This window comes from Ovis canadensis, chromosome 8, assembly GCF_042477335.2.
Source record: "Ovis canadensis isolate MfBH-ARS-UI-01 breed Bighorn chromosome 8, ARS-UI_OviCan_v2, whole genome shotgun sequence".
NCBI classification, from domain to species: domain Eukaryota; kingdom Metazoa; phylum Chordata; class Mammalia; order Artiodactyla; family Bovidae; genus Ovis; species Ovis canadensis.
The window spans coordinates 77,630,067-77,758,443 of NC_091252.1; the positions used below are offsets into that span (position 1 = coordinate 77,630,067).

Sequence of the window (128,377 nt, forward strand, 5' to 3'; positions counted from 1 at the left end):
ACTTTACTGGTCCCACAGCTTTGCTCTTGTTTTGCAGTTCCTGCAGCGTTGTGTGGGATTGGAGGGGCTCCGAGTCCTTTCTCTCGCGGGACCTCCCTCTATAGATCCATCCTTACCCGCCTCCAAGCAAGTTTGTGAACCTCTGAAGATTTGGGGGCTGAGCTGGTGAGTCCCTGATCCTCGCACACTGAATTTAGGAAAGAAAAGGAGTGACAAAGGAGGAAGCAAATGAATGGTATTCCTTACTACTTTTCTTCCTTGACCCACTTTTCTCACTCCAAAGATAGAAACTCTTTCCTATAGTCAGCATATTGTTTCTTTAACTTACATTTCATTGAAATAAGATGACACCACCCTTAGGGCAGAAAGTGAAGAGGAACTAAAGAGCCTCGATGAAAGTGAAAGAGGAGAGTGAAAAAGTTGGCTTAAAGCTCAACATTCAGAAAACTAAGATCATGGCATCTGGTCCCATTGCTTCATGGGAAATAGATGGGGAAACAGTGTCAGACTCTATTTTTGGGGGCTCCAAAATCACTGCAGATGGTGACTACAGCCATAAAATTAAGACGCTTACTCCTTGGAAGGAAAGTTATGGCCAACCTAGATAGCATATCCAAAAGCAGAGACATTGCCAACAAAGGTCCATCTAGTCAAGGCTATGGTTTTTCCAGTGGTCATGTATGGATGTGAGAGTTGGACTGTGAAGAAAGTTGAGCACTGAAGAATTGATGCTTTTGAACTGTGGTGTTGGAGAAGACTCTTGAGAGTCCCTTGGACTGCAAGGAGATCCAACCAGTCCATTCTAAAGGAGATCAGTCCTGGGTGTTCTTTGGAAGGACTGATGCTAAAGCTGAAACTCCAATACTTTGGCCACCTCATGCGAAGAGCTGACTCATTGGAAAAGACCTTGATGCTGGGAGGGATTAGGGGCAGGAGGAGAAGGGGACGACAGAGGATGAGATGGCTGGATGGCATCACTGACTCGATGGACGTGAGTTTGAGTGAGGTGATGGACAGGGAGGCCTGGCGTGCTGTGATTCATGGGTTCGCTAAGAGTCAGACATGACTGAGTGACTGAACTGAACTGAACTGAAGGTACACAATTCTTAAATGTACAGATCTGGTATACACCATTCAGAACCTACAATCTAACCACTATCTCCCAGTGTAACCACTGCTGTTCTGCCTTTTATCATCTGAAACAAGTTTACCTATTTTTGAGCATCATATAAGTGGAATTATAAAATGTCTAACCATGTGTTAAACACTTCTTTGGGCTTCCCTGGTAGCTCAGCTGGTAAAGAACCTGCCTGCAATGCAGAAGATCCCAGTTTGATTCCTAGGTCAGGAAGATCCCCTGGAGAAGTGATAAGCTACCCCCTCCGGTATTCTTGGGCTTCCCTAGTGGCTCAGGTAGTAAAGAATCTGCTTGTAATGCAGAAGGCCTGGGTTCTATCCCTGGGGAGGGAACATCCCCTAGAGGGCATGGCAACCCATTCCAGTATTCTTGCCTGGAGAATTCCATGGACAGAGGACACTGGCAGGCTCCCCTGGGATCACAGAGAGTCCACGGGGTCCCAGGGTCAGACACAACTGAGTGACCTTCACCTACTTACTCTGAGCCAGCTTATTTTACTCAACATTATATCTGTGAAGTCCACCCATGCTTTTGCGTATAGCAGTTTTCATTGCTGTATAGTATTCTAGTATAAATATACCATTGTTTGGCTATCCCTTCTAATGTTGCTTGACGTTTGGGTTCTTTCTAGCTTTAGGTAACTTGAATAATGTTTCTGAAAATATTCTTGTGCCTGTTTTCTGGTGCACATTTGAATTCCAGATGTGGATTTGCTAGGTCACGGTGATTAAGAATGTTCTACTTGAGCAGAAATTAACAATTTTTCAAAGAGAATTCCAAGGTTTTCTTCTTTTGCATGTCTATGAGCAATTTCACCCCTATGTATATACTCAATATATATCTGATACTGATACAGTGTTTTAAATAGAATGTCACTAAGAACAAAATAACTTTTCAAATTCACACCATTTAAGTCTAATGTAAACCTCTCAGAAGTGGCACAGTTCTGAAGTTAACTAAGTAACACTGTTCACATTAGGAAATAAACATTTGGCTAGTTCTTGGTTAAGGGATAAAATTGTATGATAACAAGAAAATTGGTCAAGGACTGCCTATAATGATCTAATGTGATGAAATGTGCCAAACCATGTGTAAAATTTAAGTAATTTTTTCAGATATTACTGACCAAGAATAGCATTTAATTATCATAGTTTAATTAGACAAGGTAAACATTTGCATTATAATCAATTTTATGTTTTTCTAATTCAGTTACAAGTCCTAATTATACTCTTCTTGGATTTCATTACTTAAAACAGTCTGTTATTGAAGTTAGCTAAATAGAATGTTTATATAATACATTTGAATATGTGTTAATGAACTTTATGTATCATAGATAGCAAAGCAATTGATATTACATGTAAGTTGAAAATGTCTCTAGGAATTTTATCTTGTTATTTAAGTTTTTACTTAGCATCCAATCTCATTATGCAAAATAAGTTAACTGAAACCAATCGTCTAAACTCTGAAATCTCTCAGTCTTTCAAATTGCAACTATCCATCTTAGCCTATTTTATATGAAAATATGTTGTAGTTTAAATTGCTCTATGCATAATTTTATTCTCTTCTGGTTGTATTTGGACAATATTAATGATTTAGACAAGAAAAATGTCTAGTCTAAAACTGGATTTAAAAAATAGCCAATTGCCTAGAATTGTAGAAATAAGGCATCTGAATTATTGAACTTTTCCATTCAAGTGAATCCTTATGCATTTACTCAAAGGCTCGGGTTGTGGAAGTAAAGAGTATAATAAATGTGTAAATAATGATGACCATCCTGATATTTTATTAAAATATGTTACAAATTTATTACATTATGTATGAACTACTTTACTACATCACAAGTTACATATAGGTACATGAGTGTTGCCTCATTTGTATAGAATCAATATCATCAGAGATAAATAATACTGAAAGGACAAACATTTTTATTGAAATCATTGGGTTCTTCAGCATTATATCTAATTTGATGTGTATAAATTTTGAATCTTAATTTCACATATGAAACAATAAAAATTCACACAGACAAAATAACTTGCTTAATTTCATAAATACACTAGTAAAACTATATTGAAGTTTTTTTCAAAACTATTTTGAAGTTTATTATATTTGACTTCAAAGTCTATTGTATTGCATTTTTCCCAGAGAATAAAATTGCCTGGAAAAATGTGATTTCTATATAACTGAAGGGTGTATTTTTAATACTGACATTTTCAGTGCTTTTAAAATGTATATATTACACATTTCATTGCCTTAAATTTAACAAATACTGTTCAGAACTATATGTAAACATTTCTTGCTGTTTCAAACTCATGCAAATAAGTTAGAAATCATAACCAAAAGTAAGACAAATCAGTCAACTGAAACTACACCAATGATAGCAGAGACAACATATAAGTAGATAAGAATATTTAAAATGTTAGTAAAACCTTATTTAGTGAGTTTGAGGAGGAATAGGGAAACTAAAATGTAAGGGGAGACATGGAGTATAAAAATACATATATGGAATTTATGTAAAAGAAAAAGCAACATTTGTGATGGAAAGCTTTATAGGATTAACAGCTGATCAAATAATATAGTACAGAGAGAAAAAGACTGAAAACAATGAATAAAGTATCAGAGCACTCTGGGAAAATTTCAGTGACCTAATATATCTGTAATTAGGTTATCAAAGGACAGGAAACAAAGGAAAAGGTTTCTAAATAGTTGAAGAAATAACAGCCCCAAATTTTTCAAATTTGAAGAAAGTAGATCCCAGGTAGAAGAAACGTGAAGAAAATTCTACCAAGATTGAAGACTAGAAGTTTTCCCACTAAGGTCAGAAACAAGGAAAGGATGTCCTCCTTCATCACTTTTATTCAACATTGTACTACAAGTTCTAGGGCTGCAATAGAGACACGTGTACCCCAATGCTCATCACAGCACTGTTTATAATAGCCAGGACATGGAAGCAACCTAGATGTCCATCAGCAGATGAATGGATAAGAAAGCTGTGGTACATATATGCAATGGAATATTACTCAGCCATTAAAAAGAATACATTTGAATCAGTTCTAATGAGGTGGATGAAACTGAAGCCTATTATACAGAGTGAACTAAGCCAGAAAGAAAAACACCAGTATAGTATATTAATGGATATATATGGAATTTAGAAAGATGGTAACAATAACCCTGTATGTGAGAGAGCAAAAGAGACACAGATGTATAGAACAGTCTTTTGGACTCTGTGAGAGAGGGAAAAGGTGAGATGATTTGGGAGAATGGCATTGAAACATGTATAATATCATATATGAAATGAACCACCAGTCCAGGTTCAATGCAGGATACAGGATGCTGGGGGCTGGTGCACTGGGATGACCCAGAGGGATGGTATGGGGAGGGAGGTGGGAGAGGGGTTCTGGATGGGGAACACGTGTACACTCGTGGATTCATGTTGATGTATGGCAAAATCAATACAATATTGTAAAGTAATTAGCCTCCAATTAAAATAAATAAAACAGTCCATGTTAGAGAATGGCATGATTTTCTATGTAGAAAATCCAAAACTTCAACAACAAAAAACAGCTCCTGGAACTATTAATAATAAGTGATTACAGCAAGGTTGCAGGATACAAGGTTAATATACGTCAATTTATTTTTTATATACCAGCAATAAACAAGTGGAATTTTAAATAAAAATTAAAATTCCATTTACACTAGCACCCCCCAAAATAAAATGCTTAGGTATAAATCTGACAAAATCTGTACCAGATCTAAGATTATTAAAGCAAATGAATCCATGAGGAATGCAAAAGGGCTCAAATACTGGAGACCACATCACCTGTAACCATGGTGGCCTATGGGAGACCCACAGGCACACACAAATAAAAGTATATTTGGGGGTAATCACTACCATATGAGTTTGTCTTGTCTACGTTTCTGTGTAAATGTGTTTCCTACTTTCACTCAGGCAGTTAGCATACAATGATACGACATATATGGGAGATGAAACAAGACCAGACTACCTTGTCAAAGACACTATTACTGGAAATGAGACTAGGCATGGAGAAATCAGCACAAACAGAACTCACCTTCAATGCAAAGAGATGTTCAAAGGATGAAAGCTTCTTGCAAAAATATTCAGCCCCATGATATCTTATTTTAGGGAGAAGGCAAATGATAGCAAGCTTCTCAGTCTGGTAAAGCTTTAACTAAATCTCTTCCAAAGGGAAAAACTGTTAAATGTGAGTGAACAAAACAGTGGGAAGGAGCTTGTGCTCCAAATCAAACAGGGATTATATATATATTATTACAAATAGAAGCTGAAGTACCCCAGGATGAGAGGACTATGTCTGGAATGACATCACAGACATTCGCCCTGTGAAACCCCTGTAACTGGTGAAAATTATAAATAAACATAATTAATCACCTAATGTCTCCAGAAATTTTTCAAGACACATACAGCAACTAAAGAAATATCATTCAATATTATCTACTAAATCAGTGAAAACATCCAAACTGACATTTGAGACTCAATCCTCTTTTTCTATCCCCACACTAAGCTCAGAATGACATTGCTCCTCTCCAAGTGGGTACAGCCAAGAACACAGGGCTCCCTCTTGCCCCAGAAGAGGAACAGATTATTAAGAGCCATGAAGAACCGTGGTAACATGACAATCACACAAAAAAAGACAATTCTTCAGAAACTAGATTTAAAGTCACAGACTATTATGGTCTAACTGATAAAGAATTCAAGACAGCCACCATGAACAAACTCAATAAGCTATAAGAAAGCTCAGATGTTCAGTAAACTCAGGAATAAAGTTAATGAATACGAGGAATACTTTATTAAAGAGATTAAAATTCTAAAAGTAAACCAAACAGAAATTCCAGAGTTGAAGAACTCAATAAATGATATGAAAACATTAGAATGCACTGGAAAGAGAGACCATATGTTAGAGAATATTCGTGAGTTCGAAGAAAGAAATCTAGAAATTATAAAGTAGAAGAGATAGAATTAGATGTTAAAAGATGAAGAAATTCTGTGACAACTATCTGACTTCATTAGGAAGGGCAATGTTAAAACAATGGGTATCCTAGAAGGAGAAAAGAGGAGAGAGCAGAGAGCTTATGTAAAGAAATAATAGCAGAGAACTTCCTAAACCTGGGGAAGAAAATGGAGATACAAGTCCATGAAACTAAGAGAACATCTAATTGCCTAAAATCAGAAATGTGTTCCTCAAGCCACATTATATAAAAGCTCTCAAAAGTTAATGACAAAGAAATAATTTTAAAAGCTGTCAGGGAAAAAAGAACATGAGAAACCTCCATTAGGCTATCAGCAGAATTTTTTTCAGCAGAATCTCTACAGGTCAGGAGAGACTTTGGAATGACACACTCAAAGTATTGGAAGAGAAAAAAAAAAAAAACCTCTCAGCCAAGAATACACAGCAAAGTTATACTTCAGATATGAAGGAGAAATGAAGGTGTTCCTAGAGGAACAAAGGCTGAGAGAGTTCATCAATGCTATTAATAGATCTCCTTTGCAGGAAATAATGAAGGAAGCTCTTCTATCTGAAATGGAAAGGGAAAAAAGTACACAAAACTTTGAGTAAGATGAGAGAGACATACGGTAATACTCTATATCAGAATAGGTTGTTTAAAACTTAATTGTAGTACAAAGGTTAAAGGGGAAAAAAGTAGTAAAAGTAACTATAATTACTTCAGTTTGGTAACAACCTCACAATATAAAAAAGGATAATTTAAGACCACAAAAATGGGGAAGAGGAAAATGATGGAACCCACATAGGAAGATGAAGATAAGGTATTATCGGCAGAAAAAGGACTATGTTATCTACAAGACACTTTACACAAAATTCACAATAACCACAAAACACAAATCTAGAGCAAAGACACAAAACATAAAAACAGGAAACAGAAAACCACCAAATTAAAATAGCAGGCCAAAAATGGAAGGAAAAAGAGACAAAAGAAATACAATCATATAAAAAGATAAAATGGCAGGACTTAACCAAATTTAAAATCACCCTTATATAATGTTATAAACCAATGTTACCTCAATTTTTTAAAAGTTGTTCTTCAAGGAGATAAAACTGAAAAATCTTTAGTTAGATTGACCAAGAAAAAGGAAAAAAAATTACCAAAGTCAGGTATGAAAAAGGATCATCACTTTGGTACTTTGCAGAACACGATGAAGAAAGTGGTGAGATGATACACACAATGGAATTTATAAACCATATATTTAAAAAGGGACTTGTACCTTAAAAATATAAAGAGCCCTTATAATTCAATCATAAAAGGGTAAACAGCTCAATTTAGAAAGGCACAAAGGATCTAAAGAAACATTTCTCTAAAGAAGATATATAACTGACCAATCAGCACATGAAAGGATGCTCAACATCATTAATCATCAGCGAAATGCACATCAAAACCATGATGAAAAACTCACTAGGATCACTATGATTAAAAAATAAAGACATCAGGAAACGCTGGTGGTCCAGTGGCTAGGACTCTGTGCTCCCACTGCTGAGGGTCCAGGTTCAACCACTGGTCTGTGAATTAATATCCCACAAGCTGAGTGATGCAGCAAAGAACAAAATAAAATTTAAAAACTAAAGACAAAATCAAGTGTTGACAAAGATGTGGGGAAATTCAAAGCCTTAGAGAAATGAAAAATGGTGCATTCACTGTGGAAAACAGTCTGACTATTCTTCAAAAGATTACACAAATTACCATATTACCCAGCAATTCTACTCCTAAGGATATATACAAGAGAATACCAGATCACCTGACCTGCCTGTTGAGAAATCTGTATGCAGGTCAGGAAGCAACAGTTAGAACTGGACATGGAAAAACAGACTGGTTCCAAATTGGAAAAGGAGTACGTCAAGGCTGCATATTGTCACCCTGCTAATTTAACTTATATGCAGAGTACATCATGAGAAACACTGGACTGGGAGAAACACTGGACTGGATAAACACAAGCTGGAATCAAGATTGCCAGGAGAAATATCAATAACCTCAGATATGCAGATGACACCACTCTTATGGCAGAAAGTGAAGAGGAACTAAAAAGCCTCTTGATAAAAGTGAAAGAGGGGAGTGAGAAAGTTGGCTTAAAGCTCAACATTCAGAAAACGAAGATCATGGCATCCGGTCCCATCACTTCATGGGAAATAGACGGGGAAACAGTGGAAACAGTGTCAGACTTTATTTTTTTGGGTTCCAAAATCACTGCAGATGGTGACTGTAGCCATGAAATTAAAAGACGCTTACTCCTTGGAAGAAAAGTTATGACCAACCTAGACAGCATATTCAAAACCAGAGACATTACTTTGCCGACTAAAATCCATCTAGTCAAGGCTATGGTTTTTCCAGTGGTCATGTATGGATGTGAGAGTTGGACTGTGAAGAAGGCTGAGTGGCAAAGAATTGATGCTTTTGAACTGTGGTGTTGGAGAAGACTCTTGAGAGTCCCTTGGACTACAAGGAGATCCAACCAGTCCATTCTGAAGGAGATCAGCCCTGGGATTTCTTTGGAAGGAATGATGCTCAAGCTGAAACTCCAGTACTTTGGCCACCTCGCGTGAAGAGTTGGCTCATTGGAAAACACTTTGATGCTGGGAGGGATTGTGGGCATGAGGAGAAGGGGACGACAGAGGATGAGATGGCTGGATGGCATCACTGATTCGATGGACGTGAGTCTGAGTGAACTCCGGGAGTTGGTGATGGACAGGGAGGCCTGGTGTGCTGCGATTCATGGGGTCTCAAAGAGTCTGACACGAATGAGCGACTGAACTGAACTGGTGGCTCAGATGGTAAATAATCAGCCTACAATGCAGGAGACCAGGTTCAGTCCCTTGAATGGGAATATCCCCTGGAGAAGGAAATGGCAACCCACTCCAGTATTCTTGTCTAGAGAATTCTATGGACAGAGGATCCTGGCAAGCTTAATCCTTGGGATTGTAAAGAGTCAGACACGACTGAGCAACTAACACACTATACACAAATTAATATAGTTTTATTCATAATAACAAAAAAGTAGCAACAACTCAAATGTCTATCAAGCAATGAATAAATAAAATGCAATCTATCCATACAATAATATTCCTATATTGCATTAAGGAATCAAGTACTGACACCTGCCCCAATGCCAATGAAGACTGAAAACACTATGCTAGTTAAAGAAGCTAATCATAAAAGACCAGATAATGTATGATTCCATTTATATAACACAGATTGTATGAAATTTATATGAAATGTTCAGAAAGGGCTAATCTATAGAGGTGGAAAGCTGCCTCGGACTGGAGAGCTGTGGGGAAATGGGAATAGGAAAAAATGCTAATGGATATTGGTTTTGCTTCCCTGGTGGCTCAGAGGTTAAAGCGTTTGCCTGCAATGCGGGAGACCTGGGTTTGATCCCTGGGTGGGGAAGATCCCCTGGAGAAGGAAATGGTGACCCACTCCAGTATTCTTGCCTGGAGAATCCCATGGACGGAGGAGCTTGGTGGGCTACAGTCCACGGGGTTGCAAAGAGTCGGACACGACTGACAACTTCACTTTCACTTTCATGTTTGTGCACACTCAGCCATTCAGTCGTGCCCAACTCTGCGACCCCATGGACTTGTACCCTGAACTTACGATGTATGTTCTTTGATTTACATCAATATATGCAACAAAATCTGCTATTTGGGAAGAGGTTATTTCTGTCGGAAAGGAGCAATAAATACAACTGTTACAATTTCTGATTTGTTGATTAAAAACAAAACAAAAAGTCATTTTCTTAACGAGCAAAAGTTTGTTTGGTTTTAAAATAATGTGATTTCTGTGAGTTTTCCAGTTAATAATGTTACTTGTAAAAAAATTAACTAGACTGCCACTTAGTCAAAGTGGTCCCTATAGTCTAAGCTATGGTTTTTCCGATAGTCATGTATGGATGTGAAAGTTGGACTATAAAGGAAGCTGAGAGTCCCTTGGACTGCAAGATCAAACCAGTCAATCCTAAAGGAAATCAACCCTGAATATTCATTGGAAGGACAGATGCTGAAGCTGAAGCTTCAATACTCTGGCCACCTGATGCGAAGAGCTGACTCACTGGAAAAGACTCTGATGCTGGGAAAGATTGAAGGCAGGAGAAGGGGATGACAGAGGATGAGTTAGTTGGATGGCATCACCAACTCGATGGACATGGGTTTGAGTTGGTGGACAGAGAAGCCTGACATGCTACAGTCCATGGGGTCACAAAGAGTCGGACACTACTGAGAGACTGAACTTAACTGAGACTGCCATTTATCTAGCAGTGTCTTCACCTTATTCAGAAGAAACTTCAGTGAAATAGTTTTATCCACCTTCTGGTTTCAAATGGGATTCACAAAAATTTCATTTTATGCAAATTAGGACATAAAATTGGAATGGGATTGGATATGAAGGGAAAAAATGAAGACTGAAAAACCTAGGGTACCAGAAAATCTCAGGAACCTTTTAATCTGTGTAGAAATATGACTTCAAAGAATATGCATTAGTATGTTCCTAGTAAACTCTACTGAAAGATAAAGCTCTTTGTCTCTTGGTGTCTGAAATAATTTGCTCAGAAATCACCAAGGCACTACCTAACATACAAGGAATTTGTGCAAAATTATTATTTTGACAGAGCAAATAAATATTTCAATTCCTGGTAGTTAAATAGTATTTCTTATTCTACAAAGATAATTGAATTACTATAGTATATTAGGTTTTCATTCTAAATGTTTGGTAGAACCACAAAAGAAAACAAAATAATCCCAAATTGGAACGCTTGACCTGAATATGAAACTGATAAATAATCTGCCAGATATCTATCAAAAATAAGTAGGATTATAATTTCTTAGGAGTTAGTAGCTCCCAAGCATTTCACTTGAATTCATATTTTGTGCTTAAAGGAATAACCACAGTGTGATTTGATGTTTTCCTGCTTACGGCATATAAATGGGAAGTAGTTTATACAGGCAAACTATCTGGCTTAGTTTTCAGTAGAAGAAGGTGCTTTCTTTTTTTCAAATGTTATGAAGTAAACAAAAAAATATTATCTTCAAACTCAACATCAAGTAGGGATTGAATAAATCTCTAAAATCATTTGATGTGGCATCAGTTCAGTTCAATTCAGTTCAGTCGCTCAGTTGTGTCCGACTCTTTGCGACCCCATGAATCGCAGCACACCCGGCCTCCCTGTCCATCACCAACTCCCGGAGTTCACTCTGACTCATGTCCATTGAGTCAGTGATGCCATCCCGCCATCTCATCCTCAGTCGTCCCCTTCTCCTCCTGCCTCCAATCCCTCCCAGCATCAGTCTTTTCCAATGAGTCAACTCTTCTCATGAGGTGGCCAAAGTACTGGAGTTTCAGCTTGAGCATCATTCCCTCCAAAGAAATCCCAGGGCTGACCTCCTTCAGAATGGACTGGTTGGATCTCCTTGCAGTCCAAGGCACTCTCAAGAGTCTTCTCCAACACCACAGTTCAAAAGCATCAATTCTTTGGCACTCAGCCTTCTTCACAGTCCAACTCTCACATCCATACATGACCACTGGAAAAACCATAGCCTTGACTAGACAGACCTTTGTTGGCAAAGTAATGTCTCTGCTTTTCAATATGCTATCTAGGTTGGTCATAATTTTTCTTCCAAGGAGTAAGCGTCTTTTAATTTCATCGCTGCAGTCACCATCTGCAGTGATTTTGGAGCCCAAAAAAATAAAGTCTGACACTGTTTCCACTGTTTCCCCATCTATTTCCCATAAAGTGATGGGACCGGATGCCATGATCTTCGTTTTCTGAATGTTGAGCTTTAAGCCAACTTTTTCACTCTCCTCTTTCACTTTTATCAAGAGGCTTTTTAGTTCCTCTTCACTTTCTGCCATAAGGGTGGTGTCTTCTGCATATCTGAGGTTATTGATATTTCTCCAGGCAATCTTGACTCCAGCTTGTGCTTCTTCCAGCCCAGAGTTTCAGCACTCCTCAAATAAGACTCAAGACTACTAGCATGTCTTTATCCCCTAAATACTCATCACTAACCTACAATATCCCTTGTGGGGCAGCTGGTAAGGAATCTGCCCGCGATGCGTGAGACCTGGGCTGGATCCCTGGGTTGGGAAGATCCCCTGGAGAAGGGAATGGCTACCCACTCCAGTATTCTAGCCTGGAGAGTTCCACGGACTCTGTAGCCCATGGTGTCGCAAAGAGTCGGACACAACTGAGCGACTTTGGGATCTTCCATGTAGCTCAGATGGTAAAGAATCTGCCTGCAATGCAGGAGACCCGGGTTCAATCGCTGGGTGGGGAAGATCCCCGGGAGAAGGAAACGGCAACCCACTCCAGCATTCTTGCCTGGAGAATCCCAGGGACAGAGGAGCCAGGCGGGCCACAGTCCATGGGGTCTCAAATAGTCAGACACGACTGAGCAACTAACACAACAGAAAAAAAAAAAAACCACTATAACCTACAATGTATCTTAACTGGCAATTCAGTCAGTTCGGTTCATCCCAGTCACTCAGTTATGTCTGACTCTTTGCGACCCCATTGACTGCAGCACACCAGGCTTCCCTTTCCATTACCAATTCATATCCGTCCAGCCGGTGATACCATCCAACCATCTCATGTCATCCCCTTCTCCTACTGCCTTCAATCTTTCCTAGCATCAGAGTCTTTTCCAGTGAGTCAGTTCTTCGCATCAGGTGGCCAAAGTATGGGAGTTTCAGCTTCGGGATCAGTCCTTCCAGTGAATATTCAGGACTGATTTCCTTTAGGATGGACTGGTTTGAGTTGACAATTCAATATTTTATGTCTCATTAGCGCCACCTACTGAGTTCTGGTCACATTTCAGAAATCTCAGTTACAAGCAAATGTAAACGAAACCAAAGTAACAAAAGGATGATAATAGAAGGATCACATCTCCAGCATTTTCTTTTTATTAACGCTATTAGAATAGAGGTGAGGTAACCAGAGCAGTGGATGTCAAGTTAAAAAAATAATTAGCTTTAAATTTCATTTATATAACTGTGATACTTGATTAAGATATTTCACAAAAGCAAATAAGCCATGCCTATCATTAGACTTATAGCAAAAATTATATAAAATAATGCATGTGAAAAATCCTCCCAAAGCACAAAACAGTAAAAAAAATTTTTAATTCTATACAAGTTAACCCATAATGGAATGCCATTTTCAGTTTAACTTTTTTCAAAAAATTTCAAAATGCCACAATTAAGTATATGATCTAAGCTAGTCTACTACGTTAACTTGATTAATCAAAGCATTTAGGAAAGCTCAAATATTTCATTTTACTGGAAAGATATTTCTATACTTGACATTTAAATCTTTTTATTGGTATTTTCTCGTTCCTAAAAATAAAGGGCCTAAAGTCACATTTTATTTTTCAGTTCTGAAAATGTTTTGAATCATATACACTGAACAAGGCGTATAGAGACGCAAATGAAAAAAAATGAGGGTAATTCAAACTTCTGACTTTGCTGAAATTACTGAAATGAAGAACTTAATGTGGTTAAGTATCAAGTTTATAGTATTCACTGTTAGTAAGCTTTATAAAAACAGAATGATTCTGTTTAGAAAAAGTTCTCCTCACAAACTTTAACTCTTTCACTACCTTCCTGTAGAGCTTGTCTGAAGTAATAAAATAACAATAAATAATTTAAAAATAAAAATTAAGTTAAACAACTTCATAGATCTGATTAAGTACATTTATCACACTTATTTTTTTCTGCCATGTACAGAATGCAGGTACAACACCAGGATTGAGGAATCAAACAGTGCTCCTATTACAGGTTTTCTCATCCACAGTCACCAATCATATAATAAGCAGCTAACTAAATTTGGAAGCATCTAAATATCTGTAAACATTTCAATATTTGCCACTTTTTCCTGGACTTTCAGTTTTGTCTGAATGCTTCCTTTTCACATAGAGTCTTTGATGTTTTGAAAATATAAACATAGCCAAAATATTGAAGTCACTCATACTGTCCAAATGCAAACATGAATGTTTAGCAGAAATCTTTCTGTGGCCCAATTCCTTCCTATATTCACATTTTCCTGGCTGTAAATCTCTGGTGATGCCCCTGAGGTTTCTCAGCATGAAGAGCCCAATTATAAAATAGGAAAAGCTCCACCCAAAGCCAATGCATGCAGTTACAAAGTGCTCTGGAGAGGTTAAAAGAGTGATATGAATTCGGTCCACTGAATATAACCTGCAGCGATATTGCCAGAGAAGACAAGAATTTGAATGAGAGTAGGTTGGAAAATAAATTACCTTGTCGCCTTGAAGGCCATCTCCTTGGGTCAAGGCTAAGGGTCTTTTCTTTGGTGTTATGTGGAGATATCATCTCTATCATTATTTTTTTTCCCACACAACTAGTCTGTGGTCAGTAATCTGCTATTTTTTTGCACAAATTGTCTTTCAGAGAAGGGAAAGTGTTTTCATTCATTGAATGGGAATGATTAATCATGCTAACAACTGTCTTTCTCAAAACCCATCATAACTTTAAATCAAGGTGAGGGTATTAATAAGACTTTGTATTTATTTTCTCTTTCTAGGTTTGTACATCAGTATGTGTCTAGCTAATGTCAACAGCAGAAGAAAATAACATCATGCTTCAAAAAATGCAGTCTTGTTAATATTTAGTTAAGAGCTACTGACCTGATAAGGACCATCAGTAAACATTTCAGTCAAAACAAAACAAAATGCACTTACATCTACAAATACTTTTAATTTCCATAGCAGGAACTTTAAGTCAAGGCTAAATAGACTAATCCTGAGACTAAGGATGGTGGCATAAAATATAATTATCATAAAGGTCAATACTTACTGATTAGGGTTTCTATGCCAAATATCCAGCTAGACGATTTACATTTATTATCTCATGTCATATTCTTACCGATGCTATGAACATACTATTATGACTGTTTCACAAGGAAGAAAACTAAATCTAGAGCGGTAAACTAATATATGTATATATATTAGTATAATATATATATCTATCTCCCAGGTCATTCAGCTAGACGGTGACAGAAAAGAGAACTGAAAACTAGTGCATCTCCATTCACTAGGAAAAATGTGTCCTGGCAAGGAGCTACATAGGCTAGGATTAAGAGGCACTCTTTTCTAACTCACTTAGAATCAGAGTTGGATCACCAGGCTGTGTGCCTGTGGGGCTGTCTACCCAAATTCAGCGTGTTCTTCCCATTCATACAAAGATGTCAAGTAGATTACTGTGTGTTGCCAAATGTTCTAAAAATTCAGGGAGAGAAGTCTGCTGTTAGCTCAGTTGACCAGAAATGGGATCATAACACATATATTAAAATTTAGCCAGAAGAAAGTACAGAATTTGAACTAGGAATATGAAAAGGAGAAGGGCAAACTAAGACATTCTTGGAAAATGCAAAGGATTCAGATGTAGGAAAAAATAAGGCATGGGCGAGGTACAGGAGCCAGTCTGAGTAACAAAAACATAGATTTTTTTTCAGAAGGATGGGAGATCAGACTGGAAAAAAACCAACTTGTGGAATTCTCAAAATGTTAAAATAAGATGTGGGATCTGTGGTCATAAAAATCTGGGGAACAGTAGAGGATTTAGGAGAGACACAGCAAAGACATACAAAAATGATTTTTCTAGCATGGGGTATGGAGCAGTGGCTGTGTGGTGCTGGAGCAACTGTGAGGATATACCCCACATCCAAAGGCAAAGAAGAAGCCCCAGCAAGACAATAGGAAGGGAGAAATCACATTTAGAATCAAACCCCATACCCACCAGAGACGCTCAGAGGGCTCAAACAAACCTTGTGTGCACCAGGACCTAGAGACCCCACAGAGACTGAGACAGAACTGTGTTTGGTGTCTCCTGAGGAGGTGCGGGCAGCAGTGAGCTGCTGTGAGGACAGGGGCTCTGGGTGCAGCAGGCCTGGGTGCCAGGGTCCAGCCCCGGTGGATCCAGGGTGATTCGAAGGTGGAGACGGAGTCAGCGTCCTGGAAAAAACTTATTTAATTACAGATATAGAGGGAGATTAGAAACAGATAGTGTAGTAGGAGAATTAGTGGAGAAAAGAGGCTGAACAACTGGTTTACAAGAATACCAATCACCACCTCCATAGGCCACAGGCGTCTTTCCATTCTCCCAAAGGAGAGGAGGCACTGAGGCCTCCCCGGTCCGATCTCAGAAGCCCAGGCAGAATTAGCAGGCTTGGTGAGTACCCACATTTCAGATGGGAATTCCGCCAGGAAAGCGGAGAGCGAGAAAGAAACGACACGGGGGAATCAGTCTTTCCAGAAACTGATCCGATTTCTTTATTTTTCAGGTTTGTTTATATACTTTTTTGTTATACATAGGGATGAATACAGAGTCACGTGGGGGTCAGCAGACCTGACCCTTGTCACAATCAGGTGCTTCATATAAAATTATACAAAGGTCTTATGAGTTTCATCATCTTTTGGCCATGAGGTCTGCTGACATTTTATGGCCCTTTCTGATACCAGTCAGTTAACCAGAAAACTTATTTTTCCAGGGGTGATTTTTTCTTAAATCAGGCGCCACCCTCCAAATAAAGTTGCATTCCTATAGGGTGAGGGTGTAGTGAGTTACAATCAAGAAAGGAATTTACTTAACCTAAGGTTTAACATGATTAATCTTAAAGGTTAATACTTATTTCTCCTATATGCTAGTTATATTCATTATAAGGACAGGAATATGGCAATTTAGCAAGTATTGGCTCAAAAAATGTAAACCCTTCATCAATGTTCCCCTTAAGATCTATTTTGTTTTGAGATAAAGATAAAGTTACATTTTTGCATAGCAAGGACACAGTGATTTATAGTGATTTATAACAAAGTACAGTGATCTATAACAAAAGAGAAGATTCATTAACTCAAAAAGTCTAGTGTTGCTAACATCAAAAACTACTATATTTCCTTTTCTATATTCCAAATACACTGATTAATATATTCCCAGGTGCCTAAGGATATGGAAGCCTGATGGCAATCATTGACTCATCAATGAAAAAAGCCCTATGCTAATACTCCAAACTCTCTGTGCTGTTTATGGCTGAGAGGCTGTCACACAAGCTAGTCTGTCAGCAGAGAGGTTTGACCTGAGACATCCTTGTCACACCCAGGGCAGGGAATCAGCAGTAATTACTAGCAGGATAAATGAAAAAACCCTTCACCAATATAATTCCTAATCATCTTACTAATACTATACTAATGATCTTCTAACTTCTCAAAAGAGTCTGTTTTTAGAAAGTTTTAAAACATCCCATGCCTCTCACAGTTGGGAGGCTGTAAACAATCACATGTGGCCAGATGAGCCTGATCAGGCAGGCCAGAGAACCTCCAGAGTTCGTAAGTTAAAACACTCTTATCATGCCCAGGAATTTTTATTAACTGGAGCTGCAAGTTAACTCCTCCTCTGAGAGAAATGGTTATGGGGGAGAGCTCCCCATAAAGTACTCTGGTTTTGGGGGTAGATGCTCGGGAACAGGGGGTTTCCTGAGGCTTGATCACGCCTTTGCGTATGCCAAGCTTCCTTCCTCATGACCTTTGCCATGGGAGGAGTTCCTCATGCTGGCTCCCAACACCCGGGTATGGCACAAGCCTTCTTGGAGGAGGCTGCCGTTAACCCCCCATAGAGCCACCAGAGCTTACACAAGACGGGGAAACAGACTCTGGGAGGGCTCAAACAGAAACGTGAGCACACCAGGACACAGGGGAAAGGAGCAATGACCCCACGAGAGACTGACCCAGACTTGCCCGTGAGTGTCCAGGAGTCTCTGGCAGAGGCGTGGGTCAGGGGTGGCATGCTGCAGAATTGGGGGCCCTGAGTGTAGCAGTGCATGCATGTGACCTTTTGAAGGAGGTCGCCATTATCTTCATTGCCTCCACCATAGTTTGGCTTCAGGTCAAACACAGCCCCACCCTTCAACAGATAATTGGATTAAAGATTTACTGAGCATGGCCCCACTCATCAGAACAAGACCCAGTTTCCCCCTCAGTCAGTCTCCCCCATCAGGAAGCTTCCATAAGCCTCTTATCCTTCTCCATCAGAGGGCAGACAGACTGAAAACCACAATCACAAAAAACTAACCAATCTGATCACATGGACCACAGCCTTGTCTAACTCAATGAGACTTTGAGCCATGCCATGTAGGGACACCCAAGACAGGTCATGATGAAGAGTTCTAACAAACAGTGGTCCACTGGAGAAGGGAATGGCAAACCACTTCAGTATTCTTGCCTTGAGAACCTATGAATAGTATGAAAAGGCAAAAAGATAGGACACTGAAAGATGAACTCCCCAGGTCAGTAGGTGCCCAATATGCTACTTTCTGGAGAACTAACTCCAGAAAGAATGAAGAGATGGAGCCAAAGCAAAAACAGCACCCAGTTGTGTATGTGATAGATGATGGATGTTAAGTCCGATGCTGTAAAGAGTAATACTGCACAAGAACCTAGAATGCTGGGTCCATGAATCAAGGCAAATTGGAAGTGGTCAAACAGGAGATGGCAAGAATGAACATTGGCATTTTAGGAATCAGTGAACTAAAATGGACTGGAATAGGTGAATTTAACTCAGATGACCATTATATCTACTACTGTGGGCAAGAATCCCTTAGAAGAAATGGAGTAGCCATCATAGTCAACAAGAGTCCAAAATGCAGTACTTGGATGCAGTCTCAAAAACAGCACAATGATCTCTGTTCGTTTCCAAGGCAAACCATTCAATATCACAGTAATCCAAGTCTATGCCCTGACCAATAATGCTGAAGAAGCTGAAGTTAAATGGTTCTATGAAGACCTACAAGACTTTTTAGGACTAACACCCAAAAGAGACATCCTTTTCATTATAGTGGACTGGAATGCAAAAGTAGGAAGTTAAGAAATACCTGGAGTAACAGGCAAATTTGGCCTTGGAGTACAGAATGAAGCAGGGCAAAGGCTAACAGAGTTTTGCCAAGAGAACACACTGGTCATAGCAAACATTCTCTTCCAACAACACAAGAGAAGACTCCACACATGGACATCACCAGATGGTCAACACCGAAATCAGATTGATTATATTCTTTGCAGCCAAAGATGGAGCAGCTCTATACAGTCAGCAAAAACAGGACCAGGAGATGACTGTGGCTCAGATCATAAATTCCTTATCACCAAATTCAGACTTAGATTGAAGAAAGTGGGGAAAACCGTGAGACCATTCAGGTATGACCTAAATCAAATCCCTTATGACTATAAAGTGGAAGTGACAAATAGATTCAAGGGATTAGATCTGATAGAGTGCCTAAAGAACTATGGATGGAGGTTCATGACATTCTACAGGAGGCAGTGATCAAGACCATCTCCAAGAAAAAGTAATCCATAAAGGCAAAATGATTGTCTGAGGAGTCCTTACAAATAGCTATGAAAGGAAGAGAAGCAAAAGGCAAAGGAGGAAAGGAAAGATATACCCATTTGAATGCAGAGTTCCAAAGAATAGCAAGGGGCGATAAGAAAGACTTCCTCAGTGATCAATGTAAAGAGAGGAAAACAATAGAATGGGAAAGACTAGAGATCTCTTTAAGAAAATTAAAGATACCAAGGGAACATTTCATGCAAAGATGGGCTCAATAAAGGACAGAAATGGTATGGACCTAACAGAAGCAGAAGATATTAAGAAGAGGTGGCAAGAATACACAGAACTATACAAAAAAGATCTTCATGACCCAGATAACCACGGTGGTGTGATCACTCACCTAGACTAGACATCCTAGAATGCCAAGTCAAGTGGGCCTTACGAAGCATTACTACAAACAAAGCTAGTGAAGGTGACTGAATTCCAGTTGAATTATTTCAAATCCTAAATTCTAGATGATGCTGTGAAAGTGCTGAACTCAATATGCCAGCAAATTTGGAAAATTCAGCAGTGGAGAAGGAAATGGCAACCCACTCCAGTGTTTTTGCCTGGAGAATCCCAGGGACGGGGAGCCTGGTGGGCTACCATCTATGGGGTCGCACAGAGTCAGATACGACTGAAGTGACTTAGCAGCAGCAGTAGCAGTGGCCACAGCACTGGAAAAGGTCAGTTTTCATTGCAACCCCAAAGAAAGGCAATGCCAAATTATGCTCAAACTACCATACTATTGCACTCATCTCACATGCTAGTAAAGTAATGCTCAATATTCTCCAAGCCAGGCTTCAACAGTATATGAACCATGAACTTCCGGATGTTCAAGTTGGATTTAGAAAAGGCAGGGGAATCAGAAAACAAATGGCCAACATCTGTTGGATCATTGAAAAGGCAAGAGAGTTCCAGGAAAACATCTACTTCTACTTTATTGACTATGCCAAGCCTTTGACTGTGTGGATCACAACAAACTATGGAAAATTCTGAGAGAGATGGGAGTACCAGACCACCTTACCTGCCTCCTGAGAAATCTGTATGCAGGTCAGGAAGCAACAGCTAGAACTGGATGTGGAAAGACAGACTGGGTCCAAATCGGGAAAGGAGTACCTTAAGGCTGTATATTGTCACCCTGCTTATTTAAGTTATATGCAGAGTACATCATGAGAAATGCTGGGCTAGATGAAGCACAAGCTGGAATTAATATTGCCTACAGAAATATCAATAACCTGAGATATGCAGATGACACCACCCTTATGGCAGAAAGTGAAGAACTAAAGAGCCTCTTAATGAAAGTGAAAGAAGAGAGTGAAAAAGTTGGCTTAAAACTCAACATTCAAAAAACTAAGATCATGGCATCTTGTTTCATCACTTCATGGTGAATAGATAGGAAAACAGTAGAAACAGTGACAGAGTTTATTTTGGGGGGCTCCCAAATCACTGCAGATGATGACTGCAGCCATGAAATTCAAAGATGCTTGCTCCTTGGGAAAAAAGTTATGACCAACCTAGATAGCATATCCAAAAGCAGAGATATTACTTTGCCAACAAAGGTCCATCTAGTCAAAGCTATGGTTTTTCCAGTGGTCATGTATGGATGTGAGAGTTGAACTATAAAGAAAGCTGAGTGCCAAAGAATTGATGCTTTTGAACCTGTGGTGTTGGAGACAACTCTTGAGAGTCCCTTCAATGGTAAGGAAGTCCAACCAGTCCATCCTAATGGAAATCAGTCCTGAATATTCATTGGAAGGACTGATGCTGAAGCTGAAACTCCAATACTTTGGCCACCTGATGTGAAGAACCGACTCATAAGAAAAAACCGTGATGCTGGGAAACATTGAAGGCGGGAGGAGAAAGGGACGACAGAGGATAAGATGGCTGGATGGCATCACCGACTCAATGGAGTTGGTGATGGACAGGGAGGCCTGGCATGCTACAGTCCATGGGGTCACAAAGAATCAGACATGACTGAGCGACTGAACTGAACTAAATATGGCAACAAGAAGACAATTGAGAAACTATTAACATCAGAACTGAACTACAGTAGAAGCAGAGAGGAGGGATAATCTGTCACTAGAAATGGCAACACTGATTCTTCCTCACTATGAATGGTAGTTTTAAAAAATTCCTAGGTGTAATATTTGTCCATGTGGGCAAGTTAAAACACCAAGATCTTTTGGAATTGGACATAGGGATAATGGTCAAGAAAGACTGTACAGTTATTAAGATATCAAATAGTGATTTCATAGAAATACTAAATCAAAGAAAGAACTCCAACATTCATTGCTCTGCATATTCTTTAACTCACAAAAACTTACACCAACCCAAACACATACTCCCACACCTACACAAAAAGATATCTTCAGCCTGTAATTACCACAGGAAGTTGTGCATAGAATAGTTGGCTCGAAGGGAGTGTGTAGCATTATTAAAGTTCTGCTTGAACACAGATAAAGGTCTCCCAGGGGATCTATTTTTAGAATCTTTTATGAAGGACTTGTGCTCAAACCGTACTTCCACTGTCTTGAAATCTGAGCAGCTTGCTCTTGTTTTGAGTTGTGACATACCCAGAATAGGGGAACAGTCTCTATATCATATGTGATATCACTCGATTCCAATTGCTCCACCAACTTTGAGGTTTTGTTTTTTCACAGATCTCATTGTGTCATTTGACAATAGATAAGCAATTTGCAGCCAGGTAGTACTTAGGCATTCTTCTATTTTCTTATCCATCAAATGTCTATTCATAACTGTTACATAATTTTAACAGATCTTTTGACATAAAGTCATCTTTTAGATTATCATTATTGTAAATTTTATCCAGTTAGCCAAAGAACCCCATAATTATCTTTGCTATTAATATAATTGCTTCTAACAAATTGACTTCTGATATCATCATTAGAAATCTGCCATCTCACCCAAAGTAAGTCCTATATACATTTTAGAGATAAAAAGTGTTATTAGGAACTTGCAGCGCACAGACTCACCTTAAATTGTTTTATCTCAATAACATAAATGCTGGGACTGGTTTCCATTTGCTGCCATGTACAAGCATGCTTGTGATGATAAGGACAGTGAAGGTCACTACACATTCAAAAACCTTTCACTACATCTTGAAAAGTATGTACCCTGAACATATATAGGTGGAAGAATCATTCCTTCTAAAACTATCTGTGTGATGGTTTTAGTTCATCTGACTCATAAAACTTGAGTAATTATAGTCAGTAGCACATTTATATAATCATCTCACATATGGTTTCATATTTTACCAGCTCTGGTACATTTGCATCCTGAGATATATATTAACATTTTAAAGATAAATTAACATTTCCTAATACTTAATAAGTAGGAATTCATAGAAAAATGGATATTAAAATTTGTTTCTAAAGGGGAGCAAAAGTGGTTTATGTATCAGGTGTTCACAACAGGGAAAGACATTAATCAGCTTTCAAAAGCTAAATTTGTCTCAAGCTCATTATTATTCAAAGCAATGAATTTTCCCTGGTAACATGTCACAAAGGGAATAAAGAAAGGAAGTTCTAATGATAGCCCAGCAATTTAACACAGGATTTTAATTCAGTAATCTGGAGTTTATGCACATAAGACTGATTACATGCATAAAAGTTTGATTCTACAAGCACTTCATAAATTAAAGGAAAGCCATGTATTTCAATAATACAAAATATGTTTCAACATATACTGGAATTAAGAAGCATTTGGAATATACTGCTTCACCAAACATAAAACAATTGTTAATTTTCTTCACACTAAAGCATGCAACAAAAGCATTTACAATTTCTCATTATGTCCAACATTAAAAAATTACAAAGAACTGATCACTTGTAGAACCTATATTGATGAACATTAGGGTACAATAGGGATAAGCATTAACAAAGGAATATTAAGATTGGGCTCCTGAGTTTGACTTTGTAGCAAATAATTTCACAAAAATCATTGATTGTCAGATGCTTGCATGCATGCTCAGTCACTTCAGTCATCTCCAACTCTTTGCTACAGTATGGATTGTAGCCCACCAGACTCCTCTGTTCATGGGATTCTCCAGGCAAGAACACTGGAATGGGCTGCATGCCCTCCTCCAGGGGAATCTTCCCGACCCAGGGATCGAACTCGCCTCCACCTTCATCTTCTGCATTGCAGGCAGATTCTTTACCCACTAAGCCACCTGGAAAGCCTGTCAGCTGCTTAATTCCCTGCAGATACTTGGTACTCAGTTGACTTCTTAATTTTAAATATAAAGTTAGAACCACTGTGCTGCAAAGATTGCAAAATTGACATTATACTTATTCAAAGGTCATATGATCTTAACTCTTTGGAACATTGTCAGCCAAGAAACAGTGTGAAGGGGTTTTATGTTCAGAAAGAGTCGGATACGACTGAGCGACTGAACTGAACTGAGGCGTCCTTTTCTGCTTTCTGCTTAACAACAACTAGAAAATTGGATTAAAAAAAGTTAGCCATCATTGTAAAAGAAGAGACAGACAATGGAAAACAAGCAGCTCAAGACTGTAATCCCAGAGAGAGAAGTGATCCATTGGAAGCTCGATTGTTAGAACTCATTACCCTACAGGCAGTTTTCAGGCCACCGGTCAGAAAGTGAAAACCTTAACAGAGCAGTGAATTGAGGAACCAGAGTCAGTGTTTGAGGAGGCAAAGATGACTAGAATTTGGAGGACAGAGTATTATCAAGGCAGGAGCTAAATAGAGAGAACTCCAGAGATCTGCAGGGGGGCTCCCCTTAAGGCTTTGACCAAGTTGTTCAGTCGCTCAGTTGTGTCCAACTCTTTGTGACCCCATGGAATGCAGCACACCAGGCTTCCCTGTCCTTTATCATCTCCTGGAGTTTGTTCAAACTCATGTCCATTAAGCCAATGATGCCATCCAGCCATCTCATCCTCTGTAATCCCCTTCTCCTCCTGTCTTCAATCTTTCCCAACAACAGGTTCTTTTCCAATGAATTGGCTCTTCACATCAGGTGGCCAAAGTATTGGAGCTTCAAGTTTAGCATCTGTCCTTCCAATGAATATTCATGGTTGATTTCCTTTAGGATTGACTGATTTGATGTCTTTGCTGCCCAAGGGACTCTCAGGAGTCTTCTCCAGCACCACAATTCGAAGGCATCAATTCTTCGGCACTCAGCCTCTTTTATTGTCCAGCTCTCACATCAGTACATGACTACTGGAAAAACCATAGCTTTGTCTATACAGACCTTTACCTGCTCATACATAAGAATAAACTTCCCGTTGCCAGAGAAAAGAAATACAAACCAGGCTGAAAGTACCTTGTGTCTCCATAGCCAGACCCAAATTAAACTTCCTGAGCAGGGTTGGCTCCACAAAGATTGGCAATTTTTTTCTTAAAGGCCTGGATAGTAAATATTTTAGGCTTACGGGCCATATGATGTTTGTTGCAAACATTCAATTCTCACAAAAGCAACCACAGACAGTACATAAGTGAATAAGCATGACTATGCTGCAATAAAACCTTATTTCACAAAAGGAGTGGCTGATCCATGGACAATAAATAGTTCACTGACCACTGTCCTAGAGATAAAAAATATTGGAAATAAAAAGTGCTCTTAACAGGCTTAACTTCAGATGAGATTCTGTACAAGATCATTGTTAGCATAGTGACTATTCATGATGAAACACAATGAGAAAAAGGATTTATAGAGTGAATCAGGTATGTTTGGCAACCTTTCAAGCATAAAGCATAATAATATCAAACATATCACACATAAATTAATATGTATTTATTCTTAGTCCCAGAACAAGAGGTGAAGGAGAAGGCAAAAATACTTGAAGAAATAATGGCTTAATTTTTTCCAAATGTGTTGAAAACAAATCCATAGATTCAAAGCATTCAACAAATTTCAAGGAAATGAGGAAACCAAGGTTTAGACTTGTTAGGTGAAACTCAGCGTTAACATGGAATGTTTAAACAGCCAGTAATGGAAGAAAAAGATAGGAACTCAGATCTTCTGGATTTACAGGCTGTGTTCTCCTACAGAGCTTGGTTATATGAATGGAGTAGCTGAAGAAGAAATAAGGGATGTGTATTATATAACTAGAAACCATGCAGTTTAGGAATATTTAAAATATAAACTTGTTGATAAACAAGGAGAGCAATACCTTTGATCTAACCATTAGGTCAAACAATTACTGGCATCACACAAATTATTGACAGTAAATCTCAGAGTTAGTACAATAACTCCGAGCGGTCATAAAACTTAAAATCAAAAAGTCATACATAGAAATTATTTCCAAATCATAGAATTCACTCTTTTCATTTTGTCAAAATGGGAACATACCCCAGAAAGTTAAATAACTTGCCTAAAATCACACCATTGGTTATAGACCCTTTCTTTTAAGCTATCCCCAACATCATTCCAGAAAATATAAATTATTCATACAGAAAGACAAACCCAATTTTGGCAGGTCAGAGATTTCAGTGAGATGTGAATTGGTTAAGGACTGTGATTTATGAATTGAGGCATCTATCCAGATTGCCTTCTCTCAGCTGTCCTGTGAAGCACACTGTTGCAAGCACCTAAATTGACCTCTATTTCATCCCATTCAACAGTCATTCCATAGCTCCTGCGGAGGAGGGTAAATTACTGTAACAGTTCAAAACTTATATAGAGATCATTTCTCTTTGTTTGCCAGATATAAAATAAGCCAAGATAGATTGTGACTCTACTCTGAAGGATTTAACAACATAAGTCATGCCTCATTTTAAGCAAGTTCTCTGCAGTGTCCAGTATACGGCTTCCTAGGTGGCGCTAGTGGTAAAGAACCTGCCTGCCAAAGCAGCTTAGACGTAAGAAAAGTGGGTTCAGTCCCAGGGCGGGGAAGATCCCCTGGAGGAGGGCATGGCAATACACTCCAGTATTTTTTCCAGGCGGGCTGCAATACACAGGGTCACACAGAGTCGGACACGATGTACACATGCTGCAGTATACATGTCTACATACATATGTACAAATGTATACATATACATACAACACAAGCACACGTGCTCTTATCTAAGCTTCATGAAGGCAGGGGTCACATCGTTCTCACACATTCCCAGTACCTTACCTTACACAGAAGTTGATACTGTAGGTGTCCAACATTTACTGAATGAATGAAAAAAGGATAAATAAGCACAAACACATAGAAAAGCATACCTCTAGAGCAATACATATAATTTGATTTTTAAGTACTAATTTAGATTATTAAATAATAATAATAAATAACACCCAGGGATTAATTTCCATGCATAAGTTGCCATGAATAGTGCTTTTCAGCACTTTCATTTTAGCCAGTCTTGTCTTGAGATCTGCACAAAATTAGAGGTTTATCCCCTTTCTGAGTTAGACCACAAAGGTCTTAAATGTTTTTAGTATCAGAAATTTTTAGGACACCAAGAATATCTGTCAAAAGATTGTCCATGACTTCTAGGGCTTAGATTAGTACTGGAGCATAGCAGTGATCGATTAATGCCAGAAATTTCTGTGTGTGTGTATGTGTGTGTAATAGCGACAGTAGTAGTGGTAGCAGCAGTGCTAAATCTGGGCTTGCCTTCCATCCGAAGTTGAAAGCTTTAAGCAAGATTGAGCAAGCAAGTTGATATAGTTGTCTCAAATTTTAGGCCATTTACTCAGGAAATCCATTGAGGTGCCCTAATCATTTTTAAAGTCTTTGAGGCTGGGAGAGCAGAGAGAGATCTTAATAATTAAATTTACTCAAAGCCCACTGGGGTTCAATCCCACTAATCCTTGGTGAGCAAAAGTCCATGTCTCGGCATCTGAGTAACAGACTCTGATGGAAAAGACATTCCTCCCACGTAGATTAAATGGACATGAACAGGAAGAGAGATGCTGAAAATAGACACGTATATATTTGGGCTTCCCAGGTGGGTCAGGTGGTAAAGAATCTGCCTGCAATGCAGGAGACTCAGGTTTGATCCCCAAGTCGGGAACATCCCCTGGAAAAGGGAATGGCAACCCACTCCAGTATTCTTGCCTGGGAAATCCCATGGACAGAGGAGCCTGGTGGGCCACAATTCACGGAGTCACAAAAGAGTCAGACATGACTTAGCAACTAAACAGTAACAAACAATAGCTATCATAACCTGCTTTACAATTGCTTAAATTTCCCAGAAGTCAGGTTTTTTTTCAGACTTTCAACTTTTTATTTTGTATTGAGGTATCAGTTCAGTTCAGTCACTCAGTCGTGTCCAACTCTTTGCAACCCCATGAATCACAGCACGCCAGGCCTCCATGTTCATCACCAACTCCCAGAGTTTACCCAAACTCATGTCCATTGAGTCGGTGATGCCATCCAGCCATCTCATCTTCTGTCGTCCCCTTTTCCTCCTGTCCCCAATCCCTCCCAGCATCAGGATATTTTCCAATGAGTCAACTCTTCACATTAGGTGGCCAAAGTATTGGAGTTTCAGCTTCAGCATCAGTCCTTCCAGTGAACACCAAGGACTGGTCTCCTTTAGGATGGATTGGTGGGATCTCCTTGCAGTCCAAGGGACGTTCAAGAGTCTTCTCCAACATCACAGTTCAAAAGCATCAATTCTTCAGCTCTCAGCTTTTTCACAGTCCAACTCTCACATCCATACATGACCACTAGAAAATGTATTGAGGTATAACTGATTATTAAAAGACGCTTACTCCTTGGAAGGAAAGTTATGACCAACCTAAACAGCATATTAAAAAGCACACACATTACTTTGTCGACAAAGGTCTGTCTAGTCAAGGCTATGGTTTTTCCAGGAGTCATGTATGGTTGTGAGAGTTGGACTCTCAAGAAAGCTGAGCACAGAAGAACTGATGCTTTTGATCTGTGGAATTGGAAGGACTGATGTTGAAACTGAAACTCCAATACTTTGGCTACCAGATGCAAAGAACTGGCTCATTTGAAAAGACCCTGATGCTGGGAAAGATTGAAAGCAGGAGGAGAAGGGGATGACACAGGATGAGATGGTTGGATGACATCACAGACTCAATGGGCATGAGTTTGGGTAAACTCCAGTAGTTGGTGATGGACAGGGAGGCCTGGCGTGGTGCAGTTCATGGGATCTCAAAGAGTTGGACACGACTGAGCGACTAAACTGAACTGAACTGATAGCTGATTAACAATGTTGTGGCAGTTTCAGGTGAACAGTGAAGGAACTCAGCCATATATATATATACATTCTCCCCCAAACCCCTCTCCCAACCAGGCTGCCACATAACATTGAATAGAGTTCCATGTACTATACAGTAGGTCCTTGTTGGTTATCCATCATTTTGAATATAGCAGTATGTATATGACCTTCCCTAACTCCCTAACTATCCCTCCCAGAAATCAGTTTTATTCTGTACAAGTAAACAAGAAAACATGGAACTAAACAAGAAAGGATGAATACAAGTTTCCCATGTACTTATCTTTTCAGACTTACCTAACAGGAAGACCCCACCCCCCAAAAAAAAGATCACTCAATATTTCAGAGAAAGCTCTAGACTGGAATCCACTGATTTACACACAGGCAATTCTTAGGTAACTGAGAGGCAGTGTGTGTCAGAGCCCTTACTGGGCTGGCCTCCTGCTTTGCTGGCATGCCTGGGTGAGTGTTGGCTGTGCTGACAGTGTAGGTCAGGGGATTATTAGGTCGACTACATACCCCAGGCTCTTTGTTTTTGTTTTGTTTTGTTTTGGGAGGGAGAGAGGAAAGTTGACTGGGGCCCCAGAGATCTATGAAAAAAAAAGAAAAGGAGGAGGGGAGAGAAATGTGCAGTGATAAGTGCTTTCTGTTGTAAAAGTCACGACAGGAAATAAGAGTTTGATTCTGGCAGAAGCAAACTGGCAATGTGAGTCAAGGATTAACCCTCAGAGATGCCAGGATAACATCTCCTGAGACATGTCTCTAAATTACATCAAAAACTTCTATGAAGGATGTGTGAGTATTAAACAGCAACGATTGTATGAGTCCTCTCTGTGTATTTTAACCTGATTCGCATGAGTGCTGATAAATAGGGTTCTCTACGTACATGGACAGTCATACAGATATCAACCATTTACTTCAAAATATTCTGAATCTAAATAACTGTAGCTAGAATAATTCAGGAAGTACTTCTAGCTGTTGGTGCTTTAAAGCAGCTTGCTCTCTCAATTTGATAGTTGAAGAAGCAGGAAAGAAGACGTAATGACAACCAAATAAACACTATTTGGTTGTTAAGAAAGTGCATATACTAATGAGTCTAATGTTGGATTTGTTACCCAATTATTTTAATAGGTACTAGATATACTAAGATTATCTTGATTGTATTGCAAAAGGGATATTGATTGAATTCAAAGCTTTCTGCAAATTTCCAAAATTATTTATTTCATTAGCAACAAGGTCCCAGTTGACTGTTGCACTTCATATTTTCAGAGTGAAAAGCATTAAGAAATCTCATAACACATGATTTAAAGAGGACTTGATGATCTTTAAGGTTCTTCCTTCAAAATTTCATAAATCTTAAATTTTTAAAAAATGTGATGGTGAATACATACTTTAAAATGTCCTCCTTTAATTTTTGTTTTCAAAAGATTTTTTTTTTCTCCTAAAACTGTAACAGATGAAGCCTCCCACCGTGATTGGCCAATTTCACACCCTTTTCTTTGGATCGGTTCGAATGTTCTTCCTCGGGGTCTTAGGCTTTGCAGTCTATGGGAACGAGGCTCTGCACTTCAGTTGTGATCCGGACAAGAGAGAAATAAACCTCTTCTGTTATAATCAGTTCAGACCAATCACTCCACAAGTAAGTTTTCCTGTGTGTACATACATAAACCTTACTCTACACCCGATAAAACTGTTTCCTTTTTAAATGTAAATAATATGTAGACTATGCTAATGAGTATTATTTCTAGAATAATGTTTTTAAAAATTAATCATATATTTCAGGTAAATCAATTTAAGTAGATCAAGAGTTTCTTCCAAGTCCAGCATTCTATTATCTATTGATGTTAGAATTATACTCCAGGCTTGTGATTAGAAAATGCAGATAGGGTAGCTACTAAAATAAAGTATATCATCATTGTTAGTAATTGGTAAGTGATGACAGTAAAATGCAACTACTTTTTCACAATTATTAAGACATCTAAAGTTTTAAACTTTAAACATCTTGAAAATTAAATGAGATATGTCCAGCATTGCTACTTTCATTATATTATTTTTTATTCCTCATAAGACTTACAAAACTTAGAATTTTTAAGTTAGCCTCTATTGAGGGTCAGTACCTTTTGAAAGTGTATATTTTCATAACATGCTGATGGATTTTACTAAGATATTTCTGACACACTTTAGGTGTTCTGGGCATTACAACTAGTGATTGTCCTGGTTCCTGGAGCTATTTTCCATCTATATGCTGCATGTAAAAGCATCAATCAAGAATGCATTCTTCAAAAACCCATCTACACTGTGATCTACATCCTCTCTGTTTTGTTAAGAATTAGCCTAGAAGTGGTAGCATTTTGGCTTCAGATTCACCTTTTTGGTTTCCAAGTAAAACCTCTCTACCTGTGTGATGCTGTGTCTCTCGGGAAAAAATTTACTATTATAAAATGCATGGTGCCAGAACACTTTGAGAAGACCATTTTTCTCATTGCAATGTATACATTTACTGTCATTACAATAGTATTATGTGTTGCTGAAATTTGTGAGATAATATTTAGAAGATTATGCTTTCTAATTAGTCAATGACCAAAAGGATGATTAACTACTGTCATGCCACTATTATTTATCAACCATTTTTACTTAGTTTTATCAGTGAGTACCTCAACTTCAAACATAAATATTTGTTTTTTAAACTTACCTCACTGTGTCTGAAATTTATGTCTAGTATAAAATATAAGACTAAGTTCTAAGGCAGGGATTATTGAACAAACCTTTCATTCCATTTTGGGTTTTTTTTCCCACACATTAAGAAATATATATGGAACTAATGATAACTCATTTTTTAAATAGTACTTTTACAGAGCTCTTTCATACACAACAACTTAATCAATCACAGTATTTTGGCCAGAGAAATTTTTATCAGCTCTTTTACACTGGTGGAAAAGGTAGGCTCACGGAAGTTAATGTATGCATCCAAAGTCACACAACCAGACCAGGATTCAGCTTTCTTAACTAGAAAGTCATTTCCCTCCCCGTTTAAGTAAGCAGCATACATTTTGAGGATGTAATTATTGTTGCACTCATATAAAATATGACTTACTGAAGTACAGAAGTTTTCAGTTAATTATTAAAAGAGTCATTTTATAATTTGATCACTAACTTGAAGAAACAGAGCACTTACATTTTTAATATTCTATTCATACAGTTTTCTTGAAATTTTTAATATTAAAGTATATGGTAATATGGCCACTAAATAAATAAAAAATGCTATGTAAAATAATGTGCATGGTCTCTTTGCTTCTTGTTGGAGGAAAAAAAAATCCCTCTGTGCTCATAGATATTCTATAACTGTAGTTTCTATATACAAGATTACTGAGATAGAAAATTATATTTATATTGTTAGACTTCCTAAATCACTATGAAATGATTTCTAAGGTATTTTCATATTAATTCAGTGCATTTCTTTTTAACTGCCTGTTTTACCAATAATCATGTCCATATAATATCATTTAAAAACTTTATGTACGACTGCCTTATACTAGCAGTTTATTAAGGAAATAAGTAGAGTCAGTAAAAAACAGGTTTTCAATTTTTTTCTTAAGCATTATTCAACCCATAGTTGATATCATGAATTTTTGCATTTAAGGATTTTTAAATCATTGATGCTTTCTCCACATGACAGCTCAAGAGACATCTGACAAATAGCTGCTTAGTATCTATTATTAAACACATACCACATTAAAAGTTCAAACACAAAGATAAATAAGGCTTAGCACCTTTATAAGCCCAAGAATCCACCTGCTAATGCAGGAGACAGAAGTTCAATCCCTGGGTCACGAAGATCCCCTGGAGAAGGAAATGACAATCTACTCCAGTATTCTTGCCTAGAAAACCCCGTGGGTAGAGGAGCCTGGTGGGCTACAGTCCACGGGATCACAAAGAGTCAGACACTACTGACTGACTAACACGCACGCGTGCGCGCACACACACACACACACACACACACATAAATTATTGGTGTGTTAGTTGCTCAGTCATGTCCAATTCTTCAAAACCCCACAGACTGTAGCCTAACAAGCTCCTCTTCCATGGGATTCTCCAGGCAAGAATACTAGAGTGGCTTGCCATTCCCTTCTCCAAAGGATCTTCCTGAGCTAGGGATCAAACCCTGATCTCCTGCATTACAGGCAGGTTCTTTATCATTTGAGCTACCGGGAAGTCCTTACATAAATAATTCTTAAGTTCTATTCTGGGGCACAGTGAAATGACTTGAAAACAGTTGTTCCTTGGTGCTTCCTTTTAAGCTCTGTGAGATGGGAGCAGGGTAACCCTCACCAAAGGCCCAATTTTGCTCCATTACTAAGGCAAAACCTTTCTGAGTACCCTATGAGATACCCTTTTGATGCTTTGAAAACATTATTTTTTCACTGTTCTCAAATTCTTGAATTCCCTTCTCAGGCTGGTTGACTCACTGTCTTAGTCCAATTGGACTACTATTACAAAATATCTCAGCTGGATAGGTTATAAACAAAGGAAATTTATTTCTCATAGTTCTGGAAGATGGAAGTCTCAGATCAGGATGCAGGCATGTTCAGGTTCTGATGAGAGTCCTCCTCTGCATTATAGTCTTGTCATCACAGCCTCACATGGCGGAAAGACCAGAGGCCTCCCTAGGGTTCCTTTTACAAGCACACTAACCCCATTCATGAGGGTTCAATTCCCAAGACCTACTTACTTGACAAAGGTCCCACCTGCTAAAATCATCACACTGGAGGTTAGGATTTGCAAAATATGAATTTTGGGGGGAACACCAACATCTGGCCCATTGCACTCACAGTTGCCACAGAAATTACTGTAGCTACATGAAGCAGGTCTTTGCTGTGCCCAAGGAAAGAAGGGAGAGGGGTAAAAAGACTTTCTTCTTGATGGCCTCTTACAAATTTTCTAAGGGAAGATCATTTAAAAAAAAAAAAAACAACAGAATTCCATTTAATATCATTGCCCATTCAAAGATGAATGCTTTGATTTATTCTTATTCTGATTCATCCTAGGACATTTTCAAAGTAATGCCCCTTTTAAAGAGAATTTCTACCCTAGCTGTTGGGAAAAGTAACTATTCTCACTTCTATGTGACTCTTGGATATCGTTCCTTTTAATCCTTTCAGGTAGTTCTTTTCCTGCAAAGATGTTACATTGATCAGGACTCAGTCAAAGACCCTTTACAGATCTCTGGGCTCTCATGTTTTGCAACTTCTCCCCCTGGGGCAGTCTGTCCTGTCAATCTAGCCTCCTCAGCCCTGGACTCTCTCTACTCAACTGAAAAGGAAGAAAGATAGCATTTCTAAGCCACTAGAGGAACTCTGGTCACCTCTGCTTCATTTAAGTAAATAGTGCATATGTGTAAAGATGCAGATTCTGTGTGAGTTTGTTTGGACAGTCTTTTTAATTCCTTAATGATATATATTATTCTATGATTTCATTTTGTTAGTAAGTATATCAGGATTGTTAGCACACAGCTATATGTTCCTGGATAATAAATGCTACAAGAAATATAGCATTTATAACATATAAATATCAGATATTTAATTATATAAAATATAAAAACTGATTTTTCTAACAACGGCAAATGTCGCCAAAATGAATAAGAATGTCAAAGCTAAACAAATAACTAACTAACCACTTGAAAATATATTTAAAGATATATTTAAAGTTATTGCATAAAAAGTTATTGGGTCAAATAAGATAATTTAAATTGAAGTTTTTCAGTCTGTTTATAAATGAAAAATGTTCAGGATACTACATATTAAATCCTATAAGATGTTACCAAAATTGTAGTGCATGGCAAACTGACAGCAGAAAATACACTTCATATTTAAAAAAGAAACAATAGATGTAATTCAAGCAGCAAATATAAGAACTTCAAAATAAAACTAAGGAAAACAAAAACAACTTAATAAGGATAAAGACAGAAAGTAACAAATTATAAAATGAACAATATACAATAGATAGATCCAAAATTTGTCTTGAAAATAACAATTAGAAAAATGTAGCATATCAAATCATATGTGCAAGTATATCCTTGTAAGATTTTATAATATATATGGAGTTATACATTGTCACTTGAAATACACTGTGATAATTTAAAGATGTATATTATGAAATACAAGACAACTAGGAAAACAAAAACAACAAAATTTTGTCTACTAAGCCAAAAAAGGAAATCAAAACATTCAACGAATCCAAAAGATGGCCAAAAAGACAAAAAGGAACAAAAACAGAAGGGACAAATTGAGCACAATAACAAGGTAGTAGAATTAGACCTAAAAATATCAAATTATAATAAATATAAAGGTCTAAGCATTCCAAAGCAAAATGGGGATTGCTAACTACATTTTTTTAAATATACAGATCAAATTATTAACAGGAAGCTCACTTTAAAGATTTAAAGATTTAATATTTTAAAAATATTTTAATGAATATTAAATAGACAATAAAAAGTAGAAAAAGATATATCATGCAAACAGTAAGGATCAGAAAGCTGAATTGGCTGTATTAATATATGAAAAAACACAAGCAGATTTCAGGGTAAGGAATAGTGACAAGGATAAAACAGACATTTCATAATGATTAAAGTATAATTTCATTAGGAAGCATAACAGTTATAAATGTGTATGCCTCCAATTAGAAAGTGCCAAAATATAAGAAGCAAAGCCTGCTAGAGCTTAAAAGAGAAACAAATCCAATTATAATTAGATATTTCAAGATCAGTAATCAACTGACAAAGTAGAATATCAGGAAGGAAATAGAACACACCAATAAATAACTGGAACTAATTAATATTTAGAGAACACTCTGCCAAGCAAAGCATAGAGTATATATATTTTTTCAAGTGCATGTGTACCATTCTTCAAGAGAGTACATTTTCTGAGTCATGATAGAGTCTCAAGAATTGAAATCACAATGGAATTGAACTAGAAATAAATATAAATAAGGTATCTGAAATATGCTCAAATATTTTAGAAATGAACAATACATTTTTATGAACCTATTGATCAAAGAAAAAATTACATGGAAAATTTTAAACATAATTTATCAAAATTTGTAGAAAGCAATTAAAACAGTTATTGGCAGCATATAAAAAGCTCTAAATATTATGTTAGGAAAAAAGGAAGTTCCACCTCAAGAAATTATTTTAAAAAACAGTTTAAATACTAATTAAATAGTAGGTAAATAAAAATAAGAGCACAAAACATTGAAATAGAAAACTGAAAGATAATAGAAAAATTAATGAAATGAAAAGATGGTCTTTGAAGAGACTAGTAAAATTGATCGATTTCTAGTTAGCCAAACTGAGATAAATTAGAGAAAGATATTCTTTCAGAATAAAAGAGAAAATGAAAATTACTCATATCATAAATGAAAAAAAAGGGACATCAAAACAGAACATTTAAATGATTATAAGGAAACGCCATGAACAATGTTACACCAGTGAGTTTGATACTTATGTGAAATGGAAAAATTCCTTGAAAGAAACATATTACTAAAAGCTGACTCAACAATAATCAGAATATATGAACATCTCTACATATTAAAGAAATTAAATTTAAAAATCAAAAGCTTTCTCAGAAAGAAAATATCAGGCCCAGATAAAGCTTTCTCAGAAAGGAAATATCAGGCCCAGATATCTTCAGTGGTGAATTCCATCAAATGTTTAAGGAAAAAAAAATACAATCTCTTTTAGGAAGGACTATTTGCCATGTCATTAAATGAAACCAGTATAACCTTGATATCAAAAATGCTTAGCAAAAACAGTCTAGCATATATAATCCAGCAAAATACATAAAAGATTAGACATCATGTTCAAATGGGATTTATCCCAGGAATGAAAGTTTGCTTTAACATTCGAAAACCAATTAATGCAATTCAACTAGATTAATGGAATAAAGGAAAAAACTCACCTAGTCATCTTAATAGATGCAGATAAAGCACTGGATTACATAACCATTTATTAACATAATGAAATAAATAAAAACCCATATCCCTCACTGTCAGAGAGTTAACTAAGCTTGATAAAAAGCATCTAAAAATACCTACAGGAAATATCCCACTTAATAATAATGGAAGAATAAATAATTTCCCCTTTAGTCAGGTAAAAAGATAAGGCTGTATACTTTTACCACTTTCGTCTAGCCCTGAACTGGAGGCCAATAAGACTAAACAAAACAAAAAATACATACTTAAATATATACTTACTCATTAATGTAGTAAGACAAAAAATAGAACATATACAGATTAGAAAAGAAGCAATATGGTCACAGACATAATCATGAAATAAAAAACTCTAAAGGACTTACTAAAAGCTACTAGAATTTGTAATTAAGTTATCAAGGTTAAATTTTCTGTAGAGTAATAAAAATGAAATTATAATTTTAAAATGTCATTTATGATAATATTCATAAACATGAAACAGATAAGCGATAAATTTTACAACAGACGTGCTAAAGTTGTACAATGAAAACTAAAAAATAATGTTGAAAGAAATTAAAACTGTTTTAAATAAGTGAGCTTTTGGTTTGGAAGCCTTAATCTTTTAAAACTCAGTCGCTCAAAACTGATATGTTGATCCAACACAATTTCAGTTAAAATCCCAGCAAGCTTCTGTAGAAATTAAGAAGCTGCTTTTAACATTTACATGGAATACAAAAGACCTAGAAGAGCCAACATAATTTTGAAAAAGTAAAATAAAAGTAGACAACTTACATTACGAACTCTTACGACTTGCTCTACAATACGAATGAATGCACGTGAATAATAGAAACAAACTCACAGGTACGGGGGGCTTCACTGCAGGCTCAGTGATGAAGAACCCACCTGCCAATGCAGGAGATGTGGGCTCAGTCCCTGGGTCAGGAAGACGCCCTGTAGAAGGAAATGGAAACTCACTCCAGTATTCTTGCCTGGAGTATGCCATGGGCAGGGGAGACTGGTGGGTTATAGTCCACGGAGTCACAAAGAGTCAGACATGACTTAGTAACTAAACAGCAACAACACACCTTCCTACAAAGGTACAATAATCAAAAGAGTGTAGGGCTGGCATGCAGATAGGCATCGTGATTACAGGAATAATAGATCAAAAATAGTTCAACACATATATAGTTATGTATCTTTTAATTCTCCAATATAACTTAATGGTGCTAGAACAACCAGATATCCATGCTGCAAACATAAGTAGCCTTTTTGTTTAACCTTTATCCCTGTCTCAGCCATGGATGTGTAGATGGAACTGGCCAAGTCATTGGTCTTCTCTTTTAATCTTCTTTAGTAACTGTAAGAGGGAGGGAAAACAACTGAACTGAGGAGATGATAAACAATAAGAATGTGAGTCTCATATATTGGAAGCCAAATTTCTACCATAGAGAGTGTACCCTAAAGAAACAGCTATAGGTATATACCATCCTTATTACATTGGCGGCTGCTGCTGCTGCTGCTAAGTCACTTCAGTCGTGTCCGACTCTGTGCGACCCCAGAGACGGCAGCCCACCAGGCTCCCCCATCCCTGGGATTCTCCAGGCAAGAACACTGGAGTGGGTTGCCATCTCCTTCTCCAGTGCATGAACGTGAAAAGTGAAAGTGAAGTCGCTCAGTCACGTCCAACTCCTCGCGACCCCATGGACTGCAGCCCACCAGGCTCCTCCGTCCATGGGATTTTCCAGGCAAGAGTACTGGAGTGGGGTGCCATTGCCTTCTCCAATTACATTGGCTGAGCCCTGTCATTTTCCATAAAAATATGTGTGACCACAATCAGAACAGAAAGTTTTGCTGTGAGATGACCACACTGGAGTAGTACACTGGAGTCCAGGGAATGGTGCAAAGCATTTAACTTTTTCCATCAAAACACCTGCAGGTCTAGTCTCTCTCCCTTTTCTTCTTTCTGTGGTTGCTCCTACCCCATATCTCTGCCTTCTCTAACTTGCAAAAATTCTACCCCAGCCTAGAAGGGGATATCAGATCCTTCAGCAGTTGATTAGGATTGGATGGAGAAGAGTTTGGGTCTTTCTTCATAGTAAAATATCAGTAAATTCTTAATAGAAAATCATCAACCACAAAATTCAACCTCATGTTTTTAGTATTTATTTCACAGCATAATTTCCATGTGCTGTTATGTTAACAATGTCTGTTCAGTTCAGTTCAGTTCAGTCGCTCAGTTGTGTCCAACTCTTTGTGACCCTATGGACTGCAGCACGCCAGTCCTCCCTGTCCATCACCAACTCCCAGAGCTTACTCAAACTCATGTCCATCGAGTCAGTGATGCCATTCAACCATCTCATCCTCTGTCATCCACTTCTCCTCCTGCCCTCAATCTTTCCCAGCATCAGAGTCTTTTCCAATGAGTCCATTCTTCGCACCAGGTGGCCAAAGTATTGGAGCTTCAGCTTCGATATCAGTCCTTCCAATGAATATTCAGGACTGATTTTCTTTAGGATGGACTGGTTGGATCTCATTGCAGTTGAAGGGACTCTCAAGAGTCTTCTCCAACACCACAGTTCCAAAGCATCAATTCTTCAGCGCTCAGGTTTCTTTATAGTCCAACTCTCACATCCATACATGACTACGGGAAAAATCACAGCTTTGACTAGACAGACCTAAGTTCCCCAAAATATCAATTATCCTCTGGTGAAGGGAGTATAGTACTTAGAAAGAAGACAGCATATGTTGGCAGGCGGAGAAAAATCCCAGAACACTAATATTTAGGCTCCAAACCAGAACAATTATATTTGAAAGTCTGGAGTCTAGGGGTAAGAAGGACACCTATATATGAGTTTTTTAAGAACTTCTACAGTGAACTTTAAGGAGAATCACAGATGAGATTCAAGAGGTAATAGAAAAAGAGTGCCTCAGAATTTATAAGGACAGAGAGACAATTCTGCTTTGCTTCATTAATTTCTCTATGAATCTAGTAACTTCTGACTGGATAGTGTAAATAGAGGAGAAAGAAACCATACTATTATTGCATGATCTGGCATGATTGCCAGACTGGGCAATTTATAAGCAACAGAAATCTATTTCCTACAGTTCTGAAAGTTGGATGGTCAAGATTAAGGTGCCAGCAGGATCAAGTTCAGGAAGGAGCCCTCTTTCAGGTTGTGGACTGCTGATCTCTTGTTGTATCTGCAAATAGTGAAAGAGCAAGCTAGCTCTCTAGGGTCTCTATTATAAGGGTATTAATCTCATTCACGAGGGCTCTGCCCACATGAGCTAATCCTATGCCAAGGGCCCATCTCCTGATATCACCTCAAGCATTACCTTTAAACATAAAATTTGAAAAGTGAAAGTGAGAGTCACTGAGTCATGCCTGACTATTTGTGACCCCTTGGACTATACAGTCCATGGAATTCTCTAGGCCAGAATACTGGAGTAGGCAGCCTTTCTCTTCTCCAGGGGATCTTCCCAACCTAGGGATCGAACCCAGGTCTCCAGCATTGCAGGCAGATTCTTCACCAGCTGAACCACCAGGGAAGCCCAAGAACACTGGGGTGGGTAGCCTAGCCCTTCTCCAGGGGATCTTCCAGACCCAGGAATTGAACCAGGGTCTCCTGCATTGCAAGCGGATTCTTTACCAATTGAGCTATCAGGGAAGCCCATGAATTTGGGGGAGACACAAATATTCAGTATATAGTACATACATTCTTAAGAGGTAATAAATATGTTGCTCAAATTGGGGAGAACACAGAACTCAGTTCTTTGAAAAACAGGCAGCCCCCTGAGTAAGGCGATGTACTCTGCAAATAGCAGGGGAAAAAAGATAGATGTGCACTGGAGGTAATACAAGGACATTGAGCAGATTCTGCTGAGGTTTGGGTGAGGGTAGGGGGGAGTGTTGATTAGAAAATAGTAGGCAGAGGAAAATTTCAGAGTTTGAGATCTTGTTTCTTCAAGTGACATGATTTCAATGAAACCCAGCTTTAAGATGAACTCTCAAAACTGGGAACTGAGATAAAATGAAGATGAAGGTTACTGGAGGAAGTAAATAAAGTGTTACATCCTGACAGTATGAATGGAGAAAAAGAAAAAGGATTAATGGCACTGATGGCGGAAGGAAAAGTTGATGACTACCTACAATGGTATATACAATCGATATCACCAATTGGTCAACACTGATATCAGACATTATATTCTTTGCAGCCAAAGATGGAGAAACTCTATACAGTCAGCAAAAACAAGACCAGGAGCTGACTATGGCTCAGATCATGAATTCCTTATTGCCAAATTCAGACTGAAATTGAAGAGAGTGTAAAAAACCACCAGACCATTCAGGTGTGACCTAAATCAAATCTCTTATGATTATACAGTGGAAGTAGATTATACAGTGGACTAGATCTGATAGACAGAATGCCTGATGAACTATTCATGGAGGTTCATGACATTGTACAGGAGACAAGAATCAAAACCATCCCCAAGAAAAAGAAATGCAAAAAAGCAAAATGGCTGTCTGAGGAGGCCTTACAAATAGCTGTGAAAAGAAGAGAGGCAAAAGCAAAGGAGAAAAGGAAAGACACTCCCATTTGAATGCAGAGTTCCAAAGAATAGCAAAGAGAGATAAGAAAGCTTTCCTAAGTGGTCAATGCAAAGAAAGAGATGAAAACAATAGAATGGGGAAGACTAGAGATCTCTTCAAGAAAATTAGAGATACCAAGGGAACATTTCATGCAGACAGGCTCAATAAAGGACAGAAATGGTAGGGACCAAACAGAAGCAGAAGATATGCAGATGACACCACCCTTATGGCAGAAAGTGAAGAAGAACTAAAGAGCCTCTTGATGAAAGTGAAAGAGGAGAGTGAAAAAGTTGGCTTAAAGCTCAATATTCAGAAAACTAAGATCATGGCATCTGGTCCCATAGCTCCATGGGAAATAGATGTGGAAACAGTGGCTGACTTTATTTGGGGGGGGAGGGAGCGGGGGGCTCCAAAATCACTGCAGATGGCAATTGCAGCCATGAAGTTAAAAGACGCTTACTCCCTGGAAGGAAAGCTATGACCAATCTAGACAGCATATTAAAAAGCAGAGACATTACCCTGCCAACAAAGGTCCATCTAGTCAAAGCTATGGTTTTTCCAGTAATCATGTATGGATGTGAGTTGCTGTTGCTGTTGCTAAGTCGCTTCAGTCGTGTCCGATTCTGTGCGGCCCCAGAGACGGCAGCCCACCAAGCTCCCCCGTCCCTGGGATTCTCCAGGCAAGAACACTGGAGTGGGTTGCCATTTCCTTCTCCAGTGCATGAAAGTGAAAAGTGAAAGTGAAGTCGCTCAGTCGTGTCCTATTCTTCGCGACCCCATGGACTGCAGCCCACCAGGCTCCTCTGTCCATGGGATTTTCCAGGCAAGAGTACTGGAGTGGGGTGCCATTGGATGTGAGAGTTGTACTATAAAGAAAGCTAAGCGCCGAAGAATTGACGCTTTTGAACTGTGGTGTTGGAGAAGACTCTTGAGAGTCCCTTGGACTGCAAGGAGATCCAACCAGTCCATCCTAAAGCAGATCAGTCCTGGGTGTTCATTGGAAGGACTGATGTTGAAGCTGAAACTCCAATACTTTGGCCACCTGATGCGAAGAGCTGACTCATTTGAAAGGACCTTGATGCTGACAAATATTGAGGGCAGGAGGAGAAGGGGACAACAGAGGATAAGATGGTTGGGTGGCATCACCGACTCGATGCACATGGGTTTGAGTGGACTCAGGGAGTTGGTGATGGACAGGGAGGCCTGGTGTGCTGCGGTTCATGGTGCCGCAAAGAGTCAGACACGACTGAGCAACTGAACTGAACTGAATTGAAATATGGTATAAGCCGGCAGCGCTGAGCAAGAACTATTACGTGAATGCCTTATTTGTGCATTGACAAGATAGTAAGTATCAAAGAACTTTGCAAATTGTTCATTACTCTCCCAAAACAAGCTGTCTACCACCCAGCTTAGAACAAAGGCCAATTATCTTTAAGTTTAATGGTTCAGTATTCATGTTGAAAAACCATCTGGTTATTTTATCCAATGTGTCCATATAGAAGTGTAATTTAAAATTTTAAACACATCTCTCCTCTTATGCAAGAATTAAATTCAAAGTTTCTAAAGTCAGAGAGGCTTCTCTGGACGCTATTAATATAATGTGAGGAATTGGAAACGATAATTCCTGAAGGATGCCAAAGGCAATTCACCTCTTTACCTTTTCTCCCAATTAATAAACATCATTTTATTCCTGTTTTTCCCTTTCTACCAGTTCTTAAGCCACAAAAGGGGGGTCGATGGCGAAACAAAGAGAAGTAAAACAAAATCTCTCGTCCCTCCTGCCAGGAGCCAGCAGAGGGCGCCGGTGCCATAGGCAGCGGGATGGCCGAGGCGCTCAGCCTCCTCTCGGCTGTAACCGCTACGTGCCAGGCGAACTGAGGTTGTCCCTGCTGCCAACCCGTAGTTGCCTCGCTGTCGCTGAGCAACGGGGAAATGGGTGGGGTTTGCTGTGCGCGTTCGTGCGGGCACGCTCCCAGGCGGAAGCGGAAGTGTCGGCGGCAGGCGAGTAGGAAGTGGTGATTCCTGAAGAGGAGATGGCTGCTCTTGCTACACTCCCCCCGCTGCCCCCACAGTTTAAGAGCATACAGCATCATCTGAGGACGGCTCAGGAGCATGACAAGCGAGACCCTGTGGTGGCATATTACTGTGAGTCCTTCCGAGTCTCCGCGGTCCTCCTTGGCCTCCGCCCCCTGGTTCTTAAGGCCGTCCCCGCCTCTCTAGCTTTAGACCTGAGCTTTGGCCTCTGACCGGTCCCTTGGGGACAGAAGTCCCTGGGGGTCCCGCCCTCCTCAGGGATCCCCAAGTTCTCTGCCCCTCCAGGCCTCAGAAAGGCAAAACTTCAAAAGTACTTTAGCGTCCACCAACTAAATAGTTTTAAACGGAATACATGGGCTCATGGACTCTGAAACACAGTGTTCTAAAGTCTTCTCCCTGTGTGTACACAAAGGAGCTTTCTGTCTCCACCAGGAAATCGTGAAATTAACCAGGGTAGTTAAGTAACTGAGTTGGGGCTAAAAGGAAGGTAAGTGTTCCAGAGACAGTAGTGATGTGGGCAAAAGGAAGAGACTAATTGAAAACATTGTCATGAGTGTGGGTTAATTATGACAACTTGCAGGCCCAATCATAAATAGAGAGTGGCTGCTGCAGATCAAACACTTGTATTTGCCCATTTCTCCTTTGGCATTTAAACTGCTGTCTTCTACCAATGAGAACTTTTAGCCTTGATTTTGAGTAATAAATGAGGTCGAGACATTTGGTGACATACTCTCACTTTGGTTGTGATACATATAATCTACAGTTGATGAAAAACGCAGATCACACTTGATCACACTTTTTCCTTTGTGCTAAAGAGAGTAGTTCCAGTATAGGTTATTTTATATTCCACATTCTAACTTTGCTGCAAATTAAACAAGTGACCAAGCAACTATAGTATGCTGAAAAGGATTTTTAACTTTGAGAAGCTCAGTATAATGTGTCCTCTCTTATAGACAATATAAGGTTAACCAAAATATGGTCCACTGTCATCCTGGCCATAAACCAGGAGTACCCCATTTTCATTCCTCAGATGTGCAAGGCCCTTTCAAACCTCCACATTCTTCCCTTTCTTGGAAATCTACCTTTTTTCCCACTTGGCGAACTCCTTAATTCAGATTCTAACTCAAATGTCACCTCTCCTGTGGGCAGTAAGATGATTACTCTCAAGGCTTTACCTCCTCAGTTTGTTCAGATCATAACATTTTTGCGTTATACTTGTTTTTCAGGTTCCTCAAGCAGGGACCATTAGTCATTCATTCAGCTTGTATTTATTGAGATTTTACCTGTATGAGTATTACCAGGCACAGTGGCTACAGCATTCATGAAGCTTACATATTGTGGGGTGGGGGTATTAAACAGTAAAATGCGTAAATCATATAGAATATTACAAGATTGTGAAGGAAATTAAAGCTGGGAAAGAACAGGGAGTACCAGGAGTAGGGTGGTAGGAAATGAGGGAGGGATTTCATTTTCAGAGTGGTCAGGGAAAGCCTCACTGAGTTCACATCTGAACCAACTTAACCGGAGTGAGAAGCAAGCTTTGCATCACCTGGGCAAGAGTGCTCTCCATAGAGGGGATAACAAGTGCAAAAGTCCTGAGGTAGGGGTTTGCTTAAAGGAGGATCAAAGTGACTCTTGTAACTAGAGTGAATAGAGCAAGCAGAAAAGCAATGTGATTAAAGTCAGAGAGATTATTTCTTGTAACAGTAAAGTGGGAACCCTTGATTCTGGCTAGAAGCAGTCCCTCCATGGGCGCTGTATTCTATACATTTGTCACTGTCCTGGGACCCTTGATTTCCTGTGTCACTATCCTCCCTCTTTTGCTGTTTCTTCCTAAACTTGCCCGGTTTCCTTTATTTAAAAAATAAAAGGAGCTCTCACTGTGACATTCCCCTAGAGTTGCAGTCCTGTCTGCCCAACCTCAAAGCTAGGCTTGAAATAGTTGTCTGTAGTTGTCTTTAGATCCTTACCTCATAGATCTTTTTCAGCCCATTGCAGTCTGGTTTTCAATCCCATTATTTCACCGAAACTGCTCTCAGCAGGGTCAAGAACCATGATTTTTATTGCTAAAACCAGGTGTCACTTAAAAAATATTTTTGTTATGAAGCACTGGAGAAGGAAATGGCAACCCACTCCAGTACTCTTGCCTGGAAAATTCCATGGACAGAGGAGCCAGGTAGGCTACAGTCCAAGGGGTCGCAAAGAGTCAGACACGACTGAGCCACTTCACTTTCTTTCTTTCTTTCTTATGTACATGTTAAAGAACATATATAATGTGTATATACAGTTCAAGGAACAGTAAAAATGAATGCTAATATATCTACCATGGTTGCTGTTATTAGACTTTCAAATTTTTGCTGATCTGGTGAGTGTGAAATGATGTCTCACTGGAGTGAAATTTGCAATTCACTGAGTCTTAATAAGGTTGAGCATCTTTTCATATGGTAATTAACCATTTGTGATTTCCTATTGAAATACCTACTTATTGCTTTTGACCATTTTCTATTTCATTGTTTTAATCTAGCTACTGATCTTTTGGTATTGCAAATGTCTTCTCAAAGTTTATTTGAGAAGTTTGATTTTTGATTTATCATTCTATTTATGAAATCCTTTGATGTGCAAAAGTTCTTAATTTTAAGATATGACCAATTGAGTAATTTCTTCCTTAGGATTTATGTTCCGATTTTCTAGGTCCTGATTTCTTTTTATGTACCTTATTTGAGATTTTGGCTTCCTGAGTTTGGGGTGTCATTCATCAAATCTAGAAAGTTCTCTACTTTCAATGATTGTTTATCTGCTATCTCTGTTCATTCCTTCAATTTTAGTTAGACATGTGTTGCATTTTCCTCCTTTAGCTTCCTTGTCTCTTAATGCTTTGATAGTTTGTGTCCATTTTCTTTCTATGCTGCATTCTGTGTGATTTCTCTAGGTCAGTGTTCACCTTCATATATTCTATTGTATAACCCATCTGTTGTGTTTCTATTAATATTCTCATTTTTTATTTCTAGATGTTCTCTTACTTTGTTTTTAAATCAGCCTTGCCATTTCTGATAATCTTTTAACTGTTTTAAACGCACTCATTTCTTTAAGTGCTTTAAAAATATTTGCATTTATATTTGCTGTCTGATAATTACTGTATAGGTTATATTTTAGGTCTGATTCTGCTGTGTAACAAAAAATGGCTTATGACGGTTTTTTTCTTGTAACTTAGGCGCTAGAACTACTAAACTAGTACTCTTTAAACTTCAATATGCAAATAATTCTATAGGAATCATTTTCACATTTCGCAACTTCTGTGTTTCTTTCCTGACAAAGTTCCTTTGGTCAAGGTGGCAAAGCAGTATGCTTCCCTTTATTTATTTATGTATTTATTACTTTATCTTGTTCTCAGTTGCCCTCTTCCTACTTTAAAGGGTAAAGGCAGACTCTCCTGCATCATTAGAATTTTTATGGTGTATTGTTCTGGAGGAGAAGGTGGAAAATCCTCCAGGGTGTCCAGGAAAAAAAGGACAGTTCTAACAAATTACTGGTGTTAGTGAAACCTCCATTTATTAAGCTATTAGATAGAGCTTCCTGTCTTTATGTGTCTTATTTGGAAGAAAATCAGTCAGAGCACAGAATAAGCCTTTATTTAAAAATGCTGGGCATGGGAAAGAAAGGATGTCAAAGGAACATTCTAACATACAGCTTTTTATAAGGGGAGTCACCTGGAGTCATCTCCTTTCAGGAATAATTAGTCAAGAATAAATCTCAGAAGAAGGAGGAATTTTTCTTAGCTATTAGCAGCCATTGTTCAATCATTTTGGATTTTATCCAGAGGAGTGCAGAGGGGCAGTTTGCAGCCAAGGTCAAGTGCAAGATGGTATGGAGCATGTTGTCCTTGTTCTTGGGGAACATGGTAAGGCCATGTTCAAAACTAGCCTGTGTTGAAGTTTCAAAATGGTAAGAGTTTTCATTATATGATCCTAGCATTTCGTTCTCTGTTCCTTATTAAAGTGTCATTCCTGAAGTAAGTTCAGTTCAGTTCAGTCGTTCAGTCGTGTCTGACTCTTTGCAACCCCATGAACCGCAGCACACCAGGCCTCCCTGTCCATCACCAACTCCCGGAGTCCACCCAAACCCATGTCCATCGAGTCGGTGATGCCGTCCAACCATCTCATCCTCTGTCGTCCCCTTCTCCTCCTGCCCTCAGTCTTTCCCAGCATCAGGGTCTTTTCCAATGAGTGAGCTCTTCGTGTCAGGAGGCCTCAGTATTGGAGTTTCAGCTTCAACATCAGTCCTTCCAATGAACACCCAGGACTGATCTCCTTTACGATGGACTGAGGTAAAAGCAAAAGGGAAATGCTGAAGTGGGAGTACCTTATTTCATTCAGGTGACAAGCTCATATCAAGGTCTGTAGGTTATCAAAATTTTAGTCTTAGAATCCAGAAATGAGAAAGAGTGTGTGGGAACGTGTGTTAACATTTATTTGAATTAGAGAAGTCATATTTTTCTGAAAAAAGTAAGCCTCCAATGGCTGATTGGTTTGACTTTAGCAGTTAGTTTTGCCATTTATGTAGAATGGTGGACATTCTCCTCAAATGAGGTAAATCTTCAGCTCTGGAGTGTTTTGCTTTTTTCAGAAATACATTTAAAACAAGTGATAAGATGAAAATATTATAACTTTTTTTTTCCTGCCAGAGGATGTTGAAACAAACACTATTTCAGTTTTCCCAATCCTGTCTCACTCTTACAATAAAAAGAAGCCTTTGATTGAAAGCAAATGATGAGTCTTTGTAAGATCCTCTCTGTATCCTTCAGAGGAACTGAGATAACGAATACTCTGATGAGGGGGTGACACATTCTGTTCTAGTCTTAAAACAAATTTCGAGGCAAACCTAATTAGAATGTCAGCTGAGAAAGATTATTAAAAATGTTATTTGATGATAAGTGATGATGTGGTTTTTAGCCTATAACCCAGAAGGAATTTAAAGAATTTGGTGGTTTTGCTGTGACAAAGCTTCCATTCTCATCTGCTGCTTTATGTGAATGAATTTTCTCCCTTGTTAAATTCATAAAAATGAAAGCAGGAATAGAACCAATACTTTGGTTCATTATGAGAATAAATCACGTTAATTCATAGATAGGCAGTTTAACTCATGCATTTCCAAGAAAATTTTGCTTTTTATACTTAGTGATTATTAAAATAAATAAAATTCATAGTTTTAAATGTTACATTGTTATATATAACAATTGCAAAAACTCAATTCCAGAAGAAACATTTTAACACATAGCACCTTCTCTCAGGAAATTTAATAAAAATTTAAATTTAATTTTTTATATACTTTTGTTGCAGAGCAGTGTGATAGGATAATCAAGTAACACCTTTCAGCATGCAGATACATTTTTATAATAAAATCCTATAAAGTAAGTACATAGAAATATGGGTTAAAAGAAAATAAGACTGTATTCTGACTCTTTAAAAAAATAATATTTTTTATCTGAAAAGATTGTAATAGATACCGAATTGCTATGGTGTTTGCAGTTGAAAGAGTGATAAAATTTTTAGATGTCAGTACTTGACATCTGTAGTACAGAAATTGCATTTTTTATCTGTTTAAACTTCAGATAAAAAGTAGTAAATGTCAACCTAAAAATGTGTGAAGGGATACATTTCTGTAAACTTAGAGCAAACAAAAATTTTCTAAATTCCTAGAGCAAGGAAGAATTTTTCGTGAGAAGAAAAACTAAAGGTTATTTTGCTACTTATTGATTTATAAAAGTTCCATATTCTCTTATATTTCCTCTCTGTATGTTGCTCTCTGCCTGGAATCCCCTATGACTTCCTCTTAATCAAACTTTTATTGACTCAGTACTTTTTACTTTTTTTCCTTTTGAACTCTGTGTAGCTGGAGTAAGCTATGCATTGGAGGCATTATTCAGACACGTTGATAGACACTTCAATGAATAATCGGGGTTTTCCATCCTCTGGATCACTTTTCAGTATGCATTGTGTTTTAATTTTCAGATATTTGGTTGGTGTTTTTGTTTCTAGTATTTTGTTGATCTCTTAAGTTTGTGGTCTTTTTGTGGGTTTTTTTTGGTCATGCCTCATGGCTTACAGGATCTTAGTTCTCCAACCAGGAATTTAACCCAGGCCCTCAGCAGTGAGAGCTTGGATTCTTAACCACTGGACTACCAGGGAGTTCCCAACTCAGTATTTTTTGCAGATTGGTTTTCCTGAGCTCATATGATGTCTAGAAATGGTATCAAGTACATCCCTCCTCTTGATCCTCTTGACCTTTCAGTCTCCTGGATTCTCTTGGAAGACAGGGACTGATACCTTGTTTTCTCTCACCACCTGACACATAATTGACATTCATAAATATTTAATGAATGTCATTGTTCTAAATATTATGAATATTCCAGCCTACTAAAATATTCACTCTGAGAGCAAGAAATAGGTCTTAAATTGATGATCATTGAATCTCTTAACTCCTAATACAGTACCTAAGCCATGGTAGATAATTGGAAATTATGTAGTTTACATGTAATATGTGTTAACTGAATAAATATAGGGTAATTCATAGTTTTTTCACATGCTCTTACTACAGTAAGGAAACGTAATGAAAAGAATCTCAAAGTACAGTATTTCATAGCTTGTGGCTATTAGATTGTCATAGATATGTCATAGGGTGTGCCCTTTATGCTTCCTCATTTCCAGTATTTTGTGATTTCCAGAAATGATTTAGATCTGGCCTTAATGGGAATACTCTAGTGTTTTATCATTTTTTGTTACCTTAGTATTCCTATATTTCTAAGTTGTTTGAGCTTTTATTTTCTTTTTAAGTCAGGAATAAGTGTTAAAATATCATATATCAAATTACTTTTTGACTAATATGCTTAGAGTTTACTTCTTTGACCTTTTTAATTAGTAATAACAAATTATTGAATTTACTCTTACTTGGAACATCTCACTCCTGGAAAAAATTGTTACTTTTTTTTTTTCATTAAATTATTTTGAAATAATTATAGATCCACAAACAGTTACAAGAAATAATACAAAGAGATCTGAGTGCCTTTTACTCATTGTGCCCAGTGGTAATATCTTGCAAAGTCATAGTACAGTATCACAGCCAGAATATTGATACTGACACAATCTGCCCATCTCTTTTAGACTTACCTAGTTTTCCGTGAATTCATTTGTGTATATGTCTGTATATAGCTCTAAATAGTTCTCTCAAGTGGAGGTTCTTGTATCCAACACCATAGTGAAGATAGAAGTTGTCTAAGAAGAATCCTTCATGTTAATCCTGTTACAGCCAGAAGTTTATACTTTGAGGACTTTCTTTTATATACTTATCAATTTCTCACATTTAAAAAATTTAACTTGAGCTAATGTCGATGCTTCAGAGTTTTCTAGAATATCTTTCATATCTGTCAGATTTTCAGATTTATTAGTTGAGAAATTACAGACTTAACCTTCCCTTCCTTTCTTCATACATGTCACAGTCAGCCCAGTTATCAAATGTTTGCATTTTTACTTAGCTTCGTAGTTTCTTTGCCATCATACCCTCACCTTACATCTAAGCTATTGAGATAGCTTCCTACCTTCTACTTCAAGCTAAATGAAAGTTGCTCAGTTGTGTTCAATTCTTTGTGATCTCACGAACTATAGCCTGCCAGGCTTCTCTGTCCATGGGGATTCTCCAGGCAAGAATACTGGAATGGGTAGCTGTTCTCTTCTCCAGGGGATCTTCCCAACCTAGGGATCAAACCCAGGCCTCGTGCATTGCAGGCAAATTCTTTATCGTCTGAGCCACCAGGGAAGCCCCTACTTCAAGCGGGTAGTACCTGTTGCTAATTGAAAGTTCTGCTTTAAATGTTTAGTGAAAACAACACAGAATAAAAGAAGGATAAAGTTAACTAAGCATTTAGAAACCCTGTGCTACACAAGCAGTACAATTAATTTATAAAAGCATTGCATTAGGAAAAGAATGTTTCCAATAGATGAAAGACAGAGGGCCAGTGTCCTTGATAGGGAAAACACTCATACAAATCCATTTTAAAAAATGAAAACTATGATCCCCATAAATGGACAGAAATGTGTATGTACTACTAGAAGTGAGCATACTAATTTTTAACATTCAGCTGAATTAGTAGCAAGTGTAAATTAAGATGGCATACCATTTTTTGACTAAAGTTATAACTTATACGAAATGAGTATGTGATGAAATTCTCCTTGACATGGCTGTGTGAATTGGTTCCAAGTTTTAGAAAGCATTTTATTGGAGTATATAGAATTGTAAAAGTATCTGATGTGCAGTAATTCCAGTTTTGAAAAGCTTCTGCCTAGGAAATAATCACTAATATATGAAAAACTTTAGGATTATGTGAACAATTATATACGTTTGTGGCAAGCTGCAAAACAGCCTAAACATATATCATAGTGGAAATGGTTAAGTTATGGTATATCCATTGCATAGAAGGTCATGTAATCATTTAGAAATTAGAAAGCATCTTTTGTAACGTGGGTAAAGATTGATATAAAAATTCAGGATATAAAATTATATATATATACTATGATTTGAACTTTTCACTGCAAATGGTGACTGCAGCCATGAAATTAAAAAATGCTTGCTCCCTGGAAGAAAAGCTATGAAAACCTAGACAGCATATTCAAAAGCAGAGATGTTACTTTGCAGACCAAGGTCCATCTAGTCAAAGCTATGGTTTTTCCAGTAGTCATGTATGGATGTGAGAGTTGGACCGTAAAGAAAGCTGAGCGCCAAAGAATTGATGCTTTTGAACTGTGGTGTTGGAGAAGATTGTTGGGAGTCCCTTGGATAGCAAGGAGATCAAACCAGTTGATCCTAAAGGGAATCAGTCCTAAATATTCATTGGAAGGACTGATGCTGAAACTCTAGTACTTTGGCCACCTGATACTAAGAACTAACTCATTGAAAAAGACTCAGATGGTTGGAAAGACTGAAGGCAGGAGGAGAAGGGGACGACAGGATGAGATAGTTGGATGGCATCACTGACCAATGGACATGCATTTGAGCAAGCTCCCAGAGTTGGTGATGGACAGGGAAACCTGGTGTGCTGCAGTCCATGGGGTTGCAAAGAGTTGGACACGACTGAGCAACTGAACTGAACTTTTAAAAATGCATATATATATATGGAGAAGGCAATGGCACCCCACTCCAGTACTCTTGCCTGGAAAATCCCATGGACCGAGGAGCCTGGAAGGCTGCAGTCCATGGGATCGCTGAGGGTCAGACACGACTGAGCGACTTCACTTTCACTTTTCACTGTCATGCATTAGAGAAGGAAATGGCAACGCACTCCAGTGTTCTTGCCTGGAGAATCCCAGAGACGGGACCCTGGTGGGCTGCCGTCTCTGGGGTCGCACAGAATCGGACACGACTGAAGTGACTTAGTATATATATACATATATACATACATTCATACATAGACACACACACACATAATAAACTTGGAGGGAAAAATAGCAGCTTTAAGTTTCTGGATGGTTTTCTTTTGATTAGCTTTGATTGTCTTTTTAAAAATTTTCTCGTAAGTGGGCGTGTTTCATACCATCATTACTAAATAACAAAAGCTTTACTTAAAGCAAAAATTTTTTTAAAACACCAATAGTAGCTCCATCTGACTATCAGAAAAAATATAAGTACCTTTAGTGATAAGGAGTACGTCAAGGCTGTATATTGTCACCCTGCTTATTTAACTTATATGCAGAGTACATCATGAGAAATGCTGGACTGGAAGAAACACAAGCTGGAATCAAGGTTGCCGGGAGAAATATCAATATGCAGATGACACCACCCTTATGGCAGAAAGTGAAGAGGAACTAAAAAGCCTCTTGGTGAAAGTGAAAGAGGAGAGCAAAAAAGTTGGCTTAAAGCTCAACATTCAGAAAACGAAGATCATGTCATCCGGTCCCATCACTTCATGGGAAATAGATGGGGAAACAGTAGAAACAGTGTCAGACTTTATTTTTCTGGGCTCCAAAATCACTGCAGATGGTGACTGCACCATGAAATTAAAAGACGCTTACTCTTTGGAAGAAAAGTTATGACCAACCTAGATAGTATATTCAAAAGCAGAGACATTATTTTGCCGACTAAGGTCCGTCTAGTCAAGGCTATGGTTTTTCCTATGATCATGTATGGATGTGAGAGTTGGGCTGTGAAGAAGGCTGAGCGCCGTAGAATTGATGCTTTTGAACTGTGGTGTTGGAGAAGACCCTTGAGAGTCCCTGGGACTGCAAGGAGATCCAACCAGTCCATTCTGAAGGAGATCAGTCCTGGGATTTCTTTGGAAGGAATGATGCTAAAGCTGAAACTCCAGTACTTTGGCCACCTCATGCGAAGAGTTGACTCATTGGAAAAGACTCTGATGCTGGGAGGGATTGGGGGCAGGAGGAGAAGGGGACGACAGAGGATGAGATGGCTGGATGGCATCACGGGCTCGATGGACGTGAGTCTGAGTGAACTCCGGGAGATGGTGATGGACAGGGAGGCCTGGTGTGCTGCGATTCATGGCATCGCAAAGAGTCGGACATGACTGAGCAACTGAACTGAACTGAACTTAGTGATAACTCATGATTTGAACATGGCATCATCTTCTGTAATTTTAATCAAGCTGAATTTCACTCCATTTCTAGAACCTGACTGACTTTCTGTTGTCTCCAGACCTTCCAACATTGTTCTCTAGCCCTTGACACCTCTTGCCCTCCTTACCAAACCCACTCCATTTTTATCCTTAAGGTTCTAGCTCAAATGCCACTTTCTCTGGGAGGCCTTGTCTTAAACTCCCTCGTTTTAAGATGCATCGTCTCTCGGTCCTCATTGTACCTTGTATGGCTTTATCTGAATTGCTTTCCATATGCCTGTAGTCCCTTCTAGAGTGTAAACTTAAGGAGGCTGTACCCTGCTAGGGCCTCTTGATTCATTCACTGTACGAGGTAGTGCTCGGCCACTAAAGATACTTACCCAATAAGGAATAGGTACTCCAAAAATGGTGAATTGACCTGACTTTTGAGGCAGCCGTGGTCCCTATAGCTACACCTTATAGTTGTCATGGAATAAAGAGGCCAGATAACTAACATTCATGTAGCTTTTGGCATTCCTAACAATCCTTTTCTTCAGGGTATCTGATTTGAACCTTATAGTCATCCTGGTCCTTCTGTTAGTAAGTGATGGAACCAGGACCTGAATGACAGATGCTAGATGAGAAGTGGGTACATGAAAAATTGTTGAGAGTAGGTAGTAATTAGAATAGCAGTTACAGAGTGAAGGTAAAGGGACTTGTTAAATCAGTGGGAAAACAAAGGGAACCAGTGCAATAATCTGGAAGATTCCTGATAAGTGGAGAGTAAAAATGAGGACAGGCTTGATGTTACTGACATAACTTTCTGAGCTTTGTATCTCTCTCTCTCTCTTTTTTTTTTTTCACCTTAATGAAGCCAGAAAATATTAGAGTTCCTACTAAACATAGGCACCATATGATAAATATTTTTATTCTGTGACATTTGATGTTGTAGATAAAGTGAAAACTAGAAAGATTCTTTCCCTTTAAACTATGTGTTGATATTTAGTATCGATATCAAATATCAACACATAAAGCTGGTATTAAATATCAACATACAAAGTTTCAGATTTGGTTTTTAAAAGTTTCCTCTAGGGGGTGGTATTGTACAATTAATGGACATTCAGTGAACATGTATAAATGTTCTTTGGGAGTCATTTCTTTATATGACCATAGGAAAATTAGATGTAGTTCAGGAAGTTGAAAATACATATGGTATGTTTCATATACAAGATGTCATAGGACACGAGTGTAAATGCTTAAAGGCTAAATAATAATGAATTTTTATTGATGGTGGTAAGCTACTTGGATATTAGGATTAATAATCAGTTGCCTGTTATTTGCTGTTAATCACACAGAAATTGATTTAATGACTAATAAATTTAACTAAGCTTATTATCTTTAACCAATTAAACATAAGCAGTTTTTTTGTGCTGATTTCTGAATCTGTAGCAACTAATTTGAGCTCATAGTCCTTTTGTCTAAGTAGGTATCATTTCTTTATTGTAAGCTGACTCCGGATACTTTACTGTACCCATGACAGGTTAATAATAAAAACCTCAGAAAGTTGGACTGCTGACTTATCCATTAATATTCCATTTCTTTTTTTATTTTGCAAACATATTTGCAGACATGAATTTTATATTGTACAATAGTTATTTTAATAATTACTCCTGTTTTGAGTAAGTCCTGTTGGTTTTAAACTCTCTAAGCTAACACACACACACTAGCATTACAGTAACTTGCACAGGCTGTATGTGTGTGCTCAGTGCTTCAGTTGTGCCCAACTCTGTGACTCCATGGACTGTAGCCCTCCAAGCGCCTCTGTCCATAGGATTCTGTCAGCAAGATACTAGGGTGGGTTCCCATGCCCTCCTCCAAGGGATCTTCCTGACCCAGGGATCGAACATGCATCTCCTGCATTGGAGGCAAATTCTTTACCAACTGAGCCATCAGGGAACCCCTATCACAGTCAACTACTATATAAAATTGCATTTCACATATTAGTTTAGAACTTACTTTTCCCTTTTCCTGTCCTTTGGCTGTAGTTGTCATATATTTCAGTTATAAACCTGTAAACCCTAGAATGTTGTTATTTTTTAATTGTCCTTCTTACGATATGATGATATGTCCTTCTTATGATACGGGGAGGGTGGTGGGAGGGGGGTTCAGGGTTGGGAACTCATGTACACCTGTGGTGGATTCATGTCAATGTATGGCAAAACCAATGCAATATTATAAAGTAAAAAAGAAAAGAAATTTATAAAATGAGGAAATAAAATTTTTAGTGTATTCCCGCATAATTACCATTTTCGGCATTCTTCATTCCTTTGTAGTTGGTTTTAAATGTGTCATTTTCTTGCCTGTTGAAAAGTTTATCATTCCCTTTATAGGATTGTCACCAATTCTATCAGCTTCTATGGTGTGAAACAAGCTTTTATTTTCATCCTTATTTTTGAAAGATATTTTTGCTGGGTAAAGAATTCATCAATCATTTTTGCCACTCCTCCCCACCTTTGAAGGGGTGGACTCCAGTTACATATATGTTAGCGCATTTGATGGTTCCCCATACCTCACTGAAACTCTGGTTTTGTGTTTTCCTTTTCAGTCTTTTTACTCCCTGCTTTATTTTAGGTATTTCTACTGCTATGTTCTGAAGTTCATTCATTTTTTCTTTTATGATATTTAAACTGTTAATCCTGTCCAGTAAAACTTTTCATTTCAGATACTCTTATATTTCATTTCTGGATGGCCCTTTTGTGTTCCTTTGTGTATGTTCTATCTCCTCATTTTATTCATGGCTTCCATAAAATACTTCAAAATGATTTCCCAGTATTTTAATGTCATCATCTGCTATTTCCATTATTTTGTCATTGTTTTATTGTTTCATGTTCACATTCTTCTACTATTGCCATCGTTAGTGATTTTTGATTGATTGTGGGACAGAGTGAATTTTAAGTTCTTGAATGTCTATTCTTTGAAGGGATTAAATGCAGCCAGCAATTCATTGCTGTTCAGTTTAATTCTTTGGTGCCTTGTTTTGTTTTTAGCTTTAGAGGGCAGTTCTAAAGTACTCCTTGCTGTAGGGACAGGTTAACCCTATTACTTAGTTGGGGCCTGTCTACAGAATATCCTGGGTAAACCTCTGGGGCTCTCTGCTCCTTTTGGTTCTAACTGTAATGCATCCCAGCCCTATGCGTGCACTGGGGATAGTCCAGCTCACAGCGTCTGTTCATTCTCTGGCCTTATAGAGTTTTCTCCTTCACATGCACATGGCAGTGTTCACCTGAGCCTCCAGATAAACTCCTATACAGATTTTGGGGTTTCTTTTCTGTGTAGTTTCATACTCTTCAGAATTCTGCCCCTCAATTTACAGCTGCCTCAGTCTCCCTGAACTCCAGTCCATTTTCTCAACTCAGAGGACTGTGTTCTGTTTAGGATTCCCTTCCTACTCCTTAGACTGGAATGTTCCTCCAGGCAGAATGCTAGATTGATATTGGTGTCATCTCATATGTTTCCTTTCTTCAGATGTCTTCATCTTCCCATGTCTGTTTCCATTGTCCAAAAACCTCTTTTATATATTTTGTCTAGTTTTCTTTGATTGTTCACAGTAGGATGGCAAATATTACTCCTTGTGGCCAGAGTTAGAATCTGTGTTCTTATTTTAGTAATCAAATCATCACTATTATTTACTAAGTACCAGCACAGTCTTTTAGTAGGAATTCAGAAGGAGCTAACTTTTCTTAAAGCTATCACATTATGACAGAAGCTCTAAAAATACTTCATGAAGGAATGAGTGTAGTATATGCCCTTTATTAGGATATTTTCATTCATACTTTGTTTTTAGTTTATTTTTCTCCCTTCACAAAGACAATACTAACCATAGAGCAGGTATTTATAATATACTTATGAGTAGAGTAATAGATTTGGTTCTATTTACTGGAATAAAATGTGGCTTTATACATCAGTGTATGTCATAATGATACCTACTTGAGTGCTATATTCATTTAACCCACTAGTACATCACTCTTAACAATTACTTTTATGTGCCTTTTGTGTCTTTATATCATGAATTTCATATTTTTAGATTTCTCATGTATAAATGAGGATGTGATAGAATGTTAATGTTTAGATTTAATGAAACTTTGAAGTATACATGCCTTGAGGATTAGTAAATATTTGTCTTCTAAATGCTTCACATTAAAGTTAGGTTGGAAAGTATTTAATCCTTTTCCAAATATGCCTCATTACTCATCTTTAAAAATTATTTATTCATAAAAATGAACACATTTTCTTGATGAAATAAATATATTTCCCTATAGGTGATTCTAGCTACATATTTATTCTGTTTTACTAGGTAATTTTCCATGTTGTACATCAATTTTTCTTCATACTGCTGCTTCTACAATGAATTACTTGTCCTGAACAGAGTTTTATATGAAAGTAGTCCTTTTTCCCATCTGTATGACTAGAAGATCTTTTGGTGTATAAATTTTCATAAGATTTAACGTCTTTTCACTGTATTAATATTAGAAAATGTGTCTTGTTGTACAAGTTACGAATTGTAAACCATGTAAGATACTCAGAAATATAGAAGCTAGGCAAATTTGTACTTAAATCTTTTCAATTTTGAGATGATTCTTTCCAGTCCTTCAATTAAAGGTGTTACTTTGTAATAATGTCCTTGTAATTGCAAAGATTGAATATGCATGTAAGCCAAGAAGAAAATGGGTATAAGTGAAACCATAAAACTGTGTTGTCACTGCACTGTATTTCAAGTATCAGCCACTTGTATTAAGGTTAGCTTTTAGAGGGTAAGAAGCTTATATTATATTTGTGTTGAGAGGAAAATTGATGATGGTTGTGGTGGTAGTGAATTGGGAATAAATCTGATTCTCACTTCAAAGGAGATACCGATAATCTTGATTTTTATTATGAGCAATGTTGGAAGTAGTTAAAAGTAACAAATCAGAAACAAAATTGTACTTTTTACATAGGAATAAATAACTTTCTCTTGATAACAAGAAAATACTGATTAGTTTTCTGTGTGTTTGCTTAATGGACTTTTACCGTTGCTGGATAGCCATTTATTTCCACGGTTGCTCTATTAAGTAGTTCACTACACTCCATAGATGGTATAATTCATATACTGTCCACTTGATAATAAAATAAGAAGAAAGACCTCCCACGGAAATGAAGCTCACTCCTCTATTTCCTTACATTGTGTTACTGTGTTGACTAATAGTATATATAGACAGTAAATAATTAACTGATGTCTGTTTAATTTTCTGTGTGTGTGTTTGGGTGAGGGTTTGCTTGAAATATGCTTGAAATAGTCATTTGAGAAGTTGAGAAGATAAGGAAATCAGTCTTTACACAATTAATATAAAATGTCTTCAGATAATGCCAAAACAGGAAAGAAGATGGGAAACAAAACAGAGAGCTTTAAGATTAGTTTCAAACCAGATGTTTCACACAGGACATAAAATGTTGGCATGTCATAAAAATATGTATGTTTAAAGAACTGTAGCTTTCTCAGTTTGTAGTGATGGAAAGTGTATTTTACCTGCTCAAATAAATAATACTGGAATATTCAATATGAAGAAGTATTAAGCTCTTTTGAGGTTGATAATTCTAATATTTATAGTGATGCTGATCTGTCTGTGGTCTGTGTTGCTGGTATGTAGATGCAGGGAGAGAGGATTGTTGAGCTTATATATATATGAGTGTACATTTGCCAGAGGAGTGTAATAAAAAGATTCAGGGTTTAGACATAGGGCAATAAAATCCTAGAAAAATCTATCATAAAATCAAAGCTAGTTACAGAAGGAAGTTAAAGGAGAAAAGACTGATTTTAATGAAGAAGTAAGGAGACACCAATGAACTGGAAGCCTATTGTAACACACAGAGTTTAAAGTTGGAAGAAAAGCAGTTATGTTTAGATTGAGTACATGATATACTGATATTAACAGTACAGCAGTTTGAAATGGTAATTTAGTTATGAGGTTACTGGCATATAAGGGAGAGTCCGTACAGTTATGGAGATCAGAACTGATAAGAATTGAGAGCACAGCACTAGGTATGCATTAGAAATAGATTTGCTTTCTTATTGCAGAAAATTCAGAATTACAATGCATAAGTAAAATAAGGATTTATTTCCTCATTTAAAAGAAAGTCTGATATCGGCAGTACCCAGTACCAATTCCATGAAGCCATCAGGGACCCAGGCTTTTTCTGATTTCAAATGTATAAACCAGCACATGATTACCAAAGTCGCCTTGTGGTCCAAGCTACCTACTAGAGTTTCAGTCATCCCATTTCTGTTCTAGGCAGCAGGGAGGAGAAAAGGGAATGAGTCATTTCCTTTCCCCGGCTGTCATTCCCGTTTTACAGTCCTTCCATAAGTCTCAGCCACTTCTGGTTATATAATATTTGTCTTAGGTAATAGCATGGCCATATTTTGCTTTGAGGAATACAGGGAAATGTACTGTTTTGGCTAGCTATATTACAACTCCCTAATAATATAGGAATCTTGTTAGTAAAGAAGACAGGGAGAAAGGATGCAGGTAATCCATGTGAACAGCGAAATTTTTAAGATAGTGGAAAGATAAGGAAAGACCCTAAGGTACGTGAGCAATTACAAGCATAACAGTCCAGTGGAAGAGAATGGACGAGCGCTAGACCCGTGTATTTAGAACGCCTTGAGAGAATATTGTAACAGTGGGATGCAAAAAGAAAACCAGTCATACTTACCAACTCTTCTCTTAAATGCTAGAAAGAATGTAAGAGAATTAAAACTTATTACTTGAGAGAACTGCAAAGAAAATGATTTCTTAAGTGACATTTAGGTTTTAATTAAGACAAAGAGGAAGAAGGCATCTGAGGAGAGGTAAGACAGTTTGCTGATTCTTCAGAACTGTTTCAATAGTAGTTCCAGGGATTATGGTGGAAGGAGTAGGGCTGTGTGGAGAAACATGGACTTGGTTGGGGCAAAAAGTATAGTTTACAGTTGAGAGGAGTAAGGATGCAATGAGCAGTGATGCTCAGCCTTTTGCTTATCTACTCTCAAGTTTAAAATGATTAAACATGAATATTATGTAACTTAATAAATAATTTTTCTGTATTGATATATTTAATATATTTAAATATATATTTATTGTAAAAATACTACATGTGCCTGACTCTTTGTGGCCCCATGAACTGTGGTCTGCCAGGCTGTTCTGTTGATGGGATTTTTGAAGCAAAAATACTGGAGTGATTTGCCATTTCCATCTCTAGGGGATCTTCCCAACCCAGGGATCAAACCCTGGACTCCTGCACTGCAGGCAGATTCTTTTATCTGCTGAGCTACCAGGGAAGCATATAAAAGAAAAGTATAAAGGATGAGATAAACATATCAATAAAAGGCTAATATTTTCTTCCCACACTCCAGCCATTCCCTGGACTCTTATGGGTTTCAAAGTCTGCAGCCTCAGTATAGCTTAGGGTGAAAACTGTTAGGGGAAATAGAAGCAGCCTGGCACAGAACTGATCCCTATGCTCAGCCAAAAGCCTTGCCCTTGAAAATAAGAGCAAGAACACTTAAAAGTCTTCAGAAAAAAATTGGTAATACATTAAGAAATACAAAGATTAAATTTCAAGGAAGAAGAAGCATATTATCAGTTACAGGTATTATCATATGAGGAGATGACATTTGATCTGTAATCGCAGTAAAATCAAATAGCCAAGACATATAAAAAGTAAAAACATACTAAAGATGAACCACAAATGATTAGAGAAGGAAAGGATTTTTTACCACTTGCATTTGGGACAGATACCAGTAACTGAGGTAGATGCAAGTTATCAAAGAGTTAAATTTGAAAAACCAGAGGAAAAACTGAAAAAATCATGTAGCTGAATATCCAGTTTCTTGGCGATAAAGAGCTTGCCAAGCGTAGAATTGATAGAAAAATCACTTTGGGTACATAAATATTTTAAGTTTCTGTATTTTAAAACAACATTCAAAAATTGAAAGATGGCCTAATTTCCATCCAAAATGTTTATTTTCCAAAGAGCTCATGTGATGTACTTTTAATAAAAGAAATACAGCAAGAGTGCTAGAAGAAAAGACCTGGACAGCTCACTAAGAGGATGTGTTGGGGAGTTCTGTCACAGTTATGACAAAAGAAGAGCTGACTGAGATAGATATGAAGCTTGAACGACTCAGGAGATGACTGCTTTAAAAAGGGGAGGGTGATCAGCCATGCTTTTAAATGGGGAGAGGTGATTCAAGCCTAGTTCTCAAACGACCTGGGCATGTTATTAAATATGACTGGTTAGAAAAAGAGGAAAAGGAAATTTTGTCACATTGTGATCAAAGCAGTGAATATAATAAGTGGGTTTTATTTTTGCTTCCAAATTAGATTTTTTTTGTCAGATTAGTATCCAGTGCTGGATATTGTACAGTAAAAATGAAAGTATCATGCTTTTTACGTTGTGAGTCAGTATAAATCAGTACAGGTATTTAAGAAACTCCATTTTTGTTTCTCATTGATAACTGGATGAATCAAACCCCTACATTTGATACAGAAATAAATATATTAATAAATTAAACTTCAAGCTCTGTGAGATGACCCTAAAAGCCTAAGCCTTTAAAAGTAGTTCCTTCAGATACAGATATTGAATTTAAACACACGCAGAATACACGATTGTATTAGTATATTAACACGTCTTTAAAGAAGGTGTGAATTGGAAATTGGAAGTGTAACTAACAGCTTGCCATGTTCTAAAGCTGTAGTAAATAAAGCTACGATAGATAGTAGACTAACAAGTAACAAAGCAAGATAGACAATATACAGAGTTGGGGCCTTTTGTCCCATGAAAATTTAATATATGATAATGAATGACAAAAGTGGCATTTAAAGCCATCAGGCAGAATGAACTGTTGTTTCATTCATGTATTTTATCTATTCAGAAAATGTTTATCGAAGGCCAAGGACTGTTGCAGATGCCAGGGATCCATCAGCAAACCAAGTAGACTACAATTGCCATTATCATGGAGTTTAAGTTGGAGTTGCAGAATCTGAGAAGAAATAGGTTGAATGATTCCCTGCTGAGGAGAAAAGACTAGAGCAGGAAAGGCGATAGTGTTCACAAGATTCCACTTGGGGGTGAGAGGGCCCTCTTTCCTACTGTATAAAGAACAGTTTGTTAAAAAGCAAGCAACCAAACAGAAAATTTGATGAAATTTTTGTTTTGATAGCTATTCTGCATTCATAAAAGAGGATATAAAGGTCTTCAGTACATTTCTAAGATCTTTTGAGTAGTGAAAATGCAAAATCAAAAGTGAGATAACACAGTCCTGAGATTGATAGGAAGTTTAATACCAGTTTTTAATTTAATGTCAGCTTTTTGTGAGTTTGGGAGAAATGACTGCTTGCATGTGGTGTTGTAGCTATAACTGCATAGTGGTCATTTGTTTTGAAGGACAGTTGAAGAGTAGCTCTTCAGGTGAAAAAGGTACACATACTACAAGCCAGCAGTTCTCCTTGGTGTCTCCCACCGGACACTCATGCATGTGCACTCAAGAAGGCCTGGTAGTGCAGCATGGCTTGTAATGATGAAAATCTGGGAATACCTCATTGTGCTTTAGTTCAAATGTCGTGTCCATACTGTGGAGCCCTGTAGGGCTACGCAAATCTTCAGAGCATGTTATTGAAACTAAGAGGAAAATTACAGGCAATATGTGTACACACCAGTGGTAATAATTGCCACCAAACTTCACAGCTCTCATCACTGAGAAAGCTGTTTAGGGTTGTGGTTTCAGAGAAGTTTTTAGCTTCAGCCTTATCTGTAATATTTTTATTATTTTTTTCAAGAGATGGTATTATTGTAGCCACACGTTCCAAGAGATAGTATTATTGTAGCCAAACAAACTCACTCAGAAGGACGATGCAGATAGTGGAGTGCAGTTTATTACACCGGTGGGCCCAAGGCAGTCTCCTCTTAGCCAAGGAACCCAACCAGTTTTTGTGAAAACCTTATATACCCTAAGTGTACATGCTCAAACCCACCTCCCCAAATTCTCTGAAACTAGTCTGAACAAAGGAAAAGAAGCATACAATCAAAGTTAACCCGTGAGTGATTCGTATGCCTTAAACCCATGATTCATATGCCTTAAGCCTAGGTAGTTAACAGTGGACAATTATCAATAGACCTGTGGCCTTACCTCAATAAGCATAATAAAATTTATGATTCTATTCAGTTACACAGATAATTAGGGTATTCTTTTAGGCGATGGAGACTCTAGGTACGAGCCCTGCGGCTCTTCCATCCGGGGGTCTGGTTTTCCAGTTGGTATGTCGTTTCCATAGATACTGGGCATATAGCTCAGAGTCCACAATCTGGCCCAAGATGGAGTCTTGCTTTCAAGATAGAGCCTGTTTTGTCTGTTTCCTCCTTCAGTATGTTTGTTTTTACATGTATACATAAAAATGACCAAAACAATTCTCCCCATTAACCTCAGCTCAAGTGGCATTTCCTCTCTCCCAACACATATTGTGTATTTTATCAGTTATCACATATCTGGCCCTTGGCAAGTGCTCCTATACACAAGGTTTTTTTTTTCTGAATGCCCTCATTTACCTACTAAATTTAAATTGCAGGTTCTTTTGACAGCCTCAAACTGGTCCTTTTATTTTAAATATAATGTCAAAAGAGAAGGCCTTCCTTCATAGATATTTGTTATCATCATCATGAATCTTGTATTCTTTGGATAGTGTTTTGCGTTTTTTATATTTGTGAATAAGATCCACAGTAAATCAAAGTTTTATTTCTAAATTCACTTAAATTTTAAATTATTTATTAGAGACAACATATTTTAAACATTCAGTCCTGGAAATTATTCACATCATTGTATTTTTCTTTATAGGTCGATTGTATGCAATGCAAACTGGAATGAAGATTGATAGTAAAACTCCTGAATGTCGTAAATTTCTATCAAGGCTAATGGATCAGTTAGAAGCTGTAAGTTGAACACTGAACATTTTTCTGATTAATGTTTATAATGCCATTTTATTTCATTTGTGTGTGTTTGTTATTGTAGCTCTAACTGTTGGTGGCAATCAGCAGTGTCATTATAGCTGAGGAAAAATTAGACAGTTTTTTTTTACATTTACATTATAGTGCTTAGGGAGTTGTAAGTAAAAGTTGGTTTCAATATCTTTGCCTATACATTATTTCTTGTTCCAGGTTATTGTAGACTTTTGAATCATTATTTCATAAGTAACAAATCATTTCTAACCTTCCTTCATGCACTCACATGGATGCTTGATTTAGAAATTCTTAAATAGCTCTTATAATAATAAAATGGGGGACCTCCCTGGCAGTCAAGTGGTTAAGACTTTGCTCTTCTACTGCATGAGGATGGGTTTGATCCCTGGTAAGGGAACTGAGATCCCACATGCCACAAGGCACATCAAAAAAAAAAGAAAAGAAATGGGCTGTTTATTTAGTGAAAAAGACAAGTGAAAAAAGTGAAAAAGGCAAGTGAAAAAAGGCAAGTTTCCTATTGTCTCTTCCTCCCACTTTTAGTCCTGTGACAGGATACTCTTACGGTCCAGGCATTCTCCTCTGCTAACAGAAATGTGGTAGGTGACTAATGAATCATCTTGAACTATGATGTAACATCACAGATTGTGTAGAAGCACCAATCCAGGGAAAACTGAATGGATTTGACTGGGTATCAATATATCAGGAAGGCAATGCTAAACTATAGTAACCTCACTTAGTAATAGGGGCTCCACCCTGTGCCCCAGACTCTTTTCGAACAATGTCAAGGTCTACTCATTACTTAATCTCCTCCCTGGGTTGGGAAGATCCCCTGGGGGAGAGCATGGCAACCCACTCCAGTATTCTTGCCTACCTTGGACAGGGGAGCCTGGTGGGCTACAATCCATGGGGTCACAAAGATTCAGACATGACTGAGTGCCTAACAAGAGAATTAGAAACCTAAATATTTATTTGACCAGTTGCATTATTTCGTTTAGAGAAACAAAACTTAAACATTAAAAATCAAAACACTTACACCAGTCAATCCAGAACCTTTTATAAATGTTGAAAGTTATTCAGATCAAAGTGTTAGTTGTATGAAGCAGCCATGGATAAGAGTGTTCTCTTTAACCTTGTATGGGTGTCTGACCTTCAGAGCCAGAACCCTGTCATCTTCTGCTATTATCCACCCAAGGTAGGCCTGGTGGCACTACTGATGACCACTCAGCTGCCCTTGGAACCTGTCTGGCCTTCTGCTTCTAACACTGCTTCTGTGAATGCAAGAAAGGTTTGAGTACTCTTTTTGAGAGTGAGGTTAGGAGGTGGATGAAACAGTATTGCTGACAGGTAGCAATACTTTGTAAAATACCATCTCTTACAGACATTAATATAGAATAAACCTCTATTAATTTTACAGCTTAACAATAATAGGTGAAATAACAATAGCTTATGGATAAGGCAAAACTTAAATGGTTCTTTATAATACAGAAAATGCAAAATCACATTTATAAAGGGACTTACCAGGAATTTTTTATCATCTACATTAAATAACAAGGAAGTTTATTCCATGGTGAGAACGTATCTGCTTGTATTATAATGTTTATATTTGGTTCACTTCAGGTATACTATGTTTTTGCTGAGAGATATTTTATGTTAAGGATGAGATTAAATGGCTTACTCCCACTAAATTTTTCTAGAAATAAATTGCCTCTCCAATTAAATTATTTCACAATGGGGTACAGTAAACTAGTGTTACATGTGGGACTTTTTTTTTCTACTTTTGTTGGGGGTAAGGATGCCCAGATGTCTTTAAATTCCAATATTCAGTCTCTTCTGGGCCTTAATTATGAGAGAACTTACTTTGTTGATTTATGAAAAATTCTGTGGCTTTTTCTAAATTTAATTCTTTACTTTATAATGTTCTTTACAATTGTGTGGTAATTCAGATCTAATATTCTAGAAGGTCATGTTAGTCCAATATGACAGTCTCAGTAAAATATAGTAATTTAATTTGTTGTTTTTAAAATACTTTTTCTGTGTGTAGGGAAGGGATATACTGACTGGAAATTTACATCGGTGTAAATTGTGTTGATTTGAGGTGTATATTTGGCTAAATTTAACAGTGTGCTCTGAGAAATACTTTTTAGGATATAATGATCCTTCTCATTGTATTTTTCTATATTTGATAGGAGATATTGAAATAGGAGTAAATTAAAAATTTAAATTATATGGCTAAGAAATAATTTCTTAACTCCATTTTTTTTGTACATTTGAAATTTTTGTCTGATGCTATACATAGATAGTTGGGCATGTTATCTCTTTTTTTGCTCTTTATTATTTTGATATTTTGGCTTCAGAGGTGGCTCAGTGGTAAAGAATTCACCTCCCAATGCAGGAGACACAGGAGATGCAATTTTGATCCCTCGGTCAGGAAGATCCCCTGGAGAAGGAAATAGCAACCCACTCTGGTATTCTTGCCTGGAGAATCCCACGGGTGGAGGAGCCTGGTGGGCTGTAGTCCATACGATGGCAAAGAGGCGAACACAACTAAGCCTGCTCATACATGTTTTGCTATTTAGGACTAAATTATACTTTCAGGTTATCATGAGTAACTTTCTTCAAATTTTTGTAAACTTTGGATTTGATTATTAGGATTTCTTATACTTGGTATACACTTCTCTGAGTCCAGAATCATAAGTTCTATATCTCATTTCATTTTAGCTTAAGAAACAGTTGGGTGATAATGAAGCTATTACTCAAGAAATAGTTGGCTCTGCACATTTGGAGAATTACGCTTTGAAAATGTTTTTGTATGCAGATAATGAAGATCGTGCTGGGAGATTTCACAAGTAAGTAAAGAGAGATCAAATAAAAGTGACAAGTTTTATTACTGTATAACCAGAATTTATCCAGTTTTTTTCTTAAAAAGTACCAGGATTCCTGATTAATTATTTAGGTGTTTGTTTTGTTCTGTTTTTTTTTTTGAATCTTAGAATAGGTCTGGGTTATAAGAGTAATCCTGGCTTTTTAGATAACATGGCTGAAAGACAAGTACCCAGAGCAGATTCATTTCCTCAGTAAATACACTCTAACTAGCCATTTTTTAGCAGTTAAGTAAAATCTGAGTTACTATTAGCCAAAACATCCTGGTTCAGTGATACTGATTTTAAAAATTTCCAACCCCACAGATTCAAATGATTTGTCGTTATAGTAAAACTTAAATACTAAGAAATACACATAGCATAATATCAATTCAGATAATATTGTCACTACACTTTCTAAAGAGAAAAGCATACTGTGAAAACCTTATTGTACCATATTCACCTGTAATATGTGTTGTCACTTCCTCCTAATACAGATTACAGAAGGAGCTCCATTGTGTTCCTAAAATCTGATTGTATTGAAAACGTGAACTTCAGAGTGTTTTTTAAAACATTGGAAGTTTTTTTCTCGTAGCTACAAGACTAATTCTGCATCTTACATTTTTCATTTCAATTAGACAAACTCTCTTTTCTCTTCCAGAAACATGATCAAGTCCTTCTATACTGCAAGTCTTTTAATAGATGTCATAACAGTGTTTGGAGAACTCACTGATGAAGTGAGTGTATATTCTTTATTGCCTTATTAGCTAGAAATCAGTATTGGTTGCTTTTTTATTAGTTTTGTTATTGCATTGTTTATTTAGAGCACTTGTCCATCCGAAATGTAGTAAAAGCAAAACGTGTAATTTTAAATTATCTACTAGCTACATTTTAAAAAGTTAAAAACAAAAGGTGAAATTATTTTTTAACAATAAATGTTCTCTTTTTGTAGTAGGTTCTTTAAATGCAGCATGTATTTAACACTTCAGTGAGTGCATGGCTACTATATTGGTCTCTGAACCCCAGGTTCATAGTTTTATTTTATTGAGTTTTTGAATAGTACCGATCCTTGATGCTGTTAAATTTATTTATTGTTATTTGGTAAACATTACTGGAGAGAGAAACTTTTTAGGACTGGTTTGTTGTGTTTTTTTTTCCTATTTTATTTCTTGCCAGAAATACTATTGTTAGAGATTTGTTTCTATTGTAAAATGCATATACAACTTGATATTTTATGAGGTGCTTCCTATCCATTTTATCAGTTTGTTTCTCAAAACCACTCTGAAATAAGTTGAGCACATATTCATTTTATGTATGAGCAAATTACGGCTAAGTGATGAACTTATTGCCATTAGTTCCAGTGTTGTTTTTTTTACTATAGTGGGCTTTACCATTCACCTGGAAAAATTGTTTTCTGAGAGGAGAGAGATTAATTTAGAAAAAGAAAGAAGAAAAGGCAGTTACAAATGAGACTGATAGAGGAATATCTTATTAGTGAATGAAATCTCTGGAGAGATTGCTTTTTATGAAAAATGATTTTTTTCAAAATGGTTAGCTGTTCAGAGTAAAATTCCAAACAAAACAGTCTATGAGATAGTTTACATTTTCATAAAACAGTGTATCAAAACTGTGCAAAATATTCTTTGTTTATATGTAAAATGAAGTGAAGCTGTAGGGTTGATGATCATAAGCTGTTTTTGAGTTGGCGGAAATGTGCAGTACAGTTCAAAACTGCTAAATGAGGGACACCTTTTTACTGAGTGTGACTGTCCCTTTATTTCAAAGCATCCCTGACCCTTGCCCACAGAGCATTCCTCCATCAGTCAGATGACTGGAAAACACCAGCAGATATTTCCAAACACCCTCTAGGATATGGGGCAGTGCCCATTGAGGACCACTTCTGTCAGATTTTCTTGAAATAGAGAAGTACTGAATATAAGAGAAAACTGAGACCTGGAGTGTGAAAATCAGAGATGCTTCTCACTCACTTATATTTTAAAGGTTCTATAAATCTAATGTTTGGCTCTGTTTCTGCTCCCATCTCCTGTTACTATTTATCTAGATTTTTTTTCCTGTTTTACCAGTATGCGTTGTTGTTGTCTAGTTGCTCAATCATGTCTGACTCTTTTGTGACCCCCATGGACTGTAGACCACCAGGCTCCTCTGTCCATGGGATTTTTTTGGAGAGTACCAGGTGGGTGAAGGAGAAAAAGAGACCTGATTAGAAAAGTAAGTCGTAAGCGAGATTCACTTCAGTTCAGTCGTTCAGTCGTGTCCGACTCTGCGACCCCATGAATCGCAGCACGCCAGGCCTCCCTGTCCATCACCATCTCCCGGAGTTCACTCAGACTCACGTCCATCGAGCCCGTGATGCCATCCAGCCATCTCATCCTCTGTCGTCCCCTTCTCCTGCCCCCAATCCCTCCCAGCATCAAAGTCTTTTCCAATGAATCAACTCTTCACATGAGGTGGCCAAAGTACTGGAGTTTCAGCTTTAGCATCATTCCTTCCAAAGAAATCCCAGGGCTGATCTCCTTCAGAATGAACTGGTTGGATCTCCTTGCAGTCCAAGGGACTCTCAAGAGTCTTCTCCAACACCACAGTTCAAAAGCATCAGTTCTTCGGCACTCTGCCTTCTTCACAGTCCGACTCTCACATCCATACATGACCACTGGAAAAACCATAGCCTTGACTAGACGGACCTTTGTTGGCAAAGTAATGTCTCTGCTTTTGAATATACTATCTAGGTTGGTCATAACTTTTCTTCCAAGGAGTAAGCGTCTTTTAATTTCATGGCTGAAACCACCATCTGCAGTGATTTTGGAGCCCAAAAAAATAAAGTCAGATTAGACAGATGATAAAAAGACTGGCATCTTCAGTAAGGGGACTTTTTTGAATAAAGAGCTATACTTTGAGCAAAAGAACTAGCTAATGATTACTGTGGAACTTCATACAAAGTGGGTTGTCTTTGACCTGAGGAATAATAATATGTTTAAACTTAGATTTAAAATTTTAAGTGCAGGTATATCAACCAAAAATAAATTGCCACAAGACTCTTGAAAGTCAAAAGACAAGAAATATGCAAAAGAGAGGGGAAAATTCGAGTTAGGAGAGTAGACAAACTCTCAGGTTAAGAAGATAGTTTTAAAAGAGAATATGGTTAGATAAACATCCTGATAAACACCTGCATGTAAAAGGCTAGAGGAAGAAGTGAAGAAAGAAACACAATTAGAGAAGAGGATGGAAATGTCAGATGTCAGAAGAGAACGTCATAATGAGGCAAAGTAGCAGATCGGTTTGCCATATCGTTCTGAGTGTCTCTTCCTTCTGAGAGGCATCTCCTACTTCTTACTTGGAGGAACTGCTTTTGCTCACATATCTCAGAAGCACGAACACAGTTCCATGAAGTTATAACTGCCAACAGTGGGGAACCCAGACAATAGGTAAAGTGACAGATACAGGAAAGAGAACAAAATGTTCACAAATCTTAAGTGAGTAATAGAGATTTTGTTTTGTTTTTGTTTTAATTAATGGACATATAAATATCTCTATTTAGCATGTAATTCATCTGTATTTCAAAAGAAAAAAGAATCTAAGTTTACATTTAGGTACTAGAGCCAGACATCCTGGAATGCAAGGTCAAGTGGGCCTTAGAAAGCTCACTATGAACAAAGCTAGTGAAGGTTATGGAATTACGGTTAAGCTCTTTCAAATCCTAAAAGATGATGCTGTGAAAGTGCTGCAGTCAATATGCCAGCAAATTTGGAAAACTCGGCAGTGGCCATAGACTGGAAAAGGTCAGTTTTCATACCAATCTCAAAGAAAGGCAATGCCAGAGAATGCTGCACTCATTTCACACGCTAGCAAGGTAATGCTCAAAATTCTCCATGCCAGGCTTCAAAAGTACATGAACCGTGAACTTCCAGATGTTCAGGCTGGATTTAGAAAAGGCAGAGGATGAGAGATCAAATTGCCAATATCCATTGGATCATTGAAAAAGCAAGGGAGTTTCAGAAAAACATCTACTTCTGCTTTATTGACTATGCCAAAGCCTTTGACTGTGTGGATCACAACAAACTGTGGAAATTTTTTTAAGATAAGGGAATACCAGACCACCTTACCTGCCTCCTAAGGTGTATGAAGGTCAAGAAGCAACATTTAGAACCAGACATGAAACAACGAACTGGTTCCAAATCAGGAAAAAGTACGTCAAGGCTGTATATTGTCACCCTGCTTATTTAACTTATATGCAGAGTACATCATGAGAAACGCTGGGCTGGATGAAGCATAAGCTGGAATCAAGATTGCTGGGAGAAATATCATTAACCTCAGATACGCAGATGACACGACCCTAAGGGCAGAAAGTGAAGAAAAACTAAAGAGCGTCTTGATGAAAGTGAAAGAGGAGAGTGAAAAAGTTGGCTTAAAACTCAACATTTAGGAAACTAAGATCATGGCATCAGTCCCATCACTTCATGGCAAATAGATGGGGAAACAATGGAAACAGTAACAGACTTTTTTTGGAGGGGGCTCCAAAATCACTGCAGATGGTGACTGCAGCCGTGAAATTAAAAGACACTTCCTCCTTGGAAGAAAAGTTACGACCAACCTAGACAGCATATTAAAAAAGCAGAGACATTACTTTGCCAACAGAGGTCCATCTAGTCAAAGCTATGGTTTTTCCAGTAGTCATGTATCGGTGTGAGAGTTGAACTCTAAAGAAAGCTGAACACTGAAGAACTGATGCTTTTGAACTGTGATTTTGGAGAAGACTCTTAAGAGTCCCTTAGACAGCAAGGAGATCCAACCATTCCATCCTAAAGGAAATCAGTCCTGAATATTCTTTGGAAGGACTGATACTGAAGCTGAAACTCCAATACTTTGGCCACCTGATATGAAGAACTGACTTACTTGAAAAGACCCTGATGCTGGGAATGATTGAAGGCAAGAGGAAAAGGGGACAAAAGAGGATGAGATGGTTGGATCACATCACTGACTCAATAGACATGAATTTAAACAAGCTCTAGGAGTTGGTGATGGACAGGGAAACCTGGCGTATTGGAGTCCATGGGGTCACAAAGAGTCGGATACGACTGAGCGACTAAACTGTAGAACCCTTAACAAGGAACTGCTTCCTTAGTTATTTGAACATAGTAGCTAAAGCCAGAGAAGGCAGTGGCAACCCACTCCAGTACTCTTGCCTGGAAAATCCCATGGGTGGAGGAGCCTGGTAGGCTGCAGTCCATGGAGTTGGGAAGAATCGGACATGACTGAGAAACTTCACTTTCACTTTTCACTTTCATCCATTGGAGAAGGAAATGGCAACCCACTCCAGTGTTCTTGCCTAGAGAATCCCAGAGACGGGGGAGCCTGGTGGGCTGCCCTCTATGGGGTCGCACAGAGTTGGACGTGACTGAAGTGACTTAGCAGCAGCAGCAGTAGCAGCTAAAGCCAGGACTACCTAATAGGACAAACGATAGGACTTCAAGAGGAGTTGGGGGAGATTTGTTTAGATACTGAGGATACTAAAGAATGTATGTAGTATAAGCATGAAAGCGACATTTTCCCAAAGTGTTTATACTATTTTCTTTCCCTATCTCATCACCTAACCTGCTACATAATTTTTTTGCCTTGCATATGCACTAAAGTAGGAAATCAGCATCTGTTTTGGTGGTTAAAGGATCAAGAAATCAGAAGTGGTCTGAAGTAGTATAGAGAAAATTAGGCATTGTAGGGACGGCGTGGAAAGGAAGTCCCTGAAGTTATTTTATTGGGCTGAGATTTATTCTTTGGGTCTTCATGTAAATCCTGCATTTTAAATTAGAAAAGGAATGTACACACAATTAATGTGTCAGTGTAAGTAGGTAGTTTTCACTGCCTTACATATGTTTGTTACAGCATGCAAAATTTGTATATCCAGTGAAAGTTGTATATATCAAAAATTTCTTTGGCATACAGTACTGACATTTCTCATATCCATTATTACACAGCGATCTTATCCTTGCATGACTAGTGAATGGGTTTTTGGCCATGATTGAAGATTGACTAAATAAAGGCAACTGACAAGGAAAGTAAAATACTGGCAAGATTGTCCATGCATCAGTAACATAATCCCCCAGCCAACTGGTTTGATCACCATAGTTTCAAATTCTACTTTCTCTTACTTTTAATGTTGTTTTGTTCAATCATTTTCCATTTCTAGAAATGGCATCTCCATCATTATCACTGAGGTAATAGCTTTTTCAAAACAATTATTTAAAGTGTTAAACAGTTTTAAACAGTGCTCCACTTTAGCAGCTGCTACCAAAACAGATAAATAAGGTGATCATCGGCATTAACTCTCTGTTGTAGGTTCTCACTGTTGTCTGAGGAAATCTAAGCCTTGTATTTATTAACTTATGATTTAAGTACTCAATGCCCAAACCAAGATGCAAACTGTTGGAATATTTCTTATTTCAGAATAACTATTAATCCCATGAGATGTTTTAAAAACTGGGTATATAACTGGTTACTTATAACAGTTGTAACTCATTCCCTTCTTTCAACTTTCACTTCAGTTCATTCTGTACTTTAAAAACACTAGCAGAGACAAAGACAGGAAACAGATGGGGAAAGAATGAGTTTAAGGATTTCAGGTAGGCAGATTTTTTTTTTCTTAATATATACTCCTGTAGGTAGATTTCAGGACTTGATATATTTTATTTGTTCATTTATAAAGGAAATGTAGTGGTTATTAACTGCATAGTATCCCATAGTTTTTTGATAAAACTGAAACTCTTCAAAAAGATTTGTTTCTCTTGCTTCTCAAAGAATGCTAGTTGAGAAACATTAAAGCCTACAATAACAAAAAATAGGGAAGGGAAAGTCATGATTATCTTATAATTTTTATTTGTATATTTAAAAATAATCTTTTAATTTTGTCATCTTTATAATCAAGATAATGATTTAATTAGCATTAAATTTTTAATGCTGTCTTTAAACATTTTAATTATATTTTCTAAAGTTTAAAAAATAGTATTTCTTTTTTCCTATCAACAGAAAGGTAGTTATCAGAGCCAAGCCTTACTGAACTCCCAACCAAGAGGTCATTTTACCTCTCTGGAATTGGTTTTTCCTCTGTAAATAAAATGGGAAGCATGGTTGAGCAGATCTCTGAGGTCCTTTGCAGCTATCCAAATCTATGATTATATGTGCCAAGCATACAAGAAGAGACGGGAGAGGGCAAATAAAAAACAGAGATGAGAAAGGAAACAAAAAGGGAGAGGAGAGAAGCAAATATCGTTTTTGATTAAAAGCTCCAAAAGGAGGGATGAGAAATTACCCATATAAGTTGTATAAATGATAATGAAAAGTAAAGCCACCAGAAATGATGACAGCAAAGAACTAATCTCTAGTAATAAAAAAGGAGAAGAAACCTGACATGGCATTGTGGGGGTTATCAGTATAGGAGATAATAGGGTGAACATCTGGGGCATCTGTATGGCATTTGTACATAAAGATGTGAAATCTTCTAATTAAATTTATTTAACATTTCAGCCTTTTTTTTAAAGGTCAGTCGTTCACAAGCTATGTTACTACAGGAAACCTAATGAATTTTCCTATTTTAGGCTCTTTTTCCATGCTCTCCCCGATCGTTGTTTTAGTGAAGAACCTAAAAGAGACTTTTCCTCTCCTGGTATTGCAAGTCCAGGCTCCTTCTTGGTACTTCTTACCAGTCCCTTTTTACGTTTGTCAGACCAATCTGCTTACCGCCATCTCTGCTTTCACTGTTGTAAACTGGGGTTTTTTTAGCCTGCTTTGTCTAGGTCTTGCCTTCTCTACAAGTCTTAGCTACATTATTCTAGCACTTATGTGCATTTTTCCATTCTCTCAAATTTTCCATGATTGAGATTATATGATTGTTAAACTATAAGTGCATTAACTTAAGGTTTATATATTGTATTTTGGAATAAATGATACTGCACATCCTCAAAGGAGGGACTTTTTCTCATTCTACTCTTACATCTTTTTTGGCAGTAACTATAAATTTGCACATTGGTTAAAATCTCAGAGTGCAAACAGTAGCTATTCAGTAGCTGTTTAGCTATAGCTGTTTCAAAAGTTGCTATAGTTTCGCTTTTCATTTTTTTATCTATAGATGAAGATAAGGTTCAGACTTGTTTACACAGAACTTCTTTCATAGTTCTTATAAAATGCAACAGATATAATTTTTCTTGGTCTATTTTCTGACTTTTTTTCCTTTTAATTTCATGTCAATATTCATAGTTGCCCAAAATTTTAAAAGTCTACATTTTCTTTAGTCTTTAGCTTTAAAAAAATAAAATGGTTTATCTGTTGCTATTCTGTTTCTGAACTCTCCTATCTGTTTGGTAGACCCAGGTTCAGTTACAGGGTCAGGAAGATCCCCTGGAAAAGGGAAAGGCTGCCCACTCCAGTATTCTGGCCTGGAGAATTCCATGAACTGTATAGTCCATGGAGTCCCAAAGAGTCAGACATGACTGAGCAACTTTCATTTAACTCTTTTAACTGTGCTTTATATAATTCCATCTCAGAATTTGATTAAATTTATACTCATGTAAACTTTTACCATTCCTATAGCTGTCTTGGAATCAGTGTCCCAGTTTTAGGTGTAGAGTCACCAGAGTATATGTTAAATTTTTTACTTTTCTCTTTTGAAGCAAGAAATGTTCAAACCATAAACAGGTTATATTCCTACTGGAACATCTTGTGTTAACTACTTATGGCCAGTGTTGATAAACTTCCTTTTATTGTATTTTAGGTTTATTTCACTTCTAGCAATGTTTGAGGAGCAGATACCATTTTGCCTTTATCTGTTGAGTTTCTGCTAATTTGAGGGAATCAAATGGTATGTTTTCCTGCCCTCATGGGGTTTGTGTTCCAACTTGGAAAGAGAAGCAGAATAACTGATTGTGATGATATATGGTGTAGTAAGAGCAAAATACAGTAAAGGGATATACTCCTACCGTTGATCTGGCACTGTACTTAGACACTTTTTTCACTTTTACAACCCTGAATTACAGTTCGAAAACAGACTCAGAAAATATAAGTTCCTTAAGCCCAGATGCTATGCCCCAGTACAGTATTCACAAACTCTCTGTGATAAAGGTCCAGCCTCTTTTTTTGTTTCCCTCTTAATAGCCATTCTGTTGCAGACTGATTGTTTTGTAAAATACAAGTTATGATTATCTAGAAAAATAACACTTAAAGAAGACATATAAGATACAAGCCAGATTTGTTTTGTCTGCTAAATGCTCTCAATTTCTATACTATCTTGTCACAAAACTGGTAAACAGTTTGCGAGCCAGCTCTGGTTCTCAGACCATATTTTGATTGGCGCTAATCTACATTTCCTCTATTGGAGCTCCTAGAGAATCCTGTTTATATTTTAATCTGGAACTCTTCCTACTTAAAAAACAGAGCTGCAACATAACTGGAATGATCATGTACATGAATAGCTGGCTTCAAAGGAGATGGTCTGTTTAAGGTATTCATTTGCACTGGAAAGTTCGGAATTAAGTAAAATCTTATTGCTAGCCTGGAAAACCATGGTAGATCAGGAGAAATGCATCTCCTTACAAAATCATGAGTTTTTCTTTTTTTGTTTTTATTGGCTATGTTGGGTCTTCATTGCTGCATGCAGGCTTTCTCTACTTGAGGAGAGGTAGGGTTACTCTTCATTGCCATGCTGGGCTTCTCATGGCAGAGCCTTCTTGCCTTGTTGCATAGCACGGGCTCTAAGCACTTGGGCTCAGTAGTTGTGGTACACGGGCTTGGTTGACCTGTGGCATATAGATCTTCATATGACGGATCTTTGTGGCACATGACAGACTTTATTTTCTGGGCTCCAGAATCACTGCAGATGGTGACTGCGGCCATGAAATTAAAAGACGCTTACTCCTCGGAGGAAAAGTTATGACCAGCCTAGACAGAATATTAAAAAGCAGAGACGTCCCTTTGCCAACAAAGGTCCGTCTAGTCAAAACTATGGTTCTTCCGGTAGTCATGTATGGATCTGAGAGTTGGACTCTAAAGAAAGCTGAGCGCTGAAGAACTGATGCTTTTGAACTATGGTGTTGGAGAAGACTCTTGAGAGTCCCTTCAACTGCAAGGAGGTCCAACCAGTCCATCCTAAAGGAGATCAGTCCTGAGTGTACATTAGAAGGACTGATGCTGAAGCTGAAGCTCCAATACTTTGGCTACCTAATGTGAAGAACTAACTCATTTGAAAAAACCCTGATGCTGGGAAAGATTGAAGGCAGGAAGAGAAGGGGACCACAGGGGATGAGATGGTTGGATGGTATAACCAACTCAGTGGACATGAGTTTGAGTAAACTACTGGGGTTGGTGATGGACAGAGAGGTCTAGCGTGCTGCAGACCATGGGGTCTCAAAGAATTGGACATGACGGAGCAACTGAACTGACAGTGAACTAATATGGATCTTCCCAGGCCAAGGATCAAACCTGTGTCCCCTGCATTAACAGGCAGATTCTTAATCACTGGACCACCAGGGAAGTCCCCAAATCATGTGTTTTGTACATATACCATACCATATGTTTTCATGCTCTCACTATATACTGAAAGTCTCATTCTTAGTAATTATAATAATAAATAGATCTATGAGGGTAGTATTGTCTCTCTTGCTAGAGTAGAAATTTCTCTTTTATTCACCTCTGCATAATAATTGCCAAGAACAGTGGCAGATACAAGCCACTGTTCTTCAATTAACTCTAAGTGAATGGAGTAGCTTTGCATGCAGTATTAGTATAATGTGGTTAAGAGTACTGCAGGCATTGACCTCAAAATTCCATATGCCATTTTGTAACTGAGTGACTTTGGGTAATTTATTTGAGTTAGGTAAACCTGTTCCCGCATCTGTAAGAGGAAGAAAAGTATAAAGCCTGCTTCATGAAGTTGTCCTGGATTTTAAATGAGAAAATTCATGTAAAGCCTTTAACAAAGTACCTAGCGTATAGTAAATGCTCAACAAACATTAGTTTTTTTCTTTTCTTAGTTGGTGGATAATCTTCTAGTGCCCTGTATTTAGAAAGGATATCCTTATCTACTCAATCTTATATATTAAGGTATATTTATTCAGAAATAAGCATTATGTATTATTACTTTATATTTGGATGTCCAACATATACAGTTGGAATTACAAAACAGACTAGAAAGAAAGTGCTGAAGAAATAATGGCCATAGACTTTCTAAACTGGGTGAAAAAATACTTACGGATCCAAGAAGCTCAGTGAATCTCTACTAAAATAAACACAAAGAAACCATACCCAAGAGCATCATGGTCCAACCTGTAAATATCAGTGATGGAATTCAAAAGAAATCTTGAAGGAGCAGTCTTGGGAAATAACAGATTACACACAAGGTAACAGTGCTTTGAAAGATGGTTGATTTCTCTTTTTCTTTTAAACATTCTGGCAAGAAGATAATGAAATTGGCATATTTAAAGTACTAAATATACTTTGGCCACCTGATGCAAAGAACTAACTCAGTGGAAAAGACCTTGATGCTGGGAAAGATTGAAGGCAGGAGGAGAAGGGGACAACAGAGGATGAGATGGTTGGATGGCATCACCAACTCAATGGACATGAGTTTGAGTAAGCTCCAGGAGTTGGTGATAGACAGGGAAGCCTGGCATGCTGCAGTCTGTGGGGTCACAGTCGGACATGACTGAGTGACTGAACTGAAAGTACTGAAAGAAAAAACAAATGAGCAAAAAACCGTGACAACTCAGAATTCTGTGTAGAGCAAAGCAAATAATGAAGGTAATACTCCAAATAGGAAAAGGAGTATGTCAAGGCTGTATATTGTCACCCTGCTTATTTAACTTATATGCAGAGTACATCATGAGAAACACTGGGCTGGAAGAAGCACAAGCTGGAATCAAGATTAAAGTGAAGTGAAGTCGCTCAGTCATGTCCGACTCTTGGCGACCCCATGGACTGTAGCCTACCAGGCTCCTCTGTCCATGGGATTTTCCAGGCAATAGTCCTGGAGTGGATTGCCATTTCCTTCTCCAGGGGATCTTCCCAACCCAGGGATCGAACCCAGGTCTCCCGCATTGTAGACAGACACTTTACCGTCTGAGCCACCAAGATTGCTGGGAGAAATATCAATAACCTCAGATATGTACCACCATTATGGCAGAAAGTGAAGAGGAACTAAAGAGCCTCTTGATGAAACTGAAAGAGGAGAGTGAAAAAGTTGGCTTAAAGCTCAACATTCAGAAACGAAGATCATGGCATCTGGTCCCATCACTTCATGGGAAATAGATGGGGAAACAGTGTCAGACTTTATTTTGGGGGGCTCCAAAATCACTGCAGATGGTGACTGCAGCCATGAAATTCAAAGTCGCTTACTCCTTGGAAGGAAAGTTATGACCGTCCCAGATAGCATATTCAAAAGCAGAGACATTACTTTGCCAACAAAGGTCCATCTAGTTAAGGCTATGGTTTTTCCAGTGGTCATGTATGGATGTGAGAGTTGGCCTGTGAAGAAAGCTGAGTGCCGAAGAATTGATGCTTTTGAACTGTGGTGTTGGAGAAGACTCTTGAGAGTCCCTTGGACTGCAAGGAGATCCAACCAGTCCATCCTAAAGGAGATCAGTCCTGGGTGTTCATTGGAAGGACTGATGCTGAAGCTGAAACTCCAATACTTTGGCCACCTCATGCAAAGAGTTGATTCATTGGAAAAGACCCTGTTGCTAGGAGGGATTGAGGGCAGGAGGAGAAGGGGACGACCAAGGATGAGATGGCTGGATGGCATCACCAACTTGATGGACATGAGTTTGAGTAAACTCAGGGAGTTGGTGATGGACAGGGAGGCCTGACGTGCTGCGATTCATGGGGTCGCAAAGAGTCGGACACAACTGAGCGACTGAACTGAACTGAATACTTTCAAATAATGAAGGTAAAATAAAAGGCATTTTTAAATCAATTAATTCATGACTAGATGTTCTGCAATAAAGAACTAAAGAACAGCAGAAAGGAAGCTTTTCAGGATGAAAGAAAATGATTCCAGATAACAACTTGAATTTATAGGAAGGAGTAAAGTATAATGATATGGTGTATAATATTGATACATTTAAAACTATATATTTTTTGTTCATTTCTTTAAATAAATATATGCCTGTTTAAGTAAAAATTATTATAACTATACATATATATTGGTAAACCCAGAAGAGAGCAGAGAAAGGGAATAGAGAGAAACAGGAATAGATAGAACTAATATAAAACAAATGGCAAATTTTAAGCCTACATACAGGTGTATGAGTACATACTAGAAACATAAATAAAATAACACTCCAAATTAAAAGTAGAGATTTATAAAAGAGCAAGCCTTAACTTTATACTATTTATAAGAGTCATCCTTATTTTGAAAATGAAATGATAAAATAATAATCAATGTAAATACACTAAGTTAGATTGGAAGTGGTCATATTATGTTAGATAAGGTAAATTTTAAGGTGTTTTACCAAAGGTAAAATGGGACATTTTGTTCATCAGTTGTTATAGTTCATTAAGAAGATACCAGTTATAAATGCCTATATATCTAGTAAGACTTTAAAACTTTATGGGAAAAAAAAGGTGATAGACATAAAGAAGATATATAAAAAATCCAAATTATAGTTGGAGATTTTAACATGCTCCTCTCAGTCATTGGTGGATAAATAATTTTAAAACAGATTAACTAAAATGAATAAAGACTGGCCACATCTCAAATATTGACTAGAAAGTGCAAACAAGAGCTTTCATACATTGCTTGGTGAAAATGTTAGATGTAATAACCACTTTGGGAAAAGATTTGGCTGATTTTTATAAAGTTAAACATCCACCTACCTTTTATCCAGCCATTCCTCGGTGTTTATCCAAGAGAAATGAAAACATGTCCAGAAAAGACTTGTTCAAGAGTGCTCATAGGAACTTTATTCAAAATAGCCCAAAGCTGGAGACAGCCCAAACGTCCAACAACAGAGGAACTGATAAATAAATTGTGCTGTTATTAAGGTATAAAAAGGTGCTACTGATATACCCTAAAACATGCTTCAATTTTGTAGATGTTATGCTGAGCAAAAAAAAAGACAGAATACAAACTATATGATTCCCTTCATATAAAGTATTACAATAGATAATTTTATTCTAGTGAAGAAAATTAGTATTTTGGTGTGTGGCAAGGGGAAGTTGGACAGGGAGGACTGGCATGCTGTGATTCATGGGGTCACAAAGAGTCGGACACAACTGAGCAACTGAACGGAACTGAACTGAACTGAAGGGGAAGTTGAAAGTTGATCTGGAAAGGGATATAAAAGAACTTTCTAGAAAAGTAGAAATGTTGTGTTTTGATAAGAATGCATTTTACACTTATGAATCTTTTTGGGAAAACTCAGCAAACTATATACACTTAAGATTTGTACATATCAAGGTATATCAATTTTACTATACAAAAAAAATGCTGAATATTGAACTATTATTAGTAGGTTTGGTTTTTCTTGATGGTATTTGGTTAGCAGTTCTAAAACTGCTTACTCTGTATTCAAGAATTGTGCAATTGAGTAAATATATTGAGGGAGCCAGGTTTCTTACTTCTGGGAAAGGAAGGTACATTGGGGGATGGGAGAAGACTAGATTGTGTTATAGTGTTGGGTTCAAACTGGCTATGTCCATATTAACTCATGCTTTTAAATATACAAATAAGGCAAACTAGATATATGTATATAAATAGTTATATATGTATAAATATGTGTATAGACAATAAATGCATGTATTTATGTACATGCAGTGTATATACATAGATTTGTGTACACATGCACATAAAACATAATACCCATATCTCTGTACTGAAAGGACCTAGAAGCAATGATGCATCAATAACAGTGAGCACCTGTAGTGCCTGAGTTTGGGTTCTAAATACCCTTTGGGTCTCACAGGACTGAATTTCTTGGGCTGGGTCAGGGAAAGTCCTAGATGAAGCTGGGCCTTCTTATTCTGCCAGAAAATAAAGAAGTGGTTCACATAATCACAAGCACATATCAGAAAGATCCAGAAGCCAACTTGAAAGTGTTCCTACTGTCTGTATCAGGGACAATTTGACTATCAAAATATGGCATTAATAGGTAACCCATTGAAAAGAATTCATGGCTCCCTACTGAAGGATACAATGAAATAAATAAATAATGGAAGGATAGAGAAAGCTTCTTACAGTAGAGTTCTGACTAATAAGTAAGAAGTAGAGAAATGACAATTAAGTTAGAAATCATTCATGGGGTTTAAAACTAGTGGGTAGAAAATTTGGTGAAGAGCGAGATATTTACATTAGTATCTAAATATCTCCCCTCAAATTATTTATTAAGTTTAAAAGGAAAAATATTAAGCTAGCAATGAAGAAACCTGTCTGATACCACTTTAACCAAGTCGTCAGACTTAATACAACCAGTAATGGGACCAGCTAATACTATGTGTCTCTTAATGAGTTGAAATAAGAAAGACAAACATCTCACAACCTGAACCTAATCATAAGGAAACATCAGACAAATCCAAACTGAAATGTCAGTGTCCAGAAACACTAATAACAAAGGCTGTCTAGATTAAAGGCTGAAGAGACCTGACAACTAAATAATGTTTGCTTTTTAAGTTATTATAAATAGACCCAAGGGAGGAACTACCAAGGACATCATTGGGCCATTTATAAAATTTATTGGGACTGTGTATCAAATAGTACTCTTGTGTAAGTGTTTGATTTCCTGATTTTAATAACCGTTGTCTATGAGATTGTCCTTCATCTTGGAAAATGCTTAATGAAGGGGTAAGAGGACAGAGTGACTTAAATTAGTACTGATAAAAATGCAGTTAATATTTTGCATACTAAGAAGTCAGGCATATGTAAGTAGATTGATAAAATGTAAACAATTGGGTGATCTGAGTGAAAGATTCTATACTAGTCTTAAAAACTTTTCTCCCAGCTTAATGAAATTATATAAAATAAATTGCTTCCAAAAACATATATATCTGTATATATATAGAGACAGGTGTTTTCTTTTTCCCCCCCAAAAAATAATATTAGCTTCTTTTCTTGCTTTGGTGGACTAGGTTTTATATGGTTAATGCTCATACCTTCTTTGGATGAAAGTAAAAAGTGAAAGTGAAAGTCATGTCAGATTATTTGCGACCCCATGGTCTATACAGTCCTTGGAAGTCTCCAGGGCAGAAAGAATACTGGTGTGGGTAGCCTTTCCCTTCCCCAAGGGATCTTCCCAACCCAGGGATCGAACCCAGGTCTCCCTCATTGCAGGCAGATTCCTCTGTCCCTGGGGATTCTCCAGGCAAGAATACTGGAGTGAGTTGCCATGCCCTCCTCCAGGGGATCTTCCCAACCCAGGGATCGAACCCAGCTCTCCCTCATTGCAGACAGATTCTTTATCAGCTGAGCCACCAGGGAAGCCCAAGAATACTGGAATGAGTAGTGTATCCCTTCTCCAGGGGATATTCTTGACCCAGGAATCGAACCGGGATCTCCTGTATTGCAGGTAGATTCTTTACCAGCAGAGCTACCAGGAAAGCCGACTTTGGATATCTTTTGGCTAATTGGAGTATACATTTCACATATCATAAAAATAGAGTAAATTTAAATGTATATTTCAGTTAAGATTTTTTGCTAGTTTTACTCTTGTTTTGTTTTTTTTATAAAATTTTAGTGCTTTGAAAAATATAAAGGCATAAAATTTTGAATAAATCTATGAAATATGTGTAATTTGTGATTATAAACCTCAATATTTGAATCATTGTGATAGTAAATTTGTTGAATATGTACTTAAAGTGATTCTCATTGTGCTATGTCCAATGTTAATGGGAGTTATATATAGCCCTTATTTTTTGTGTATAATATACTTGGGAGATCATGGCATCCGGTCCCATCACTTCATGGCAGATAGATGGGGAAACTGGAAAACAGTGGCTGACTTTATTTTGGGGGGCTCCAAAATCACTGCATATGGTGACTGTAGCCATGAAATTAAAAGACACTTACTCCTTGGAAGGAAAGTTCTGACCGATCTAGACAGAATAGACATTACTTTGCCAACAAAGTTCTGTGTAGTCAAAGCTATGGCTTTTCCAGTGGTCATGTATGGATGTGAGAATTGGGCTATAAAGTAAGCTGAATGCCGAAGAATTGAGGCTTTTGAACTGTGGTGTTGGAGAAGACCCTTTAGAGTCCCTTCAACTGCAAGGAGATCCAACCAATCCATCCTAAAGGAGATCAGTCCTGGGTGTTCATTGGAAGGACTGATGTTGAAAATGAAACTCCAATACTTTGGCCACCTCAGGCCAAAGTTTGGCCACCTGACTCATTTGAAAAAACCCTGATGCTGGGAAAGATTGAAGGCAGGAGGAGAAGGGGATGACAGAGGATGAGATGGTTGGATGGCATCACCGACTCAATGGACATGAGTTTGGGTAAACTCTGGGAGCTGATTATGGACAGGGAGGCCTGGCATGCTGCCGTCCATGGGGTCACAAAGAGTCGGACATGACTGAGCGACTGAACTGACTGATACTTGGGACAGTTGTGGGCCTAAGGGTACAAATGTATTATCTATGATGATATCACCAAGTTAAGAGATTTTTTTCTTTCTTTCATGTCGCTAACTACTTGGAATGTTATGAAAACTGTGACTTATCTTCCATCCATACGTGTATTGCTTTTTTTTGCATATAACTTAGGGAGTTTCAGGGATACCCTTCACCCTATCCCCTGACTCTTCCTTGGAAGCCCAAGTCAAACTGTGCACTCAAGTTTAATGTTCACATGTATTCATTAGCAAAATGCCATTCTAGGACAAACAGCTTCAGAATCATTTGCGGTACTTGATTTTAAAAAAACATGGATTCCAGAATCTGCTCTCCATTCATTCATTCACCAAATATTTGTTAATCTCTGGTGTATTCCAGACACCATTCTAGGCACTAGTAATACAGCAGTGGATTAAATCCCTGACATCATAGGAATCACATTTCTCTAGTAAGGATAGACATTAAGCAAATAAATAAAATGTATAGTGTGTCAGATGATAACACCATGGGAGGTCTCTCATGGTGGGGATAGGAAGTTCAATTTAAATAAGGTATTTGGGAGAGGTCTTACTAAGAAGCCCTGAAGAAGATAATGAGGTAAATCATACAGATGTTCCAGGAAGAGACAAGAAAAAGTGCCAAGATTTGTGAACAGCAGAGTTACCCATTAAAGTTCAAGACGTAACAAGAAAGACAATGTAGCTGAATCGAGAGTGAGAGGAATGGAGGGGGGTTGGGGTGGTGGGGCAGGGAGTTCAAATATAATTGATTGAATTTGACTGCTTTGTTTAAAGTATTATTACATTATAATGGACAAAGGTGAAAATAGGGAGACCTATCAGTATATTATTAATAAAGTGAGGGCAGTGGTGGCTCAGACCAGAATTTGCAATAGAAAACATTGTGAGTAGTGGTTAGACTCAAGATATATGTTGAGTGTAGAGCTGACAGAATTTAAAAGATTCATTGGTAGAATATGAGAAATCGGGGGCTTAAAAATAACTTCAAAGTTTGGGGCCTAAACAATAACAAGGCATTTATTGACTTGTGGAGGAACAAATTTGGTAGAGGAAGATGTAAAATCAGTTTTGAACTTTGGGTATTTTGAGCTCTCAGATATACAAATGAAGTGCTGAGCTGAATTATAGATCCTGACGTTCAGAAGAGAGGTCTGAGCAGAGGATATGAATTTGAGAGTTGTCACATGGTATTTAAAGCCGTTAGACAGGAAGAGATAGTCAAGATCAAAGTTTTGAAAATTTGTCCAAGAACTGAATGCTGTGCCACTCCCCACCTGAAGATGAGAAAGAATCAAATCCATATGAAGGACTAAAAAGGAACACCTAGCAAGGCAAAGAAAACCGAAAGACCTTGATAACCAGGAAACCAAGTGTAAAGGAATTGCAAAGAGGTCGGAGTACTCCGCTTTCCATGCTGGTGGGAACAAGTAAGATGACATTTAAGCTTTGAATTTAGCAAGAGAGGAGTAATCCTCAACGTTGGCAAAAGCAATTCCAGTGCATACTGGAGATAAAACATGCATAGGATGGGTTCAAGAGGAACAATTGTAGACAGATAATATAAAGCATTTTCTTTCAAAGTGGCTTTTTGGTTTCCTAATGGAGAATGATTTGTATCAGATTTTCTATAGTTTTAGACCAGGAGTTTATTTTTTGTTATACCCTAATATGATTTTTGTATGCACCAGATTTGAGAACCCCTCTTGTAACATATGATTGGTGTTTGCTACCAATCATTCTTCAGTATAGCAAGTACAAGTGATTTAAAAATACATGAAAATTCTTATTACACTGCTGACTCCAGTGGCCAAAATTTGCAGATGTCAGCGACTCATCAACCTAGTCACAAAACAGGTACTTAAAGGCCAGGGACAAAAGTTGAAAAAAAAAAATTTTTTTTTTTTCCGGTAATTCCTATTTCCCTGAAAGGATGTCTGTAATCAGCCAAAAGGAATTAAAAGATTTCGAAAATATTGACATCTTGAAGTTCTCCTCTTCAAATATTGTTTTATATTTAGCATCCTTTATTTTAAAACAATTGAAAGTGTTAGCTTTGCGTTACAACTGCCAAAATCTGCTCAAACTGTAACCACCAGTTTCTAGAGGCATCTTGGAAATAGTGGGGATTAAAAATTAAACTATTGTATTTATTTATCTGCTTTGGAGGAATTTGTTTTACTGTATTTATTAAAATTAACCCATTTCAGGTGAATATTTTTTAAATCTCACATACTAATGAAGGAACCCAAGATGGTTTAAATATCTCTATACTGTTCATACTATGAAATTAGGAATGAAGTAACCTTCTAAAATCATTACAATATGACTTACTTAACTAAGTCTTTAGACAATTTTAAATTATTTCAAGCCAAAGAAAATATGTCTCATTTTTAAAAGATTCCAAAAGAAAGTAACTTAACTTTCCTAAGCAATTTATTCATTTACAGTGATTCTCTATATTTACCAAAATATGTCCCATATAAATACACATTAAGTATCTGACCCTTGACTATTTAAAAGCCCATTTTCCTGTATTTTATATATTCCTGTCTAAATTGCAAATTGCATTTTGCTAATTGTAGCTAACCAGAGCACCTTGAAACGGGATAGCTGAGTTGACTGCTAGTGTGGCCTTAGGTGAGTCATTTTACGTTTGTAATGCCACTTCCTCATTTCTATGATGATGGGATTGTAGATTCCTAAGAGAAAATCATGAAGGAAATATTATGGACTTTAGATAATTCAGGCGTCACAGTTAATGATGGGAGTTATTGCCTGAGTTTCACATTGGACCCCAAAGCACATGGCTCACAGTTCATCCCATTACCTCTAGCACTTAGCATGGTAAATGACTTGAGTAAATGCCAGATACCTGTGGACTTCCTGGGAACAGGGTGTCATATGGGAATATGAGCCTAAGAGAAGAGGAGACTTTTGACATAAGAGGAAACCTCTCATTAGAGGAAGAATAGAATGAGAAAGACTGAAAATGAGACAGAATCCCAATTGGAGTGAGGGTAAGGGTAGGAAATGAGACTTAAGCCATGTCCATAAAGTGGAAGGCCTTGAATGCTGGGTTAATCTGTATTTTACATTGGGTCAGGCTTTAATGTCTCAGAGCCTTAGTGTGAGTAAAACGTAACCTGCTTAAATTTCATGGTTATGGTAAGGACCAATTAAAGGGACAATATGTGAAAGCGCTTTATAACCCACAGTTAGTTAGTTCAGTAGCTCAGTCGTGTCAGACTCTTTGTGACCCCATGGACTGCAGCACGCCAACTCCTGGAGCTTTTTCAAACTCAGGTCCGTTGAGTCGGTGATGCCATCCAGCCACCTCATCCTCTGTCATCCCCTTCTCCTCCTGCCTTCAATCTTTCCCAGCATCAGGGTCTTTTCATATGAGTCAACTCTTCACATCAGATGGCCAAAGTACTGGAGTTTCAGCTTCAACATCAGTCCTTCCAATGAATAATTAGGACTGATGTCCTTGAGGATTGACTGCTTGGATCTTCTTCCAGTCCAAGGGACTTTCAAGAGTTTTCTCCAACACCACAGTTCAAAAACATCAGTTCTTCGACACTCAGCTTTCTTTATAGTTCAACTCTCACATCCATACATGACTACTGGAAAAACCATAGCCTTGACTAGATGGACCTTTGTTGGCAAAGTAATGTCTCTGCATTTTAATATGCTGTCTAGGTTGATCATAGCTTTTCTTTCAAGGAGCAAGCATCTTTTAATTTCATGACTGCAGTCACCATGTGCAGTGAGTTTGGAGCCCCCCAAAATGAAGTCTGTCACTGATTCCATTGTTTCCCCATCTAATTGCCATGAAGTGATGGGACCAGATGCCATGTTTTTTGAATGTTGAGTTTTAAGCCATCTTTTTCACTCTCCTCTTTCACTTTCATCAAGAGGCTCTTTAGTTCTTCTTTGATTTCTGCCGTAAGGATGGAGTTACCTGCATATCAGATTATTGGTACTTCTCCCTGCAATCTTGATTCCAGCTTGTGTTTCTTCCAGCCCAGCATTTTGCATGATGTATTCTGCATATAAGTTAAATAAGCAGGGTGACAATATACAGCCTTGACGTATTCCTTTCCCAATTTGGAACCAGTCCGTTGTTCCATGTCTGGTCCTAATTGTTGCTTTCCTGACCTGCATACAGATTTCTCACGAGGCAGGTAAGGTGGTCTGATATTCCCTTCTCTCTAATTTTCCACAGTTTGTTGTGATCCACACAGTCAGAGGCTTTGGCGTAGTCAATAAAGCAGAAGTAGATGTTTTTCTGGTATTATCTTGCTTTTTCTGTCATCCAACGGATGTTAGCAGTTTGATCTCTGGTTCCTCTGCCTTACTAAATGCAGCTTGAACATCTGGAAGTTCACGGTTCACATACTGTTGAAGCCTGGCTTGGAAAATTTTGAGCTTCACTTTGCTAGTGTGTGAAATGAGTGTAATTGCATGGTGGTTTGAACATTCTTTGGCATTGCCTTTCTTTGGGATTGGAATGAAAGCTGACCTTTTCCAGTCCCACGGTCACTGCTGAGTTTTCCAAATTTGCTGGCATATTGAGTGCAATACTTTCACAGCATCATCTTTTAGGATTTGAAATAGCTCAGCTGGAATTCCATCACATCCACTAGCTTTGTTCGTAGTGATGCTTCCTCAGGCACAGTTCACTTCGCATTCCAAGATGGCTAGCTGTAGGTGAGTCCCATCGTGGTTATCTGGGTCATGAAGATCTTTTTTGTACAGTTCTTCTGTGTATTCTTGCCACCTGTTCTTAATACCTTCTGCTTCTGTTAGGTGCATACCATTTCTTTCCTTTGTTGTGCCCATCTTTGACTGAAATGTTCCCTTGGTATCTCTAATTTTCTTGAAGACATCTCTAGTCTTTCCCATTCTGTTGTTTTCCTCTATTTCTTTGCATTGATCACTGAGGAAGCCTTTCTTATTTCTTCTTGCTATTCTTTGGAAATCTGCATTCAAATGGGTATATCTTTTCTTTTCTCCTTTTCTTTTAGCTTCTCTTCTTTCCTCACCTATTTATAAGACCTCCTCAGACAACCATTTTGCCTTTTTGCATTTGTTTTTCTTGGGGATGGTCTTGATCACTTCCTCCTTTACAGTGTCATGAACCTCTGCCCATAGTTCTTCAGACACTCTATCAGATCTAATTGCTTGAATCTCTGTCACTTCCACTGTATAACTATAAGGGATTTGATTTAGGTCATACCTGAATGGTCTAGTGGATTTCCCTACTTATAACCTACAGACTAAACACTTTTGCCCAAGATTTTAATCTTATCTTGAATTTAGCTTACTTACTCCAGTAGTCTCTAATATATATCTTATACCCATGGCAAAATTTATTTCTTCTCCCTCATTCCCTGTCCACCTTGTATGTTTCTGCGTTTCTGACCTTGCTCATACTTCTCCATAGAATAGTCTTATTGCTTTCTACCTTTTTTTCACATCTTATCCATTCTGCAAGACCAAACTGAAGTACTTTTTGCTTTACCAGTTATCCTTTATTCCATTTTTTTTCCTTCATTCAGGGAACTCTTTGCTTTACTTACTCCAAGAAAATCTGTAGTACTTCCTCACTACTCTATTTTTTATAGTAATTCTCATTTATATTTTAATTCTATATCCATAACAAGAACAGAAATAATATATTGACTTTTTTGCTGGAGTATAGGTTAATAGTAATAGTTTTAAAATAATGTTATTTTACAGATACTTAATTCAAGTAAACATGCAAACCTAGAGACTTGTAAGTGTGGGAAGAATTCACTCTTTGCAGAGCTTCAGTCTCTATTGTTTAGGATTTTGAAACAGTGAAACTAATGAGGAAACCCAGGGTTTTATTTAACACACATTGCTTATTCTGAAGGGCTTCCCTGGTGGCTCAGAGGTTAAAGCATCTGCCTGGAATGTGGGAGACCCAGGTTTGATCCCTGGGTCAGGAAGATCCCCTGGAGAAGGAAGTGGCTACCCACTCCAGTACTCTTGCCTGGAGAATATTCTGAAAGAATGGGAGTGGAGGGGGAACAAAGTTGAACCAGATGATCGTGCTGTTTCTATATGCCAAAAATAGTCAAACACTGAATATTTCAAATCATTCTACCTAAGTGTATAATAAATTTAACTGAACATCCTAAACCTAATAGTCACTGAAAGTGAAAGTGAAGTTGCTCAGTCGTGTCCGACTCTTTGTCAACCCCATGGACTTTAGCCTATCAGGATTCTCTGTCCATGGGATTTTCCAGGCAAGAGTGCTGGAGTGGATTGCCATTTCCTTCTCCAGGGGATCTTCCCGACCCAGGAATCGAACCCAGGTCTCCCGCATTGCAGGCAGACGCTTTACCGTCTGAGCCACCAGGGAAGCCACTATGCCACCACAAATAATAAATCTATATATTAAACAGAATAACTGCCATCCTAATCATTTAAGCTATCATGTGTCTGAGATGCGTATACTTGTTGGGTAGCGACTGTATGCTAGTCACCAAACTAAGTGCTTAATGTATCATTAACAACAGACAGACATAGACCCTACCTTTGAAGAGCTTATATTTTAGAGTATGCCTGTTGTGGTGTGGGGGGCTTCATAAGCATACGTATTAAATGTAACTAAATTGTGGTAAATAATATTTTCTAAAATGTGAGAAAATTTTGGGGAAATCAGGAGAAGATTTCAGAGGAAATGATGTTCAGTCTGATCTGTAAAGAATGAGCTTAAGAGTTAGCTAGGTGAGAAAAGAGGAAAAGGCAGAGGGAACACAGTGAGTGGGACCCATGTGTTTAGGAACAGAAAAGCTGCCAGGGTAGCTTGGTGGTGGCAAGTGAATAGATAAGAACATTAGAGGAAATTGAACAGTCAAGTACCAAGTAAAGTAGGATCTGTAGCTAGAGTTACAGTTTGTTTTGTATTTTAAGTACACTGGAAGCCATTAAAAAAACTAACATGGATCGATTTATATCTTGAAAGATCATTCTTCTCTGAAGACTGAATGATAGAGGTGTAGTGGGGATAAGGCAAGAATACAAGAAAGGAAACAGATTAAGGGGCTGTTACAGAGAAAATGGGGAGATAAGACCAGTTCTAGAATAGTTATCAGAAGCATAATCAACTGGGGTCCTGATAAATTAGATGAGGGAGTCAGTAGAGAGACACAGGGTAAGAGAAAGGTGCAAAACTTAATTCCCAAAGACTTCTGACTTGGGAGAATGAAATTCTGTGGAGGAAGGAGTTGAGGGTGGGGGAGCGGGTCAAGAGAACAGTTGGGGACAAGTTAATTTGAGTTGTACATAAGACATCCAGGTGTAGTCACTGGATATTTGTCAGAAGGAAATTCTAGCTAGATACATAAATTTAGGAACAAAGATAAAGGTAGTATTTAAAACCGTGAGAATAAATATGGACAGGTAAGAAAATAAGCTGTAAGACAGGAGTCCTGAGGCCTGCAGAAATCCAGCAGGAAATGCAATGGATGAAGACAGCCCACTATGAGATAATAAATGACAAGGGTAAGGGTATGTGAACTAGAGAGGGAGGTCAGGGAGGGGGTGGTGGTATAGAGAGAATAGATAAATCTGAACATACGTGCATCATCTGAAAGGGGTTGCCTCTACTGACTCATACAATTTTAAATATTTGGTACTCTACTAGAATAATTAGTACCAAATAAACTCTACTAGGATAATTTGGACACGATTGAGCGACTGAACTGAACTGAGGATAATTAGTACCAAATAAACTCTACTAGGATAATTAGTACCAAATAAATATGGCCCTAATGTTATTCGATCTTCCTTTTTTTAAACAAGAAGTTAAGAATTTGGATTTTCTGTGCCTTTTCTAGTATTGAATTATGTGGAAAATATAATTCATATTTAAAATTGTATGAGTCAGCATTGATTTAGCCCACCAAATTACAGTCTCTGCTTGGACAGGGTACTTAGGATTATTTGGAGATCAGATAAAGGATTAGCAGCCAGAGGAGATGTTAGGGAAACCAGAATATAGTGTCATAAAAACCAAAAATAGAATGTTTCACAAAGGTCTCATGTTTAATACGGTCTCATGTTTGGATGGTCTCATGTTTAATGTGCTGCTGACAAGTTTGGTAAGATGATGCCTGAAAGTGTTGGTTGGATTTACTAGCGTGTGGAATAGGCTTTTGGTGACATTAGCAAGAACAATTCCTCAGTCGAACTGACTACTTAAAATTAAGTAATGTAGAATTAAGTAATGTGAATTAAGTAATTCACTATGGGGAGTGAATTGAATGATAAAGAACTGAAGATTTTAAATATGGATGTTTCTGAAAAGCTTCTTTGTGAAAGTGGAGCAAAATATAATTGCACCTGGAAGAAAATGAGAATCAAAGTATGGAACTTTTTAAAGAATTAAATATATGAGAGAATTACTGAGAGAAGAAAAATTAAATACACAAATTCAGTTATTTGGAGGGTTACCTCTTAGTAGGTTTTTATATACTACTTACCTAGGACTTCCCAAGTGGTACAGTGGTAAAGAATTTGCCTGCCAATACAGGAGACGCCAGACAGGTTCGATCCCTGGCCAGGAAGATCCCCTGTAGTAGGAAATACCAACCCACTTCAGTATTCCTGCCGGGAAATCCCATGGACAGAGGGGCCTGGCACACTACAGGCCACAGGGTCACGAAGAGTCTCTTCTGACTGAGCGACCGAGTACACAGACACAAATACTACTAGTCTATAGTGTAGTGTAGTGTTAGTCACCCAGTCATGTTCGACCCTTCGCGACCCCGCAGACTATAGCCACCAGGCTCCTCTGTCCACGGAGTTCTCCAGGCAAGAATACTGGAGTGGGTTGCCATTCCCTTCTCCAGGGGATCTTTCTGACCTGGGGATCGAACCTGGGTCTCCTGCACCGCAGGCAGATTCTTTACCATTTTAGCTACAGAGACGCACTTACCTATAGCAGTATGTAAAGAATCTCACATTACAGAAACTCAACTGAGCATCTGGACTGTATGCAGTACTTGTAGTTATTGATGACTTAATGGATCTTTACAACAGACTAATTACATTTGTTTTCAACATGACAAAGTCATGTGTCCTCTCCAGCTTTCCTGTACATACAAATCACCTGAGGGGTATGGGGAGGGTGTCTTGTTAGAGTACAGATTTTTGTTCAGTGGGTCTCAGTTGGACTTGAAGAGTGCATTTCTAACAGGCTCCCAGGTGATAGCAATACCACTGATCCATGAATATAGAAAAAGTGTTAAGAAAGAAGAGGTAACTAGCAGCTTTTTCACCGATTTTCCAGTTCTCTTTCTAGCTACCCTATGATGTATTATTTCCCCCTTTTTAGAACTGAGGTAAATGATAATTAAAGCTGTTAAAAAACCCAAGTTGAAAGGTAAAGTTTGCCTAGCTGTCAGTCAGTTGTTCATGTGTTTGCTTTGGCCACTATAGCATCTTAGTTTTTGTTTTTGTAGATTTGTACAGATCAGTTTTTCTTCAGTGAAAATTGTTGTTTTCTTTTATATTTAGTTTTAAATTCCATTTGACCTCTCTACTAGGCATTAAGAGTTGCAAGTTTCACTGGAGGGACACTCCCATAGTTCCATTGTAGTCCTTTTCTGAAACATGAAACCTTAAAAAGTTACATGTCTTGAGGAAGATGGCTTTTCATGAAGTTTGTCATGCCCTGGGCAGTTGGTAGAATCCAGTGATGAGGTGGGGAGATTGCCAGAATATTCCAGAGCTGTACCATGCAAAAATAGGTTTTATCTAGAAGTGTGATATAGGTCATCATAATGTATAGTTTTATTTGACTTCTTTATTGCAGTCTAATATTGACATAAAAATATTTCTTTTAGAATGTGAAACACAGAAAGTATGCAAGGTGGAAGGCAACATATATTCATAATTGTTTAAAGAATGGAGAGACCCCTCAAGCAGGGCCTGTTGGGATTGAAGAAGATAATGGTATGTATTTATATAAGTAAAATGATTTAGTGGAATCATAACTGTTCAATATATTATTATTCAGAATTTTTGGAAACCATTTTATTTCCTTCATCAGGTCCAAAATCAGGTGTAAAAGTATAAACTTAGGGACAAGTGAAAAATTAAGGCAAAACTACTCTAATATCTGTTTGTGTCAACAACAGAATGGCTTGGTTTTCTCCTGCATCTGATCAGATTTCATTGCTACATGGGACAGGCAGTCCTTTCGTAATCTATAAAATGTTTCCAAACCATAGAGAAAACTGAAAACTTACTTTTTAATAAGGTGAGTTTTGGAGGGGAAAGAGGGGTAGGTAATACTTTTACAAAATTTGTAATAGAGTATGTAAAAAATATTAAGTGGATTTCTCATTTCCACCATAGTCTTTATCATCCCAGATTCTACTGAAAGCAAAAGAAGTGAATATTTTTTAGTATTTTGTATATCTTTATAGAAATTATTTTTTATAAATTACTAGTAAATAGGAATATATATCCTCACTTTCTTAACACAGTTGGTAAAATACACACTGTTCTATTGATGCATCTGGGTGGTTGGCTTATTTACACATTCACTTAAGATGTTTATTTAGAATTTTATAATACCATTCAGTTAAAAAAAGAAACACTATAGTTGTACATGTAGCTACTACATGTAAACTCTTGCAGCTCTTCTAGAGATGCAGGCTTTCATACAGCATTTCAAGTGAATTTTTGCTATTTCTGAAGAACACTTGTTTATCTTTAGATAGCCTTTTATATATAGCACACCCTTAGAAATCTTTGACACTTGATGTTATTCTTGTTTGCAGAAGAGGAAACTGAGGTTTCAGGTTTTAGCTGTCCTAATTATTAGACTCACAGAGAGGGGAACCAGAACTGGAGTTCTTACTCTAAGTCCTGTGCTCTTTTCACTAACACTACAGTGTGAATACTGTAATACTAAGTTGTTATTAACTGTTTAAAGTGGACTGTTCTAAAGTATGATTAAGTTTTGGGCTTACATCACAACAGTGAAATTGGATTTTTTAAAGTTTATTGCACAACTTTATGTCTCACTTTTTCATTTAATATTTTGGAATGTTTTGCATACTTTTCTCCCTGCTTTAATGCTTTCCGTAGTCAGGATGGTATATGTCAGTACTGCTGTGTACGGAACGACTAGTCATTTCCAGTTGTCCAAGAGAAAAGATCTGAGATCCTTAGCCTAACAAGCAAGACTCACCATGATGTGGCACCAGCCTACCTTACCGGCTTTATTTCCTCCTTCTGTCTCACGTTGGCTTAGTCTGGTAGGACTGCTGCAGCAAAGTACCATAGACTGGACAGCTTGAACAAAAGGTATTTATTTTCTCACAGTTATGGAGGCTGGAAAATCCAAGATCAAGGTCCAGCAGTTTGGTTTCCAGTGAGATTTTAATGTGATTACTCCTTGAAGAAGTTCAAGGGCAATTAGATATTCTACCCAAGATTTCAGAAGAAAAGTCTAGGCTAAAAGTGATATTTTGGAGTTGTCGGTTTAAAAGGAAGAAGTGAAGCTAAAGTAAAATATTGAATAACCCAGGGAGAATGGATTGCATAAGAATTAAAAGCAAAGATGGAACCAGCCCTTCTTCACCTTTACTAATCGCGTTAGATTAGAAACTGAAGCAGAGGCAGTTCTATTATTTTAAGTAAGGTACTTACACATACATGTAGTAAATGTAAAAAGATTTAATATTCATAATTTCAGACATTTATGTCTCAATTCTTAAATACACATTGAAAATGAAAATATCTTTGCTGTTTTAAACATACCATTATACTTTTCAGTAGCATTTCAGAGGTATCATTCTAGGCACATTGAAATACCTAATGATCAGTTTTGTTTTTCAGGTACTCTGAGTATCAATGACTTCTCTCATCTTAAACATTTTAACCTTTTCTCTTGAAAGTAGGAAGTATTACATTTTGATCATTATCATGGTCTCATTTGTTCTGAAATGGTTATTTTAGGTCTTCTGTAATATTGTAGATTGTTAAATATATACTGTATAATTTTTGTTTTAATTTCCCAAAATTAGCTTAAATTGAGCTTATAGTTTTTATTCATTATTTTCATTCCATTTTATAGAGCTTCTGGATAGTAGAAAATTGTTAGCTATAGAACACTAATAATCCTTTAAAATATAAAAAAGAATATTTTCACTATATACTTTCAACCTATTAAATAATTTAAAATGTAGCCTGGTGTCATAATTAGGTGTTAATGTTATAACATCTAACAGTGTCTGCTTAGAAATGGCTTATGGGTCTAAAAGAGGATGTCATGAAATCTGAATATGTATCCAAAACCTTTTCTTTAAAACTGACTTTTCTTTTTCCCAATGTAGCATTGTATTCCTTGTATTATTAAATTTTACAAGATATTCTAGGTATAAAAGATACTATGTTTAATAAAAGTCTAATTTCTGTTGTTCTGTAAGTCTAGTAAAGCTAGTAAAAAATAATAGATACTAGGAACTTCCCTGGTGGTCCAGTAGAAGGTTCCACTGAGCTTCCAATGCAGGGGACATGTGTTCAATCCCTGGTTGGGAAACTAAGATTGTACATGCTGTGCAATGCAGCCAAAAAATAAATACTATATCTTTATTAGTTTAGAGGAAGAGAAAAAAAAGTATTCTTATTTTTGAAAGCAGTACTGTATTACCATATTGTCTAAAAGTACAGAAGGAAGTCATACAATTGATACAAAAAAGCATTCTAGGAAAAATTTAGGTGTAGCTGAAGGGGAATCTGTTAACATTCAAACTCTTGAGTTTCCACATCCACTTGGTTTCAGTATATGCAAAATGGTATTCTTTTTAAATGGTCAACATTAACCTATACTTCAGCAATAAAAACTAATGAAGGTAATTTTGAGGGTTTTTTTCTTTTATTCATTATGACTACAATTTTCTCCATGGCCTTGAACTTATTTATAGTGTTTGCTTTAGAGTTATTTTCCACTAATTTCAATATCTGGGTCACATCAGGGTCTTTTCCTATGTCTCTTTTTCACCTGCCTCTGGTCACATTTTCATCCCTCCCCCCATATCTTTAATTTTTGTTATCAATAACCTTTGTAGCTCCTCTGCATTCACTTAACTTCCTTTGCAAAGTCTTGATTCTTGTTCTAGCAGACAGTTGACTTGCCTAAACTGCCCCTCTTTTCTTTCAGCTTTAAGGCTGTTGCTTTCTTCAGGGCTCCTTAGACCCTTCCCTGAGTCTGCCTGCATAATTCAAGGGCCACATAGGTATTCAGTTGAGGTTCATACAAGCATTTCAAGGCTCAGTTCTCTGCAACTCCTTTTTTTGCATAGACTTTTGGGTACCCTCAGGTGAAAAGCGACATGAAAGCAAACCTTCCCTGGTGAGATTTCTTCTGTCAAGGCTCATCTTCATTCTAATTTCTACCAACTTTTTTTTTTTTTTTTTGGTAACATTTTATTTTGTCTTGGGGTGGAGCTGATTAACAATGTTGTGATAGTTTCATGTGAACAAGGAAGAGACTCAGCCATACATATACATGTGTCCCTTCTCCCCCATACTCCCCTCCCATCTTGGCTGCCACATAACATTGAGCCTTGTTAGTTATTCATTTTAAACATAGCAGAGTGTGCATGTCTATCCCAAACACTCTAACTGTCCTTTGTTCACTCTCCAGTGTCTTTAAAAAGTGTTTTGATTTTTTTTTCCTTCCCAGGATGTTTGTGTTAGAGTTCTCTAATATGGGAAAAAATGTTAGTATGTAGAACATCTACAAGTTCACTTAGTAAAATTCCCCAAAGTGGCTAACTCTTATTACTCCTTTCTACATAGACAGCTCAATGTGAAATTCCATTCCTTTGTTTTTATTGATTAATTTGTTGAGTGACAAACACATTTAATAGCTAGTAAACAATAAATCTTGAGTAAAAGGCAGCTGTCAGAAAATGGCGCTCTTACGGAAAGCATAAATGTGGTATGTTTGCTGAGAAGTCCTCCTTTTTTTTTTTCATAAATTTTAAGAATGAGTTTAAAGAATTTACTTTTAAGAAAAATATATGCATAGATTTTATAGAGTTGGAAAATATTCATTTAAAGAAATGTTATTCATGCCAGGGACAGCTAAGTATTGTAAGAAAAGGAAAAAATTAGAACAATTATTTTAAGAGAAGCTGCTTATCAACTGCATTAAATAGAATTGCACTTGAAGGTTTGTCATGTTCATATATCAAAGGAATATTTGGCATTTTTATTTCAAAATACAGATTTCCTCAACTTATAATGGGGTTATATCCTGATAAACCGATCATAAATTTGAAATAACTATGATTTGAAAATGCACTTAATAACCTACCTTACTAAACATCATAGCTTAGCCCAGCCCACCTTAACCTACAGCTGGGCAGAATCATCTAGCACAAAGTCTGTTTTGTCATACAGTGCTGAGTATCTCATGTAATTTATTGACTAGTATACTGAAAGTGAAAAAGAGAATGGTTGTGAGTATATCAGTTGTTTACCTTTGTGATCTCGTGGCTGACTAGGAGCTGTGGCTCCCACTGCCCAGCATCAGAGAGAATACTATACCACTTATCGCTGCCTGGGAAAAGATCAAAATTTAAAGTATAGTTTCTACCAAAGCCATATCACTTTTACACTACCATTTTAAAAAAAAAAAGATAAAACCATAAATCAAGAACTGTCTGGACCTCATTTAACATTTCATGTATATCATATAGTAGATGTTGAGGAAAATGAAGATGCTGGAGCCACCTCTCTGCCCACTCAGCCACTTCAGCCGTCATCTTCCACATATGACCCAAGCAACATGCCATCGAGCGGCTATACTGGAATCCAGATTCCCCCTGGTGCCCACGCTCCAGCTAATACCCCAGCAGAAGTGCCTCACAGCACAGGTAGGAAGTTGAAGCTTAACAGATTTGAATTCTTCCTTTCATAAATAACAACTGCTCCTCTTATCTTATTTTTGCCTCATAATGATGGTCCTAAAGCACGAAGTGGTCTTTAAATTCCACGCGAACCCACAAAAAAAATTAAATCCTTTTCACTGAAGTTTTTTTTGATTTATATATTCTTTAAATTGAAAGATATTTGCTTTACAATATTGTGTTCATTGAAATTTTAATACTAGTTGTATTTTAATTTTTTTAAAAATGACAGAATATTTATGTGTAATTGATTACCATTTACTTTATATTTTATTAATAAGTATAGTGTCTATGGGCTTCCCCAGTGGCTCAGTGGTAAAGAATCTGTCCACCAAACTGGAGACCCAGGTTCCATTCCTGGCTTGGGAATATCCTGTGAAGAAGTAAATGGCAACCCACGCCAGTATAGGAAATCCCATGGACAGAGGAGCCTCGTGAGCTAAGTCCATGGGGTTGCAACTTGTGCCACCACCACCGGGCCGCATAGTGCCTGTACTTCTCGTGTGTGTTTCCCTTTTCTTTTTCTTCCCTTCCCTTTCTTTCCTTTTCACTGCTGTTCAAGAATAGCACTGAAGTGAGTGGGTCTTATTTATAGGAGTGTCAGTCAGACTCCTACTGTGATCACAAGATCCATTTTTCTCTTGACTCATTTCCCTAAGACCCTGCCTCTACTTTCAATATGGGTATTATTGATGAAGGAGCCAGCTTTGAGGCACAGAACCTCAGTAACAGTGGATTTACAGACAAGTGAAAGGAGGGGTTTCAGGTTTGTTCGTCGTTTTAAATATTACAAACGTCTAAAAATAAACCACAGAAGTGATATCTACTGTCTTTGAATAAATTAGTACTATATACCTTGTTTTCATAGAAAAAAAAATCTGACAAAACTAGTCTCCAAGAATAAGTCAGTGTCAGTAGATAAACTGTTTAAAGTTGCAGACAGCTACTCTTTTGTTTTCTTGTATTGTGGACAGAATCACCTTTACTTCCAAATAGAAGGGCGTTTAAAACCGTAATTTAAATAAAGCTTAACTTTAATAAAATTTTTTTCCAAAAATTGTTTTTAAACTTTTACTTTTATCTCAGCCTATGAGTAATCTATGGTAGTAAACTATGTATTTCAAAATGTTTAATAGAATAAAAGTTGCCTTTGAGCCTTGTTTTCTACTATTTCTGTTATTCACCATTACTTCATTGACTTCCAGATTTTCAGCTTCTGTTTACCCAAACCATTTAGGTTATTTTGCATGAGTTGAACAACATTTAAGTTTTCTATTTTGACCACTGTAGGTGTGTGATTAGTCTCTTCCCTCCTATTTTTCTCTTCCCTTCTATTTTAAAACTTTCAACTTCCTTTCATCTGTAAATACCACAAACATTTCTGTCTTAAGCATATTGATGAACGTGGTTGTTTTAATGCTGATCTCTTTTGTATCACCATTCTCTAAATTTTACCCTGCCTGACTTTTCATTGCGTTATGGTCTATGTAATGGCATTAGTAGATCAATTTGCATTAGTTTTGTAAGTAAAATTTCATGGAACATTGTTTTAAATATTTTATTATCTTTTAGGAATGTTCAGTATTTCCATTGTAGCACAAACTAAGCAAAACCAGCTACATAGATGTATTTGCCTTCAGTAAATACTGCTCGAATATACTAGTAAGTTTAAACACTGACCTAGAGCCTCCAACACTGTCATCCTTACAGAAGGACAAAGTGAGAATAAAATGCACTTGGGAATCACATAGTATTTGTTACTAGCTTCTGCTCCTTGTTAAACCACAAACTCTGCTGTTACTCATCTTTTCTCTCTCTAGGTTTTTCTTCTTTCAAAATGAAATTAATCATACTTCTTATAGTTGTTCCAATTATTAAAGAGGAAAAACTATGAAAATTGATTACTGTGCCTAACACAAAATCAGTGTTCAGCAAATTAGCTTCCTTTTTTTTTTAACCTTCCTTCCTATTTGTGTGCCAAAGAAAGGATATTTAATAGCAAGTTAATGAACACTTAAAATTATTTTGTGAATCAGGAAAAGTATCACAGTTGTGGATAAGGTATTGACCTTACAAAAAGATTGACTAAAGGGTATTATTGCTCAGTGTATCTTAGGGCAGAGTTATGGTATAGGCATATATGCATATATTTACAGTGTGTGTTCAGTTGCTAAGTCTTGTCCGACTCTTTGTGGCCCCATGGACTATCACCCACCAGGCTCCGACTTTGTAGGGCTTTCCCTAGGCAAGAATACTGGAGTGGGTTGGCATTTTTACATATTTACAGGATGTCTATATATCAAACATATGAGATGGAAAGTATACTTCTAGTAGGAGGGTTGTAACAGGTTGAACCACATGACAGTGGTTCATAGGACAGAATAGACACAAACCACGTGTCTGTTTTTGTACAACGGAGGTGGTAGAACATTAATTTCATATATTCAAACTAACAGACTCCTGCTTAGAATATCCAGACATAAAGATAGATATCAAGAAGTAGTCTTCTATTTATTTTAGGAAGTTTTCTGGCATAAATAGTTCATTTGGATCCATTTAAATGTGGCATTAGCCTTATTTTTTTTCCCACTTATGTTCTTTAGCATGAGGCATAAAATTGAAAATCTTAGAATTGCTTTAAGGCATCAGGTATATGTTCTTACAGACTTAGCATTTAAATAATTATTGTGTCTATTTCATAAACTTAGACTAACAGAACTGTATTAGATAGTGCTATCCCTAATTTTCAAACTAAAGAAAAGCCATTTTCCTGAAAAAATATACATACTAGCATAGCTAATAAGTGACAGTCCTAGAATTTGAACCCAAATCTTTCAGATTTTGTGTTTTTGGCACCTCCCTTCTATTTCCCTTCCTCTGAAAAACTAAAGTTCTATCAGATTAAAACCTACATTTCTCATAGTATTTTTCTCCTTAAGAGCTTAGATATGGAAATCACCTGTTTGCTGGCAAATTTTTCTATTACATTTAAAACAGTTTTTAAAAATTAGTTCATAGTTACCCAACAGAAAATGAAATAACATTTTCAGTTTATAAATATAGCAGATGTTTCCCCTCTTACTCACTTCAAGAATGATTTACTTTCTCTCATATAAAGGTCCAGGATGTACTTTTATCAAAGGGAAATCCTTAAGATAGCTGAAAAGAATAGTATGTACTAATATACAGTGTTTAGTTCTTCCACAGAAAAGCAAAGAGGGTGCAAGGAGGGCGGGTTTAGTGATTAAACAGCCAAGTGTTTGGCTCTTTGTGCTTTTACCGCTGTGTACTACCAGATAGAGGTCATACAGCCTACCGTTTTTCCTTCTCTTGAAATATGCTTTCTACAGTCTGTAAATATTGAGGAAGAACATCTCAGTAGTAAATCTAAATAGATGAAAAATTAGTTTAGAATTAATGCAAACCTTTTAATTATAAAGGCATCTCACCTCATATCTAGATCAAAAACTTAGCTCTTCTATTGTTTTTTTAAGTGACAGAACTGCATTTGAGCTCTGCTGTCCAGCCTTCGAACTGTTTTGTATTCTGGCTGACTGTTTCTGTCAGCACTATTTTCCATGATTATTCTGAAGTTTACTCAACCCAGTGATCCTACATTTGCTTATAATGTTCCTCGTAGTTATCACGTCTTTCTCTTTCACTGCCTCTTCAAATGTTACTGCCATTCAGGATTCTGTTTAATTATACTTCTTGCATCATCTTCTCGAGTTTTCTTACCAACACTCATTTCTCTTTTTCTAGAGTTCTGTCAGGAGAACAATTTAGTACTTAATTAGAAGTCATAAAGTATTTAATTTTTGAATGTATATAGTCTCATCAAATAGGCTATGTAAAAACCATCTGCTAAAAATAATTAGCCAGAAGTTACTTGTTAACATTTCTTTTTTGTTAAGTGATAGAAATTTCCAACACACTTCTGCCTTCCCCAGGATTGTTTTTATGGTGACATCACTCCAATATATTCTAGTATAACAGGCTACAATAACAAATGAAACCTTTACAAATTGAGGTAAGAAGGAAAAATAAGTAGCTTAGGGCATTTTTAAAAGATAAATTAACATAAACTAAAAACCGTTCTTACTGATTTAACTGGTATTTATACACTTAGTTCAGCCTCTGTGCTAGGCCCCCACAGGAACATGTCATGGTAACTGCCAAGAACATAGGCCTTGGTCCCTGTACATGGAGACAGACGAGAAGCCATGTCTTCTCACTGCTGCATAAGACTTGTTGAGCAGCCTATACTGTCAATTCAAGGTTTGGTTGAATGACTCTGATCAGAGTTCTTAATAAATGCTGACTATTTGTGGGTTTTTCTTTTTTTAGTATCACTCAAATAAAATTTTATTATAATGCATAATGGTCTTCCCAGGTGACACTAGTGGTATAAAACCCACATGCCAATGCAGGAGACATAAGAGACGCACGTTCGATCCCAGTGTCGGGAAGATCCCCTGGAGGAGGAAATGGCAATCCACTCCAGTATTCTTACCTGGAGAATCCCATGGACAGACGAGCCTGGCAGTCCATGGAGTCACAAAAAGTCGGATATGACTGAAGTGACTTAACACACACATACACATAATACATAATAGATTATCTCTGTAAATTCTCTTTTGTTCTTGTTCAGTAATATTGCCTACTTAATCATCTGGAGATGTGCAAGGAAGCATTTAAAAATTAATGCAGGATGCTGACCAAGGAAACCTTGCCTTCTCCACAGAGAAAGGGGTTTGTTAGGAGGATTTTAATGTACTCAGAAACACAAATTACTTAGTAAGAAATGACATTGATATCCAGATTATCTGTGAAGAGTTGTCAACTTACCCTTTTTTTCCTAAAGATCTGTGTGAAAAATATATGTAGTCACCTACCTGTGTTTTTATGCTCAGCTGCTTCAACTGCCTGGACTTCACTAGGTAGTTTCTAAAGAGCCCTGTTGAATCTTGCATTCTAAGTTTAAAAAAAAAAAAAACATTATATTGTGTAATTATTTGCCTTTGAAAGTTCAAGTTTCATGGGAGAATTATGTCATATGTTTATAACTTAATAAACTAAATTTTGTTAGGGCCTTCCCAGGTGGCACAGTGGCAAAGAATCACCCTGCCAGTGCAGGAGACCCAGAAGACATGGATTTGATCCCTGGGTCAGGAAGATCCCATGGAGGAGGAAATGGCAACCCACTCCAGTATTCTTGCCTGGAAAAGTCCATGGACGGAGGAACTTGGTGGGCTATAGTCCCTGGGGCAGAAAAAAGTTGGACAGGACTGAGCTACTAAGCACACACATATATGTCTATTTTGTTAGCATTTTTTTAAATCAAGCAAAACGTAGTCGTTGAATTGGTCAGTTTAAATTTGTATGTCTCTTGACTTTGCAGTTATATAATTTTTCTTATAAATAAATTCATACATATATATGTATACACTATATAAGATTGTTTGTTAGTATTAGCTACAGCAGAAGATTGGAAACAACCTAAATGTCCTCAGTGAGGGATAGCATTATAAAATGTGTGTTCATGTATGTAATGGAACACTACTATATTTACCCATTAAAAAGAACAAGGCAGGTTTATATATTTTAATCTGGAATTATCGCTAAGGCATATTATGTGAAAAATGCAGAGAATAGTACAGTATGCAGACATATTACCATTAGCAAAATATTAATATATTAATAACACATGCTGAAGTATGCCTTCTTCACAGAGTGAGGAGTTTGACCAGAAGATTTTGATTTAGGCAAGAACACAGATTTCTTAGCAAAGTACATTTCTTTATTATACATGCATACACTGGTCTGAAAATACACATATTGTTATGTAAATAGAAGGGTGCCCTAAAAATAGTGATATCCCTCAAGAGGAATAGAATGAGAGGAAAGCTTTTCACTTTTTTCCACCCTTTTCGGGGTTTTGTTTGTTTGTTCTTTGGCTATTTAAAATTTGTACTTTTCATCCATACCCCTTCATACTTTGGAAATTTTTGTTCCGTTTTTAGTTAAAAAGCAAGATTTGTATGACTTAGTAAAAATAGCACCAAGGCTGTGAAAGTGAAACTAGTTTGCCAAAACAAAACTGAATGATATAAAATAGTATATATTTAAACTGTTTTTCCTTTGGATGGGAAATAATAAGGTCCTTCAAAGTCAAGAAATCTTTCAAGTAAAATTCGTGCCTGCAGAATATATTTGAGAACTTAAGTCAAACCATAGCTCTAGAACTCTCATTGCCCCTAAAAACTTCCCAGTTTGTTTTCTCTCTCTCTCCTGCTCCTTTCTTTTGTCCTAGTGTCTTTCCTACTTTACGATACTGCTGTTTAGTTGCTAAGTTATAGTCTGACTGTTTGCAACCCCATGGACTATAGCAAGCCAGGCTCCTCTGTCCATGGAATTTTCTAGGCAAGAATACTGGAATGTGTTGTCCTTTCCTTCTCCAGGGGATCTTCCCAACCCAGGGATCGAACTCTCATCTGCTGCTTGGCAGTCAGATTCTTTACTACTGAGCCACCTGGGAAGCCCCCTACTACACATTGCCTATTCAGATTGAACCTCTTAGCTTGGGGCAGCAGAATCCTGGTTTCCATTTGAGTCTGTTGATTGAGAGTAATCAGCTTTTCTTCTTCATTTGCTTTCTTGTTGATTGAATCATCTTGTTAATTGAATAATTTTTGTTAATTGAAAGTCTTTGGAAGTCTCCACAGTTTATGTTAATTTTTTAGATGATTTAATAGTCTTCAGTGTATTACTTAGCATTAATCAAGAATGCTAGTTATTCACTGAATATGATATTCATGACAAGTTCTAATAGGAAGTCATAACTAATTGCTCCTTGGGTATGTAAAATATTATCTTAAAAACATATAAACTGGAAAATTGGAATATATAATTTGTAAATTTCATTGACAGAGGTGAAATGGGACTCATTCCATAAGTTAAACTAAATCATAATTATATCCTACCTTGTCCTCAAAATTATTCAGTTATTTAAGAAATTAAAAGATGGGAAGGGAATCTGTTACTTCTACAGATACATGGTAAGCTTTATTGAGAAGCACCTTGAAGAAGTAGATGTGATAGAAAATGAGAAATATATAATAAGAATATATATTACCTCATAACACATCTATGTAAATGCTCAAAATATATTTTTCTGCATATTTCCTATACCAGCCTCCAACATCAAATAAGATGTATATCAAATTACAGTCCATTGAGATTTCAGGAAAGTAATCAAGTGAAGTAATGAGAGTCTTCCATGATCCTCTGAGTGCTTTCCTAATATATAATTAAGAGGATTGAGGGTGTAACACTTCTGTACTCATCTGTGGTTTTCTGATTTGCAGGTGTAACAAGTAACACTATCCAGCCTACTCCACAGACTATTCCGGCCATTGATCCTGCACTCTTCAGTACAGTTTCCCAGGGTAAGTCAGCTATTTTATGAGGTATAGTGTATCTCCTATTTGGGGTCATTGTTTTGTGCTTTTATCTTGGGATGACTGTATCTGAATGTCTAGGTAATTTGAAATACAGTTCTTTAAATGCCTTTATTCACCAAATTCTCCAATAAACCAAGATTATTTCTTAGATCAAAAATATTTAAATCCAAAGGCGTTTCCCCCCCCTCCCTTTTTTTAACAATTCCTTTTTTTATGTACTGCGGGGTATAGTGGTACAAACATGTAACCAAAGCTATCGTGGAAGCTTCTGTTAGTTTAGTTCAAGATTACCTCGTGATTTGATTACAATCTTCTTTACCTGCACTGAGTTAGTAGATTATCTAAGAAGAGAGAAACTAACCACAGTTGAAGATAGAAGTCTCTGAGGATTGTTATTTTGATTGATTGGTTCATCAGGCTAAGTGATTATTTTATTAATTCCAATCTTTCTAGCTTTTCTGGAAAGAGAACAACTTGGGTGTTCTGTTTGTTTAATTTAGTCTTTTTCAGAATTTTCTTCATATGTCTGATGAGATTAGTCCTTTTATATGTAAGATGAAGACCTTGATTGGTTACTTTCAGTAGCTGTCATTGAATTTCCCCTGATGTTATGTCTGCAGGTCTGTTTTCCCACTTGATTTTTCTGTTCTCTCTTGTGAAAACAGGCTATTCAGCTTCCTCCTGCATCTCAGCCATGGATAAAGAGATTTTTTTCTTGGAGGGGAATGGCAAGGGGTGTACCACACATACCTTGTCAGTCCTAGCTCTATCTAGGAGGTTAATTCCATGATTTTAGAGAGACATTCTCTATCTTTTTAACCTAGGGTGCCATGTGAGAGATGGGAATGCAATAGGGCAAAGGATGTGCACGTATGCAGAGGGTGATAGAGTGAGGAAGGTTAGACTGATGGTGTAAAGACCCCTAACCCCACTCCTCATATAGCTAGACCATCTCTGAAGTTTCTCTAGGTAAGCTCCACATATAGGCCTCCTAAAAACATGTTTTGAATTGGAATGTTTTTCCACTCTTATCTAACAGCATGTGTGTTAGCCACTCAGTCGTGTATGACTCTTTGCAACTCCATGGACTGTAGCCCACCAGTCTCCTCTGTCCATGGAATTCTCCAGGCGAGCATACTAGAATGGGTTGTCATTCCCTTCTCCAGGAGATCTTCCTGACATAAGGATCAAACCCAAGTCTTCTGCACTGCAGGCAGATTCTTTACTGTCTGAACCATCAGGGAAGCCCATCTAACGGCATACCTCCATTTAATTTCTAGTTTTCTAGAAATTTCTTTAAATCTCTTGTCAGTTACCTGTTCCAGTTTTTTACAGTGTTTGACTTCACTGCTTTTCCTTCAATTTTAGGATTTATTTCCTTGTGTTTTGCCTTATCATTTTAATATGGTTTCAAAAGAAAAAATTACATATGCTAAGTCTGCCATCTTACCCAACCAAACTGTCAGGTATGAATGCAGAATGCTGCTGCTGCTGCTAAGTCACTTCAGTCATGTCCGACTCTGTGTGACCCTATAGATGGCAGCTCACCAGGCTCCCCCGTCCCTGGGATTCTCCAGGCAAGAACACTGGAGTGGGTTGCCATTTCCTTCTCCAGTGCGTGAAAGTGAAGTCACTCAGTCGTGTCCGACCCTCAGCGACCCCATGGACTGCAGCCTTCCAGGCTCCTCCGTCCATGGGATTTTCCAGGCAGGAGTATTGGAGTGGGGTCCCATTGCCTTCTCCGTGAATGCAGAATAAATATTGTTAAATATGTAAGGATTCTGAAGTTTCACCTACCACATACTGTTTCTAAAGAAGTTACCAGAGGATATGCTCCATCAAGAGAACAATGATAACCAAAAAAAGAAATATGAGATATAAGAAATGGTGAAATTAATCGTATGTCACCTAACAGAAAAAATTCCATTGACAACTTTTCCATAGGCTTGAAAAGCAGTTGCTCTAAAATTAGAAAACCAATTTCTTAAACCTCCTTTAAGAAAACTGAAGTGGATTCCATGCAATATATACAATAAAAAGCTGTAGAATGTGAAAGAAATGGATAAGAAACCATAGAATTTGTCTGCCAAGAAGAATGAAAATATCCAAGAAAACATTTTAAATTGTACAAGAAATTTCAAGTAAGAAGCAAACTGAAATATGCCATGATTTTGAACAATAATAGAATTATGAAATATAAGAAAAGGGATTTTGTTTGACTTGGACACAAAGAACATTCTCCTTGAAATGGCATAGGCTTATCACAAACAGTATTTTATTCAAGACAGAATATAAATCAACACTGACAAGTTGAAGGTAGAGAGAGGTATTTCAAGAGGTTGAAAGGTGGAATAAAAGAAGGCTGTATTTAGGGGGAGTATCCAAAAGTGAAATGTTGACATTTTTGCTAGAGTTGATGAAATAAGACAGAAGTAAGCAGCTAAGCAACTTGAAAAAAAATAATAAATTTAGGAGGAGACAGGGTAAGAAAGAAGGAAAGAGTGTACATGGGTAAATCCTTTACCTTCTATAGCAGAGAGGAGGCCTTACAAGTAGCTGAGAAGAGAAGCGAAGCAAAAGGCAAAGGAGAAAAGGAAAGATACACATCTGAATCCAGAGTTCCAAAGAATAGCAAGGAGAGATAAGAAAACCTTCCTAAGTGATCAATGAAAAAAAACAGTAGAATGGGAAAGACTAGAGATCTCTTCAAGAAAAGTAAATATACCAAGGGAACATTTCATGCAAAGATGGGCACAATAAAGGACAGAAACGGTGTGGCCCTAACAGAAGCAGAAGATATTAAGAAGAGGTGGCAAGAATACATGAAAGAACTATGCAAAAAAAGATCTTCATGACCCAGATAACCACAATGGTGTGATCACTCACCTAGAGCTAGACATCCTGGAATGTGAAGTCAAGTGGGCCTGAGCAAGCATCACTATGAACAAAGCTAGTGGAGGTGATGGAATTCCAGCTGAGCTATTTCAAATCCTAAAGGATGATGCTGTGAAAGTCCTGCACTCAGTATGCCACCAAATTTGGAAAACTCAGCAGTGGCCACAGGACTGGAAAAGGTCAGTTTTCATTCCAGTCCCAAAGAAAGGCAATGCCAAAGAATGCTCAAACTACCGCACAATTGCACTCATGTCACACGCTAGCAAGGTAATGCTCTAAATTCTCCAAGCTAGGTTTCAACAGTTCATGAACCAAGAACTTCCAGATGTTCAAGCTGGATTTAGAAAAGGCAGAGGAACCAGAAATCAAATTGCCAACATCCACTAGATCAAAGAAGAAGCAAGAGAATTCCAGAAAAACATCTATTTCTGCTTTATTGACTATACCAAAGCCTTTGACTGTGTGGATCACAACAAACTGTGGGAAATTCTTCAAGAGATGGGAATAGCAGACCACTTTACCTGCCTCCTGAGAAATCTGTATGCAGATCAAGAAGCAATAGGAAAAACTGGACATGGAACAACAGACTGGTTCCAAATTGGGAAAGGAATACATCGAGGCTGTAAGTTGTCACTCTGTTTATATAACTTATATGCAGAGTACATCATAGGATATGCTGGGATGGATGAAGCTCAGACTGGAATCAAGATTGCTGGGAGGAATATCAATAACCTCAGATATGAAGATGACACCAACCTTGTGGCAGAAAGTGAAGAGGAACTAAAGAGCCTCTTGATGAAAGTGAAAGAGGAGAGTGAAAAAACTGGCTCAGTACTCAACATTCAAAAAACTAAGATCATGGCATCTGGTCCCATCACTTCACTGCAAATAAATAGGGAAACAGTGGAAGCAGTGAGAGACTTTATTTTCTTGGGCTCCAAAAAATCACTGCAGATGGTGACTGCAGCCATGAAATTAAAAGACACTTGCCTCTTGGAAGAAAAGCTGTGACCAACCTAGACAGCTTATTAAAAAGCAGAGACATTACTTCCCAACAAAGGTCCATCTAGTTAAAGCTGTGATTTTTCCAGTAGTCATGTGTGGATGTGAGAGTTGGACTGTAAAGAAAGGTGAGCACCAAAGAATTGGTCCTTTTGAACTGTGGTTTTGGAGAAGACTTGAGAGTCCCTTGGACTGCAAGGAGATCAAACCAGTCAATCCTAAATATTCAGGAATATTCAGGAATATTCAGTCCTGAATATTCATTGGAAGAACTGATGCTGAAGTTCCAATACTTTGGCCACCTGATGCAAAGAACTGACTCATTGGAAAAGACCCTGATGCTGGGAAAGATAGAAGGCTGGAGGAGAAAGGGAGGACAGAGGATGAGATGGTTGGATGGCATCACCGACTCAGTGGACATGAGTTTGAGTCAACTCTCAGGAGTTGGTGATAGACAGGGAAGCCTGGTGTGCTGCAGTCCATATGCTTGCAAAGAGTCAGACACAACTGAGTGACTGAATTGAACTGAAAAACTTATAAATCAAGAAACAATGGTATAAGATTATCATTTGGAGTTAGGGAAATAACCTAGAGAAAACAAAATCATTATTTGGTTTAAAGAGAAATCCCTGTATACCCAGTTGATAAAACTATGTCTTTCCAAGGTTGATATATCTGATCTTGACAGAGGACTGTTCAGTTGTTAAGTCATGTTTGACTCTTCAACCCCATGGACTGCAGTACACCAGGTTTCCCTGTCCTTCACTGTCTCCTGGAGTTTGCTCAAAATCATGTCTATTCATCGGTGATGATATCTAACCATCTCTTCCTCTGCCAACCCCTTCTCCTTTGCCTTCAATCTTTCCCAGCATCAACATCCTTTCCAGTGAGTCAGCTCTTCTCATCCGGTGGCCAAAGGATTGGAGCATCACCTATAGCGTCAGTCCTTCCAGTGAATATTCAGGGTTGATTTCCTTTATAATTGACTGGTTTGATCTCCTTACAGTCCAAGGGACACTCAAGAGTCTTCTCCAGCACCACAGTTTGAAAGCATCGATTCTTCAGCACTCAACCTTTATGGACTGACTCTCACATCCATACATAACTACTGGAAAAACCATAGTTTTGACTATATGGACCTTTGTTCACAAAGTGATGGCTCTGCTTTTTTTTTTTTTTTTTTTTGGTCTCTGCTTTTTTAATACACTGTCTAGGTTGGTCATAGCTTTCCTTCCAAGGAGCAAGCAGTTTTTAGTTTTATGGCTGCAGTCCCTATCCGCAGTGATTTTGAGATACAGATGTGAGAGTTGGATTATAAAAGAGGCTGATCTCCAAAGAATTAACGCTTTCCATATGTTGTGCTGGAGAAGACTCCTGAGAGTCCACTGGACTGCAAGGAGATCAAACCAGTCAGTCCTAAAGGAAATCAATCCTGAATATTCATTGGAAGGACTGAAGTTGAAGCTCCAGTATTTTGGCCACATGATGCGAAGAGCTGACTCATTGAAAAAGACCCTAATGCTGGGAACGATTGAGGGAAGGAAGAGAAGCAGGGGACAGAGATGAGATGGACGGCATCATTGACTCAATGGACAGGAGTTTGAGCAAACTCCCAAAGGTATTGAAGGACAGGAAGCCTGGCATGTTGCAGTTCATGGAGTTGCAAAGAGTCAGACACGACTTAGCGACTGAACAACAACAACAGTCTGTGATTCACAACAGTGAGGACCAACTATGATTGTAATCTTTAATACTCAACAAGTATTTGGAGGCTGTGTATATGTAACACACTGGTCTAGTTACTGTATGTAGATGTATAAGTACGTTATTTTAAAATCGTAAATTTAATGTTTAATTCTGTATGAACTTAATATTTTTTTAAGTGAGAAATAAAGTAAATATGGCTTTTTTATAGTCATTCATTGAAGTTATTCAACACTTACAAGTGCCTGAAAACTGGGTTAGAAACTCTAGGATATATTACTTCAGCATTCTTTTTTGAAAATTTTAGAAAATATTAATTTGGATACGAATTTAGTATCAGAGTATCTAGAACTGCTACATAACTTTGAAGTAGGACTTCATATGTCAAAATTTTCATTTTATGCTTTATTTTCTGGCAAAATTAAAAGCAACTAAAAGAAAAGCAATTATATTTATATATGTTCATTTAGAAAGGGAATCAAAATATATTATCTTTTCTTTGTATTCTGTACCCCCAACCTTCTGATCAGTTCTTAAGAGTCCTCATAAAAATTTCTAAAGAAAATGGTATTTATTTCCAAAGATAAGACACAAAGTTTTTAATTTCACTTTTAGGAATATATATTCAAATCTAAATCTTAGATTAAATATTTTCAGTATGATTTTTTTTTTTTTACCCAAATTGTTTGGCTGGGTCTATCCATGTTAAATATATGTGTATCTAGATAGAAAGCTTGATGAAAATCAATTTTAAACAAAGAACTAATAAGGATTGTTTAGGTTTGATTGTGTAGTTTAATGATATGTTTTAGTTAATCCTTAACCCTTTACATGCTTAAAAAAATTTAGATAATGTATGTGATATTTGTATAAAGTTTGTTACTTAATTTTCTATTTATATGTATATTCTAGTTCAAATGAGGTTTGAATGTCTTAGACTGTGTATATTGTTCCATAAAAAGAGATTCTCAACAGTTCTGACATAAATACCAAAGCTGCTTTCCTTGTTTTATACAGAATATGAATATATAATTTTTTGCAGTTAATTTGCCAATATATAAAGGCTTCCAGTTTATGACTTCTGGAAGGAAAATCTTACTCATATAAGTCATTATGCATTGGCATACATATAGTTTATATTAATAATTAAATTTAAAAGCATAAAGAAAATTTATTCAAATACAACTAAGGGTTGGGAAAAGACCTTCATATTTTTATATAAACTTAAACATTTTCTGTAATCTTGAGTATAAGCATTTACCTAACCTAAATAACACTTTTTATATTCTTTATAAATGTTTTCATTACTCTATTTTTCTCTTAGGAGATATCCGACTAACACCAGAGGACTTTGCTAGGGCTCAGAAATACTGCAAGTATGCTGGCAGTGCTTTGCAGTATGAAGATGTCAGCACTGCAGTGCAGAATCTGCAGAAGGCCCTCAAGTTACTGACTACAGGCAGAGAATGAAGCCTTTGTACAACATCCGTGCATTTTTGGCTTAAAGAACTAACAGTCCACTACTCTATCTTCAGCCTATCAGGAGCACAGTTTTAAGGAAGACTTCAGTTCCATTGACTTTAACAATGAAATCTGTGTCTGTGTATCAGATTCCTATTGAAGTATTCATCAGCAGCCTCAACCAGTTTTCATTGTCCATTTAGTGGATCCAGTAGTCTCTGAGTGTATAGCTCTCTAATGTGAGCAAGGTCCTATAAATGCCCACTGAACCCTGCTTGTTCAAAACATGAAAACACTTCTATAAAATGTATTGGGAATTAGCTTTGAATCTTTATTTAAATAAATGAAGGAATCTTATAATCTCTAATTTGAACAAACAGACCATAATCACTTTGCTATAAAATTCTGAACTTAACTTTTAATAGACTGCCAGAATATTCCAGATTAGAGATCATATTTTGGTTTTCCTCAAGATTAAACAGATATGAATGTTCTAAACTGGTAGATGAATCTGAAAGAGACTATATTCAAAATTTCAGTTTATACTCAAATGGAGCTATGCTAAAAAATAAAATGTTCATGAAAGGAAAAAATAATGACGTAAAGAGGTAGCATCAATTCTAGACATAAGAATAATGTTGGTTGCTCAGCTGTTTTCCCTTAGCCATTGACACTTAAGGTGAATTGGTATTTGCTTCCTAGGCAGTTTGACTGCATGTATTAGAGAATGAAAACAAGATGTTTGTAGTAATGCCTGGAAACTTGGTGCTTTTGAGTTAAGGTTCTCTGCTGCTATGGAATGGATTCCATAGAGTATATAGCTACGAATGATGCAGATTGTAAGAACATGATTCTCAGTTGTTGAGTTTATAAGTTTTTTGTGGGGAATTATGAACTTACTGTGTCACCTGCATTTGTGCTGTGTAAAAAATAAATACAAGGTTTCTTTTAACTAGTTTGACTTGTTGCAGAGCCAGATATCATTTTTGCATGCTGAAATTGTCACATTTTTAAAGTCAGTTTTTAAAATGAGAGAAATTTGGCAGATTTACCTGAAATTTATCTGATATATTTCATTCATTACACTAATATTTGGAATCTTTTAACATAGGGGTCAGCAAACTGTGGTCTGTGGGCTGACCACTTGTATAAATAAAGTTTTATTGAAACTGAATTATTTATTTTTTGTGCTTGGTTGCTTTCCATGACTGCAGAATTATACGGCCTGCCAGTCCAAAATACGTACTACTTATTCCTTTATGGAAAAGTTTGCTGACCCCTGTTCTAACAGGCTATTTGGAAGAAAATGAATCATTAACTCATAATGTCTTTCTGTTTTCCTTTGCATAAGTATAGTGCTATTGTATAGAGTTTGATAGAATGAATATGCAGAATAAACAGTTTTAAATTATTATAAAAACAAGCCCCACATAAACAAGCCTCCTGAAAAATATTTTCGTGTCTTTCACAGCTAAATTCTTAGAACAGTTGTAGAGTACAACATTTGCATGTGCAATTCCAGGGTTCTGATACAGCTCTTTGGAACTTTATTGAAATAGAAAAATGACTTGGATGATCTTTTATGTTATAAAAGGTAAATATAAAGTATAGCTCAGCAAATTTTTGTTCAGATCCTAACATGTCTGGCCACTGGGAATAAAACTGTCTCCTCCCATTTCACACACTACCTGTTGCTCCCAGTTGGGAGAGCGCATGGAGAGGAGAAGATGGTATGAAAACCATAGAGAAGTGGGCTTTGTCTTAGCAACTCCTATCTGTAAAATGGAGGTGACACCACTAGCCACCTTAGAGTTCAATATGAAAAGTGAAATACTACACATGAAATACTCAGCAAATAGTAGCATTCCATAAATGTTTATTGTTACTAACATTAATGTTGCAATGATAATGAAATTGATAATTAATTTCCTGAATATCAGGAAATCCCAGTTGTCTCTGCAGCCCATTACTCTAAAATGCTTTTTTGCAGGAAGAGATTGATCTATAAAGGTTTTTTAACTTTGTGATTCTGCATATAAAATCTGACAGGAGAAAGAAATTTTCTGATATATCACTAGGGTTAGGTAGTTTTCATTTGGTCAATCAGCATGTATTTATTGAGCAGCTGCTATGTGCCTGGTATTGTTCTTTGCATGAGGAAACAGCAGAAAACAAGAAAGAAAAAAAAAAAATCCCTGTCTCAGAATTGTATTCTAATAGGGAGGAAATAGATAAAAAAAGAATATCATATATTATATTCAACCAGTCGCATTTGAAAGAAGCACTTTAGGTAATCTGGTAGCCCCTCAAGTTTGAGTAGTCTACCCCTACTCCTATCAGATTGAGTCTAGGAGGAAGATTCCCCTAAAGTGTGGTCACTGGACCCCATCAGCATCACAACAGGAATTTGAAAGTTCTGGAATCACATTTTAGGAACTTCCATATTAGACAGTGATAAATCCTCTAGAGAACACCAGAGTATGTAATGGGAAATGCTTGGGTGTGTGTGTGGGCCTGTGCACAATTAAGTAAGATAGGCTAGGCCTCACTGAGGTGACTGTTGAGTGAAAAAGGAAAGGAAGAGCATTCATGGCACAGGGAGGTCACAAGAGAAGAGGTAAGAGGAGAAAAGTGAGGAAGGCTGATGAAGGAGTGAGAAGCTCAGGATCACACAGGATTTTTGTGAAAGACTTGGCTTTTCCTCTGACCAAGATACGGAGCCAAAGGATTTGGACAAAAGAGTAACCTGGTAAGACTTTTTAAAAGGATTATATTGCCAACTGTGTTGAGACAAAGACCATAATGTGGACAAGGGTGGAAACTGCAAGATGAGTTAAAAGTATTATGGGACTTCCTGGAGATCCACTAGTTAAGAATCTGCCCACTAATGCTGGAGACACGGGTTCAATCCCTGGTCTGGGAAGATTCCACATGCCATGGGCAGCTAAGGCTATTGAGCCCATGCTCCAGAGCCCTTGCTCCACAACATCAAAAGCCAGCACAGAGAGAAGCCCATGCAGCACAACCAAGAGTAGCCCCGACTCATCACAACTAAGACCCAGCACAACCATAGGTAAGCGAGTATTGTAATAATTAAGGTGAGATGTCACAATGGCTTAGATCAAGGATAGAAGTGGAGGTTATAGGATGTAATAGGTTTCTGGCTATTTTTTTTTTAAAAAAAGAGAGCCACAGTATTTCTGGTAAAGTGGATCTGACACATAGGCATAGAAGGAATGAAGGTTGATCGCAAGATTTTAACAAGTGCTTGGAAGGAGTGAGTAGTCTTTAATAGCAGTGGGGAAAGTGGCCGAATTCTGCTGACATTTAAGGCTGAAATGCAATGTTCCCAAGTTCTTGTGACCATCCCAAGTAAAACTACTTGATAACATTGTTTTGTCGATACAGACAGAGGAGGAAGGAAAAATAAGATAAGTTCTGTCTACATTGATTGTCAACAGACATCTCACCAAATCACTGCTGAACTGGAGCTAGAAGCCAAGAATGGTTCCCAAGCCTATGGTCAAGGAAGTTTACAGGCTTCAAGATTACACCAAGCAAAAGACCCTGGTTGCAGGTCTAGTGTTCATATAATTTATTTACATATGACTTCTAGAAATCTGATGTTACTGTGTGTTGGTTCAGAAAAGGTTATGTACTATCCTTTCTAAAGAAATTTAAATCCTAATAGCAGTGTTAACATCTGCAACTCTGAAAGAACAATAACTGGGTGTTGAACAATGACTTGGGGTTGAATAGTTATCTGCAGAGCTTTCTCTGTACCCCATTCCCATTTTTTTTTTAACTTGACTCATTTTATGTTCCAAAGCAATTGGATCAGATACCTAGTTTGGATCATACGTAAACCTCCAGCAGTAGAGAAGTTTTCTCTTAGATCATAAAATTTTAAGGCACCCTTCATAAGGAGGGTAAGCATACCTGGTTGGTTGTAATCTTTGATATCTGTGTGGGATTCTGAGACTAACAGCTCATTTAATGGAGTATTCTTATGAAGGACATTTCAACCAAGTGACACTTTTACAATAGTGAGTATAATAACTAACATTTGAGTATTTACTAAATACCAGGCACTGATTTGAGTATTTTACATGTATTCATTTAATCTTGCCAGTGATCCTAAGAGGTGAGTCCTGTTTTACAAATAAGAAAACAACCACAGGATAGTAAATTTGCCTCCCAGGTGGCACTAGTGGTAAAGAACCCACCTGCCAATGCAGGAGACATTAAGAGTCGCAGGTTCAGCCCCTGATTTGGGAAGATACCCTGGAGTAGGAAATAACAACCCACTCCAATATTCTTCCCTGGAAAATCCCATAGACGGGAGCCTGGCAGTCTACAGTCTATGGGGCTGCAAAGAGTCAGACATGACTAAGCTCACACACACACACACACACACACACACACACACACACACACACACAGCTTAGTATTGAAATTTTCTAAGCTCACACTGCCTATTTCAGACAATATTATCACCCATGTAGGTACAGGATCAGTTAAATTATTATGAGAAAAGCGAGATGTTATCAAGTTCACTGGACAATTCCTTTTATTAGTGAGAAGCATAGCAACTAGACTTTCCTGGACGATATGTTCCAATCATTAGTAACTGTGGGTGAGCCTGTGGCCTGAAAGCAAATGGACTTTGAGGCCAGGGAGAAAACAGGCAGATTTGATGACTGGTGTGATGAATTTATGTGTCATCCTGGAGAGAGTCCCACATCACTTAGGAAGTCCTGGGTTTCCCAGGCATGCCAGTTTTTCTTAATTTTAAACAAAATATTTTTCCTAACTATGTAGCCATCACTTACACAGATTTCAAATATATGGACTTCAAAATAAAATTAATGTTTATTATCAGTTGGTTCTTCAAATTAAATTTCTGCCTGAAAGTCAGACAGGAACACCTATCCCTTACTTTAGGTAATCCCTTTAAGTTGGGAGGAAAGACTCGATTGCATAACAATAATCCATGAATACAACTTTCTAGAGAACTGTCTTCATACTGATGCTGAAAGCTCAACCTCTCTGCACTGGAGCTGAACTGAATCTCAGAGACAGAACTTTGGGTGAAGTAGAAAAGGATAGCTTTATTGCTTTATTGCCAGGTGAAGGGGGAAAGCAGGTTCTTGCCTTGATAATTTATGTGTCTCAACCAGGGAGGATGTGATGAGAAATTTTATAACAATGGTTCAAAGATGGGGTTGCTGACAAGAGTTGGTTGTGTGCAGGGCTGGGATGATCAGTCTCCTAATCTTGATGCACCTCAGGTGGTTTCTTGTGTACTCCTCATTTTATTACCAACTGTTCGAATCCACCCTTTGGAACACACAGAAGGTCATGGAGGCTGGAGTCTTGAGTCTTGCCTACTAGAGTAGTAGCTGTAGAATAAAGAAATCCACCCCAGAACCTCCCCCTACCCCCTCCAGGTTTCAATAGCTCAGCAATATTGAGAGATGTTATAAAAATGTTAGTATCATTCATTGTTCAAAAATATTAATATGTATTGAGCATCTCCCATCAATTAAAGTTTAATGTTATAATGCTATACTGGAGGTTATGTATGAGACTATACTCATTCTTCCTGAAGAAAGAAAAGTCCTCGGAAAAGAGATTGACCTGCAGGTTTGCCCGATAGAGAAGCAGGAAGAACTTAGCAAAACTAAAACATGAGTGTCTGCATGGAGGAAAAAAAATGTTAGAAATTCAGGGAATTTGAGTAATTTAGTGTTGCCATGGCAGATGGCCTGTCAACACCAAAAATAACAAATGTGAGATTGCACATGTGGGAAGATGTTCGTTCAGTTCAGTTCAGTCGCTCAGTCGTGTCCAACTCTTTGCCCCATGGGCTGCAGCACGCCAGGCTTCCCTGTCCATCACCAACTCCCAGAGCTTACTCAAATTCAATGTCCATCGAGTCAGTGATGCCATTTAACCATCTCATCCTCTGTCGTCCCCTTCTCCTCTTGCCTTCAATCTTTCCCAGCAGCAGGATCTTTTCTAGTGAGTCAGTTATTTGGATCAGGTAGCCAAAGAATTGGAGTTTCAGCTTCCACATCAGTCCTTCCAATGAAGGACTGATTTCCTTTAGGATAGACTAGTTGGATCTCCTTGCAATCCAAGGGACTCTCAAGAGTCTTCTCCAACACCGTAGTTCAAAGGCATCAATTCTTCGGTGCTGAGATGTCTTTATAGTCCAACTTTCACATCTATTCATGACTACTGGGAAAAACCGTAGCTTTGCCTAGACGGACCTTTGCTGGCAATGGACTGAACAGTCCTCCCCTACCCCAACTAAAACTTCACAGGATGAAGCCCTGCCTCCTAATGTGTCTATATTTGAAGCTATGACCTTTGGGGAGGTAATTAAGGTTAAATGAAGCCCTGAGAGTGGGGCCCTAGGTCCACAGGGTTGGTGTTCTTAGAGAAAAGAGACACCAGAATTCTCTCCATGCAACCCCTGTGGCTCAGCTGATAAAGAATCTGCCTCCAATGCAGGAGACCTGCGTTCGATCCCTGGGTTGGGAAGATCCCCTGGAGAACGGAAAGGCTACCCACTCCAGTATTATGGCCTGGAGAATTCCTTGGACTGTATAGTCCATAGGGTCAGAAAGAGTCGGACATGACTGAGCAACTTTCACTTTCACACATAGAGAAGCTATGTGAGGGCACAATGAAAAGGCAGCTATCTATAAACCGGGAGCGGGGGGTGGGGGTGGAGGAGAAGATTAGTGGAATATTGCTGTTCCTCTGGGCAGGGAATTTTCTGCTGCCATTGCAAAGACTGCCAGTGAGCAAAAATCTGATGGAGAATATTAACAGGGACAATGAAAAGGTGCTCAATCAAGAGGACATAACAGATCTTCAAAATAATGAAGCAAAAACTAACATAATTTCAAGGAGAAATAGACAAATTTAAAATTATAATTGGAGATTTTAATTCCCATCTTGTTAATTGATGGAATAATAAGAAAATATGGCCCTTAAAATTGGTCTATGACCCTGAATAAAATCAATATATCTTTTTTCTTCCTGCAGTGGGTTCTGTTTGCTTTTCTTCTTTTGGAGTGACTCTTACATAGGATGATATGAAAATGAATTTCTGACCCTTTTTCTCATAACTGGAGATATTATTTCTACAAGTGTGAAGATTGCAAGCAATGTGTCTGCCTTCTTTGATGCTGAATTTAAAGGAAAATATATGGTGTGTCATGTTATTTACAAATGGGTATGCATACATACATATATATATATTATTATTTTAGTATTTTCTTGAGACACTGAAGACTGGCTTCCCTGGTTGCTTAGTGGTAAAGAATCCACCTGCCAATGCTAGAGACTCAGGTTTGATCCCTGGGTCAAGAAGATCCCCTAGAGAAGGAAATGACAACCCACTCCAGTATTCTCTCCTGGGAAATTCCATGGACAAAGGAGCCCCAGTCCATGGGGTCGAAAAGAGTCATTCGCAACTTAGTGATGAAACAACAATTTATGTAATATGTAGTTATATTTATATAAATTACATATATAATTACATATATTACATATGTATACAAAATCTGAGAGTTTCTACTATAGTGATTCAGAATACATTTTTTTCCAAATTATTTAGTTGACAGACTTGAAAACAGAAAGTCAAGGGATCTTTATAAAGAGTGTTTCAAGACAATGTTAGGAAACAAATGAGATTGTTTATTGAATGACAGTAATCCTTTTGAAGATTATTTTTGGAATTATTTGGATCTAGAAAGCAAAGAAAATCATTATAATTTTTCTATTAAAATTATCCTCATCTGCTAAGACTGGAGATGAGTTTTTGTTCCTACCCTAGAGAGTAGTTATTTCACCTCAAAATGGACTGAGAAAGACAATCCAAACATTTCTGATGAATGATGTTTGAGCTGATGAACAGATATTGCAGGTTTCCAGTCTACTTCAGTTCAACAAGCTCTTTTTCAGTTCAGTTCAGTCACTCAGTCATGTCCGACTCTTTGCAACCTCATGGACTGCAGCACACCAGGCTTCCCTGTCTATCAGCAACTCCCAGAGCCTGCTCAAACTCAGGTCCATCGAGTCAGTGATGGCATCCAACCACATCATCCTTTGTCATCCGCTTCTCCTCCTGCCTTCAATCTTTCCATCATCAGGGTCTTTTCCAATGAGTCAGTTCTCCACATCAGGTGGCCAAAGTATTGGAGCTTCTTCGGCTTTGCTTAAGAAGTTGCAGGGTACTGAGTTGTGTAATCAGAAGGCACAAAGTTTCTTTAGAAGTCTCAGAATCCCAGAACCCTAGAAGCTCAAAATCTGCTTAGTGATGCAGATGTGCCCAAATAAAGAAAATTGGAAGCATAAAGTGCCAGAAAGAAAACATTCATGAATTGCTATTGAACCTAATTTTTTTTCTCCAGACTGAGGGAACTGGAGCTGACATTTCGTTGCATGGTGACCTTATTCCAATAGAGAAAATAAGGTGAGTAATTAAGATAAAAGGGAAGCATCCAAGGGGAGAAATAATCGTAGGAAAGCACATGATAACTTTTTTCAATTACAGCAAAATATTAATAGCCATGTATAAGTCCTAAGGAGAAACTGCTTAATAGAGTAAATATAGTCACTTGATCCCTGTGAGATAGATAACAATTTCTTAAAGATGGAAAAGTAATTTCCAATAGAAATCTTTGTATTCTTTCTGAAGCTGAATATGTACCTACTTGTAAATCCCAGCATTGTAAACTCTAGCTCTCCTTATGATCCTCACACACCCTGCCCTAATCCAGACATTGTCTCTCAGACACTTAGAGATCAAAGTGAGAGAAAGTTTTGCCAAGTAGAGCAGAAAGGGCCAGACAGGGATAGAAAGAGAATAAAGCGGAGGAAGAAAATGGGAAACAGCTTAAGGAGTGGACTAGTCTACCCAGAACTTTAAAAGGCAAAAGTAAGGGTGTAGCTCTTATAAGTCCCAACAATTGACATGAAATGTTGCTAAAGTCCTGCTCAGAGGATCACTGGCCATTCTGTTGCCATGGCTGTCTGTTTGACAAATGCTTAAGTCATTAGGACGCTACAGTTTTCTTAAGAAAATTGTTGAAAAGTTCACAAAAATGCTTTCATAAAAAAGTTTCCAAGGACCTCACCAACGAGTCCCTTTTTCATCTACATGTGAAAGAATTTGACTAGACTGGGAAATAGTGTGTCAATCCAAATGAGTCTTTTGACAAGAAGGAACTAATCTTATTAGGCAAGTGTTTGATACTGTTCAATTTCTTTTTAAATGATATTTATTTTTGGCTGCTCTGAGTGTTTGTTGCTACATGCGGGCTTTCTCTAATTGCAGAGATTGGGGTCTACCCTCTAGTTGTGGTGCATGGGCTGGTGGCTTCTCCTACAGGCTCTAGGTGCCCAGGCTTCAGTAGTTGCTGCTGGTCCAGAGCACAGGCTCAGTAGTTGTGGTACAGGCTTAGTTGCCTCACAGCATGTGGGATCTTCCCAAGCGGAGATCAAACTGGTGTCCCATGCGTTGGCAGGCAGATTCTTTAATCACTGGAACACCAGTGAAGCCCATATTTTTCAGCACAACATCTCAGTATTAGGCATTTCAATTCTTACACTGCTTGAGGAAGCATAATAATCCTAGGAACTTGAATTCAGTCCTAATGAAGTGTACAAAACTTTAGGAATGCTAATGAAGGTGATGTAAACTTTTGATTTAAAAACTATTAAAGATGGTGCAGTGCCAAGGAGCAGCAGCTCCGCAGGTGCAGGAGGGCCGAGAGGAGCTACTCCATATTCAAGGTCAGGAGAGGTGGGTGTGAGAAGACATCTCTCATCCAAGGTAAGAGAAACCCAAGTAAGATGGTAGGTTTTGCAAGAGGGCATCAGAGGGCAAACACACTGGAACCATAATCACAGAAAACTAGCCAGTCTGATCACACGGACCACAAACTTGTCTAACTCAATGAAACTAAGCCACGGCATGTGGGGCCACCCAAGACGGATGGGTCATGGTGGAGAGGTCTGACAGAATGTGGTCCACTGGAGAAGGGAATGGCAGTATTCAGTATTCTTGCCTTGAGAACCCCATGAACAATATGAAAAGGCAAAATGACAGGTTACTGAAAGAGGAACTCCACAGGTCGGTACTTGCCCAATATGCTACTGGAGATTAGTGGAGAAATAACTCCAGAAAGAATGAAGGGATGGATCCAAAGCAAAAACAATACCCAGCTGTGGACGTGACTGGTGATAGAAGCAAGCTCCGATGCTTTAAAGAGCAATATTGCATAGGAACCTGGAATGTTAGGCCCATGAATCAACGCAAATTGGAAGTGGTCAAACAGGAGATGGCAAGAGTGAACGTCAACATTCTAGGAATCAGCGAACTAAAATGGACTGGAATGGGTGAATTTAACTCAGATGCTATTATATCTACTGCTATAGGTAAGAATCCCTTAGAAGAAATGGAGTAGCCATCATGCTCACCAAAAGAGTCCGAAATGCAGTTCAGTTCAGTTCAGTCGCTCAGTCATGTCCAACTCCCTGCGACCCCATGAATCGCAGCATGCCAGGCCTCCCTGTCCATCACCGTCTCCCAGAGTTCACCCAAACTCACATCCATCAAGTTGGGGATGCTATCCAGCCATCTCATTCTCTGTCATCCCCTTCTCCTCTTGCCCCCAACCCCTCCCAGCATCAGAGTCTTTTCCAATGAGTCAACTCTTCACATGAGGTGGACAAGTACTGGAGTTTCAGCTTTAGCATCATTCCTTCCAAAGAACACCTAGGGCTAATCTCCTTCAGAATGGACTGGTTGGATCTCCTTGCAGTCCAAGGGACTCTCAAGAGTCTTCTCCAACACCATAGTTCAAAAGCATCAATTCTTCGGCACTCAGCTTTCTTCACAATCCAACTCTCACATCCATACATGACCACAGGAAAAACCATAGCCTTGACTAGACAGACCTTTGTTGGCAAACTAATGTCTCTGCTTTTGAATATGCTATCTAGGTTAGTCATAACTTTCCTTCCAAGGAGTAAACGTCTTTTAATTTCATGGCTGCAGTCACCATCTGCAGTAATTTTGGAGCCCCCCCAAAAAAAAAATCTGACATTGTTTCCACTGTTTCCCCATCTATTTCCCTTGAAGTGATGGGACCAGATGCCATGATCTTCATTTTCTGAATGTTGAGCTTTAAGCCAGCTTCCTCACTCTCCTCTTTCAATTTCATCAATAGGCTTTTTAGTTCCTCTTCACTTTCTGCCATAAGGGTGGTGTCATCTGCATATCTGAGGTTATTGATGTTTCTCCCGGCAATCTTGATTCCACCTTATGCTTCTTCCTGCCCAGTGTTTCTCATGATGTGCTCTGCATATAAGTTAAATAAGCAGGGTGACAATATACAGCATAATGCAGTACTTGTATGCAATCTCAAAAACAACAGAATGATTGATCTCTGTTCATTTCCAAGGCAAACCATTCAATATCACAGTAATCCAAGCCTATGTCCCAACCAGTAAACCTGAAGAAGCTGAAGTTGAAGTTGAACGGTTCCATGAAGACCTACAAGACCTTTTAGAACTAATACCCAAAAAAGATGTCCTTTTCATTATAGGGGACTGGAATGCAAAAGTAGGAAGTCAAGAAACACCTGGAGTAACAAGGAAATTTGGCCTTGGAGTATGGAATGAAGCAGGGCAAAGGCTAATAGAGTTTTGCCAAGAGAACACACTGGTCATAGCAAACACCCTCTTCCAACAACACAAGAGAAGACTCTACACATGGATATCACCAGATGGTCAACACCAAAATCAGACCGATTATATTCTTTGCAACCAAAGATGGAGAAGCTCTATAAGCAAAAACAAGACCAGGAGCTGACTGTGGCTCAGATCATGAACTCCTTATTGCCAAATTCAGACTTAAATTGAAGAAAGTAGGGAAAACCACTAGACCATTCCTGTATGACCTAAATCAAATCTCTTATGATTATATAGCGGAAGTGAGAAATAGATTTAAGGGACTAGATCTGATAGAAAGAGTTCCTGATGAACTATGGATGGAGATTTGTGACATTGTACAGGAGACAGGGATCAAGACCATCCCCATAGGAAAGAAATGCAAAAAAGCAAAATGGCTGTCTGGGGAGGCCTTACAAATAACTGTGAAAAGAAGAGAAGTGAAAAGCAAAGGAGAAAAGGAAAGATAAAAGCATCTGAATGCAGAGTTCCAAAGAATAGCAAGGAGAGATAAGAAAGCCTTCCTCAGTGATCAATGCAAAGAAATAGAGGAAAAGAACAGACTGGGAAAGACTAGAGATCTCTTCAAGCAAATTAGAGATACCAAGGGAACATTTCATGCAAAGATGGGCTCGATAAAGGACAGAAATGGTAGGGACCTAACAGAAGCAGAAAATATTAAGAAGAGGTGGCAAGAATACCCAGAAGAACTATACAAAAAAGATTTTCATGACCCAGATAACCACAATGATGTGATCACTCACCTAGAGCCAGATATCCTGGAATGTGAAGTCAAGTGGCCTTAGAAAGAATCACTATGAACAAAGCTAGTGGAGGTGATGGAATTCCAGTTGAGCTATTTCAAATCCTGAAAGATGATGCTGTGAAAGTGCTGCACTCAATATGTCAGCAAATTTGGAAAACTCAGCAGTGGCCACAGGACTGGAAAAGGTCACTTTTCATTCCAATCCCAAAGAAAGGCAATGCCAAGAAATGCTCAAACTACCATACAATTGCACTCATCTCACACACCAGTAAAGTAATGCTCAAAATTCTCCAAGCCAGGCTTCAGCAATATGTGAACCATGAACTTCCAGATGTTCCAGTGGGTTTTAGAAAAGGCAGAGGAATCAGAGATCAAATGACCAACATCCTCTGGATCACTGAAAAAGCAAGAGACTTCCAGAAAAACATCTATTTCTGCTTGATTGACTATGCCAAAGCCTTTGACTGTGTGTATCACAATAAACTGGAAAATTCTGAAAGAGATGGGAATACCAGAACATCTGACCTGCCTCTTGAGAAACCTGTATGCAGGTCAGGAAGCAACAGTTAGAACTGGACATGGAACAACGACTGGTTCCAAATAGGAAAAGGAGTACGTCAAGGCTGTATATTGTCACCCTGCTGATTTAACTTATATGCACAATACATCATGAGAAACACTGGGCTGGAGGAAGCCCAAGCTGGAATCAAGATTGCCATGAGAAATATAAATAACCTCAGATATGCAGATGACACCACCCTTATGGCAGAAAGTGAAGAGGAACTAAAAAGCCTCTTGTTGAAAGTGAAAGAGGAGAGTGAAAAAATTGGCCTTAATCTTAACATTCAGAAAACGAAGATCATGGCATCCGGTCCCATCACTTCATGGGAAGTAGATGGGGAAACAGTGGAAACATCGCTGACTTTATTTTTGAGGGCTCCAAAATCACTGCAGATGGTGACTGCTGCCATGAAATTAAAAG

General features: G+C 37.7%; 2 protein-coding genes across 3 annotated transcripts; both read left to right on the forward strand.

The window, feature by feature from the left end:
* The first annotated feature begins 29,455 nt into the window (after nt 1-29,455).
* Nucleotides 29,456-31,279, forward strand: GJE1 (gap junction protein epsilon 1). The gene is made up of 3 exons (XM_069598914.1): nt 29,456-29,494; nt 30,156-30,338; nt 30,884-31,279. The coding sequence occupies exons 1-3, from the start codon at nt 29,456-29,458 to the stop codon at nt 31,277-31,279; spliced, it is 618 nt and encodes a 205-aa protein (XP_069455015.1).
* An 11,797-nt stretch (nt 31,280-43,076) lies between these two features.
* VTA1 (vesicle trafficking 1) lies at nt 43,077-115,830 on the forward strand. Of its 2 annotated transcripts, none has more exons than XM_069599292.1 (8): nt 43,077-43,394; nt 64,784-64,878; nt 67,624-67,751; nt 68,425-68,500; nt 95,266-95,374; nt 100,141-100,317; nt 107,718-107,798; nt 114,739-115,830. In XM_069599292.1, exons 1-8 carry the CDS (start codon nt 43,283-43,285, stop codon nt 114,882-114,884), a joined length of 924 nt encoding a protein of 307 aa, XP_069455393.1. In that variant the 5' UTR covers nt 43,077-43,282; the 3' UTR covers nt 114,885-115,830. The 2 variants fall into 2 exon arrangements, with proteins under 2 accessions (XP_069455393.1, XP_069455394.1); XM_069599293.1 differs by having other exon boundaries at nt 43,163-43,394; nt 100,144-100,317.
* Nucleotides 115,831-128,377: the final 12,547 nt, after the last annotated feature.

Excerpts from the sequence above, each read along its gene's own strand:
- VTA1 (XM_069599292.1), top strand. The coding sequence starts at position 43,283 with ATGGCTGCTCTTGCTACACTCCCCCCGCTGCCCCCACAGTTTAAGAGC. Across the intron at positions 43,395-64,783 it reads CCCTGTGGTGGCATATTACT|GTCGATTGTATGCAATGCAA; the intron begins GTGAGTCCTTCC and ends TTTTCTTTATAG. Across the intron at positions 107,799-114,738 it reads CTTCAGTACAGTTTCCCAGG|GAGATATCCGACTAACACCA; the intron begins GTAAGTCAGCTA and ends TTTTTCTCTTAG.
- GJE1 (XM_069598914.1), top strand. The coding sequence starts at position 29,456 with ATGTCTCTAAATTACATCAAAAACTTCTATGAAGGATGT. Across the intron at positions 29,495-30,155 it reads AAAACTTCTATGAAGGATGT|ATGAAGCCTCCCACCGTGAT; the intron begins GTGAGTATTAAA and ends AAACTGTAACAG. Across the intron at positions 30,339-30,883 it reads TCAGACCAATCACTCCACAA|GTGTTCTGGGCATTACAACT; the intron begins GTAAGTTTTCCT and ends GACACACTTTAG.